The sequence below is a fragment of the Rhipicephalus microplus genome, chromosome X (assembly GCF_043290135.1).
Source record: "Rhipicephalus microplus isolate Deutch F79 chromosome X, USDA_Rmic, whole genome shotgun sequence".
Taxonomy (NCBI): Eukaryota; Metazoa; Arthropoda; class Arachnida; order Ixodida; family Ixodidae; genus Rhipicephalus; species Rhipicephalus microplus.
Window position 1 is genome coordinate 323,299,724 of NC_134710.1, and position 144,179 is coordinate 323,443,902.

Below are 144,179 nucleotides of genomic sequence, written 5' to 3' on the forward strand. Positions count from 1 at the left end.
ACGCGCCCCAATTTCTGTAACGCGCGGTTGATTGCGTTACTTACGTCGCACACACACTCAAGAAAAAGTTCATCGCACTCACGAAATGCACGGCGGACGACCCGTCGTCGATTCCCTAACTCTGAGACATGATTCCTTAATTGCACAGCAGCGCACACAGCAAGAGAACGCGCCCCAATGTCTGCAAGGCGCGCTTCATGCCGTTAATTAAAACGTCCACCGTCACTCATGCATTCGCAAAATGCACCGCGGACGACATCAAACGCTGACGGTGAAGCCACAAGTACAGTGGCAAATCTCTCAACCAAGTTTTTCAACCAAATTTCTCAACCAAACACTGACCCCTCAAGTCTGGCAATAACTTATGCAATGCCAAACAGAACCTTGCCGTATATCGCACGCACAAAATGCACCGCGACGGTCAGCTAGGGCGTCTGCAGTTCGCTTGTGCTTTGCAGCCGTCTGGAAATTTGCCGCCATTGCCGTCGGCCTCTCGTACGCTCGCTCATCGAGTGCTCGCCTGTCTTCGCCGCCGAGATGAGCTCCATGCTCACGATATTGGGCTGAGACCTTGTAGCTGTGTTGGGAGTGGTTGAAAACACGTTGCAGGTTCTCGTAACAAGCTTGGTTGTAGTATGTCGCGCTGTAAGTGCCCCAGCACGGGCTGGCGGGGCTTTCGCTAGCGTCGGAACTCCGTGAAAATCGGGCGCCATTACAGCTGGCTTCGCCGTCAGTCGGTCGCAAGCAGCTCGGCGCCGTCCGTTGGCCGCGGCGGTGGACGCGCACTCGCTCGAGTTTCTGGAAAAGGGCCATATTACCGTTGATTTCTTCTGCGCTAGCTCCAAACCAGCTCGGTGCTGTTCATGGCGGCGGCCAAGCGTACGCTCGCTCTCCTGTTCGAAGTTCGCTGGCGGCAGACACTCCGCGTGCCACGCCGTGTTTGGTCTCGCGTTCGCTTGCTCGAGCTGAATGACGTCGCTCGCTTAGAACTCGCCGACTTGTTGGCGGCACGGTGGGTCGCGGAGTTGTGGCTGCGGACGCCGCTCCTAAGCTGCTGCGCTACGGAGATCGAAATGAGTCTTTGACGATGTTTGACATAATGGTGAAATTATTAGCATGTCATATCTCACGTATGTTTTATTTCACCTTGCACGTATTTTTCATATGCATTCGTATTCATCATCTGTCATGTGTTCATGTGTGACTCACTATTTTACATACTTATTGTGCAGCCGTGGGCACACACGGTGCTGAGGGCTGTGTGCGCTGGCGTCTGCGATGCCTGTCATCCATTTTTTTCGTCAGGGCAGCTTCAGAAGGACTCTACGAGATGTAAAGGTTAAGTTATTTGTGTGTGATATTTTACATGCATGTTTTTATATTCACTTGTACGTACTTGTCGTATGCATGCATCTTCATCTTCTGTCACGTGTGTCTAACTATTTTTACTATATTATTGTGCGTGCAGCCGTGGGAACACAACAGGCAGAAGGCTGCGCGTGCTGCCGTCTGCAATGCCTGTCAGTGGGCACGGAAACAGTGCACTTTGCATGGCTTCTAACCCCCGGTTTTTCATAATGCAGAATCTGCTGACGCTCCTGATTGCATGGTCGTCAGCGGCACATGTGTGTTTGTGGGATATAGTGATGAAGTTGCCACCCTCATATGGACCAGACGACTGGGGTGGCGATGAAATTTTCTACAATATCACTGCGACTGATGGACTCTTCTACGGGTCTCCAGCCGCATCGACGTCGCCAACACCTCCCGTGGTCTACTTAAGCACACGGCGCATCGATTTGCCTTTCAGTGGGCAAGGAAACAGTGCGCTTTGCATGGCTTCTAACCCCCGGTTTTTCATCATGCAGGTGTGTACAAAGTTTCCTCTATACGCTAAAAAATCAAACGACCCGTTTTTGCTACTGTTTCCGTGCCCACAAGTGCTGTGCGAAGTTTTATGCGACTGTTTTTTATGCTTTTTTTTGCTCGTGCAATCTGGAGATGTTAAAACGAACCCGGGACCTAACACATGCTCTGAAAACCTAGTTGATATTGATTCGTTACCAGAAAATCCCACCGAGCAGATGAAAGCAATGTTTAAACTACTCAAAGATATACACAGCCGTTCACTCCAAAGTTCGAAAGCGCAAACCAAACTAGCTGCTGACGTTAAAGCAATTAAAAACGGGCAGAAAGCATAGAAACAAAAATAACCGGCATACGAAAAAGACTAGACGAACTCGAAGAAAATTTGAAGGACTTTGATCAACTTGGCAAAGATTTATCAGAAATACACGCGTCGATATCTGGTCTAACGCACCGAAGTAATAGCTATCAAACCCGCTTTGATGAGATTGAGGACAGATCTAGGCGTGACAACCTAATCTTTCATGGTATAGCTGACGCTAAAGAAACCTGGAACAGAACTGAAGCTAAGCTATCAGCAGCGATGAATAAAGTACTTGAATCTTTCTGCACAGAGTCAATTGATCGCGCACATTGACACTGCCCGTTTGCACCTTCTAAATGCCACCCCATAATAGCCATTATTTGCAACTACAAGACCAGAGAAAAAGTTTTGTCACTTCGTAACCAGCTTAAACAAAAGAAAATTTCAGTGACGGAAGGTTTTTGTCAACGTACCTGTGATTCTCGCCAAAAACTAATTGAATTTGCAAAGAGCTATCCTGGGCGCCCGCAGTCTAAACTGCGCTATAACAAATTGCTCATGAATAATAAATGTTTTTACTACAACTTTGAACTTGATCGCATTGAAGAAATGCGCTAGCGTGGCAACCAATCAGGTCGTGGAGACTCCACTGGGCGAAATGCCTCACTGTAGGGAGAAAAGAGGGGTAGTGGCATATCATCGCATCGTCAATCGCATCCGGTATCTGTATTCTTTGCTAACGCCAGAAGTGTTCTCAATAAACGTTGTGCCCTCTCATTCATTATAGATACATGCGATGCGAAAATAGTAGCTTTAACTGAAACGTGGCTTTCCGTGCAAACAACAGACTCAGAAATATTTCACGAGGCAAACAACTTTATGGTGTATCTCTGCGACCGCACCGAGCATAGAGGAGGAGGCCTACTACTTGCTGTCTCGAAGGACGTACCATCATCACCAATCCAAGTTAACAGTTTACTAGAAATAACCTGGGCTTTACTAACTTTGGGTAACTGTAAGCTGGTTCTAGGTACCTGCTACAGACCACCTTCTTCAACCTCCACATTTGTTAACGAACTGCATGACTCCATCAACATAGTAAGCTCTCATTTCCCTTCTTTACCTATATTTTTACTCGGAGATTTTAACTTTCCAAACATAATGTGGAACACAATGCCGATACGTATTTCCCCCTTAATTTTCACAGCAGAGTGAAGATCTGAATACATGCTCTGTTTATTGCTTGAATCAGTTAGTAACTCAAGCCACCAGAATTACAAGTAATGCAGCAAGCACTCTCGACCTAATACTGGCAACGCATCCTGACCTTGTCTCCGACATTACATACTTACCAGGAATCAGCGACCACGTCTCGCTAAACTTTGTCATCAATATTAGCCCTAGTACAAAGACTAAACAGCAGAAACGCAAACGATACTACCTGAAAGCTAACTTCGAAGCAATAAATAATGAGCTAACTCACTTTTACGATGATTTTGTTAGAGATTTTGAATATCGTTCTGTTTAATCTAACTAGGATCTGTTCACATGCACAGTCCATAAATTGATCGAGAAGTACATCCTTAATCGCACACTCACTTCCAATCCCCAAGCGCCGTGGTATTCCGGTCATCTAAAACGCCTATCTAATTGAAAAAAGCGTTTCTTTCGTTTAGCGAAAAGCTCGCCTTCACCTTCGCTCTTGACAACTTACAAATCTGCAGCAAACACCTACTTAAGAGCTCTAAAAGCTGCAAAAACAACTACCTAACTAGGACACTACCTGAAATACTGAATAATAACCCTAGAAAGTTTTGGCAAATAATTAACCCAACCTCTAACAACACTATATCACTAGAAGATTGATCAGGAAATAATATCCTCGATAACATGTGCGCATAAGCTATTAATAATTCGTTTTCAAGCCAGTACTCTAAATCCGCCAACATCATACTTCATTATGCGCACCAATATATTTACATGCCCATGAATCCAGTAATTATTTAGGTATCTGGATTATTTAAACTAATAGATAAGTTACCATTCCACTCCGCTCCTGGCTATGATGGAATTATTAGCAAATTTCTTAAAAGCACTAACGTAGTTATTTCTATGATACTAAGTAAAATATTTGGACAATCATTGAGTACTTGTCAACCTTCAAAGGAGTGGAAAATAGGGAAGGTTGTTCCAATCTATAAATCTGGCCCCAGAAACTCAACTCTTAATTACCGACCCATATCACTAACAAGTAATTGTTGCAAATTATTAGAAAATGTATTCTTCTCGAATCTTGCTAACTTTCTAGAGTCTAACTCATACTTTGCTAAAGCGCAACATGGTTTTAGAAAACAGTACTCCTGCGAGACTCAGCTTGCCTTGTTTACTCATCATCTGCATCAAATCCTGGACCGATCATCTTGCACTGACAGTATTTTTTTTTAGATTTTAGCAAAGCATTTGACAAAGTTTGGCATAAATTACTGCTCTTAAATCTAAGCTTGCTAAATATTGTCACTAACCTTCCTAAATGAATAGAACGTTTTCTCTCTAATCGTTTCCAATTCCTAACTGCAAACGACCATCATTCACCTCTCACTGAAGTACAATCAGGTGTGCTTCAAAGTTCAGTGTTGGGACCTTTATTATTTGTTGTATACATTAACGATCTAACTTCTTCAATACCTTCTAACATACATCTGTTCACAGATGACAGTTTTATTTACAGCGAAATTACCGATGTTGATGATACTAAAACACTTCAAACTGACCTAAATAATATAGCTAATTGGTGTAATATCTGGTAACTGGAACTTAATATTAAGAAATGTAAAAAATGCACGTATCAAGAACTAACTCGAATCATAATACCTACCACCTAAACAACGTTCCTTTAGATTCCGTCTTGTCCTGTAAATATCTTGGCGAGCACATCACAAATAACTTATGCTGGACAACTTATGTAGAGTACGTGATTAACAATGCTAATCGCATGCTCGGCTACATACGACGTAACTTCTCCAAAGCACCCTCTTCCTTGAAACTAATACTCTATAAGTCTCTCATACGCTCCAAACTTGAATATGCATCTGCCATATGGGATCCCAGTCATGCTAATCTCATCACCTCTCTTGGACTAGAACAAGATAACTCTGCTAGGTTCATTCTCTCTAACTACAACCACACTGCAAGTATGACTTCAATGAAAAATAATTTATCACTTATTCCATTGGCTCACTGAAGAAAAATTTCATAAAATTTTCTATCACCCTACAATTCATAATGACCTGATACTTCAGTCTCTGTACATCTCAAACCGTGTTGATCATTGCAATAAGGTAGGAATTGCATTATGTCACAGTAGGTCTTTCTTTCAGTCATTTATTCCCCGCACATCTCATGATTCGAACAGCCTTCCCTCGAATGTCGTAACCATCACTGACTTCAAACTTTTTCACGAAACATTAGCTAACATTGTATAACCAAGAAAGTCTGTTACCTATGCTTATTGCTTCTGTTTTTGTATATTTGGAAATAACTATTTTTGTACATTCTGCAGAAATGTTGATATTATCTGTCTTTTATTGTATTGTTTTATTTGTATTTATTGCACCGCTTTATTTGTATTTTTCATGTATTTACCCAATCCCCTTTTTATAGCCTATTTGGCCCTGAGGGTATTATAAATAAATAAATAAAATAAATCTATCACTTCCATCGGAGGAGCTCCCCAAGGAGGGAACAAGATTTAACAAGGAGACTGGACTTGTACACTTCATCATGAATTCACTTAAAAGAATGGAGAAACTTCATGTGTATGTAGAAAAATAAAAGATTTCGATGTCTCACTTTTGTCTTTCGTTGGTGCCGTGACTGCGAGAGCAGTTACACATAGGTGGCTAACTATTTTTTCGCGTGTTCTTTTCTGTGCTATTTGTTGCTCACTGCGCAGAAAAACAGGCGAAAAAAGTATTAGACCTGGCGGAAAATAAATAAAAAAACAATGCTTTAACTGGGGATAAAAAGTTCATCCGATTGGAGTATTAGAGTGAATCAGCCGTTCGTCTGCAGAAGTGCAACTGTAAGGACTAACGATCGCCCGCTAAGGTGTAAATGCGAGGAGTAACAGTTGTCCTATTAGGTGCAAATGAGACAACATAATGTTAGTCCGTTAAGGTGAATTGTGGGACTAATGGTTAGTCACTAAGATGTATATGTGAGGACTAAGTGTTAGTTCCTTGAGCTCGTCTGTGTGGACTAACTGTTAGACCCAGTGCATTAGTCCTTTAAAAATAATGGTTGTGGCAGCCCCATTAGTCCCCAAAAGGACGAACCACACACCCTTTTAACACCCTTTTACCTTAGAGTGCAGTACTTATTAAATAATTACCAAGGCAATCAATTCCTTTTGTGAACATTGATAGTTGTCGCAACTCTTTGTGATTCAGCTGCATCACTGAAAGCTTTATTGGAAATTTTTAAGCTGCCTTTAAAAGTCTGAAAATGAAATTCTCCAATGAAAATGAAATTTCGCCAACAAGATAAAAATCTTGTATTCATTAAATTGCAATACAGGATTCAAGCTCGAAACTTCGATGGCATGACTCCGTGGAGGGTGAACAAAACATCTGTAAAATCAATACCACAAAGTCTTGATTTCCTGCAAGTGCAAGGGGAGTTCAGGGCTGGCATATTCTGTGTGAAGCATTAGAAAAATGAAAGCTCAAGGCCAGTGTTTGTCGGCTGAAAAACAATTTATTGACAATAAAACCATGCATTGTTTCTCATCAGTGTGTGTGCGTGCATGTGCGTGAGTGTGTGTACATGCCTGTGTGTTTGTGCATGTGCGTCTGTGTACGCGAACGTGTGTGCGAACATGTGCGTGTATTTGTGTGCGTGCAGTGCACACATCTGTGTGTGTGTGTGTGTGTGTGTGTGTGTGTGTGTGTGTGTGTGTGTGTGCATCTGCGTGTGAGCGTGTGTGTTTGCGAGTATGTGCATGTTTGTTCTTGTGGGTGTGTTTTTTGTGTGTGCGCATGTGCGCGTACGTGCATGTGCTTTCGCTTGTGCGACCATGTGTGCGGTGTGCATGTGTGCATGCGTGTGTGCATGGCTGTATCTGTGTGTGTGGAGGGGGGGGGGGTCAGCAGTAACATAAGCGTACCCCTAGAGTGCATGGAGGGTTTACTAAAGCTTCCTTCATTTTTGTTCTATAACATACCTAAATGAATTAGCTGAAGGGCTCTATAAGTTCTCAAGCTATCACGCATAACAAGACATCTCCATTCAACAGATGAGAGTGACAGTATTGTAAATAAATAAATAAACTCCAAATGAAAAGGCTATAAGCTTAGAGTCATAACTGAGAGATGATATATTAGGAATAACCAGTGTTTCCACAATTTTTTTTTCAGTGTCTGGGCGAACGCGCTCTTTAGGCTGTCGGCGCGCGCTCCGCCTCCACTCTCCGCGGCCACGTGGTGGCACGGCGCGAGTGCAGGAAGTCGTGCTAGAAATATAGAATAAATACATATATTTGGTCGTACGGATAAACAACGGGACTGAGTACCTAAAGGAGCATGAAAGATACGTAATGATTAGGGGAACAGGAATGAAACTGTAGTGAAAAATATGACACTCTGGAACTACATTAGATATGACGTTGTGAAAGGGGATTGTAAAGGTGTCATGGTTCTAGGTGTGACGTTTGGCAAAGTGGGCTTCGGCATGAGATCAGAGGTTCAATCAAAATTAGAAAATAAACAACGTGGCATAGGTGGAATTGCTTTTGGAAGCACATGAAAATGCCACAAATCAGGGGGCACAGGATGACATGGAATGGACATCGTTCGAGTGCTGGGAAGCTAGCAGCAAGACAGAATTTGAGGAGTGATTGAAAAAAATACGTGAGGAGCGTTGGGCTAAGAAAAGCTTCATCTACTTGTACATGAAGATTGCTGATACTAGATGGAGGAAGCGAACTCGACAGTTGTCAAGCAAGTATTTAGACAACAGCAGGATACCAAGCCAAAAGGAAACATCGGTTAAGAAAAAGGTGAAGGAAACAGAGAGAGACATGTGGAAGATTGGAATGTTTACGAAGTCATCCCTGGACTCCTACCAAACTTTCAAGCAGGAAATTGCAAAAGAAACGATCTACGATAATGAACGGGGTAGTCCTGTGCTATTCTAGGCCAGAACGGGAGTAATGTGGACCAAGACGTACCAAGCCAAATACGAAGGCACATTCACGTTATGTAGTGCGTGTGGAGAGGAAGAAGGAATGGCTGAAAATTTGACAATGTTCTGTAGAGGGCTCCACTCTATAGTCCAAGATAATGGCGCAGAATTTTTCAAAGCATTGGTGTTTACAGACAGTGAAGGCAAATTAGAGTTTTAACGGGTAGAAATAACCTGAATTAGGCTAACTGATAGGTGGCTACGATCAAGGCGCAAGTGAAATTCCATCCCTCAACACATACTGATAGTACTTAACTTGGTAGTTAGGTGGCGTGAGGCGCCACCTGATCTAAAGGGCACAGCCGGATACATCCATCCATCCACGGGAAGCAGGCACTGAACGGCCACGCGTATCATGAAGCTCGCGAATTTGCGTTTTAATGCGAGTTAATTTGCATTCCTATAACTCACCGGCTTTCACAGGTACTGGTACAGGTGGGATGAAAAATAACTCGAACAAAGTGGCAGGCTGTTTTCACTGGTATCTGACCACGTTGGCAATAAAAAGGCGCTATATGGTCTTTGTGCCATGTATATTGTCTTTTTATCAATTATCCAGGCTACAACCGCTGAGAAATAAATCTGAAACAGAAAAGCAGGCAGATAGGAAATGTCCGCGTTCCTTTCCATGCCAACTGTACGTATTTAGCACGCAGTCTCTAAGGTAGTGCTACAAGCTCGATACTTGCATTATAGCTTGCAGCATTTGCGTTTTATTTCTCATTCAGGCTGTTGAAACCTCATCATTTGCATGCCACATTGTATAAGCCTTCTGTGTACCACTCTCCATATCTGACGGGAAAAATGAGATTGTCTTCTTTATTTCTCATTCGCAATAAATAAATAACTCACATGTTCTCTTATAGAATAACCTGAGACGACTGAAAGCAAAAGCTTTCTTCTTCGTTTCCTTCTCATTCATTTCATTGTATATTTCCTGCTCCCCTCTGGGATATTTCGGCGCCCAACATGGTTTTATTACTGCCTCAAGGATTCGAGACAAAGCTTTCTGCCCCTCAGATGGTTATACATTGCTCCTGTCATCGGCCTATTTCTACCATGCGAAGATGTTACACAATGCCGTCAAGTTATGTGACCTTCCGATATGTCACAAGGGTTTATGACCTATGACTTCATTTGATGACGTGTTCTCGTAATGATGATTTCATGCATCTCTCGGGTGGACGCCGCCGGGGCCAGGTGCCCCCAGTGATCAATTCTCGCTTTTGATATCTAACATTCTATGGCTGTACACTGGGATTCACTGTATGACAGTTGTTCCGTGCAATTGCAGCTGCCGTTGGTGTGTGTGTGTGGGGGGGGGGGGGGGGCTTGCAGTAGTCAGGCCGGATAATTGGGTTCCTAATGCTTAATACAAATTTTAACCACACTTATACGTAGCTGACATTTACAACCCGAATTTTTTTTAATTTATAGGAACTGGTGGCTCAATACCACCCTTCACGTTTGGAAGCATCATAATAGGTATCAACGTGACCGTGCTGTGTCAGAACAGTCAACGAATGAGTCTATCTGTAGCAAAACTGCTTCGTGATCACTGCCTTGTGCAACGCCAGCATTACATCCCGAAGCTGAATGGGAGGCCATGGGCAACACAAAAGCTATCCGCGAAACAAGCTAAAATTATCATGTACATTGTCGTTATGAATGCGTGCTTTCAATGCTCAGCAGGGCGCCTCATGCGACAAAAGCGTCCATGCAGGTCGTCTGCCATTCGGCTTATATAGCCTGCTCGCTACCAAAGAAGTCAGAGGGAAGAAAACAGAAACAGAGCTGAGTAGCCGGATATTGAAGCTATGACAATCCCTCCAAAAATACACAGATGAGCTCAAGCAATTGACAGCAGCCTGCACTTTTCACGCCTGTACCCTTACCTCGAGTTGAACGTCTGAAACTTATACCTGAACAATAGCGCCTGTTCAAAATTGAGGCCATGGTTGTAAGAATCACGCCGAGTATGGTTGTTTTTGCTTGTTTTTTGTACCATCAATATTTCAGTGTTTAAGGTCCGAAATGATGAAAACAAGAGACAGTAGGATTGGGCTTGTTCGTATAACATGAACTGTCTCGTCTCTTCTCCTGTACCCTCCTGACCTGTCGTTTGCGCTGGTAAGCACTCTTTATGATGAAAACACCTGGCATAGTTCTTTATTGTCTGTCACTTACTTCCTCTCGGAGGCAACATATGTAATACTCAAGAGCTTTACAGAGAACAGATGATCCCCCATATCTCTGGAAGCTGTCTAATGGCATTTTGTGCTAATTAGCGCACAAAATTCAGGGTTGAGCATAATGGGCTACCCCACTAGACACTAGCAAGCATCAGAGAATATAAGGTAGCCAAGCTTTTAGTATTAGCTCCTGCAAAGGCTACTCCGAAAAATCGACTTTTAGTGAGTCAGAAAAGTGACTCTCAGTCAAGTGAACAAAACGGTTACAAAAGAGTCTTCCGAGGATTACTGGCATGCGCTCTCTGGTATCGGCCTAGCAGACGATGCGCAAAAGCTTCCATCAAGTCGTTGCGAGTGACGCATGCTTTTGAAATGATTTGATTGATATGTTGGGTATAACATTCCAAAACCATCATATGATTATGAGATACGCCGTAATGGAGAGCTCCGGAAATTTCTACCACCTTAGGTTCTCTAACGTGCACCCAAATCTGAGCACGCGCGCCTACAACATTTCCGCCTCCATCGGAAATGCAGCCGCCGCAGCCGGGATTAGATCCCGCGACCTACGGCTCAGCAGCAGAGTACCTTAGCCGCTAAAACAACGCGGCGGGATGCTTTCTAATTGTGCTGGGTGCCCAGAAAAACAATCACTTAACGATTCTCGCTTGCAAATTGCCATTATACCTTAGAAAATGCGAATATATCTCAAAACCGAGACGGACAGCAGCTTTGAATGCAGGCGCGTCATTCGTTTGCGCGAGAGATGGCGCGACGGCATGTCTACTTCCACGTTGGCGCCTAGCGGCCAAAAGCCTCACTAACGCCGATGGTGCTTTTCTATTGAAATCTACTCCTTCGCCATGGCATCGGAAAAAATGGAGGAGGCGCTGAAAAGAACGCATATTCGTCTCATCAGCCTTCAATCAGTTATTTTCAAGCTGTATGCAGTACCTTGCCATGGTACCGATATCCAAATTTGAAGTCTTTTTGAAAGCCGATATTTTATAATATATATGTTCGAACAACTTATATCAGAAAACGTGGAGGGACTTTTAAAGGGGGCCTGGAACACTTTTTTTTTTGGCTGGGTCAGCAAACACTGCCCATCGGTAGTAAAGGTTTCTGAGAACACTCGAGCCAAAGATTAGAGCGCCTGAAAGCCTGAAATTTGCAACTGATTCTCAAAATCAGCTGTAGATTGTTACCTCTTCTCTTATTAAATGATGTCATAAAGTCAATGACCATGGCGATTGGGTAATTTTAGTATCGTGAGCTGCATAGTTGCTATGAACGCCAAAAGAGGCCGCCACGTGCCCACGCTCACTCACGAACCGACTGAAAGTGAAACGTGCGTTCGAATAAAAAAAACTGCTCAAAGTCACGACTATAGACCAGGTTATATAGTCATATGCCTATAGTGTTTCTTGCGTTTTTATTGTGCCACTTTGATATCTAAGCATAAATTAGAGGTTACTGAGAGCTTCTATAGTGTTTTATAGTGTCTACAAATACGTATTTTCAAAATCAGTGCGTATATGAACGCTATTTAACCTCAAATTTTGCTTTCTAGTACAGTTAGATACCTGTATTTATGTTACCAGGCAAAACTGAGCTTTTGGAACGCTATTCTTGCCGTCCAAGTACCATCTTCTCCATCACTTTGCCCAAGCAACTAGCCAGTGCAATCGGGCGGTATGATGTAATCACCAATGGTGACTTGCCAGACTTCAGTAATGGAACCAAACGGCTAGTCTTCCAGTTAACTGGGAGGGTGCCCTCTCGCCACGAATCGTTGTATGTCTCGAGGAGGGCACTCCTCGCACACTCACCAAGGTGACACAGTGCTCTGTATGATATTCTATCAGGCCCAGGTGCTGATGTTCCTGGAGTATCACAACATCTACCCGGACGCTATGACGGGATTCCGCCATGACCGGTCATCGATTGATAGCGTCATATACCTGGTCAGCTACGTGCAACACGAAAAAGGCCGTAAGCGTCTCTGCGCTTTTTTATTTCTTCATGTTAAAGGGGCGTACGATAACGTCACACATGAAGCTGTCCTCACCGCTCTCAAGGAGGTAGGAGTGGGTGGTCGGACGTTTCAGTGGCTACGCAGCTATATCTCTGAGCGATCCTTTTTCGTGAGAACCGCGGATGGTGACACTTAGCTACACTACAGCCACCGTGGTGTTCCCCAGGGTGGCATACTTAGACCTGTACTATTCAATCTGACGCTAATAGCTCTCAATGAGCATCTGCCAAGTACTGTCAGATTGTCAATGTACGCGGACGACATCTGCGTTTGGACGTCTGCAGTAACACGTCTACAGCTTCGAGCACGAATGCAGAGAGCTGCCACTCAAGTTGCTATTTACCTCCGTCAACGAGGTCTGGAAATTTTCTCTGAGAAATGTGCACTAGTGGCATTTACGCGCAAACCAATGCATAACTACAGCGTTCTGATAAACAGCGAAAGAATACATCACCTCCGATCATACAAGTTCCTACGTGTTAAAATTGACCGAGACCTCTCATGGAGCCCACATATCATACATGAAAAGGCGATTGACAGGCATCTGTCATTTGTTCAAGTTCTTCGCTGGAAAGAACTGGGGAATGTTCACAACTGCTATGTTGCGACTATACAGGATTCTTTTCCTTGGATTCCTTCGGTACAGCCTACCTGTGTTAACCAACGCAAGTGAATCAAGCATACGAATGCTTCAAAGTGTCCAGGCTCAAGCACTCCGGATATGTTTAGGCTTGCCCCAAAGTGCGTCAACAGCGGCAACTATCGCCATCACAAAGGACAACCTCATCAAGACCCACATTAATGTGGAAATGCTGAGGACCCATATACGACACCTTGCTCGAACCCCTCGACATTACCTAGCCTCTCTACCAGTGGTGTGACCATGCACATCTTACTGCAAAACAGTGACTGCACATGGTGAGTCGATCCTAACTTCGTTCTCTCCTGCCGCTAGACCTGTGACTCCGCCATGGTGCCTCGCTCAACCAATGATTAATATTAACATACCTGGCGTCCAGAAAAAGGCCAATTTATTGTCACCGGCTCCTAAACAGCTCACACTACTTCTCTTGTATGAGAAATATTAAGACTCCACACATATCTACACTGACGGATCGGTTCAGCTGGACAGCTCTACAGGAGCAGTAGTGATACCAAGGTTGGCCATGACAATTAAATTCAAGACATCTCACGCAACAACATCAACGGCAGCAGAATTGCCAGCATTTCGTGCCGCGTTGCAATTTGTAGTTGATCAACCTACACGCAAGTGGACTATTTTCTGTGACTCGAAGGCGGCACTGCAGTCTCTACAATCAGCCTTACGCCGTGGACCACACGAGCAGCTGGTACTAGAGATAGCACAGGTTATACACCACCTGACTGAGAAAGGGCACCAAATTACATTTCAGTGGTTGCCCAGTCACTGCGGAATCATCGGCAATGAACGGGCCGATGAAGCTGCCCGCTCAGCCCACACAGATCAAAAACTGCGACTACTACTTTCTAGGACAGATGCTGCACGAAAGCTCCGCAGACTTGCTCGCCAGCAAACCACATCGCAATGGAATCAGCCACACTTCAAGCATGCCCGACTTTACTTGCTTGACCCTACGCTAAGTCTTCAAGTCCGGTCGAGGCTTTGCCGAGCAGACCAGACCCTGTTATGTAGGCTGTGGTTGGGCGTTGCGTTTACCAATGCCTACGCTTTCCGCATTGGGATGGCCGACACCGCAGCCTGTGGCCACTGTGGCAAAGAGGAAACAATCCAACATAGTCTTTGTGACTGCCTAGCGTATAGTAAACAACGACTATGCCTTCGCAAGGAACTCAACAAATTAGATGATCAACCTCTGTTGGAGCAGGGAATTTGGCAGTATCGTCAGGATGCGACTTCACAGAAGAGGGCTCTGAAAGCGCTACTACACTTTTTGCGATCGACCGGCCTTACTGAACGGTTGTAGCTAGAACGGCCTTCCTGTGTGTGTTTTCGTTTTTTTTTATAAGTGCGCGTGCGTTTTTTTTTCCTCTATCTAACCCCTCTTTCTTGCCCCTACTTCCCCGCCCCCAGCGCTGGGTAGCAAACCAGATGCCAATATCTGGTTGACCTCCCGGCTTTTCCTTTTTCACTCTCTCTCTCTCTCTCTCTTGGAACGCTACAGGGTACAATCTCTACGTCATTTCAAAGGTTACTTTCAGCACTATCAAGGCTACAATGTCTCTTAGCCAATAGGAAGGCCCATTACTCTCAACACAGGTATCCAACTACGTCACGTCGCCTGCTTGGCATCCCCCCCGGCGTCTTCTCGCACGTGTAGGGACCAGCAGGTGCTTCAGTGCCGCCCAAAAATGATGAAGAACGAATGCGAAACCATGGAGTGTCATCGGGGAAAAGTAAAGCGAGATAAAAAAGTATCCACGTGAGTTTTGTTTTGTTTGTCATTTACTTCTGAAAGAACGCTTCACTATGCCCCCTGAAAAATTTTGGTTAAGCACTAGAAGTTGTTGCGTGCCCACTGAAAAATTTGTACCAATAAATTTTTTCAATTGGTTCATCACAAGTCACAAAAGCATGATGCGAGAAAGGGAGCTTGAAACCTTCGCCACTCATCCAGGGTACATTTCGCAAGCCAAATTCTTTTTCTGCTATGTTCGTTTTCGGAGCAACTCGCAGCCGGAAGATCACACGACGCAGGTGCATCAACACTCCATATACACACAAGGTTACATTCGCATGATATGTCCATGTCAAGTCGTGCACGCTAGCGGTGTTGTGTCGTTTCGGCGTTCTGATAGCATAGCTATTGATAGCATAGCTTTATACGCGAACATTTGAATAGGCTGGCATAGATCATGTATCCTTATTACGATACACAGCGTCGCACCGCTGGAACTGCTCTAAAGTACGATGCATGAAGAAGACGCCAAGCGTTGCGAATGCTGGCACCGGCGCCATGCGAGAACGGCGAGAACACCAACACTCAATACGAAGTAAAAAAATTAATACGCGAAGATTCCATTTGCATGTTTAATATTTCGTCAGCCTTCGTACTTCCAGTCAGGCACCAAGTTGCACAAATCACACACGTCGCCTCGAATAATTTTCGCAGTGCCACTTACTGTTTGACTGTTCCTTGTTGCATACATCACCTTCATGATTCGTAGGGTACACGCCTGTAGGATGAAGGTCAAGTGGCGTTCAGTCTGACATTTCACCTCTTTTCGGGAGCGTGCACATTACAAATTTTGACAGAGTAGATCTTGAGCGCCTAGTGTATGCATTCCCCTTGCCTACTCAAAATTCTCAACTTGTAGAAGAGACCTTTAAGGTGTTCAACTCAGAAGAAAAATTAGCCCTATGTGGTTGGACCAATTTATTACGAGGCAAAAATAGTCTTCTGGCCTATTAGCGCTCAAGCTATTGCTCCAGTGTGTCCCTTTTCAGCTATGTCGAAAAAAGAGAGAGACCCCGGAGCGTTTTTATTCAACGGTGGGCTCTTAACTCATGATGCTGCAGACTAATAAAAGAATGACCATATTCTGCAAACCTTGCGAAAAAAAATGCACGGCTTGCTAAACCGGTGATATCTCTGAACCATCATAAACTAAAACATGTATTTTTGCTTTCTTGTCGTAGACACAGATCCCACATGTATTTCTTTCAAAATTGTAATTTTTCAAATTTCATTATGAATATATAATTACGATGTTGGGGGCCTAAAACAGTGTCCTCGCCACCCATCTTGAACAACTAAAACGCGATTTTTTAGTGTTTACAATCCGGCTTTTACGCATGATAAATACGCGCCGACGAAAAGGCATGCTATCCACCTCCTTGCGTAGCTTCCAGCACACTCGCTATAGTACGAAAGGAGAGAAAAAGCGCCTGTAGCATGTGGAAATTCTATGTAATTAAGTTCGTACTCGACCTATACAAAAAATGTCAGTGGCTTAGCTCAGCTATGCCAGGATATACGTAGCGTTAGCGAAGGTTCAGCTGATTATTCTTAGCTTTCCAGATATCATGCTTAAAGCTGTTCCAATGACACACACACGATATACGTATTATGTGGCACATGTATATTTATTTTGCCGGGCAACTACTTCGGGATCCGATGTGTTAAGCTTCTCCGCTCTACTTCACCGTTGAGCAGCATTTGCACTCTCCTTCTCCATGGCTATACCACAGTGGCAAACGCCAGTCATAGGCGCTATCAAGTGGCTCCAGCGCAGTGTCAGATGGCGACTGCACAGGGAAGGCGTGCGCGTCGGCGTCCATATGTCTACCAAGGCTATGACGGCACTCCTCTGGAAAGCGCACACCGGTGGCGGTGAGTCGCGCGCGGCCGCAGCCGAGTGCGAGAGAGGTGCCGGCTCCGGTGCGTGACACCACTGATCGTCTGCGCAGCGCATCGAATTGCACGCACACCGGCGGCGAACCGCGCACGGTGGCGGCGGAGTATCATTGCGCATGCGCAGACCAGTGCCACTCGAAATAGGCTCAGCGAGGCCAGTGTAGCTAACCATACAAAAAAAAAATTTGTGAAGGCCCATTCGCGAGACAATAAACTGTTTTAACGGAGCAATTCAACTATTATTTGTAAAACGGATCTTTTTAAACGAAATTATTCTATTTACAATCTTACTCTAACTCTTTGTCTACAAAGGCTAGAAAGAGTTATAGCTGATGTCGACGATGACAAACAGCAAAATAAGATTAGGATTTCCAAACGTGTGAAGGTGTTGAGACTACGTGCCTGCTTTATGAAACGCTGCTGTGACGGTCTTAAGAAAACCGGTAGTTGGCCGGATATGGGTTGCCGCAGTAACATTTTGTGAATGGCATAGAAGCTTTCCCTCCATTGGGAGAATATCTCCGAAGTGATGGCCTTCATACATGAGACATACAGAACAGACCCTGTTAGCGGTGTCCGTATCATACTACTACCGTTATAAAACACTTACATTATACTCAGGAAGCAATTGACTTCCCTGAACTTTATTATTAAGGATCGCAGTTACACAACTCTGGCTCAAAGATTAATTCATAATACACGGGTGATTAGGAAGCACTCTCGTCATCGAGAAAAAGAAAAAAGAGGAAAAAAAGAACAAAAAAGGCGGAAGCTCCTGAAAAATTTTCGCGCACGAAGCTTTCATAAAGAAGCCGACTCCTGCTTCCCACAGTGCTACTTCTTGACAAGCAGGAGTTGTAAGACACGCCTTGTTAGCAACGCCTTCTCGATATACGCTCTAATGATTAAGGAGGGTTTTAATGCGGAGCTTATTTTTAACACAAAATTGTTTCATGCCAGGCTCCACCATGGCTCCGTCACGTATTTGCGTCATGGATATGACGTTGTAAATTATATACTAACAGATTTGAAATGAAAAGCCACCCGCACGTTCCCACGCGGGGAGCTAGAGTAAATGCATCGCAGAGTGGTGGCAGTATCTGTTCTGCTCTGTTTTAACTGTTTTGCTGCGGAGAGGTTGAGGTGCCTATTGCCTCGGCTACTCCATATCACAAAGTATCGAGTAAATGTTACGTAATTAGACTTAGTTCGGGTGTTCTTAATGGTTATTTTGTCTTTATTATTCCTATTTATTGAATGAAAGAAAAGCATTGCCTTTAACGAGTGGTGAGACGCTGGTGTTGGCTTGTGCCCCAATACTGGTTGAAGGTACTGTTCCTTCCATCACATCTACTCCAGTCAGGGGCATAGCCAGCAAGTGGCACACCAGGCACGTGCCTCTCCGCATAACTTTTTTCTCGACATGAAATAGAGAGCGAAAAATGGTCCTTTTAAAGGGGTGCTCTTCCCGAAATCAAGGTGAAGCTCCCCCCCCCCCCCCCTTAAAGAGATATTCTGGCTACACCCCTGACTCGTGTCAAGGAAAACGTCAAGTCAAGCGAAAACCACATAAACACGCCCTTGACTTGATTCCGAACACACGTTCCGCCGCTTGTATACACATTGGCCGCGTTCGGGTGAGGAGTACGGGTGAGAGGTAGGAACTCCCACTGCGCATGCTCAGCTTGTTGAACACCCGGTGGTCTATTTTTCTTTAATGCCTTCAAGAACGACCGCTTTGCGGGCGTCTTCCTAGGCCGGCACGAGACCATGAGACGCGAGAATGCGCATTGGTAGTGTGGATCCAGTGGCGTACCAACTCTTTCAAGAGTGAAGTGGGGTGGAGGTGGGGGCAAACCTACCTCACTCGTCAGTCGGAATGTGTATATATATATATATATATATATATATATATATATATATATATATATATATATATATATATATATATATATATATATATATGTGTGTGTGTGTGTGTGTGTGTGTGTGTAAGGTATAATGGTTAATGCAGTCGAAAGAAGAAGGCGACAAACGTACGAAATGCAGTTTTTACTAACGTTTCGGCAGGAGGGCCTGCCTGACTTGCTAGCATATATTCAGACATCTGTGTATTATAATTTGTCTTGTTTGCTAATAGTCGAACCACTGTTTTATGGAGCATCAAATTATTGATAATATTGCTATTGTTGCCCCACCGTTGTGCTCTAGTGGTTAAAGTACTCGGCTGCTGACCCGCAGGTCGCGGGATCGAATCCCGGCTGCGGCGGCTGCATTTTCAATGCAGGCGGAAAAGCTGTAGGCCCATGTGCTCAGATTTGGGTGCAAGTTAAAGAACCCCACGTGGTCAAAATTTTTGGAGCCCTCCACTACGGCTTCTGTCATACTCATACGGTGGTTTGGGACGTTAAACTCCACGTATCAATCAAATCATCGTCAAATCATCAACTATTGTTATATTACTGTTATAAACCTATTATCAACTTTTCAGCTCTTTTATTTAAAAAATGTATAATTTGTTGCGTTAGGGGTGTAGTACATGGTTTACACTTATCGTATTTGCATTAACATTCCTAAAGAGGCCCCCAGGCACCTACATAAATACGCCAATTTAAACAATGTGAACAAAAAAATTTCCTTTGAAAGAAACGAATTCTGGGCCAATATAACGTTTCCCTCGTTGCTTCCTTTCGAAATGGCCATTAGGTGTATATGATTGCTGTGAACAGTCTTTGTCATGCACACAAATCTTGCTAAAATGATGCATTGCGTAATGACCACTTATGCACGACCACGTAAAAAATAAGAGAATGAACTATTTTCAATATGGCATATTGTTTTCCATTAGTTCTTCGTCATTTAAAATTTTTTGTGTGCCACAAAACTGCCTACTTGTTACATGAAGTCAAAAACTCGGAGAACAACTTCATCTATATGTTATTCAAGTAGGCTAGCTGTCAACCATATAAGCAGCAGCTACTAATAGCAGCTGGCGAGATGAATTATGGGTATATTAATGTATTTACACTTGCAGCATAATGGTGTTTAGTAGTTTGCGCACGTATACATCTCTGTAAGGTCATACTTGCTGAGAGAAAGAGGAATAGAGAGAGATAAACAGCGCTGCACGTGTGTGCTTCTTTGCTGTCCGAGATGTATTTTGAGCTGTAAAGGACTATTAAAGTTGAGTGAAAAACAACTAGCCGACCTCTAACTAACAATAGGGCTAAAAACCATGGTCTTTGACCTACTTCCTGGACCGGTCGGTCAGGTTGTGGAACAATCTTAAAAGCTGAGCTTGCCACTGAGCTCGAGCTCACTGCTTTATTCGTGGCCACTTTAAAAGCTGCCGCTATGTCTCCAAGTTACCACTAGCGAGGCTTATCAGGTTTATCAGTGACTAAAGCGGAAACATTTTTTTTATAATTTTCACTGTGGAAAACCTTGAAAATCAAAAACGATTCGTCAGACTGTTCGGCTCGCAACAGCTTCGACGGAGCAGTGGTGATGATATACGCTTTTCGAAGAAAACTATTTTCCGAAAGCAGCAAATGCTTTGACCAGCTCATAAAAAGTTTGATCGTCCCCATCTGTAACTGTATCAACAAGTCCAAGCAGAATAAAAGCATGAACAAGTGATGTAATAATATAGAGGCTCTGTTCAGCGCTTGCCTTCTCTGCAATACTACAGCACAAACGCGGAAGCGTCGTATAGGCAACCCGCACCACAATGACCCTACAAGGAAAATCATCACGCTGCAGCGGAATTGATGGCAACATTTCACTATGTTGTAACATTGCCTCGTTACATTTTTATTCTCCCGTGAGAACGAAACTGAGGGATTACTGTTGTGACGGAAAACTTCACCTTACTTGCTGGTTTCCCTAGCGTGCTGCCAAGAGTGACCATTGCCGAAAATAGGAAGGGGGGCCAGCCCCGCCCCTACTTTTCTGAAAGGGGAGGTGCTTAAAAAATTCTCCGCCTTTAAAAGAAACGAGAAAGAAACGTTCCTCAGCGGAGCGTCAAACCAGCGACCTACGCTAACCACTAAGCCACAAAGCTAACCTTGTCCGACGTGTTGACGGCGAGCCATTTATATACACAATGGTCTTCAGAGCTCAGGAACCTCAGTGCGTTATGGGACGATGGGCACGCCTTGGTGCACGTATGCCTCTCTCAGAATTCAGGCGGCGCTTTCTGCTTCCTGTTCTTCTTCCGCAAGTTTGCTTTTAAGTTACAATATATATATATATATATATATATATATATATATATATATATATATATATATATATATATATATATATATATATATATATATATATATATATATATATATATATATATGTATAAAGAGGGAGCATGAAGGTTAATTCACTCACTGCAACGGCCACATTTACCACATTTACAAAACGAGTGCGCTGCTCACACATGAAAAAGTAAGAATTGTGACAGTTGTTGATTGATATCTCGGGTTTAAAGTCCCAAAACCCCTTTTTGATTATGAGAGACGCCGTAGTGGAAGACTCCAGAAATTGCGACCTCCTGGGGTTCTTTAACATGTACCCAAATCTGAGCCCATGGGCCTACAGCATTTTCGCCTCAATCGAAAATTCAGCCACCGCAGCTGGGATTCAATACCGTGAACTGCGGGTCAGCAGTCGAGTACCCTATAGTCATTAGTACACAGCATCGGGGCAATTGTGAGGGATGTTCGCGCTCTTTCTGTGTATATCTGTGCGTTTATTTCATGCGTCTTTTTTTCTGCTTGAGCAGTGGACTTCAATTGTCAGCCTGTTAAAGTTCTTTTCCCGCGCTCGTTCTGTGCTCATTTCAATCATGCTTTCTGCGTGAGTTGTGCACTGCAAGTTTCGAGCTGCTTGCTGCTCTTTCCGTGGCATTGCAATTGTTACCGTAGCATTCATTGCTTCGCCATTGTGTCGAAACAATGCACAATGAATGCTCAGCTATCTCTCGTATGACACGTTTCACTTTCGCATTATACCGATTTTTGAAAAGACGGATCAATCACGTTTTTAAATGCCAAGCATTTTTTGGCGAACTTCAGCGACTTTCAGCGTATATGTCTATCTATCTAGCCGCTTACTTTTGGGTGCTTTCTGGTCACCCCCTTAACTTGGCATTAACCGAAATTTGCACGGGAGGGTAAGATGGGTTGACAAATATGACGCGATTGGTCAAGGCATAGATAATGTCACAATCACGTCGCGCACGTCGCAAAACACTTTCCACCAGACAGTGGCACATACCCACGGGTGGGTATGTGCCACTGGTATGCGGGTATGTGCCACAGGGGATTGACACTTGGTGTCCACCCAGGAACTACGAGAATACATTTGGGCAGCTTTAACGCTCGAGCGTGAAGAAATACCCGACATCAGTAGCGTCGACCCGACGAATGCAAAAAATAAATGTCAGGGTCCTAGCTGGAACCAAACTCAAGCATTCTGCGTGGCAATGAGGTACTTTACCACAGAGCTACGCCAGAACTTGGAACTACTTTTCAAATAGACGCTAAAGTAGATACAGTGCTGCCTACCCAGTTTTATAAACATTACATGTGTGCTCCTTTGATAAAGCCATCACGTTGGGTTAACGTCAATTTTTGTTAGTTGCCATGCGCTGAAGTTTATTTATGTAGCAGTGTCCAGGGGCAGCAACTTCGCGAGCATCAACGCTTCATACCAGCTTCTGGTGTTGCTAATACACATGTTCCAGTTGTCATCGTTGCGCAGGTGCAAACAACTGGTAATATAAACAACTGCAACTCTTTGACAAATATCTGTGCGTGAAACATTTGTATATACATTTAGCGTCAGTTCATGACTTGTCGCTCAATAAAAAAATTCCAACACGAGCACTTTCCCTCCGCATGCTTCGCATAACGTCGATTCTCAGGTACGTGGGATCTGCCGGAGTTTTTTCTCCTTTTTTTCGTTATGCGCTTACCAAATCTGCTCGTGCCGTGGGGAGCATTTCCAGTGGAACGACAAAATGAGCGCTAAAGCGGACAATCGAAGAAGATAAATACGTGTTTATGAAAGTTGCCAATGTCACATCAGGATAAATTCATGCAGAGCTCCAGATTAGCTCGCCGGAAGAACGTTGCTATGCGCTCAAGTGGCTCCGTGGCCATAAATTCTTCATGCAATATTACATACCGGTAACTGTTTATTTCGTGGTACGTATCTGTTCGCGCGTGGCGTTATTTATTTATTTATTTATTTATTTATTTATTTATTTATTTATAAGGCGCATGCTCTAAGTGCCTCACCAAACGCGAAAAAATGACCATCAGCCTTGGCGTCAACAAGCCTGACGAAAAAGCTGAAAATTTGTGATGACACCATGCGGTCATGATTATTCCGCACATCAAGACGCCACAACATGGTGTAATGATCAATAAAATCAACTGCGAAGAAAACGAGGGCTTTCACCTTAAATTCGTCTCAGACAAATGCATAAAGAGGCATGTTATTTTGTACCTATTTATTTATTTACTTATAAGATGCAATAAAAAGTTTGCTTGTATGACACGGCTGCACCAAGCAAAGGAGCGGGTTCACTGCATAGTGGGTGCAGTTGAGTTGTTGATGATAATTACGTAAGGTGTTCCCAATAATGGAGCTTTAATATTTTAATTACTACCTGTACGAAAATGGTCATCCGTAGCTCTGTAAGTTCACGGGTTTGGTAAATTACAGAGTTGTGTTCTTCTTAGTGCTATAATTATGCGCGAAATTGCCCTTTTGTCTCCTTCAGTCGTAGAACTACACAATCACTGGACGACGCTTGCAGATATCCGTTTGTCAGTCAGTATAACGTCACAACGTTGTTTACACCTAATCATTCATGATTGGTTATTATGTTGCGTTCACCATTTCTTTAACTTCCAAGAAGCACGCAGTATCACTACAACCGTCAACTATATCGATAAACTACGCGAATGTGTGGGTCAAAACCATTCGCGCATGGTGATGATGCACTCAACTGTGTCTTGCGCAATTCAGGTAAGATTGGGCGGTACTGCTCACACACTGTTGACAGAGATACCGTGCTCTGAGCAAAACGAATCAGGAACATTAAATTTTGTTTTGGACGTGGCATTTCAAAGTAGAGTTCCCTGTAGCTCATTGGCCCCTCTTTTGATATACGAGTAATTTTGATGCACTCATTTTCCTGGAAAGCTATACAGTTACAATTTTTCAAACCAGTGATAAAGAAACTATACAACTTGTGAAAAGCGTCGAACTTGAAAGCACGCCCACAAAAAAAAAACAATATGACATATAACACTTCGACAAGTACAAGCTGCCACCAACCAAAAAGCGAATACATTCAGAACAGGGCTCCGCGCAAAAGTTTTTCACCACAATAGTTGTTAAAAGCTGCCAGAGCTCCATCGACTTCTCGGGCATCCACGTGCGCGTGAATAAAAGCACCCCTTTTGAGCTCAGAGTTTGTGACTGTTTTCGCCATGGCCATCATCTTCCAGCATGAATGGGCACCGCTGAACCCATTCCAGATGGTGCCTCGGGTGAAAGAAGGAAAGGTAAAAAAAAACCTTGACAACTAAATGTACCGAGAGTAATATGAGGGAGTGAACAAGATTGTGAAAATGATAAAATAGCGAATGACTTTGCGCTTCAGGGACTCACGTGAATGTGTTCGCGATTTGGGCGTTGAATACATCATTTTGACAGGAGACCATTCATGATTGAATACCCTTTCATGCAAGTCGAATCCGCAAGAATTCGTAATAATTGATGATGCTTCTGCTCAATCGAGCATTTTCTGTTCTATTTTGTTTTTTTATGCGTGGGGAAGGGCGGGGGAGAAGCTTCATCGGCATTTACCATTCATGTAGCACAACCCGAAAATCAGCTGGGACACCCTTGTCAGCCTATCTTAAACTATATATACGTCATGACTGATAACCCCTGGCTCCCGTTATGCATACCGATTTTCTATTAGATAAATTACATTTAAGGGAAGTCACAACCATGTTAATTATGAAGTAATTCAGGTGTATGCCGAGCACAACACCAGCCTTTATGGAGCTTTCGTAGACCACGAAAAGAAACGCCATGCTGTAGGCATGACAGTGGTTTTCAGAGCCTTGCATCGCCAGGGGTTTTTTGAGACAAATTGGAATACTATTTGCGACATCTAGAAGCAAACTACATCTACTTTGCTTCTCCACATAAAAATCAAACGGAAAACGGCGTCCACAAAATGCTTAGGCAAGAAGGTACCATATCACGAGCTCTTTTTGCAGCGTGTTTATAAAAAAGTATTCAAACAGCTTAATAGTAAATAGACAGGAGTAAACAACAGTATATACCCCAGTAACTGTACAGCACGCAGATGACAATTCTTTATTCAGCAGTGACAACGTTGAAATGCTAAGAAACGATTAAAGAGATAGACGTAGAGTGTGTTAAAATAAGGTTAGATAAATGTGCAGAACAAAAGCAATACGTTTAGTGACCCGGCGAGAGAACGAGAGTTCATGACTGGCTATAGGAACACTAGAGAATATGCTGTACGAGCAAATGTATATTTAGGTCAATTACTAAGAAGAAAGCCTTATATTTCCGATAAACTCGCTGAAGAATAAAGAAGGACTCGAGCGCTAATGGGAGCATTCATTACTTCCCACTGTCCATAATGCCAAACGTGGGCAACAATTCTACAAGTGCTAGCATTGATGGAGAAAAACTTGAAGACGAATGAGGGATTTCGAAAAAAAGTTAAAGACCACATCATTTTTATATGATTGACCGAAAGTGGCAAAGCAGAAAGGAATCAAAAACAAACAGGGTGATATCGCAGTTGTCATTAGAAGAAAAAAATGCCGCCGCTATACAACCATGGAGCGAAGACTCAGGAAGCAATGTAGCTAGTGGCGTTACTTCCTCCCTTCGCTCCTCCTTCTCACTCATCCTTCATTTTCTTACTACCTTTTTACTAGCTACAAATGACCATCATATGCCCCAGTTGCTAGAATTCGCTACAGATATACATTTCAACATGGATCATGGTCTTCAAACAGATTGTATTTTTCTTGATTTCTCCAAAGCCTTCGATCGCGTTTCCCACTGCCGCCTAAGTTCAAAAATATCAGCTGTAAAATAAACAGCTTGACGCTCTCCTAGATGCGCAACTTTCTAACAAACCGTCAACAGTTCCGAACTGCCAATAATTATGCGTCACTACTTACATATGTCACCTGCAATGTATCACAGGGTAGTGTGCTAGGGCTGTTGCTCTTCCTCATTTACACCAGTAATCTGTCTAATGACATTTCACCCTACACGCGTGTATTTGCAGATGACTGTATATTATATCAATCAATTAGAAGCCCCGATGATCATCTCATTTCACAACATGACCTCGAGATCGTTACAAATCGGTGTGAAGCATGACAAATGAGACTCAACTCATCTAAATGTAAAATATAGATATTCTCGCGTAAAACTTCAAATCATAACTTTTGGTATTACATATACAAACCTAATGACTAAGACGTCATTATACAAGCACCTAAGCGTAAATATAACACCAAGCCTTTCCTGGACCTCTCATATCACAACCATATGCGCTAACGCTTCCAAATCTTTTGAGTACATCCGTCCCAACTTACATAACTGCCCATCTAACGTTTGTAAACTTGCTTTCTAACATTTGTACATCCGCAGCTTGAATTCACGTCTACCATATGATCTCCCTATCATGAGTACTTAGTTAACATGCTAGAGCCTATCTAAAATCAAGCGAGTCAATTTATTTCTCGTGATTATAACTAACAGTCAAGCACAATGCAAATAAAACTCAACCTTTTCCTTCAAACTCAAAGTAGACGACGTGACATACCACTCTTGTTCTTGTTTCACATATATGTTTATCAAACAAAACCTTCAAAATTTCTATTGGTACGCACATCCTGCACATCACGACGTCTTCACAATGACTTCAGTGATAACTGCATCGACGGGAACTCAGATGCATTTAATTCCTCAACCTTGCCACCAGCTATTAGAATTCTCACCCGAACGAGACTGTTACACAAACAAAGACAAATTCAGGGAATTACTAAGTCTACAGGTCTCATGAAAACAATATTCACATTCATCATCTTTACAATCCATGTTGTAAACGTTAAAGTTTTCTTTTTTTTCTTTCTCTTTTATTAAGCTGTTTGCTGTCTTGAAATCGTCTTTCCTGTTTTTGTTCTTTTTTGCGCTGGGTGTTTCTCAGCATCGTTGCTGCATTTTGTTAACTTTAGCGCTCTTTGGCAGTCTTCAGTACTTTACGCTTTAATGTTTTTGAATGCACTTAAGCTATGTGAATGTTTGAGTGCGTTTTTTTACGTGAACAGATCACCGCTCCTTTTTTGACATTTCATACTACATACTCTTTTTTTATGAACATTCTTATGATTTTTTGCCACCTAACTAAATTTCTTACATCACATTAGGACGTTATTATTGCATACTGTTTTTGCATTCAAGTATTTGCTTTCTTTCGTTGTTTCTTTACTTTGTGATGCTCCCCTTAATGCTCCCTATGAGGCCTGTAAGATACTTTTAATTGAATAAATATGCTTCATTCTTTGCACTCGTCATTTTTCTTCTTCTCACGCTGACTTTCCTTTCTCAGTCACTCAAAGACGATACAGTGGATGGTCATCGTATAATTCCTCTCTTTGCGGTGTCTCCCTTCTCCGTCTTCTTGTTATATTATGCGTGCTTATGGTATACTCTCTCCCGTGTTTCTTTTGTTTCTTCTCTGTTTTTTTTTCTATCACTTTCTTTTTGTCTTTCTATTTCTGACTGCTTGCACTTTCTTTCACTCTATTTTTTTCTATTTCTTTCTATGCTATGCTTCATCTGTGCCCTTGTCTTTCCCACATCCTGACCCGCACTTCTCATGAGGCCCTTAATTCTGTTTCTTGACACTGTGCTCTGCTATACTACACATGGCTATGCTATAAAAGGGGCAATTGACGACAGCCCGTTCATAACACGATATCTCAAGAAAATTGCCAATTTCCCCATCTTCCCCTTGCACCACGTAGTGGTGTTCGGCAGAACTGATTGCCAACATTATATGGGCATGTCCTTCGAGCTGTCGATTCATTCGCCTTCACGCAGCCACTTGCTAGTTTCCTGGCTAGCTTATTTGGTAGAGGGGCCACTTTGAATATATGTTAACCTGCGTTCGATTCCAGCACCAGGAGAAGTTCATCAACAACTAAAAAAGCTTGCATTTTGACAAATTTGTTTGAATTTTCTCGTGGCTTCGTGCTACGAACAAGTCGTTGTCAATATTCATGTCCGTTTCGCCACTTCGTGGAATTCGGGATAACTTATTTGCAAAGCTATGCTACGTATTCATAGCGTGCCTGCAGAGCCGAGGGCTTACGACGCTAACTTCCAGTCGAGAATACGCGGGTTCTAAGCTCACCAAAAATTTCGCTTTCTGTTTTTTCTGATTCTACTTATAGATAGATAGATAGATAGATAGATAGATAGATAGATAGATAGATAGATAGATAAATAGACAGATAGATAGATAGATAGATAGATAGATAGATAGATAGATAGATAGATAGATAGATAGACAGACAGATAGATAGATAGATAGATAGATAGATAGATAGATAGATAGATAGATAGATAGATAGATAGATAGATAGATAGATAGATAGATAGATAGATAGATAGATAGATAGATAGACAGACAGACAGATAGATAGATAGATAGATAGATAGATAGATAGATAGATAGATAGATAGATAGATAGATAGATAGATAGATAGATAGATAGATAGATAGATAGATAGATAGATAGATAGATAGATAGATAGATAGATAGATAGATAGATAGATAGATAGATAGATAGATAGATTCGCCTCCCTAACTATACCAAAATTGGCAAAGGAGGATATGAGCCCCACCGCGGTGGTCGAGCGGCTAAGGTATTCGGCTACTGACCCGCATGTCGCGGCATCAAATACTGGCTGTGGCGGCTGCATTTTTGATGGAGGCGAAAATGCTGTAGTCCCGTGTGCTGAAATTTAGGTACAAGCGAAAAAACCCCATGTGGTTAAAATTTCCGGAGCCATCCACTATGGCGTCTCTCATAATCATATAGTACATTTGGGACGTTATACCCCTCATAATAATCAAAGGAGGACATGATTGTATGACAAACATGGAGGCCCATGAACCAACGTGGGGTCCGGGCAGGTAAGTGTTGTCGAGTGTCAATTTATGATTGGTGTTCCAGGTTCGAGAAAAAAATTCAGGAACGGGTAGTTGCGAGAGAGAGGCACGGCCCCGGTGTGCCACCCCCTGGCTACAACACGGTCCCACAACATGTGGAATCTGCCGAAATAACTCGGCATCTAACTGTAATAGTTCCTAAGCTAGTATTGTGCAGGCCAGCTAAGTTCTGACCTAACCCAATCCAACCTTACATAGCAACACGTTAGAGCCTAGCCACAATGGCCGCATTTAAATGAGTAAAAATGCAAAAACACCTATATGCTTGCATTTACGCGTGCTTCAAAGAACCACCCTGTGCATCATAGTCATGCCCTAGTGTCAGCACGAAATAACCCCGGACTTTGATTTTTCCAATATCTTTTTTTTTTTTGCACTTTGGCACTCTGAGGCTCAAAATATTCTTTGCGCTTTGCCCTTAGGTCCGCTTATAATTTACTGAAAACAACAGGCTCAGTTTTCTGGAAACCACCTGGTCTCCTTAGTTCTCATAAACGTAATCAAACTATGCACGTACAAGCCCCAATAAATGAATACAGGGGAAGATATTCTGAAAAATCAAGGATAAATTACTTCACTTGCACACAGCGTTTTTTACAAGCTCACACTGTGGAACATGGAAAAAACTCACCCATCCTATGTATGCAGTATATTTCCTTTTCCCTTGAAGGGCCCTGAATAACCCTCGCGTTTCGTGAAAAAAAAAAAACCCATACAGTGGAAGGCAGACGCTGCTCTGAACAGTTCAGTCAAATATTGCAGCTATGCGCCGCAAAAACGTTTACAGGCGCCGCGTGAAATTTCTCCTCTCCTAAGCGGCCTCTCTTCATAATGAGGCCTTTACACGCTCTCTTCAGGGCCACCACACAGCGGTTTGATGCTCTGGACCGAATAGCTGATATAAAACCAGACAGGCGTTTGGATCAGATGCGATTCTTGTCACGGGGTGTCGCCACGTGCAGGGTGGCGATCGCATATAGTTGCCATACTAGCGCGCTCCGGAGTCGCACCTGAAGAGAGCAATCCTGCTTCATGACGTGCGCTCAAGCTCATGACGTATGCATGACGTAACGTTTTTCTTGCGTGTCATTCGTCCCTCTCTAGCTCCCAGCGCGCTTGTCGTGGTGAACCAGGAAAGGCAAAGAGCGCTTAAGGCGAGCGACACACCCCTGTGAGTCGACTCGTATTTTGCAGGTGCGAGAAATTTTTTTAAGGCAATAAATTCGCGAGGCACTAAAATATTATACTAACGACAGTTGATAATTGACTAAAAAGTTGGTTAAAAAGCAAAAACAACTTTAAATTGTACGTTCAGCCACCGTGGTGGCAAAGTAGTAAGATGTCACAAAACGGATTGCACCGTGGTGATCTTTACTGCTTAACTCTCACTTCAAATATGTTGCTGACTATGTTAGTTTGTCTGCGCTAGGAAGTTCTTGAATATATCTGTGTACGGTGCTTTGTCACTCACAACACCTCCTACTGCCCCTCCTCTTATACAGCAGTTTTCATTTTTTTCATTTCTCCTGCTTTTCCTGTAGACCTATCAGTTGTCATATTATGTGTGAATAAAAAAGTTAATCATTACCGATAACTATACAAACACACTAGCTACCACAGTGAGCTATACAGGCACAGGCGCACTGCGTTCACTTAAACTTTGCATTATTACGACTTCTATTCCGATTAGTCGTCCATGTTGAGTCGTCTGACCTCGGAAAGCATAGCTTTTTCCAAGCCGTAATAAGTGTTCGCATGTTCTTCCGAACTATGGCCATTAGGCCTGCTATGGTCAGGCTGCGAACTTCGGGCGTTTGTGCTAATTAAAAGTTCCCATTATTGACTTACCTCATTCAGTTCGCAGTGCAGCTGCTTGTAAACTGGTAAACTTACTTGATTAAGCCCTCACGATGAGTTAACTTTCCTGAAAGGGTGGTGGCAAATCACATACCAATCAAAGGAATTCACATTGGACGTGCACGTCGATTTACTTGACCCACTCTCTCTAGTAAACAAAGGAACCCCCTTGGTTAGCGTTAAGTTCGCTTTCACATGCATGGCTTAAAAAGTGATCTATATAAGAGCAAAATAGCTGGATCCGTGAAAAAAATCACACGGAGTTAAGAATAATGAAAGAACAAATTGTGAGCATCGCCGAGAAAATTAGTGAGCTTGTCTGTTCAATCACTCATACTGATGCGTTCCAATTTAATCTGAACAGTGCGCTATATTCTATTATAGTGGGATTTCACTTCAAATGTCACGCGAATGCAGCTGTGTATGTTTTTGCTCATCAGTCGTACTTTGATAATATGATGAAATGAGGGGTTTAACGTCCGAAAATAGACGCCGTAGTGGAGGGCTCCGGAAATTTTTACCACCAAGGGTTCTTTAACGAGTACCGAAATTCAAGCACACGGATCTACAGCATTTTCGCCTCCACCTAAAATGCAGCCGCCACAGCCGGAAGTCACTCCCGCAACTTTTGGGTCATCAGTCACACTTTACGTCTGATTTCCAAAAGTGCTTTTTCGGTCATATTTATATGCTCAAATAAAATAATTCATAAGATATATGAACAAAGCAACGCCACAGATATAAAATAATATAACGCGACAATATGACCAAAAGACAGCGTGTTAGATAAGCAGGTAAATATTGAAAATATCATCCGTTGATGCAGTTAACTGAGCTGCTTTTCTTCTTTTTTCCAACGAGGAGGTATGTCGCATAGCTCGTCGCTGCGGCAAGAAGAATTGCAGCTAGCCAACCTGTATTTTTTTTACTCTACGAAACAACATGAGCCGCAGCACGCAAAGTGTGATGTAAACATACCGGTATGAAATACGAAGTGTCTCCTCTCTAATACATCTAATATTTCCACATCACAAAACAACAAACGAGACCACTAAGGTAATCCATAAACACATGTTATAACTGCGACATCATACTTTGTCCAGATTCAAACTTCTTGGCAACTTTTTCCTTTAGTGTTCTTAAGCAGGGGACCTGTTGCGATTACTCTGCCAGACAGAAAATTTGCCTTTGAATAATATTTATCATTAAAACTAAACTTGAGAGAGACAAATGAAATTTACTCAGTAGCGAGCGTAAAAAAAAAGAAAAAGTTGCTCATAAGCATAAAATATCACCGAAAAAGCTGCCCAGTCATTCGTATTCTCACTGACTATTTTGAGTAGCAGCTACCAAAGTAGTAACTTTTGCCACTGACAATGTGAAAAAACTTTTGCGAGTTTTTACGACAAAATTTATCTTTGCTCAGCACGGTTTTCTTTCATTTTATTTTAGTTACGCTAGACGCTTATTCTTAAGGCAACAACACCTGCATGTGCAGAAAGCCCCGATTAAGCAACGCAAAACACGCGCACTCATATACAAAAACACACTGTAAAGAGAAAAAAGAACAAGTGTCCGCTGACAGGTAAGTAAAAGCACGCAACGTCAGTCACAAAGGGCTGTCGTTCCCTACTCACGTGCAAAGGCACTGTTGGCGACTGGTCTGGAACGGCCGCAGCCGAGCGCGAAAGTTACTCGATCTCCGATGGGACCACCGGCCTGCGGCGCAAGGAGCGGGCACCCGCTTGGACTGCGGTGATAGCAGCGAGTGAGGCGCGCTCCGTCCGAGCGTGGCCGGCGCTGTCGCTGCGTGGATGCGGAGAGAGTTGCACGCGAGGAGGAGAGTCCCGCTAGCGACGCCGTTGCGCGCTAGTGCGACGGCAACATTGGCGATGACGGAAGCGCCAGAGCCGGCTGTTCCCTCATCTCCACGCGGACCGGGACGCAATAAGAAAGACAGAGCAACGGTGAAGGAAAGCAAAGGAGGTACTAATGTACAACTAACGAGGTTGTATGTTAGCGTGGAGCAGACGAAGCGAACAGGCAGGAGTGTTAATTGCTCCGTTTTCTGCAACGACAGGTCGAGGAACAGAGATGCACTGTCTTAGGTCCTAATCTTCTCACCAGAAATGACGCGGAGAGTGTTTGATGAAACGCTCATCGCCGTGTCTCATGATAGTGGCGCGTGCATATTCTGTGTTTCTTAGGAATGCGTGAATGCGTCTCCGACTACATAAATAAGAGCCAGGACACATAAGTCCCACCATCCCAAGTCGGCTTCTGAGAACACTGTTTTCTCTAGTTTCCGGAATGAAACCTCCCATGCAGCCTGCCAGCCAGAATATTAGTGGGAGCCATTTTAGATGAGAACTGTGTTAGAGACCAGGCTACTTCAGCGTAATTATGCGCTGTCTGAACGCCCGAAGTTTCTATTCATTCTTGGGAAGCTTTCCGCGGTAGACACTCTTGATGGCTCCTCGTTAACAGCTGTTTACGAGCAAAGCTTTCTTTCTTTCTTTCTTTCTTTCTTTCTTTCTTTGTTTCTTTCTTTCTTTTTTATATCTATCTATCTATTTTTCTTTCTTTCTTTCTTTCTTTTTTTCTTTCTTTCTTTCTTTCAAGTGACCACATGTTCTCAGGATTACCAAATCTTCAAGGAAGCGAGTCGGGATGGTGGGAGGGATGGGGGTAGTTCTCTAACATAGAAATTCAGTGAAATCGGGGTTTTATTTGAATTTCGGTACGTTCTAGACTAATAAAGTGTTTCTTTATGGTTGCGGCCTGTTGAAGTGGCAGTTAAGGTGGCTTCGCGCTCTTCTCAAAGTTCCTTTTGCTAGAGAGTTCTTTTGCAAATGTTGTCCCTCTTTGCACGCAAGTGCACCTACAGAGCCCCTCGCACGCCACCGCAGCATTTTTTCATGGGTGCGATTGATCAGAACTTCGCGTTTTGTAACGTTATGCACGTTGTCGGACGTGCGTTAAATCTCATAAAAAGTTCCTAATGGGACAGTCCGGGGCAAATCCAGACAAATATTTATCGTGACAGGGTTGGTGACGGACCCGGAATGCCGTATGAAATGTCGGGACAGTCCCGCGAAATCCGGAACGGTTGGTAAACCTACGCGTTCTTTATCACATCCTCGTTCAGATTGTCGACTTCTGATGCACTCCCTACCACCAGTCGGGGCAATACGGAAGAACCCGCGGTAACACAAAAACCACCACGATATCTTCCAACGACCACGGCCAGCCTTTTGCTACAAATGTGGCAAGACCGACCAACTACTGAACCATTAGTGCAAATTGACATGTAATTTATGGGGAGAAGGGCATAAAACATCGACCAAAAACAGCGATAAAAGTGAAACCATATACCTGCCGCCACTCCACCTACGACAGCAACACATAAACAAGTTCAATACGATGGACAACTGCCGGTACTCTGGTGCCATATTCAGTGAACTGGGAAGTCCAATTGTGTGTAGGGGTGCTGGAATTACAGAGAAGAAAGGTAGATATAGACCTACACTTCGATCATCTTCATGAACACGCTCATGCTCGCACTCGCCCATATAAGTGCGCCACACGCATGAGACAAGTGAATTGAGTGGATACGAACCCTCGAGCAGCTCCAAATCCTCGTAGGTCGGAACTACGACTTTACGGGTTCTCGAAAATGTGGCTATAAATAAAACATAATGCATAATCAAAACAGCCAACTACAAGACCACCTTGGCCTCATTGACAAGCTGATTCTAAGTCAACAAAAAAAGAGGATTGTGTAAGCAGGCTTTTACAGAAGTGCAAAGAAAATAGGTACCTTATTGACGAGCTTCGGAGGAGGTGTCTGAAATTCCAAGAAAAGATTCGGCACCAGGATACTTGCTTTTCCCTCACAGATTTGGCAGACATAGTTGACGTAACATTACAAGTCTTCCACGAAACTTGCATGCAGGGCCCCTCAGCCACAATTGAGGAAAGCGTCCCGGCAGCCAAAGTGTATTCGCCGGAAATGTGGCCGACCAGATCATGTGCACCACGCTCAATTTCAAGGTCGATATAGTTGCAGCGAAGCTAAACAACTTTGTAGCCAACGCGAAAAAGGACTACGCAATTAAAGATCGCTTTCACACTGCAACAAAAGACATTCGCCCCGACAGGAAGCGGGTTCGAGCAAACAAAATAAGTAGACCTTCCCCAATTTCACCTAACCGTGAATGCCGACAGGCAACACAGCAAAGCAAAATGCTGAGTCCTAATTACAGGAAGACAAGTGCGCTGTCGACCATTGATGTAAGGCAACAGAACTCTTGGTCCTACTAACAAGGACATGCTACGCTACAAGAGTGTGTCAAGCAGACCCGCCAGACTTTAAAACTATGCAAAAAAACAAACATGCAAAATGTCCTACAAGAAACTTACAGCGCCATCACACGAGAAAATGCATGGCACTCCTCCTCGAAAACAATGCAACCACCGTACGTGCTAGAAGTGCAACCAGTTAACACACCGGTCAAGCACACCTTCGTAGAAATCATACCCGGAGACGAAATCTCGCAAGGGCGCCTTCATAGCAAGTACAAACTGCCTACTTAAGGGTAACCTTTGATATGTTGACCCTCTTCTCCGAAGAACGAGTTGAGATTTTACGCAGGCCGGTCGCTTTCTTTCCCCTCTACTCTGTTTTTTTTTCCTTTTGACTACGCACCTGAGCGCACGCAACCCTCTGCACAGCTACATATGGGACCGCTGGTCCTTTGATACTAGGCCAAGCAGAACACTACGCTCCAGCAATGAATGCAAAGGAATGCATCACCCAGCATTCTGAAGCCAAGGACACCAAATCCTAAGGCGTTGGAGGTGGTAACGTCGCGTCGAGAAGCTTAGTAAGATCCGCTACTTAGCGCTGAGCAGTAAAGCTTATCCATAGGCACGCAAGGGAAGAAGAGTGTACCGGGCACCCCATCCTGAACGTCATTAACGGAGACGGAAGCTTCGTCCACCACTATTTTCTCCTTGCAACATCACACGCCATCTTCGTCATCTCCTGCCAGTTCGGACGCGACATAGACGGCAAATGGAACGCCTGCATTCGGGTTCACCACCTCTCCTCCTCCTAGCATCCCGGCCACCGCCACGGTGCCCAATACACACCTCTACACCTCTCGTACGACAGCGGGTGAAGATATTAGCCCCATCCTATTTAGATCTGTGAGAAAGAAATCCAACTATCTCTCTGTGTCGCGTGATGCCATCGCGGCTTTTCTTGCCGCAATTTCGACGACACAGAGCGCCTGCGTCAACTTCCCACACAATTTCATTGCTGTCGGCATTGGTCCCTCAGCAGACCCCTCGGAACTCGAAAAGTGCGCAGTAGCTGCGACATTTACATGAAGTCGAAGCTTCCCGTCACGAACACCTGCATGGGCATCGTGCATGGTGTTGACGCGGACAGTCACGCAACGAAATCGCGGCCAAGCTGGAGTGAGCCATGCCCGTCGTGTCCTGCACTCGGCAAGGCCAGGGTGTCAACCTAACTGTCGAGGGCACCAATGTCCCACTGGAGGTGTCCGTATTCAAGCTCGAGAGGCTGGTCCATCTGCATGTGTCATGACCCCTTCAATGCACCCAGTGTGGCCAGTTGGCCATGCCACCACGTCTTGCTCGAGTGACGAGCACTGCGTCTGTTGTGGTGGCAGCCATCCTGAGGAGCCGTGCACGACGAAACAATCATCCTGCCTCAAATGCAAGGGCAACCATGCAGTCAACGAGCCACGCTGCCTATTCCGGCAGGTTCAGCGCAAGGCCGCTGCCATACTCGCCTCTTCGGAAGGCTTCATGATGCACCGCCAAGCGCTGAAATACGGCAGAACCACTGTCAACAACAACAATAAGCGGGGCAGTGCGGTGGTCAAAAAAAGCCGCTCGTTCTGCGATGCCCTCGCCGGTGGCAGCCGAGAGCCTTCGATGACCACCACACATCTCCCCACGAGTACGTTGGCTCCTCCAACGAGTTTTGCCACCATTCTGCCCACTACTACGAGTGCGCTGACTGATATCACCAAACTGAAGGATGCGATGTTGGCCTCACTCTCTGCGGACTTATACGTGCTGTATATTGGTGTTGCTACCGACTGACTCTCCGGTTTGCGGACTGTGTGCCATGGCTCTTTCCTCACATGAGGCGTCCTCGCTGGAGATATAGTCGGCCAGTGGTGCCCTCAAACACGCCGAGACCAACAGGACTCGATTTCGTCAGTGGTACAAACTCTAATTTTTTCGTGCCTGGGATACGCACTCAGGCAGGTGCTTCACACGCTCTCATTTTTTTAATGCACCGTTTCGGCCCGTTATGCATCTTCAGCCAATGCTGTCTCTGGCTTTCTCGGCGGCTTTCCTGCACGGTTGCATGTTGTGGTAATTCAGGCGCGCGCTCAGGGAAGCGGATCAAATGTCCCATTTGCATTTTTTTTCTTTCTCTTACCTTTTTCTTCGTATATACTTTACTGCCATTACACCACTCCTGTGCCGACTTCTTGAAGTGTCTTTAAAGAGACAGTTGTGGGCGGTACTTTGCTCCTCCTTTCTTCAGCAGAACCACTTAGTGAAACCACCTTCTCCAAAAAACTAAGAAACGTACTGACAGTGATCAAGTCGTTGTATTGATGAACTTCAACGCCTAACACGTGAGCTAAGTATACCGTGCCGCCAAGAAGAAATGAGCTCGAGTACACGCTGCGGCTAACTAAAACAAACTCAATCTTTTGAATGGCCCGTTCTAACCCACAAGGGGAGGCAATAGTGTGTCCACAGACCTAAATTCAGATCAGAATTTATCTACACACGCCATCGGCAGAAAGGTGACTCGAAGAAACCCTGTGCAGGGAGCATCGCATCTTCCAACAAACAATGGCCCATTCTTTCAAGCCAGCCAGAGCTCGAACGGCCCTAATTATAGGATGGAAGACGATCTAAATGTTGATGACATCATCCATAATGTAGATATCAACGCCCCCGAAACCTATACAAGCGCTCGTAGGTCACTGTGATGTCAAAGTCCCGCACACCCCAGAGAATAAAGAATTAGCACCCCATTCTCCTCACTTTGTGCACAACAAACCCCTCGAGCAACATCCTCGGCAACGTTAAAGACATAAAACTATGTGAAAAATATTTCCATAAACCACACAGCTCTAGTGAAAATACGGAGGCCCCTTAGTGGCAACTTCTGAATATAAAAATATGGCTCCTTCAAAAGGTCAATCTTATCGGCGTTGCTCAATAACGTCGGCATGATCAATCTCCTCAGCCTACTAGCTGCCATACCAGACTTACCACACGCTTTTTATGCTTGTAATGTTACACTATGGACAAGGGCCTCAAACAATGGAATGCAAGGAACATGCCTACAAGGCCCAGCCAGTGCCATAGAGAGTCACTTGCAAAAAATAACAGCCTCTCTTGTAATACTGAGAAGTTAGAATACCTCGTTTGAGGTAAAAACGAGAAGTAGACCACCCGTCAATTAGAAACCTGATTACCGCGTTATCTTCAGTGATAAGCCCATTTCAAAAGCGTAGACCCTATGAGTACTTCCCAAAACCAGTGGATAACAGCCGTCCTGCCACGACTACAGTGAATGCTATCATAGCTTACGAATCTTGTCAGGAGGGATGCAAGTCATAGAAGCAGCCTTAAAAAACAAGATATGTTATGCGTGACGCAATGCTTGTCACTATTCTAATAACAAACAACATGCTCTGCTTCATACTGAAGACGACAGAGGTCGAGAAACTGAAAATTCTAATACGCAAAATCATCATCATGACCCTAGGACTATCATACACGGCCTTGACTACGAGGCATCTAAGGATGAACGGGTGCAACAAACTGAAAGAAGTCACCGAAGCACAGAAAGGAATTCAATTACAACGTCCAAACGTCATGTCACCCAAAAGATTAGTGTCGCAACAGCTTAGTTACTCCGAGATCTTCAGAGCCACCACTGAAAAAAAAAAGAATTCATCTGATCATTTGTAAATCTTTCTGCATAACACCTCCGCACAACATGCACCCGACTTACTCAAGAAACAAAGAAAATAACCAACTGATACCATACAGTCAAGGCACGGACAAGATCTAAACACGAGATACACCCATGCAGCCAAATACCTGCAAAAACCACTAACACTCTGAGCGTCGCAGATGGTTGTGACAGTGAGCTACTACTTGCCACAGCACACAGACAAAGCCACGACAGTGCGAAAGAAGTGGCAGTGGTTAATCAGCCACAAAAGCAGCTGTCGTTTTTTTTAAATTTAAAGCTACCATCAGGAATCACGCTAAGAATGGCGTTCTCATAGAAGCAGTAAAGATATTCAAGCACCAAAGCACTCCGATCCCGTACACTTCCATATCATGGGTTCCTGGAGCCGAGGGGCTGAAGGGGTATGAAGCAACACATACTGCAGTCCATGATTCCGTCGGCCCGATCATTCTCTTCTATTCTCAACAAGGCAGGCATGCGTACGCGGAGGCGGAGACTGTACTCATCGACTACTCAGTGATCCTTCATCATGACGTGTTGCAGCGCAGTAGGCACTTACCACTTTAATGAAGACTCAACCATGAAGACATCTCCACGCTTCGAATACTTCGCACCTTTTTTTTTACACCCACGGAATACTCGTGCATATGCTCTACACAACGTTACGTGGATACCTCGGCCAAAAGTGCGGCATACTGTTTACTTGGGTGCACCACTTTCCTGAATGTCCATAGCCATTAGGTGCGGACGCTTCTCATTCCCCGAAAGAAAACAAAGCCGGAGAATAAAACGAGGACTTCATTCGGACGTGGGAAGTCCAGCTCATCTCCACAGATCTGGAGGAGGTCGTGGTGGTAAATTAAAACAGAGGTTGCAAAAAAAAAAAAACCAACCCCGAGTTGGTAAGCTTCCTTACAGTACAAGGTGTAGTCCCCAGTCAGGAACCCCATTGGTAGCGCAGCTGTCCTATAGCATGCTGGACCATGGCTTATTGGGTCAGGAGGTCCTGGCAACTGAGCAGGGTGCCTCCCAGTCGTCTCTGGTTGGCTTGGAGTTCCGCAGTAAAGAAGGATTGAGGTGGATTGCCCACACACACCATGTGGTAGTTGTCAGCCACCTCTGCACAGTACTGGCATAAGCCAGGAAAAGAAGAGTCAAGATGCTTAACCACGCAGGTCGCGGATTCGAATCCCGGCTGCGGCGGCTGCTTTTCCGTTGGAGGCGGAAATGTTGTAGGCCCGTGTGCTCAGATTTGGGTGCACGTTAAAGAACCCCAGGTGGTCAAAATTTCCGGAGCCCTCCACTACGGCGTCTCTCATAATCATATGGTGGTTTTGGGACGTTATACCTCATATATCAATCAATCGAGATGCTTAACCACTGTCAGGCATAGTAGCGTATTGGTGAATACATGAAGAAAAAGTCTTTTGCCTGCCTTCCTGCATCTTTTGCAGGGAGCAGGAAATTGTTGGTGGGAGTCTCGACAATGGGAATTATATCTCTAAATTCAGGAAAGAATCGTTCTTTTCTGAACCACAGCGCTCATTGGTGGGCGAGGCAGTGGCAGGGGAATGAGTGTGTTGGTGGCAGTGTGCACTGCCTCATTGCTTGCGAGGTCCTGATGGCCAGGATTCCAGGAACAACAACGCCGCCTAGTGGCTAGGGCCCAGGATTCAGTACGTACTAGAGTTCCTGGAATGGAAAAACCACCCAGTATTAGACTTCGTGGCGGTAGTATTATAGTTAGAGTGTAATTCCAAAGCGATGGTTGAAACTTTAGGAGCTCTCAACAACTGCATGCCTCGTACTCACACCGTGCTTTGGCACTACAAATCTTAAAGATGGTTATATAAACCATGAGAACAAGTAAAATATTTCAATGAATCGAAGTGACGGCACGGTTTAGTGACACTACACCTGAAGAACACATTTTCGTCTAAGCTGCAGTCTCAATAAAGACGAATTTAGGAAAAGGCATCACCGCTCTTCGTGACATTCGGAATAAGCTCATTAGACCTGTGCACCTGTTACGATACGAGTGCCAGCAACCGCGACGTATCACCACTCTCATACATCCCCTAAAACTAGAAACTGCTTGCACAAATCGCTTTTTTATTCCGAATCCAGTTTGCGCCTTCGTCAACACTTCCATGCGGTAATAATGACGAGTATGTGGTACGTCGTCTATTACTCGACCGACCCCCACACATCACGCGTAGACAACGACACGAACAGAAACTTCACTTTTCTCCCTTTAGGCTAGCATGATCATTTCCGAAAACACTCTGCCCGTGACTAAGACGAATAAATCACAAAACTGTGGAAGTTCAACCCTTTTTTGACAGCACTAATATTTGGGATGAGTATTCAGTGAAGTACACCGGAAGTGTGCGCCGCACTCTTATCTGGGCTGTGCTAAAACAAAGACTTTTCAACTTATGAGATAAAAAACTAACAAACAAAGAAATATATACTTTTTAATGGTATGGCGGCTCACATTATCAGCGCCGCTGCACTTGACGATGTCGTTAGCGATTACGTAACCTTCAAATCAACTACGCCGGGAGAAACTATCAAATTCGAAGGGTATAGATACGTTTATACAACGTCGGGTTTGACAGTTTTTAACTTTCTGTCTATTAAGTAAAGTTTTTAAACGCAAAACATTTCTAAGCGAACTTCTGGGACTTTTAAAGTATCTATCTATCTATCTATCTATCTATCTATCTATCTATCTATCTATCTATCTATCTATCTATATATCTATCTATCTATCTATCTATCTATCTATCTATCTATCTATTCAGCCGCCTACAGCTTTTAGCTCCCCCAGCCGTTTCGATAAGGGTATGCATACGGAAATTTGTATGGCATAACATGACTGTATGCCGAGCATAAGTGAATAGTCCTAAAATGAAATTCATGAAATGTCCGGATCGTCAAGATTTACATTTTGTGGCGTTGCTGCTCTTGCGGCGGCTTCGGTCACATGGCATGTTGCAAAACTGGTATTATATTACATGACTGCATGCATGTCGAACACGAGTGACCGTTGTCATGTAAGTCATAATTACACGCCACGCTCATGGTGTGCTCGCGGTTAGTCCACTGGCTTCGCACATACCAAATTTGGAATCGCGTGACGTGAATGGACGACCAAGGTAAATTCAATGTGCAAACATGATAATCATGACATGCGTTTCATATAAAACATGGCTGTATACCACTTCCACGATGCGCCCGTGGCCATTTCGCAAGCGGAACGTATACCAAATTTGGTTTATGTGACGTGAACAGACGACGAAGGTAAATGACACGTCCAAACTTGATAATCAAGACATGTCTGTAATGCAAAACATGATTACATGCTACGCTCATAGCACACTCGCGCCCGTTTCACTAGCCCCACAAGTTGATACGAAATTCGGTATCATCAAATTCACTGTCGTCTATTCACCGTCACGTAATACCAAATTTGGTAACACGCGACGGTGAATAGACGACGAAAGTAAATGACACGCCCAAGCATAATAACCATGACATGGAAGTCTTGCACGGCAAATTTTACGTCCACCTTCAAGCGTTGTGTTGATTTTATGGTAACAAACCAACCTTCCTCATTCATGCTTAGCATATCATCGATTGCCACTGCACGTGGGATCTGTAATTTCCTTGCCGCCCCGCCACAGTTGTCTAGTGGCTAAGGTACTCGGCTGCTGACCCGCAGGTTACGGGATCGAATCCCGCTGCGACGGCTGCATTTCCGAAGGAGGCGGAAATGTTGTAGGCCCGTGCGCTCAGGTTTGGGTGCACGTTGAAGAACCCCAGGTGGTCGAAATTTCTAGAGCCCTTCACTACGGCGTTTCTCATAATCATATGGTGGTTTCGGGACGTTGAACCCTACATATCAATCAATTTTTTTTTTCTTTTGTACTTCGCGGGAATGAGCAGGCCGGGGTGTAGCCAGGGGATGGCAAACCGGGCATGTGCCCCCAACCCCGAATTTTTCAGGGGCGAAGCTCCTTGAAGCGGCACTCGTTCGTTTCTCGTCATGTATTAGTTGTGGTGCTTAACCGGTCTTACGCTTTGACCTGTATGGTGGTGCCGGTGGGAGCTTTTTTTGTGCGTTGTTGAACAATAAAAAAATTCGCAGCGTGCGCTTAAACTAAAAGCTGAATTCTCCTGTCTCTCATTCCCAATTAGCATACCACTGGCATGTACATTGAGCACTATCTGACAAGAAACGGTGACTAGGCTATACTCGTTGCGCGTAACCTCCTTTGTTTTAGAAAGTTTTAGCGAGCGCTGGGCCGCAGTGCCACGAATACAGTGAACTAGTATGTATTATGAACTCGAGGTGGTTGAAGGTGGGAAGTAGACACGAAGTGCAAGTAGTAAGAAAGTGTGCGTGTGCCTCCTCTCGTTCAGTCCTTGTAATGTCCGCTGGATGGCTGTTGCTCTATATGCGGAATATACGATTAAAAGATGCGAGATGGTGGTACTTGGAGTTTTGACGAGATGGACGGACGGACACACAGACAGATGCGTGGACGGACGCATGTATGGCTGCACGGACGGATGGACGCATGGACGGACGCAGGTGCAGATGCATGGACGAACACAGGGATGGACGCACGGATTGACGTGTGGACGCACGAACGGACGCACGCACAGACGGGTGAACGGAAGCACGAACGGTCACACAGACGGACACATGGACGGACGGATGCTTCGCCCCACTCTCCATCATTCACCCCGTGGATGTGCTGCCATTTTTTTTTCGTCATGGCATAGAGTGTGAAAATAACCATTTTAAGCGTGTGCCCCTCCCGAAATCAAGGTGATGCCCCTCCTTCCCCCCTCCTGTCCCCTAGAAAATTTCTAGCTGCTCACCTCACAGCAGGAAGCAGCTGAACACAAATACTTCTTTGATGGAAAATAAGAAATATTCTAGTCGAGCGTTTTGAAAACAGGTGTACAACGTTCTAAATGGGCTTTTGTTTGCCCCGCTTCGGTGATTTATAAGTGATCAATAATATAGGTGATATAAGTGCTTTATAAGTGAATAATAAGGGATATATAGGTGATGAATGTTGCCCAGACAAGTCATTAGGTCGAACACAATATAGTGTCACTTACTCCACGCAAGAGTAGTGAGCCACACGCATCTGGTCGCGTCGTAATAATGTGCGGCGGAATATATCCAAACTCTAACTTGAGTCAGCTGATGAATCATGTATACATGCATCAGTGTTGTACAGAACGGTGTTCGAAGAAACGACGTTCTAGCAACTAGTTCCTCTTTGGAGGAAATAAGAAACGCCGCCGTTCCATTCAAGATGGGTGGAACTGTAATTGCATCTCGTTACGTTTACGAGGATACAGTAAAGGGAAGGGTGCTCCTTCTGCAAACGTTCCTCGCTATTCAGCAGGCGACCGGTGTTCCTGTGCAGTCTTTTCGTGTCCTTCACTTTATTTGCGCACACCAGTTTACCTTGACGCACGTATGATGCTGATCATCCAGAACAGGGTGGATAGAGAATCGCTGAGGCGCCAAAATGTACCAATCGCCTATCATATGATGATGCACGCTGGTTTTCACATTAAGGTGCCAGCTGGGTGCGGAAGGTAAGTTTGGCACAGGGTAGCGAAAGACGCTGAAACTGACCACGTGCGCAAAAAACAGCTGATTTTTTTACAGCAGAGCTGTTGTGCTCAAGGTTTGCTATGCGCCATAAAAAACATCATCATCATGAAACTGGACACATGTCCAGGTATTCCGGTGCAGGATGCAATAACACTGATGCATAATAAAACGAACAAAGAGAGCGTGAAAAAAAAGACACGAGGAAAGAGAAAACAAGCAATCGTTTGCGAAACAAAAATTTGGGCGAGGCTAGGTTCCAGACCATCTGCCCACGATCCGAAGGTGAGCGTCCTACCAACTCAGCTATCCCCCTTTTTTTTCTGGGGTAACTATTCAACATAGGCATGACAGTTTACTGTGGTTATTTACATATAGAGAACTAAATGTTTTTGTGCTAGTGTCACAGCTAAATTACGAGCACACATCCGTATTAAATTTGCATTCTCGACCATACTGATATGTGTAATTCAAATTCCCAAAACCACCATATGACCCACAGAGACGCCGTAGGGGAAGGCTCCGGAAATTTCGACCACCTGGGGTTCTTTAACGTGCACCCAAGTCTGAGCACACGGGCCTACAGCATTTTTGCCTCCATCAAAAATGCAGCCACTGCAGCCGGGATTTGATTTCGTGACCTACGGGACACGCAGCCGAATAACTTAACCCCTAGTCCATCAGGTGGCGTCATACACAGAACGAATACATCAAGTACCGGTGATTACCAGTGACACACTACAACGTCGCAAGGGTGAACACGTCTATGGCTTACTTTCCGTTTGCTCCTATACATCCCTTGGCTTAGTCCCTGACCATCCCAATCAGCGTTGCCACTGGTGGCTACGTTTCACCTATTTGGCCAATTTGAGAGGCCCTTGGCGACGCAAAATTATTGATGACGACATGGTGAATTTCGGCAATTTTTGGCTTAGGTCTCGACTGAGTTATGCATTCTGTACTCCTTGTCTTCAACACGAATGGGCGACAACATTTTCTATGTTTCTCATTTTTACAACCATCTGTACAATGCGCACATATGCGCACTATAGTACGTCTGTCTCGTTTCTCGTATATACCTCCTGATTCACCAAGATCCTGGTGCACTTGTGCGTCCACCAGCAACCTCTTAGCAGTTTAGGTCAGTGAACTGCTTCGCGTGCAGCGAGGCGGTGGTGTATGTTTTTGGGTGCTTGAAGAGCTCTAAGTGTCTTTAAATTTTTACGTCTTGAGTGGCTAGGTGATGGTCAGGTTGCGTGTTCCGACCGCAGCTCCAACTGTCGTGAACAGCTTATCGGCTTTTTCACTGCTGTAGTTTCTCCCTAATATGGTATATTGAGTTTAAATTTGTTATAACATACTTCTTGGGTAGGCCAAGAAGTCGGGCTTCATTGGGCAGCCTTCAGAAACTAGTGAGGCGAATGTATAGCGTAAGCATGACCACAAAGAAAGCGGATAGTGCGGGCACTGCGATAGTTACTTAATACTTTCAAATTTACTTTCGTTACTGTGTAATTAGGTTCTTCGGTTGTCGAACTCATGATTCCACTGCAGTGAAACTCCAAACTGACAGGAGGACTACGCACGGTCTCCCTCTTTTGTTGTAGCCACTGCTCTTAATCTGTATTCGTTACAACTACAACCATCACAACCTTGTTATGAGGCACTAGCATTCAGGGACGCTGCTAGGGCATGTATTCCCTTGCTCAGTACTCCCATGGTGAAGCAGGTCATGTGACTGGCATTGAAAATTTTCAATAGAATTTAAGGCTTCTGAGTGATACCATACTCCACGTGGATATACATAATTTAGAATTTTTATCACTAGACACGCCACCCATATGTACTGTGGTGAATTTGTGGCGACAGTTGAAGAAAAATGGCGACTTTCAGCGATATGTCGCTCGTCTTTTGGCGAATTTTACTCGAAAGTCCTCATTGAAGTGTGAATGATTGGCTGAGCGTTTCTTCACATAATGTGCGAGAGCTAGAAGAGCGTAGCATATCCTTCTATTAAGAGCGTGGAAAAGGGAAGTGATGGTAAGGAGGAGGGCAGAATGCGCAAGAGCATTTTTCTGGTGAGCTGTAACTCCAACAAAACCATATAATGCAACCTGTTCTTACTGATTGTGAAAGCTTATTTGCAGTATAATAAGTGGGAAACTATTTAAAAGTAACGAGATGTGGTTTTACCTTATTTGATGTCAAATTTTGTTTGCATGCTGTTTTCTTGTAGTTGGCGCGATCATATCTTTTTCTTCAGAAGTGCCAATAATATAAGCTTCAGTCGATTTTATAAATGGGCATGCTGAGAAAGTGATGCAGAGTTTTCACCGCTTTTGCATAAGTTCCAAAGGCCGGAAAACTTGGTCAAAAAATGTTTTTAGGTGAATTTTAAATTTAAAGAATCTACACGAAGCAGACAACAAAAATATACTCAAACGGAAGCGCGACTATACGCCTACAAGCAGCCAAACAAATTTGAGGCACGCAAATTGGTCATATTTTGTGTAAATAATTGATTTGATTGATATGTGTGGTTTAACGTCTCAAAACTATCATATAATTATGATAGACGCTGTAGTGGAGGGCTCCGGAAATTTCAACCACCTGGGGTTCTCTAACATGCAGCCAAATCTGAGCACACGGGCCTACAACATTTCCGCCTCTATCGAAAATGGAGCTGCCAAGGCCGCGATTTGATCACGCGACCTGCGGGTCAGCAGCCGAGTACCTTATCCACTAGACCACCGCGGTGGGGAATGTGTGTAATTAATTGCTAAACTCGAAAAAGCAGCAGAGCAGGTAAGCGTGGCACACCCCCTCTCTATTAATATTGATTTACTGCGGTTCGCAAAAATTTTTTACTGCAAAACCAATTGCGGATCTTGTTTTTCCAGTAATCACACAACAACATATAAAATCTTGAATAAATTTAAGGGGTATATATATATATATATATATATATATATATATATATATATATATATATATATATATATATATATATATATATATATATATATATATATATATATATATATATATATATATATTTATATATATATATATATATATATATATATATCGTACAAGTGCGGCGCACACTTCTGATGTATTTTACTCAATACTCATAACAAATATCAGACTCATAAAAAAACTTTTAAGCAATCTCATAGCTGCGTGATTTATTCATAATGGAAAGCCGAGTATTTTCGGGAATGAACAAGCCCACTTAGAGGCCAATGAGTGAAGCTTCTCCTTGAGTCACTGTCTATGTGTAATATGCATGGGATAGTCGAGCCGCAGACGATGTACTAGATCAGTGGTTCTACGTCATCAATATTTCAAGGAGTCTTTGTGGACCCGCGGAAGTAAAAAGGGCATCCCTTGATGTCAGAGAAGAGGTCGCGGAGTCGTAACTTGAAGCAACGTTCCGCGTGAAATAGATGCCTTTTTTTCTCTGCGAAGTCTTCAGCTTTATTCAACTTTTTTCTAGCCACGTTTGCTCTTCAACTACCCAAGACTTCAAAAGCTATGTTCACTGCCGTATGTCGGAAAAGACTGCAGCACAACATTAACCGCCTTTTGAAGAAGAAGGGGGAATATAAAACAAAAGACTTTTGCGGTAAGGCGTATAACAGGAGGGGCCACTGTCATGGAACATAATGCGGTCTGTAAGCTCGTCTTCTCGTCTTAAATGCGAAGCATTTCTTAGCGAACTTCAGCTACTTTCAGAGTATCTATCTATCTATCTATCTATCTATCTATCTATCTATCTATCTATCTATCTATCTATCTATCTATCTATCTATCTATCTATCTATCTATCTATCTATCTATCTATCTAGCCGCCTGCGACTTTTAGCCCTCCTGGCCGTTTCGATAATGGTATCGATACCAAACGTGGTATAGCATAACATGATTCTATGAAGAACATATTTGATTAGTCATAACATGAAAATCATGACATGTATGTCATGGATGTCATGATTTACATTTGATGGTCCTGCAGCTCTAGCGGTGGTTTCGTTCACATGGTATGTTGCAAAACTGGTATGGAATAGCATTATTCCATGGCAAACACAAGCGACAGACACTAACATGAAATTCATGACATGCGTGTCATGTAACAACCTGACTACATGCCACGCTCATGATGCGCTCGCGGCCGCTTCGCTAGCGTCACATATACGAAATTTGATATTACAGTACGTGAATGGATGACGAAGTTTTGTTACTGGTGCAAATATAATATTCATGAGATTCGTGTCATGTAACAACATGACTACATGCCACGCTCACGATGCGCTGCCAGCCGTTTCACTAGCTTCACTAATACCGAGTTTGGTATTACGGGACGCGAATAGATGGCGAAGGTATGTTACTGGTGAAAGTATGATAAACATGAGATGCGTGTCATGTAACGACATGACTACATGCTGCGCTCATGATGTGCTTGTGGCCGTTTTTCTAGCTTCACATGTACCAAACTCGGTATTACGTGACGTGAACGGACGACATAGCTAAACGACACATCCAAACATGATGATCATGAGATGCGTGTCATGTAATAACATGACTACATGCCACACTGATGATGCACTCGTGGCCGTTTCGCTAGCTTCACATATGCCATATTCGGTATTACGTGACGCCAATGTATGACGAAGGTATGTGACAGGTGCGAACAAGATAATCATGAGATGCGTGTCATGTGAGAACATGACTACATGCAACAGTCAAGGCACCAATTAATTTCGATGACGCTTGGTGTGCGTGTTCGCCAGCGTTCATTTCGTCGCGTCACACCTGTGTTGCCACGCCAGGCGCCGGTCCTGCCATTACTCGCAGGAGCGCACCCCGCTGCGTTGTTTTGACGCATGCTTGTTTCAGCGCGTCCGGCGTCCCTCTGTCTCGAAAGAGGGAGACGCCGTGTTGTTTCGGAAATGCCTCGGCGCGGAATGCAACATGTCGCATTTCACGCCGTTGGCCGTCGGGCCGCGCTGATGGACGCTGGTCGCGCCTGGTTCAGACTATAGAGTGCTCGCGTTTTGCTAACGTAGCGTCGTTGTGCTCAGCGTGCGCACGCGTCAACGGTAGATTGGAGTATATTGGGCCCTTCATGATGCACTCGCGGCCGTTTTGCTTGCTCCACATATACCAAATTTGGTGTTACGTGAAATCAATGAATGACGAAGTGTATGACCGGTGCAAACAGGATAATCCTCACATGCGTTTCATGTAAAAACATGAAAACATAGCACGCTTATAGCGTGATAACAGCCGTTTCGCTAGCTCCACATACACTAAACAGTATCACGTTACGTGAATGGAGGACGAAAGTAAACGACACATCCTGACATGATAATCATGACACGAAAGTGATGTACGGCATCATTTACCTCCACCTCGTAACTTTGTGCTGATTTTAAAGTGACATATCAATATATCTTGTTCGTGCTTCACATAACATCGATTCCCACTGTAAGTGGGATCTGCCAATTTTTTTTCAGGGCAAAGCTCCTTAACGTCGAGGCTTGTTCGTTGGCCTTGGCGTTGTGAGCACTAGCTGCCGCAGGCGATGACGATGATGCTGTTGATGAGGAAGAATGAGCGTCTTCCACACACCGCATTTTCCTTCTGCCATCACGGCACAGCACGTGAAAAATACCCACTATTCGCCATGACAATGAAGATGACTGGTGACGATGATAACAACGGACAACTGGCATGTGCGGTATATTACGTCTCTATTTGCTCACGACGCACATCGTATGGCTGAAAACAATCGAAGTTCAGCAGATCCCACGTACCTTGGAATGAATGTTATGCGAAGCATGCGCATAGAAGATAACTGTTGAATTTTTTAATTGAGCCAAATGTTATGAAGTAGCGCATAATATAAGTACAAATGCACGCACAGACATACGGTAAACAGCCGCATATGTTTTATATAGCCAGTTGTTCGGAGTATGGTAACGATATGAACAGCGACATGAACACCAGTGGCGTTAAGCTGATATGAAGCGCTGGTGCTCGCGAGGATAGCAGCCCTGGACATCATCATCATCATCAGCCTGACTACGTTCACTGCAGGACAAGGGCCTCTCCCATGTTCCGCCAGTCAACTTGGTCTTGTGCTTGCTGCTGGCATTGTATACCCCAAAACTTCTTCATCTTATCTGCCCACCTAATTTTCTGCCTCCCCCTAATCCACTTGCCTTCTCTGGGAATCCAGATAGTTACCCTTAATGACCAGCGGTTATCCTGTCTGCACACTAAATGCCCCGCCCATGTCCAATTCTTGATTTCAACAATGATATCCTTAACCCCGATTTGTTCCCTGATTCACTGTGCTCTCTTCTTACCTCTTAAGGTCACACATACCATTTTCCTTTCCATTGCTTACTGTATGGCCCTCAATTTAAGCTGAACCCTCTTTGTAAGTCTCCGGGTCTCTGCTCCTTAGTTAAGTACCAGCAAGATGCAGCAGTTATATACCTTCCTCTTTAGGGATAGTGGCAATCACCTGTCAAGATTTGACAGTGCTTGCCAAATGTGCTCCACCCCATTCTTATCGTTCTAGTTATTTTAATCTCGTGGTTCAGCTCTACGGTTATTACCAGTCCTAAGTAGACATAGTCTTTTACAACTTCTAGTACACTACTACCTATTTCAAAACGCTGTTTCCTTCCGAGGTCGCTGTACATTACTTTCGCTTTCTGTAGATTCATTTTAAGACCTACGTTTCTGCTCTCCTTGTCTAAAGTCCGTAACCATGAGGTGCAATTCTTCCCCTGAGTTACTCAGCAGTGCAATGTCATCGGCGAAGCACAGAATATTAAGGCAGTGTCCATTACCTCTTATGCCTAATTCTTTTCAATCTAGGCCACTGAAAACCTTCTGTAAGCACGCGGTAAATAGAATTTGGGAGATTGTACCCCCCTACCTTACACCCTTCTTGATTGGTATTCTATTGCTTTAATTATAAACCACTGTGGTAGCAGTTGATTCCCTGTAGATTTCTTCCAGGATGTTCATATATGCTTCGTCAACAGCCTGATTCCGCAGTGTCTGTATGACTGCTGATATTTCTACCGAATCAAACACCTTCTCGTAATCTATGAAGGCTATGTATAGTGGTTGGCTGTATTCTGAGCATTTCTCTATTACCTGATTGATAGCATGCATGTGGTCGATTGTTGAGTAGCCTGTTAGAAATCCTGCTTGTTCCTTTGTTTGATTGAATTGTAATGTTGCCTTAATTCTTAAGCCCTGGACACTGCTACATAAATAAATGTCAGCGGATGACATCTAACTGTAATTGACGTTAATCCGACATGACGGCTGTACTGTTGGAGTACGTATGAAATGTTTATAAAAAGGGAAAAACAGCCCTCCTACGTCAATTGGCGTTTCACGAACATTTGGGTCTGTTTCGAAAGTAGTTTCGAGACCTGCCGTGGCTCGCTGGTAGAATACATCAATGCCACGAGGAATGTAGGAGTTAGATTTCTGCTGAGAACCTTTCCTAATTTATTCTTTGTATTCGTCGGGTCAACGCGCCCGATATAAGCTTTTTTTTTACTCTCACTCGTTAAAATTACCCATGTTTGTTCTCACCATTGCTGGGTAGATATAAAGTGTCAATCACCTGTGGCATATACTCGCACATAAGTGGCACATACACGCCCGCGGGTGTGAGCCACTGTCTGGCTGAAAGGATTTGACGATGTACGAGCCGGGATTAGGACATTATTCATGATATGTTCAGCGAGTGATATCAGTCAGCTCATCGCATACCCTCCCGTACAAATTTTGGTTGACTCCAAGTTTCACTGCATGGCAAGTCAGCGCGATGCGGCGCGGGGGCTTTTCGGCAGCGAATAATTCATGTCACACAACTCCTCGTCAATTGTTTTACTATTTCTGTTGTGCTGAACCTAAAAAAGGGGCAATGGTGCTATCTTTACGGAACAGTACATTCCCCCTTGAATCATTAAAGGGCAGGTCATCAAAGCATCAAAGGGCATCAAAGGGCATCAAAGGGACCTCTTCTTAGTCCAAAGCGGCAAAATTATAATGCAGTTGATGGCCTATGACACAGTATAAGTGCTGTGTTTGCCTTCTGGTAGTAATGACACATGGCTTTCAAGGTAATTAACGATATAGTTTATGTATATTTCACCAAAGCTGCATTATGATGTTTCAAGTATAGGCCGAGACATGAGCACTTACCACTGGTGAGCATCAGGAAATTATGTATCCACCACACGCTAGAAATTATTCTATATCGTGCCCATAAATCATGCTTCATTTACCATTTGCGGAAGTTATTTAGCATTATCATCCCCCGTTTTCATAATGATGCGAAGGTGCTGCAAATGTTTTAAGTTAAACCTCGAGTGACAATGATGACGTGCTTTCAACATTTAGAATACCCTACAAATATTAAAAAAGATGGATTAAAAGTTTTATTAACTACCGGAAATGGCCAATTAAGTGTCTTTTATGGCCACGATATTGAATATTCTTTAACATGTACACCTAGAATACATTATTTCATCATGCACACCAGTGGTATGCGATCATGCATTGGTTAATACCTGAAAAATTATAAAAACAGCTTAGATATAACATACTTAAAGTATGTCGTTATTTATTATTTCGACCATGTGTATTACTTATCAGAAGCCCAACACAACGCCTCAGTACTGTATTGTAGGCTATCGACTGCATTATAACTCTGCCGCTTCGAACTGAGAAGCGGTTTATTGTAACCTGTCATTTGATGGTCCTAGGGAGATGAGAGTTTCGAAACAAAAACACTACTGCTTCTTTTTGACTTTCAATACAGCGGCATTACTAAAAAGACAAAGATTTGTATGACATACATTATTCACAGCCGGAAAGCCCCCCCCCCCCCCCCCCCTTGGGAACCTCACATTGACGTGCTATGCAGCGAAGGTGAAAGAAAGGCAGCTTTCGAACCGAAGCACTGTGTGGTTGTTCAGTTGAAAAGTCTTTTATTGCTTTAGCAATATTATGGACACTCTCTGCTGGATTTCGCCACCGGCGTCGGCGTCGTCGTCGATGTCATGCACCGCATATGTATACGAAACTATATATATGTAAACGCAAGATTTAAAAAAATCTAGAAAAAAGGTTGGCGAGATGATATCGAACATAGGCCGAACCAACTAACTTCCTTTCTTCTACTTTTGTCCCAAACCATGGCCCAGCTCATACCATATCAATATTACAAAATTCTTTCATAGTAAGCAGACCTTCTACCCTCTCTAACCATGAAAGAACACATTGATTTGTTCCTATTACCTCGAGAAAGTTCACAATCTTTTTTATTACCTTTTGATTTAGCCAGGACAACTGCTTTGCACAGTATATGGCAGTCTCGAATGGCTGGATTTCACCTTGACTCTGACCGGAGACCCTAAAGGCACTATTTCAAAGAAAGCATAAGGCCACGTGTCTGCTAGTGAATAAATAAGTCAAAATCACTTTCTCTGTTTAGAAATGCAGTGCAAGTAACTTTCATGCTTTACAAATACATGCGTCCAGTATACATGCTTCACACTACCAGGTGAAAGTTTGCAACAATGAAGGGTGGTACAAGTGCCCATTGCGAGCGGGCGTAAGAACATACGACTATCATAATGACTTCATGGTGTATTGCCGGTCACCCACTACAAAAGTCACACACGCAACGGCACCTATTCTCTTAAGGCCCCGTAGTGGGTGCATAGCAAGTTCGAAAAGGTTTCATGCACTAATTGTTTCAAGTACGCACTAAAAGCAACACACCTCTATCGCGTTCACTTCTTGAAGGTGAAGTTTTAGGGTCCTCTAATTTTTACCACAGATTGCAAAACTATGAGCTCACTTCAAGATAATGCACGTTATGCAACTAACAACCTCTTAGAAGCATGAATATTGGTTATTAAAATAGATAATCTGTTTCTCTCAGGGGAATCCAGCAGGGGGGTAAAACTTTGCGAACAAAACAATGAAGTCGGCCATATTTGATGGCCGATGAAAGGACCCCTAAAGCTGTAGGGCCCACTTCTTTCGAACCCTTTGAACTCTGAATAATCCACTCCTACACGCAAGTTTTCATGACGTTTCCTCGTCTGCTCGACATTTTTTTCGATAACCTGCTTCGTCTGCGGTGCGCCGTACGAGCGGCAACTGTCACGCAGGGGGGCACAACATCAGTTTTAAGGCGCGGGTTTTCCGTCAAATATATAAACTCGGCCAACAACCGTATGCGTCCGGAGTGGTGCACAGTGAACAGAATAAACTCCACTTGGGTGACGTCCAGTCACTGCATCAGCTATGGCTCACGATATCGACCCACGCTTGTCTCAGCACCGGATCAGACGTGAATTAGTGAAACTTGCACCTATTGTCCACCGTTTCTCTGGCGCAAGACTTCACAGGGCAAAATATTGGCACCTTGACTATACATTCACGTATATCTTGTATTTGCGTGCACGTACAAGACTCCGATACCTTGCTTCACAGGTGTGCTGGGTGACAGTCACCGAACCACGGCACGACGTCAGCAAACAATCGAGATGGCACCGTGCAAGCTGCCATTTTTTGTGTTTTAGTGCTTGATGTCATCACGTCCAGCCAGACTGCTGAGTGAAGTCAGCAGTATTGGTACTGTGGCTTGCCGTCAAGTTAGTCTCGTTGTCGGTAGGCGCGCCGCGAGAAAATTGAATTTATTATCGAGATAAAATTTCTTACCAGCATTTGCTGCGCGTCAAACTTGCTCAGAGCAGTCTCTGTACACAGATATGTATGGCAGCGTAAATTCGCCTCCAAAAAAAAAGATGTCGGTACCCCATTAAGATCAGCAGTCGAGTAGTACCATAACCACTCGACTAGCTTTGCTAAATTGTGCCTCGTCTTGGCTGACTGTTGATCAATACTGACTCATGTTTGCTAAATGCGAATGATTGTTTGCTACTGCTTGATAATCTCGAGCACTGGTGGTTAACTCTTAGGTAGTGTTACTATTTCAGAATTTTGAGTAAGAGTTGCTCTCTGCTGGCCAATTCTCAGTGGCACAGGCTTGTGGTTCCTAAACATCGCCTAATATTGCCTGGTGCTTGTTAGTGCTGGCCAGTCAGCCTCACACTTGATACCATCGGCTACCCCAAGTGCTATCGTCTAATTATGGTCAATGTTCGTGGCAGTCTTCGATAATGTCGGCTCTCCGTCAGTATTACAGCCTGTTACGTATATATACTGCACTAAAATTTGTCACTGAGATATTTTAGCATCGCTTGATCCCGAAGGAATGCGCCAAGGAGTGCTTCGCATGGTATGTACGTTAGCACGCCGTGGCGGTCATATTTCAGTCAAAATTCTGGTTTATTCATTCTAATGCGACCCCTGACGTTACGTCGGACTACATAAGCGACCCTTTAGTCATGATAGTGCATACGACAAGCACCAATTATTCACAAAACTATGCCATTTACACTAAGACACCGATCCATCTCCTACTGCTTGGATGGATAGACGGACGGACGGACGGGTGGACGGACGGGTGGACGGACGAATGGACGGACGGACGGATGGATGGATGGATGGATGGATGGATGGATGGATGGATGGATGGATGGATGGATGGATGGATGGATGGATGGATGGGTGGGTGGGTGGGTGAGTGGATAGATGGATGGGTGGATGAACCTTATTTTGTCCAGCACGTTGCGGGCCAAAATTAAACAACTCAACCCAGCTGCTGACTGCTTTGCATAACATCAATACCCGCCATGCGTCGGATCTACCGGAGTTATTTTTGCCCCACATTTATATATGATCACTGATGGCTCATCAAACCTAATTATTCCATGACCGTCAGTGTTATGACTCGTTTATGCAGTTAAATGAAGCCCCTGTTCACCTTACCGGAAGAGCATCTTTGATGGTTTCTCATTATCCCCATCTCGCTCTTCCTAAGATGTGTGCTCTTGTGAGTCTTTGAACGATATGCGTGGTACTCTCATAAAAAGCAAGTGCAGCGCGATCCGCATGCTGCTGGAGCAAAACAAGAGACCGCGCGTCGAAACGGACTTTCCTAACGAAAAATCCTGTTTTGTTCTTCTACACACTGCGGTCTTGCTCCGCCATGGTAGCCTAGTCGCTAAGGTATACACTCTGCTACTGGCCCGCAGGTTGCAGGATGAAATGCCTGCTGCGGCGGCTGCATTTTCGGTGGAGGCGATATTACTGCACGCCCACGTTCTAATATTTGGGTGCCCGTTAAAGAACCACAGGTGATCGATATTTCCCGAACCCTCCACTACGGCGTCTCTCATAATCATAAGGTAGTTTTGGGACGCTAAACCTCCCATATCAATCAATCAATCAATCAATCAATCAAATCAGACTGCGGTCCTATCGCATAGGCACGAAAGAGCTAAATTACTGATTCAAGCATGTGCTTTGTGACTCGATCCGAAGCGTTAGTGGCGAAAGGGGGAACCTGGTAGGCTCACTTTGTAGCTCAAAAATGTTCATCGTATGCTGAAGAACGTCAAATATGGGATCCCACAGATAATTTTCTATTTTCAAGCTGAGCATTCTAGTAGATGCGCGCCGACCTTTTGGTGTGAGTTAACCAGCAATTACTTGCTTTTGCCACTTGTAAACGTATTGAGAAACAAACCGCAAGATTACATTAACGTTAATCGCAGGCCCTTTGTCATTAGTCATCTTCACAATATATATAACTTCTAAACTTCCAGCTGGACATCGGCATTTCTATTACCATGCACATGCACCTTTTGCATTACAGGGCTTGCGTAACAATGTAGAAAATTAGATTTAAAGAATTCGGCAGATCCCACTTACAATCGATGTTAGGCTAAACATCCAGGTAGACGGTGACTGTGTTGTCGTTTTTTATTCAGTGAAATGTTACCAAGTGGCGCTAAAGATATGCACGAATGCACGTACAGACAAACGTTAAACAGGCGCCTATGTTTTGTATAACCAGTTGTTTACTGTTGCCTAATGTTGCCCAGAGCAACATGAATATTAACAGCACCAGAAGCGATAAGTTGATTTGAAGCTCTGGTGCTCGCGAGGATTGTAGACCTGCACACTGCTTCAGAAATCAACTTGAGTGAATGGCGCCTAACTACAAACGACGTTAACCCGACGTTACGATTATACCAAAGGAGTGCATAAGTATTTGAAAAGTTGGTCCAAGAGCTGCCCAGGCTTTGTAGTAGAATACCTAATTGCCACGCAATATTCTGAGGTTGGATTCCCAATAAGACCTCGACATTTATTATTTGCATTCGTTGGGTTAACGCTGCCAATGACAGCTTCTTTAAAGGGCCACTCACCACTTCAAGTTTAAAAACGAGGGGGTGATTTTCTTCTTTCATCTATACAAACGATCCATCCTCCTCACTCCGTAGCTCTTGAGTGCACGTGAACAATATCAGCACTAAGCGCAAGAGGTTATCAGGATTTCGCGCTTCTCGGCCGCACGCTGTTATCGCCGCTTGCGCAGTTTCAAACACAAAATGGAAGTTTGATCGGTTTATTGTGCACAATATTCATGCGAGACAAAGAAAAACGGATGAGCGGCTGCGTGGCAAAGCAGTGCAGGGGATAAATCACATGTAATAATTCGCGTATATCATTGAATCGAGAGCACGTACGCTGTAGACGTCACGAGAACTACTGTCTACGTCACAGTATAGTGCGCCAAGGACGAGAATTATCAGGAAAGAATACTGCGCTATTCTTTGTATTTTGGGAGCCTGGTGAGTGGCCCTTTAACGCTCACACGGTGAATAACCCTTGTCTGTTGTCATTCCTGGGTAGTCCACCACCTGTGGCACATACCCCCAGGCAGGTATGTGCCACACATTTGGCGGAAAAGCTTTGATGACCTAGGCGAGGAGATTGTGACATTATTCATGTGATAATATGCAAGTCATATTCGTCAAACAATCCTACCCCCTATATATACTAATTTTTGTTCGCTCCAAGTTACGAAGGTGATCTCGAGACCAACCAGACGTATATATAGATAGATAGATAGATAGATAGATAGATAGATAGATAGATAGATAGATAGATAGATAGATAGATAGATAGATAGATAGATAGATAGATAGATAGATAGATAGATAGATAGATAGATGTTTAAAGTGCCTGCAGTACGCGACGGAATGCTTCGCCTTTAAAACATGCACCAAAACCCCGCGCATGGCTCGACACGCGAGCTGAGGTTTATTGGGATGGTTGTTCGTTCACAAATCAAGCAAAACAGTACTATTTACCACATTCAGTCACTATAAGGGCGTTACAAGAAAACCGGAATGGCTGTTCATGCAGTGGTTTCCTGCATGCACGGAGCCTTCATCACAGGTCTTGTCACTGCATGGGTGCCACCGCTTTGGGCTAGGATAATTTTACGTGGCATTGAATGGAAATTCCCATCAAGGAAGCAGCTCATGCTAGAGTGCCTAAGTGAAGAACATGTGGGGTGATCTTTAATTGCATTTGGCGTCCGACACGCTCGTGCAGCAGCTGGTTTGATGACATTCCATCGCACAGCATGCATTGCCCAATAGGGCACCAGCGTGTGTTGAACTCGGCAGATTTTAACGCAGAGATCCTTTTGTAGAAATAGTGGTGTTGGCATCGTTGATTGAGAACGAAAAATCACCAACTTTGCGCGACCTAATGAAAATTCTGGGTTAATGAAAATTCTGGGTTAGAGTGGACATCAAACCGGGGTCGTTTGTGTGGCAATCGGATGTTCAGCCACACAGCCAATGCAGTGAAAGTAATTTTCATGCTTTACAAACACACGCGTTCTGCATACATGCTTCGCGATTCAACATGAAATATTGCCATAATAGTGTGTAGTACAAGCGCACACTGCCGTCGGGCGTCATAACATGAGATTATCATATTGACTTCATATTTTAAAGCCAATCACCCAGCACAAAAGGCACTGATAGTACAGTACTCTTCAGACAACAAAGGAGGAGCATAGCAAGTTTGCAAATATTTCATACACTAACACCCATATTCTACAACGTCCTTTCAATGAACGCTTCACCTTCACTTGAGAAAGCCGATGGAAGCGTACTCTCTTGGCACGGCAAGTCGCTGCATATTAACGATAATATGGTGTGATTCTCGAGCAGCGCATTGTCAATTTCAGCCGAGCAGCGGCGCAGTGCTCAACTCTGTCAAGTGAAGGGTGAAAGCCGAGTCGAAGATCGTTTGTGAATACGGGGGTAAGTGTTTGAAGTACGCACTAGAACCAGGATATTGCTATCGCGTTCAACTCTTAAGGTGAACGGTAAACAGCCCGAGAGACAGGCGACGTAGAGGCATGGGCGGCTACCGGTCGTTTCTTTACCACTCTGATCATTTTGATCGAACATGGCGGTTCTATTTACCGGTTTCGTGCCCATGAAGATAAGCTTACCAGCTACGAGCGAGATTGAAAATCCCGATGCTGAGAAGGCCATCCTGTCCAACCGGCTTACTTTGTTTTGATCTTTATATCGATGCCGAGAGAACTGCTTGCTTATCTCAACGCAGGCATAAAACTAAAAATATCAAGCACACTGCTAAAGTTTGAGTGCCCTAGACAGGCTAGCGCTCGATCGTGGGCGATGGCGGCGTCGGCCCAAGTACCATAGAACAATATACTTACATAAAGAGCAGACATTCCCCTAGGGCTCTGCGGCCCAGCTACTGCACTACTTTCAGCTCCACGAGTGGCTGGCCAGACCCGATAGTGTCTTTTGCATAAATAAAATAACAAAACTTCTTTTTTCCGATGCTAGGATTTGAACCCATACCCTCATGCTCCGAAAACGAGTGCCTTCATCACTCGACTACACACCCTTTTTTTTTCTTTATTATCACTCGACTACACACCCGTCCATGCACGCAATGAATACATATACAGCACATCTAAACCACATGAATTTGTACCCTTTGTGCAAAATAAATGCAGAAAAACAACACTGTATAGTCAAACTTTACCGATTTTTGTGGTGAAGCTATAAACGTCCTCAGTGGGACACGTTGTAAAGCGGATGGGGAAAATTGCACAAATCAATAAAATCTCATTTTTGCGAAAATTTGATGCCAAACTTATGTTTTCATTGACCTCCTGAGGCGGCTACTATATGCCGTGACAGAAGAGTGGAAGCGAGCATCGGCACGCCATCTAGCGTTTGGTCAGAGCCTATCTTGTTGGGCTGCGAAGAGGCTCGAGTGGCCCCTCTTTATATAGCATGTTTCTCTATGCAACTACTGCTCGCATGTGTCAGTCGCGGCTAGCCGTTCAGTATTTTTTGCGGTACAGCAATTATATGGACACTCTTGGCGTACTTTTGGCGTCGACGTCGGCGTCATTCAGCGTATACGACTACGTGCTTTTATATTTGAAAACTCAAGAAATAAAAATAATCAATAAAAAGACTTCAGTGCGTGGAATCGGACGTCCGACTTTTTGTTCGTGAGCGTGCGGCATTTTTCTCTTGCGAAAGCATAGTTCTATATAGCGCGTTACTGTAAAGGCAATCGCCTGTTGTGTCTCAGGATTACCCACCATGGTAGCACAGCACACGAAGTGCAGTGCTGCTGAGTTCGATGGCACGGGCTCGATTGCTCGCCACAGTGGTAGAAGTTTGATAGGGTAATTGAAAAAGAACAATCACGTGCTAAAATTTAGGAGCACCTAGAGCACCCCCAGCGGTTGCAATGAATCCCGAAGTCGTTACAACAGCGTCTCATCAATCATAATATTCTGGTTTTCATAAGTAAAGTTTAAGCAATTCTGTTGAGTACCAGAGGTCAGCCGACATCAAAAGCACGCTAACCACATTGTTATTGTGAGAAGTTCCAAGATGTGCCGTTTTGATAGTCCATGGATTTTTCCGTCGGCAGTCGGAAAGAAAACCAAGCACGCTTATCACGCCTTTCACGGTGCAATATTAGCATTATAGCCTGCCGCACACGCGATTTCTATGGTAAAATGTGCCCATTATTGAAGCTGAAAGGTTCCACAACCTTTCACTAACACAATCTATCATACTTCAGTTCCCGCTCGCACAAAAAGTTTTCCGACAGAACGACGAAGAATCACAGCTGGCACATGGTCACCAGGCAAAATTTCATTCTACCACCACATCACGGCTTTAGCCGTTTGCCGTATGGCGGCGCTGCCGTAGCTGAAAGATGTGGAGAGAGAACGAAGTGGAAGTAGAAACTGACACATAAACGTTTTATGTCATTTTCTACTTGTGTCGTCCTATTGACTTCATCTGGTGGCCTGTTTTCTATCGCTCACTAACATCATCGCGAAGAGAGCTCACTTTGGCTGTTCTCTTTACGCTGCCTACAGCGGATATCCACTTCAGGTGCATGCAAGATACTTGAATTTTCCATCGCTGGGGCTGCCTCTCGGTGCTTTTGAGGTGTTCGCAAAAATTTTCCAGGTAATACCGGGTATTCTTGAAAGCTTTCTTGTCATTCGTTTTATGCTGAAGACTTGCTTTGCGAAGAGTATTAAGCTAAAAAGGGGGGCATAGAGGCAATCTTCACAACTTTTACATTTGTTTCACTTCACTTTGACATTTTTGACATTTTTGACATTCACTTTGAAATGTGAATTACGCAATGGATTCTTAGCCTTTCAGATGCACGCAAGGACCTGGCAATAAATATTGCGCGTCAGAGATGATTTCCGCTGACGCGTGACAACAATAAAAAAAGCTGATAGTGCTTATTGTGTCATTACCTTGCTTCTTAAATCATTCATTATTTTTATCCGCAGCTTTACCCTATAATACTTGAATGCCGGATTATCAGTGTTTCAATGGCATACTTAAGAGGCGGCGCGTTATGTTTATTACTTCTAATGTAAACCCAAAACCTGGGTGGCATTTTTGCATTTTTTAAATCTTTTTTCCTTCTAAATTCCGAAAACAGATATCGCATGCGAGCGATGTTTGAATCTGTAACGCTGGAAGCTCGTAGCTCACCCTATATGCGAGTACGTTCAGTGCTTGTTCCGTGCTATAAGTGTGATCGAAAAAAAAAATGGAAGAAACGAGAAAAGCGCGACGATAAGCCATCTCTAAATAATGAAAATGGTCGCACTAAGGAAACACTTCTCGCAAAATTTATCTAATGTGAGACGTACAGAACATGTACCACCATTTTTTTAAGCGTCAGTAGCCAATAACCTGCAAGCGCAATGTCCACGAAGACCCAGTGCAATGGGTATTTCTTCTTGAAATACCAAGAAGCCACTGGCGCGAAACATTTGTGCCAGTGGCTACAAAATACAAATACATAAAAAGCTTCGCCACCTTCTTTCTACGTATGCGTTATTTCTTTGACAACCTTAAGTTTGAGTTCGTTATTGCGAAGGCATATTTCTTTTCCCATCGTAATCGCTGACTTCACGTAACAATGAGCACTGAATAAAATGCGTGGAGCCATTTCAACTTTCACTTTACCTAAACAATTTAAACATTCATCAGCTAAATGTTTTGTTGAAAAGTAGGAAGTACGTACATTGCAGGCGTTTTTCAGTGACTGTATACACTGTTGTTTTGAGGCGTAATCAAAACATTTCCTGTCGGACTTCGGTTAAGAAGAAAAATTGGCGACTACAAAGCTAATACAACGTCAGACTTAATGCATGTCTCCGGTATGGATTCCAAATAAAGATGTTTTCAAATGCTGGGAAAGTGAAAAGAACGGCAAACGGACCTGCACATATTACGCAAATGGTCTTTGGTGTTCCAGCTACACAGACCAGCGCGAAAAGGAATTCTAGGAGCTGAAGTTTGTTTTATCAGAATAACGGTCTCTCATATCACTCGCTGACGTGCTGCTCCGGAGATGATGGCCACTCCCTCGTAAGAAAAACATTGATCCTGCTCAGGGGACTTGTAATTGAATACTGCGTTGCTGTCGTTGCTGCTATTTTAATTTGTTTGTGCACAAAAATAACTGTTGTAGACCTCTACGGAATTTTTTTCGTTCCAGAACAGAAACAGAACGGAAGTTCTTTCGGCGGAGCAACACTAAAAGCAAAACAATAAAACATTTCGTTCCGACACCATGCGCAAAATATTGATATAAGGACTGAAATCACTGTAATGATGGGGCACTCTGCAAGCAGAAAGAGCATTTTTGAAAACCAATAGGCTGCGTATATAAAGAGGCAGTTTAGAAGAAAAACAATTTCCATATCCTATTAACTGTGGAAGTCAGTCGACATGAAGCTTCCTTAGCTGAGCAATGCAAAAGTGAAGCCACTGGGACGAAAGACACAAGGAAGATTCCAGTGACGAAAACGTCTTTCACCATATTGTATGTAATAAAACTTGCAGAATAAGTGGTAATTTTATCTCTCATTATAGAGAGTCTGACTAAATGAAGTTACAGGCTGGATCTTGGGACGGTACGTTATGCACACAGGTATACGACGAGACGAGCAGCACATTTCACCGACGAGTCGTGAACTGTGACGTCCTACATCGTAATATACCACTCCACTTGATCGTTCTTGACAAGCGTGTTGAGCTGTAAAACCGCCTAAATTTTTAGTGCCTGCAGCATCAAGTCTTCTGCGTGTCAGCACCACATAATAGAACATGTTTGTAGAAAAGTGTTCTGTGGGTTTCCGCTGTGTGGGCATTTACTTTTTTTCACTCTCTTGGAAGTTATATGGCGAAGCCACACAGAAAACATTGCCGCTCGCACGTGTTCGTCGAAGATTTGGCCAACTGTACGTTTTGAAATCTGCCGAGGATGATGACAGTGGAATGACTGACCAGAACGCCCTTTATTCCTGCGCATGCGGCTTAATGAAAACCAAGCGTGGTTGGTCGTGATCTCGAACATTCATGTCACGAAGTGTTAAACACGCGCTGATCGTTTCCAAGAACTAATTGGCGCTAGCACTACATAGAAGTGTATTCTTGAGGTTTTGCGGCATAATGGCTAGAGGGTTGGGCTTCTATGCATTGAACAGCCAATATTCAACTCTGCTATCGCCCAAGTAATTTATAATTTCAAAAGTCTTAGCTATGCGGCAACGCACCAGTTCTCTCTAGTACGACCTCTAGTACGACAGGGAACGTTCGGGATGAATCTCAAAGGAAGCTTGACGGTAAAAGGTCAGCTGCCTTTGAAAATAGGTTAAAAATGCTAATGAGCAATTCGTTATTTAGGTCATAGGAATGTGTTAGCATTAATTTTGTTTTTGTAAGCACTAGGTAACACACAACCGTAGTACTGGTTGACGAAAGTGAATTCCTTCTAAATAGACGTCAAAAATACCCGCTTTGGCAAGACATGTCACAACCTGTCAAACGCCACAGGTAATCTGCCAACTGAGACACCACTCGCTTCAACGTCCATCCCACTCTTCCAGCTTTAGCTATCTGTCAGCCTTGAATGAACTCCGGGGGGCGACGTCACTCTCCATATGTATAAACACTCTGAATCAGCTCCGGCTTACAATGTTAGATAAAGGGAGGAAAGTTGTCATTTTTCATCTGGTTTCCTGACCATAGCCAGCATTTTACGAGGACCTGACGAAGAATGTACTACTGGCGCCTGAGGTGTGACGTCAGTTAACACGTTCCGTCTTACACGATTCTCTCTTGCCACCTCCTCTTCCTTCATTATTATTAATTTGGAAAGTAAAGCAGTTCTTTCAATCTTTAGACTTTTTCTTTTTTTACTCCACTACATAACTGACCGACGTCAACGAGTTATATTTGTGTGAGTGCTCTCATGTTTACTCATTAAAACTATCTACATGATAACTACAGCTGCCAGTTCTTCGTATAATAAGAAAATTTGGCTTTGTATTTGAACGACAGTTATTATAGTTAAAGGTACTTTCAGTAAGGGGAAAAGTTCAATAAATCGCTCTTTTTGATGTCTTCCTCGCGAAAGTGCCACTGCTTTTTTTAGCTTATTCAGCGGTCATTATTTGCTTGTAGCATCTGGCAACTCTCCTAATGACGGTACCAACAGGCGATAGTAGACGACTACTAGTTCACCTCCGGAAATACGGGGCATTCCTCAGTGGTGGTGTAGCATTTATACGGCTCAGTGGCTGACCCGAAGGTCACGTGTTCGATCCCGGCCGTGGCGGTTGTATTTCGAAGGAGACAATATGCTAGAGGCCCATGTACTGTGCGATTTGTTTGCACGTTAAAAAAACACCATATGACCGGAAGCCCTCCAGTACGGCATGCTCCATATTCATATCGTGGTTTGAGGACGTTAAGCCCCAAATTATTAGAAATACGATGTATAATGACGAGCGTAATATTTTGCCAGCAGGCCCGTTGATTCACACTTTAAGGTCAAACAGATTTTTATTAGTGTCGTGGGTATGTAGAAAGTATTACAGACTGGTCTTATTTATTTTTTTTTGCTTTAGCCAGTACAATACAGCAACGCATGCTTCACGTAAGAAGGCTATAATTTTGACGTAAATACCAAGCCATCTGGTTTCAGGCCTACATAAAAGAGCAATGTTTTTGCGACGTACCCATTTGTTGAACAGTGGATTCACAACAATCTCGCACAATAAAATCTTAGTGCACACTGATTTCTGTGCATTCAATCATCGGAGTTATTCAATAACAAGCAGCCACGGTACCATATAACTGCAATATACTTACAACTATTCGGACATCTGCAGCGTACTGCCCTACAAAAAATACAATGCCTTCACCGTTCAAATAGAAGCAAAATAATTTCATTTTTTAAAGATATTTTAATCCCGATTATGCATGAGTGTGAGTGAGTGTATGAGTGAGTGAGTGAGTGTGTGTTTTTTGTGCGTGTGCGTGCACGTGCAAGTAAGTGTGCGTGTGTGTGTTTGCCCACCTGCGTTCCGGCACGCGAGTGCTCTTGTTTTCGAAATTATGGTAACACAAACCATCTTAGCGCACTTCCCCACTTTACATTGTTCACTGTCAAAATATGGCACCACCTGTCATTCCAACGCATTGTAGCTACACCTCGTTTGCTTTTTGACATCGGACATGTCAGTGTATGTTCTGTATATATTTGGTGTGCAGTCGAGCAACATTTGGTTATGGAGCATTATCTGGCGTATACGTAACATATAAAAAAGAAAAAGATTACATGATATCTCCTAGCTGTTGATTGCCGTGCCGATATATAATGATCGTTTATGCTTAACATTTACACGCCACGACATTTTCTACAATATATTTTCCAGGAACGAAGCCCACTTCCGCATGCGTATACGGTCCTAACTTCATTTGCCCAATCTATTTTTTACCTTAGTTTTATGCACGATCGGGCAAGAACGTGCATAAAGTCCCTCATTTCGCTGTAACTTACAATTCAGTCACGCCGAGCTTTCCAATTCTAGAAAATCTGTACGTTTACACCAGCCCCTTCACACTACTCATCCTCTTCGATAAACATCCTCCTTTAACTAGCTTCCTGAATATTCATAACGTTCGATCAGCTCATTGCCGTATGCTTTCAATGCTCCTAGTACCTGAAAAAACACAGATATTGGATGTGCAAAGAGGACCACGTGTTCAGCGTATGGTATATTTTCTTCTTTTTTATTTTGCTTTTCTTCTGTCTATTTTGTAGTTCTTATGAGGCGGCCGTTTTCTACATATGTAGTGCATTTTTATGGGACATATATTTCAATGTACATTCAATGAACTACACGGGTGCCCCAGCTAACTTAATTCTCTTGTCACACGGACACAACAAGTCTTTTGAGCAAGAAGACTTGTTCCGAAAAGAGTTATGCCCGCAGGCACACGAAAGTCGGCGTGTTCTTTTTCAGAAGCGGTAATTTTTTTTTTTGTAACAGCGTTCATCGACCTCTTGGGCCGTAAGGGAGTAGCCCTGAAGCGAGTGGGCACAAGGCATTACGTATACGTGAAAAATGCAGCAAATGAAAAATTGGTCACGTAGCTGAATGTAAGAACAGTGCAACCTAGAAGTAGTTACTATGTAACTAGGGAAGCATTGTTACGCAGTAACTACTTCTAGTTGGCGCTGTTTCTACATTCAGTTATGACCTCCCAACATGCCCAAGTTTCCACATGGTCACGTCGGTTCATCATATAAAGAATAAAATTCATGTGGAACGCGTAATATGCCCCTTAAAGATTATTTTCTCTGGTATTATCGTAAACAAGTCAACCAGCTTAGGGAAACTTGATTACATTTAGCACGTCACACGCACGGACGCAAGAAGCATGGCATCGCAACATGTCAGATCAAAGTTTGTCCGCGAAAAAAGGCAACAGTGATCGGAAAGGGCCGTTACATTTTAGACGTATATCGAGATGCGTAATATTTAGGCTTTTGCAAATATTCAAATGCTTCTAATATTCAAACAATTGTTACAGTATGAAAATTCGCTCCGAATCATTTTTAAATTATTGAAAAAGTTCAATTATTCGATCAAGATAAACAGATGCGTATGAATCCGCCTGTAACCCCTGTAACTCTTTTTAAAAATGGTTTCACTGCAGTAAGGAAGTGCTGATTTGTGAAAGTACCTAAACATATTAGTTTGCATGAAATCTTTTGTAAAGGTAATTTCACTGCAATAATAGAGTGATAAATCATGAGAACACCTATCAAGGAAGATCCTCACTGTCGCGAAGCGTCACTTCAAAATACATGAAAATAATACCCTCACATTCATTGCCAATTTTGAAAAATTAAAATCTTGTTAGACTAACTTATATGTTCTCACTATAGCAAATTTAAAAACGTAACATGTTTCACAAGTCAACACTTGCATTCTAGCAAAACTTCAATTCTAAGTTGTTTTCATTTCCATTAAAACAAAAAAGGCATTTTCACAGATTTTGTTTCAATTTTAACACCAAACTGTCTAATTCAGGGGTCCACCATGGCGCCGCTGACGCACGTCCGACATGGAAATAGCGTTTCGAAATACATACCAACATATTGCGAAAAAAAAAACAACGAGAAAAAAAGTTATGTACTGGGGCGTCAAACAGTGACCTCTTTCGCCACGGCTCGCGATGTGAATGACTAGGCCACACAACGTAAGTTGTTCAGTTAGTTAACAGCGAGTGATTTATACACACCATGTACCATTATCGGTCCTCAGAGCTCAGCAACCTCAACGCGTTTTCGTCATCAGTAGCGAGATTGTTGTCGAGTCGCTCCGCTCCACCCCGCGTGTTTTGATGGACGTGCGCCTCCACATGGCGTGGTCAAAGTTTATATAGGTGTTTTCCGGCGTGGTCACTCATTCGAGCACGCACTTATCTCTGGATTCCAGTGGTTAATACCTCTTCTGCTTCCGCGGCAAGTTTTCTTACTAGTTAAAGTGTTTAAGGATAGCTCGAAGGTCCCTTCGCTCGCTGCCACGACTGCGTTTACGAAAGCAGCTCGCTACTCGCACACCAAGAAATAAAAATGGTGAAGTTGTTTGCGCTCGTCCTGTGTATACTTGAGCGTTCGTTTCGTGCGTAATTCTCTCTGTTTGAGCAGCGCGCATCAAGTATCGAGCTGTGACAGTCCTTTGTCGACGCTTGTTCTGTATAAGCCCATTTCGTGCGTGCTTTCTACTGGAGGCACGCGCTTCAAAATTCGAGCTGCTTGCTGTTCTTCGCGTGACACTAAAATTTGTTTCTGTAACATTTATTCCTTTGGCCTTGTGGTAAAATAGTGCACAATAAACGCCCAAACACCTCGGTCAAGACATTTCTCACTTTCGTGTTATAACTGTTCCTTAAAGAGGAGCATCAGCCACGTTTTAAGCAAATATTGTAGAGGTTCGTGAGGCCGTGACAGATAGACCCATATTTATTTATAATATGCAACATATATTTATATATACTGTCAAAAGTTCATAAAAAATTATTCGGCCAAAATAGCAATTCGCTTCCAATTCGCTTCGAACTTAAAATGAACTATTCGTACAAAACTATAGCAATTTTGTTTTCACTGGATTGTCTTTAAAGCTAGCGTCACGCTTTCGGTGTGTGTTCAGAACAAAACACTAAAGAGAGATAGTCGGTGCCGTCTGTCTGAGGGGCAACAACATTTCATTAGGTGTCCTTCAACGTTGTTAAAGACGGATTACCTAAAATATAATGGGAATGAACAGATACTGCTTTCTCTCCTTGATATTGTGTTTCACCAAGAAAAACAAGCCCTTAAAGTTATACATTTCTTCATTCAATTACGTAAAAGAATTTTTGCGCACTCTTGGGACAGCAATATTAGCCAGAATTTAATAGGGTCGAGCAACGATTTCACAATTACCCATCAAGCAGCTTCATGTGGGGAGTTTCGTGCCTCATGAATCGACCACCGACAAAATTTGTAGAATCCTTCAAGCACGGAGTTACAGAGATTTGTCGCACGCTATAATTGCTTTCCCTCTTCTGTCGTCCTGGCGGTTGCGCTTGAAGCTAAGCAGAAAAGGTATCGCATGGGGGAAACACGTTACGTCATGCACACGTAATCACCTTAAGCACTTCTTTTTCTTCGTAAGTGTGGCCTACCTTCAGAGTGATCATGAGCGAGCGCGCGAGCACTCGGCGGCGTCCCGCAGTGGGCGCAGTAACTACGCAGCACACGGTGCTCGAAAAAGCCTATACCACAGTGGACGTGGGTATGTTACACAGAATGAGGCGCTCATGGCATCAATTGTGGGGAGACGAGGCTGCTGTAGCGGAAGATTGAAGAAGAATGGTGGTGCTGCATTGAAACACAAAAACCAACTGCTTTATGTTGATGCCCAAACGCTCGCATTGCTCTCACTTCCACTGGCCACGTTGTAGTCGCTGCCTCGGCATGCCAGCACGCGACAGAGCTACCTTTAGCTGACTTAGAAAATTAACACTGAATTCAGGCCACGTGTTGCGCTATAGTATTTGACAGGCATGTTTTTAAGAGCCTGGACTGCATCAAAAGCGTCTCCTATACATGCGTTGCATAACCTCTTTAAAATATGCTGGCGCACTCTAATACGACGTATGGAGTACTGGGCTGCTTTTGTTATTAGTGCATGAAATTAGTCACAAGGGTTTTGATGTTCTGCCGAAATGCTTTAATTAAGAAAATAATTAACCGAACTTGTAAAGCGAGGAAATTCTCTAGCAACTTCTGAAGATTTTTTTTTCAAGCCGGCAAAGCATTCTAATTATAAAGTTGGGCACCAGTTTAAGAAACGTCGAATTAGACAGTTTCAAACTTTTCGTTTGTAAATCCTCATGTTTTCTTATTTTTTTCTATTTTTGTTTTTTATAAATGCAGATGCCAATAAACTACACAAAAACGCCACATGTGATCTAAAACACACGTGCAAGCCCGGATACGAGGAGGAAGTCAAGAAACCACGAACGCAGACTAACAACTGAAGATACGCGCAGCAGCAGAAAAGAAAGCAAGCACAAAAGCTTATGTGCACATGCGCATGTGAACACATCTATCCGGCACTTGTGGTGATTTTTGTAAAACATAACTCTTATGGCACTTCATTTCATCTTTATTCAAGTTAATCAATGGTTTGGTCATGCTTGTGCTACATAGATTATCGATGTGCCGTGCCTCAATCATCAAAGCTCTCTCCTCATTCCTATGCCGACAAAAAACGGTACAATCGTCGAATTTTGGCGTGCGCTTACGTTCTCGACAACGTAAAAATTAAAACGTGAGCCTCCAGTTAGCAAATTTCTGTGTTCCAATAATCTCTGCGTAATTCAGAAATCCCTCTGTTCCACGCATAGCAGCGGCCGCAGCCGGAAGGGACCTTATATATACCATACTTGTACGGCCATCAGTAAATATTTTGGTGTGTTTTAGGAAGCAAACATCGTCCCACTTGTTTTTTTTTTTTTCAGGACAGTGGCACAAATCTGAAGTAGCTTATTGGCAGCCCTAAAAACAACAGTACCGCAGTATGTTCCTACTTTCTTCAGCCTGCGAGATACACAATTAATGTATGGTGTACCTAAGACACGTTTCTTCCTATCACTTTCTGCAACCATGCTCGGACTTAACATGAAGGGTTTGTATCAACTTTAAGTGGTAGTGGCCACTACAACAAAAAATAATCTATATCTAAAAGACGCGTATTTTATGCGTTAAAGCTATCACACATTTTGTGCCCACACATCTGCGTGAAGGCTGACTCTAAGGCAAGACATCACTTCTTCCAACTGTCGAGTGCTTCGACGAGAAGTTTAACAGTGGTATTGAAGAGATGGAAGAATACTGTCATAATGTGGTTTTTTAAGCGTTAAGCAAATATCTAGAAATTTCACTCCACTATTTTGAGGCCAAACGTTAGTAAAGTTCTGGCCCCTAATTTATTTTAAATTTTTTGCTCACTGAAACGGCATGCATGGTTTTAAAGTACTCGCTTACACAAAAAAATTTAGGTAATCATTTACATAACAAAAAAAATTATGAACAGACTTACCTGAGGTGCTTTCCAAAGATTAGTCTGTCTTGCTAAGGTATAAATCACTAAAACTCGTAGACACCCTAGGACCGATGTATATGCCTGATTTCCGCACACAAACAGCTTCCATACAACGTACCAGCGTCAGCTTTAAATGCATGGAAAGAGTTTCTAAAAAATCCTTCTTACAGGTGCCAAACTTATTGCAAAAAATCATCTCCTGCCATTGTTAGTTGATATAGCCATTAAGACATTTTAACAAGTGCTGCAGTTGCAAAGAGTAATAAAGATAACAAACATCTACTATAAACGCTTTATAGTCGCTGATGTTCTCTTTTGAAAGCAACTGAACTGAAGCCTGAGAATAACGCATATAAAAAAAGGTCTGAAAACTCAAAAAAGTTAAATCAGCTTTGCAATTACTAGAGATTGTGACTCTGCAGGGTAGTTTTTCTTAAACAATTTCCCGAAAAGGAATTTTCTTCTGTCATTTCGCCGAAAAAAAAAAGAGTTTTAAGGTAAGCGATTTTACCATCTTGACATCACAATTTGTTCTATCAAAGTTATGTCTCAACAAAAAGTCGACAGTGCGTTCCCTAACTACAGATGTCTTCAGTTTCACCATTCCAAACCAGTTTTTAATAGTTGTTAGTTATTGCTCTTTTTTAGATCGTACTCTCCAGTACAACTACAAAATACGCCTTCTTATCGCAAATTATTGGCCTCTGTTTCTGCTTTAAATAATGAAGCAATAGCCGGATAGGATGAGGACACTTGAGATGCATATTAGATTCCTTGATACAGGCAACGCAGTCCAAAATGCAGTGTGAGCGCTCTTTTTCTGGAGCTAGTCCAGTGATAGTACGTGATAGTACAATGTGAACTCAAAACATCTGTTGGTTTGAGGTTCGGCTGAAGGGAGTACTTTATGCTAAAGGCTGTTGTTTGCTGTGACTATCATCCAAGGCAGCTCCTCCAAGGACGAGCAGGTTAGTTTGCGGTGAAGCAGTGGAAAAAAATTTGCCTCTTACATGCTTGAAGTTCTTGATGTTTCACCGACCATACAAAATTAGTTGTTAGTAGACGTTTGCAGCGTCCTCACTTCCTTCTTGTATTCGTGTTAGCAAACCCGGTCTTTTAGAATGAATACGTACCAACTAGCTCAGCTATTTGCCACATGGCATGCCCACTCGCGCACCATGACAGCAGTGCTCCCTAACAAATACCACGAACAGTAATATTCTTGAGTGTGAATACGGCAGCGCGTGATTTTCGAAGCTCCCAGCGCTGTTACGCGGCCACAGTGAGAAGTATTGCTCGTGCACAGTGCGGCCAGGCAGCGAAAATTCTTCCATCGCGCGCATTGTGTAGGGTGACCTAGAGCGTGTCATCTGCTGCACGCACACGGCAGGAGGAAAACAGTGTGCCTCAAAGTGGCAACAATGTATAACTTCCAATTACGTTCTACCCGATATACTAATAAACTTGAAAATATGTTTTGCAGGTGTCTTCTGGGTCACGCTCTTTCAGTGCGCGTTTCCTCGACGCTCATGTTGTGGTCCAGGACGACCTGGTGCCAGTGCATACGGTAAATGAAATAAACTAACACATTGAAAATTTCTAGATCGCGGTGCTCTTCTGGCAAGCGTGACAATTAGTGAAAATATGTGGGAATATAGATGAGATCATCTGTGGTGTGGGACTCTGTTTATGCGGCCACTGCGCATTAATTCAAGATTCGCCAAGAGTGGCAGAATAGCTTCACCGCGGTGGTCTAGTAGCTAAGGTACCCGTATGCTGACCCGCAGGCACATGCCCGCTGGTCGAGGGACTGAATCTCGGCTGCGGCGGCTGCATTTTCCGCGGAGGCGAAAATGCTGATGAGCCCGTGTGGTCAGATATGGGTGCGCGTTGAAGAACCCCAGGTGGTCGAAATTTCCGCAGATCTGCACTACGGCGTCTATAATAACCATGTGGTGGCTTTGGGACGTTAAACCACTCATAATAATCAATAATTTACTTTTGTTGTCTATTAACGTCCCATGATACCAAATTTGGTAGATTTGAAGATAGCGAAACGGGCCGCAAACGCATCATGAGCGTGGCATGTAGTCGCGTTCTGACACGACACGCATCTCATGATTATCATGTTTGCACCGGTATTATACTTTCAACATGCATTCACGTCCCGTAATACTCAATTCGGCATATGTGAAGCTAGTGAAATAACCGCGAACGCACCATGAGCGTGGTATGCTGTCATGTTTTTACACGACAAGCATCTCATGACTATCATGTTTGCCGCATTCATATATCTTTGTAGGCCAATCATGTCACGTAATACCAAATTTGGTATATGTGAAGCTGTCAAAACAACCACGAGCGCATCATGAGCGTTGGTATGTAGTCAGGTTGTTACATGACACGCATACATGATTATCATGTTTGCACTAGTCATTTACATTCATGGTCTATTCACGTCACGTAACACTTAATTTGATAAACGAGCAGATGGTGAAACGGCCCAGAGTGCATTATGAGCATGGTATGCTGTCATGATCTTGCATGACATAAATATCATGATTATCATGTTTGCACCAGTCATATACATTTATTTTCTATTGACGTCACGTAACACCAAATTTGGTATAAGTGAAGCTAGCGAAACGACCGTTAGTGTACTATAAGCGAAGCATGTAGGCATGTTTTGCATGATACGAATGTCATAATTATCAGGTCTCAACGCGTAAATTACCTTCGTCGTCTTGTCGCATCATGTAATACTAAATTTGGTTTATGTGAAGCTAGCGAAAAATCCGCGAGCGCATCATGATCGTAGCATGCAGTCATGTTCTATATGACATGCATCTCATGATTTCCGCGTTTGCACTAGTCATATACCTTTGTCATCCATTTACGTCACGTAATACCAAATTTGGTATATGTGAAGCTACGGAAACGGCCACGAGCGCGTAATGAGCGTCGTGTGTAGCCATGACTTAGATGGCATGCATGTAATGACTTGTACGTTCACCATGCAGTCATGTCCTTCCATACCGATTTTGCAAAATATTATGTGAACGAAACCACCATAACAGCAGCAAGACCATGATATCTAAATCAGGCCATTCAAAACATTCATGACATGATTTGCATGTTAAAACAAGCCACTTATGGACATCATACAGTTTTGTTTTGCCATACCAATCTTGGTATCAAGCCCTGCCGTGGTTGTCTAGTGGCTAATGTACTCGGCTGCTGACCCGCAGGTCGTGGGATGGAATCCCGGCTGCGGCGGCTGCATTTCCGATGGAGCCAGAAATGGTGTAGGCCCGTGTGCTCAGATTTGAGCGCACGTTAAATAACCTCAGGTGATCGAAATTTCTGGAGCCCTCCACTACGGCGTCTTTCATAGTCATATTGTGGTTTTGGGACATTAAACTCCACATGCCAATCAATCTTGGTATCAATACCATTATCGAAATACCCAGGAGAGCTAAAACTTTTAAGCGACTAGACAGACAGACAGATAGATAGATAGATAGATAGATAGATAGATAGATAGATAGATAGATAGATAGATAGATAGATAGATAGATAGATAGATAGATAGATAGATAGATAGATAGATAGATAGATAGATAAGCTCAAAGTCACCGAAGTTGGCAAAGAAATGCTTCACATTTCTAAGAATGCAGCCGTGCGGTTCACGCCACCGATATGCTCCTCTCAAGGTGCTTCTCGACAGTGATAAGCCGACCCTGTGGTTATCATTTTTCCTACCTCCAGCAAGGGGTGCATCATCACACAGCCACCGTGACGAAGACTTTTCTTGCCGTTACATACGGCGCGTACCCGCTTACTGTGGCATGTGATTATAATATTTATTGGGGTTTCACGTTCCAAAACCACCATATGATTATGAGAGACGCCATAGTGGAAGACTGAAAATTTTGACCGCCTGTGTGTGTATGAAGTGCGCCTCTATCTAGACACGTACAGGCCTAAAGTATTTCCGCCTCCATCGAAAATGCGGTGGCCGCGGCCGTCATTTGATCCCGCGACCAGCCGGTCAGCTGCCGAGTGAATCAGCCACCAGACCACCATGGCAGGCCTACTGCGGCATGAGGTATGCCGGTATGCGCCACAGGTAAAATCCAAGAACATCGAATAATGATTGGGGAAGTTTTACGTGCGGAAACCAGGATGTGATTATAAAACAAGCCATAGAGTGGAAACCGCCGGTTTATTGCCGGCCCCCTGCGCTCCTTGAACACGCTCTTTACGTTCTCTTTGAACTTGCTCCTTACATGGGTGTTTCTAACGCGACAGCGGCGGAAATTCCAGCATGAGCGTGGGCGTGGGCATCGTCGGTTGTGAGCGAAAAATTATCGTCTTGTGTGTCATCAGAAAATGAAGAAAGATGCAACTAAAAGGAACAATAAAAATTCTCGGGTCTAAGTGAGGATCGAACCGAGGCCGTTTCCTGACAAGCGAATTTCCTAACCTATCACAACGCGTCTCCTTAAAATGCACTTAAAATAACTTCATCTGCTTGGAAATGCCTTGAAATTAACTTTCATGCTTTACAAACACACGTGACGTGTATACAGGCTTCATTATGGTATAAGTTATATCGTAGCAATATTAAGTGGCACAAGCATACCATTTCATCCGGCGTGAAAACATGTGATTATCATACCGACCTCGTGGTTTAAAGCTGTTGACCAATGCACACATGTTAATGAGAGTATTTGTAAAGCACACGTAGGTAGCGGATGCACAGCGAATTCAAAAACATTTCACGCTCCCAAATGCATGATCGTGGTTTAAAGTATGCTACCTATTACATTGAAAGCAGCCATATGCCAAATCTTCAATGGCACAAACTACTTTAAACATCATCGATTACATTGTAGTTATCCAGAATTTAAAGTTTTTGACAACATCATACAATTAAAAGTATGTTGTATATAGTTGAAGTACGCACTGGCAACAAAATATAGCTATCATGTTCAACTCTTAAAAGCAAAGCTGAAAGATCCCTCAAATTTTCGCTCACTTTTGTATTCATGTTTCAGACATTTTGTACCCCACATTGTACTTTCTTTTAGAGCTCTCGTTATCGTATTAATTTTGCTTGAATTTACATAACAACTTTTTGTGAAACAGTTTTTGCGTGCAAGCTCATTTTTATGACCTGACTAAATCTGACTATATATTTCTTGCTTGATTTATTTTTAAAGCCCTCTTAGTTATATTTGTTGCTCGAATTTTAACATTTGTTTTTTATAATGCGAGTAAGTTTCATGTCACCAGTGCTCTAATGATTTACACAAGTCACAACTTCTTCATAAAGAACATATATTCAAAAGAACTCTACTTTTCTTAGCACCAGTAAAGTCTATTACTGTATTTTAAAAGTGCAGCATAGTTGGAAGAAGCTCAAGCAGTGTTCTATGCCTACATATATGCCTTTTTTCGACTTGGACATAAATATCCGCTCAACTACCTTTGGATTAGTATTGTTTTTTTTCCTTCTTTTCAGTGCCTCAACGTCGACTGGATTTTTCTTGAGGCTCTCTTTGGCATCTGATTGATTGATTTATTTGTTTGTTTTGTTCATGCAGTTGATGTGTCAATGTTGCTTGGCTTGCATGGAAAAAAAATAGCAGCTTTACAAATTCCTTCTTTTTAATATAGTGGGATAATCGGGGTGAACAGTGGAAGTGCCTCATACAGGCTGGCCGACCTTTCGATAGGAGGACCTATCTTTCTCAAAGACGCCATGTCATCCTTTGAGTGTTATTTTTCAAGGGGTTAGTAGTGACGTCATGCCCTGGTGGTGGCGCTTGTCCCTGTTGATAATCACTGACTGAAAAGAAAAAAAAAACAAGTCCTCGTTTCACATCAAGTTAGGTGGTAGTGATTGAAAATGTTCTCTGAGAGTGGGGGGAAAAGGGAAAGGAGAAAAAGAAAAAAAAGACAAACGAGCAAAGGTAAAAAGCGGTGTGCTGCAAAGTGGTGGCCGCTTTGCGAAAGAACTTGAAACTTCTAAGCCTGCAGAAGGTCGCCGCGTCTGGCCCCCACAAAGGGTTGCCGACTATAGTGGCTTTCGTATGTTCCCTAACAGCTATGAATAGGACACACAACAAGAAAGCAGCTACAAACAGGGGGAGAAGCAGGCGGCGTACTTTTAAATGCCAAGATGTCGAAGGCAAGCGATACCGAATCGGGTCTGAAGCAACCATAAAAAAAAATTCGGCAGATCCCACGCACCTTGGGAATCGACGTGATGCGAAGCATGCGGAGGGAAGGTGATCGTGTTGTAATTTTTCATATGGAGAGACACATTACAAAATGACGTTATATATATATATATATATATATATATATATATATATATATATATATATATATATATATATATATATATATATATATATATATATATATATATATATATATATATATATATATATATATATATATATATATATATATATATATATATTATTTATTTATTTATTTATATATATACAAACGCTCTATGTACAGATATATTTTGAACAGTCACACAGCACACAGTCACATATTTTTTATATAACCTGTTGTTTACACTTGCGCAGCGATGCCAACAGAAACATCAGAAATGAATGGTGGCATGAGAAGCGGTAAGCTGTTACGTAACGCTTGTGCTCGCGAGGATGGTAGCCGTGGACACTCTACATAACTTAGCTAGATGGCACTTAATTAAAACTGACGTTGACCTGAGCAGACAGCTGTGTGACAGGAGTAAATATGTATTTTTTATAAAATTAGATAACCAGCATTCCAACAACGATTGACGTTTCACCAAACCTGAATCGTGTGTTTTTTTTCAATGCAGGCAGAATGCTTATGTTCGATTCCTGCTGCAACCCGGATGTTCGTCGGGTCAATGGTGCCGATGTCAGTCTTAGGAGCTAGCTCGGCAAGCTTCTTATCCTTGTGCCTCGTCCGGTGGTGGCGGCCTGCGTGCGAACCGATGTTGCCAGTGTACACCGCTCCGGTCACCGCTCACGGCATCTTCTTCGGTGATTCCAACGATCCTCATCTAATGCCTCACCACCATCCAAGGCGGCAACCAGCGGCCGGCATGTACACCAGTCTTTCAATTGTAGTACGCTTCTCCGTTCGCCACTCACAGCGTCCTCTTCTGTGATTCCAACAAATGCTCACTAGACGGTGTACCGCAACCCAAGGTGTCGGTTTTTTATGGCCCACGCAACGCCTTCTCGCGATTACGTCCACTTCGTTCTCGTCGCTTCGTAGCCACGGCAGCACAAGACAAGTGCCTACTATGAGCGTTACGCACGGGTAACAATAAGCTCCCAAGCCTTTCACCTACCTGTCCTGAGCCGAGTAGAAGAACGCCTGATAGCTCCAGCTCTCACATTTATAAGCGTTAGGCATTTGAGTCAAGGCGAGGGCCACTGTGGCATAAAAGACCAGGGGATTAACGGGCCAATCAACCTGTCCAACACTGTCCAGTGTCGGCCATGGTACATGCCCAAAAACGTTGTCCTCGACGTACACATCATGAGCCAACTCGTTAACATGTCTTCCTACAGAAATGGTCTCACCAGAAACGCTGCGTGCACCTCCGAGCAAGCTCATCTAACATCATCCCTTTGCGAATCGTGTGGTGATTTTTTTTTTCTTAACGCTCTCGAATTTAAATTACCAATGCCTGCTGTCAACGTTCCTGGGTATATATAAACTGTCAAACACCTGTGGTGTATACACGCATACTAGTGGCACATACCCACCGAGGTTATATGCCGCTGTCTGGCGAAAGTGTGTGACGACGTACAGGACGGGATTGTGGCAATATTCATCCCGTGATCAGCGGGTCATATTTGTCGAACCATCTTACCATGTCACACTCATTTTTGTTCACCCCATCTAAAGGGGATGATCACGAGACCACCCAAACGTAAGCAACTAGATAGATAGATAGATAGCTGGATAGATAGATAGATAGAAAATAGATAGATAGATAGATAGATAGATAGATAGATAGATAGATAGATAGATAGATAGATAGATAGATAGATAGATAGATAGATAGATAGAAATTAGATAGACAGATAGATAGAAATTAGATAGATAGATAGATAGATAGATAGATAGATAGATAGATGCAAAAGGGGCCTTCAGTACACAAATAATTGCTTCGCATTTAATAATAGGTGGTAACCTGGCTATCATGACATCATTTACGTGTACTGCATGATTTACGTGCGATAGTCATGGCTCACTCTAGGGCGGTTGAAAAGCTTGATATGCAAAGAAATTCGCAATGGTCGTCGTCACTGTGTAACAATTGTAAATGACAGATTGTAACTTAAAAAGCATGGTATCCATGTTATGCGGTGCACGATTTACATGCCACGTTAATGGAGGCACGAGGCCTGTTCGCTAGCTTGATATACACCGAAGGTGTTATTACGCAAAGTGACTATGACGAACATTAAGACACGTGGTAACATGAAAATTACGACATGCAAGACATTTACTGCACTTATTACACGCCTCGTTCATGGTGTGCTCGCGGCCAATTCGTTTACACGATGAACACCGATATAGGTAATGCATGTCGTGTCTGTACGATGAACATAACCAAAAAGTGGTTATGCAAGAATCATGAAATAAATTTTATGTACAGTGACTTGCATGCCAATCTCACAGTGTGCTAGCGGTTCGCTCTCTAGCTTGATATACCCTGAAATTGGTATAGCGTGACGTTACTGACTAACCGACAAGAATTACATGTGGTAATACGACAGGCGTGGTATTCATGTCTTGTGCAGTATAACTTGATTGCCACCCTCATGGTTCGCGCGTGGCCGATTCGCTTGCTTGGCATAAACCAAAGTTGCATTGCATGACATGACTGTATGAAAAACACAGATGAGAAGTGGTGACATGAAAATTTTCCTATGTATGAAATGTACAGCATGTAATACATACTATGCTCTTGCTGCACTTGCGGCCATTTTGCTAGCTGGATATACATTAAAATTGGTATTGCACAACGTGACTGTAGCACGAACGTAAATGAAAGGTTTTAAAATACAAATCATGAGATACATCTCTTGCGCAGTATGATTTACTACTTACACGCTACTTCGAATCACATCAATTCGCACAGTTCGTGAGATCTGCCGGTATTTGCGTCATGCAGCCTGATCATTTTATCCCCAACATAATTAAGGCTCAAAATCGGAGTGTCTATGTTATCATCAATTTTCGCTCTATGCTCTGCTGCTTAGCGGTAAAATAACTTTACGCTGAGAAGCAACGCTATCTCCACGGCAACTAGTGTAACTTGTAAATCCGTGATACATGAAGGTAAAGTGCACAAATATATTCAGCAAACCGCTACCCACGAGCACGGGCCATGCTGTCACTAATCTGCTCCTGTATAGGCAGCATTTCTTTTACTGAGGGAATAAACTTACGACGTTATGCAGATATAGGCCTACCGTTGCTAAGGGTTGCGCAACTTCTCAGGCACATATCTACGAGATGATTTCCTGAGCCTTCACAAACACATCCTGATTGAAAATAGGTGCATGAACGTCTTCAGCCATCAAGTCAGCTTCAGAACGTTCTTAAGATCGCCTTTCAAGATTTGTTGCCGCTTGGCAGCTAGGAATTATTTTGGTGGCGTCTGCGTTCCTTTATTCAGGAACAACGTTTTCCGACGTTCACCGGGTGCGGCAGCAATACGGTATTCCTGTTATGAACCACCCATTACAGCTGTCAGCGCCCCTCGTCAAGCGCCTTGGACATACCCCGCCGTATTGACGACCTTATGACTCAGTAGTGAGCTGTCTGCAATCAAGACTGCTCGAAAGAAGTGGTAACATTTGCACTGATTTTTTTAATGCTGTATGAGATTCAATGGATTATTGGCCGAGCTCCCAATGTTCCTCATCAGACACCTTTTACACACTTCACGATGCCTTTATGACTTTTTTACCCGACTAGGAGCTGGCTGTCAGCACTGTTCGCACTGCTTGAGGGCGAAGAAAGACTGTACGGCCAGTTTTTAAGAAATGTGCGACGCTCCGAACCTGTCATCGTGCTCAGAGGCTCTCCTCCTCATCGCTGCTGGATGAACCAGCCACACAACTTCCCTCTTTTATAGGCTGTGACTTCTTGAGGGTGACTTCTTGATTGGACTGTGTTGGTCTTAACAGCTTTCCCTGAGAGGGATTAGGGGGAACACCAAGGGTTTAAAAAAGTTCTTGTTATGAGTTGCGGCTCCTCATCTGTTCTCTCTGAGGCTTGGCTGGTTCAGGTCCTGCGGGTCACCCAAGATTGTATCTATGTCAGAATTCGTAAATGAAATGTGCACGTAAGGACATACAAAGCGGAAACCAATGTGCAGCTTCTTTTATCTGCGGACATCTGTGCCTCTCTTAGCTACCACCTATTATTACTGTTATCTAAATATCTAAATCAAATGGACATGCGTTGTTTTGAGAAGTTGCCTTTTTGCATTAAGGTATCATATTATGGATACTACACTCTTAATCTTGTTCCACATAGGTTCCAGATAAAGCAGTTGTTAACCGGAACAGATGGAGCTGTTATGTGGATTAGAGTGGTTTAGCAAGCGTTATCTGAAACAGCAGCTGTTTTTTCTTTAGTTTTTGTTTACTTAAGTGGAACCCGATATATGCCATTGAGACCAGCGATTTGTTCTAATTACCAAGTGGCGTGCTTTTATGTTTGTTCCACTTACAACGGCAAAGCAACGCCGTATCTGCATCGCATATTCCAGATAGCATGAAGAACCAGTTTATACAGCTGAGGCTCGTCGGGGAGGAGGTCCTTCCCATGAATCTCTTCTTTGATTTCTAAATGTGCAACAGAAGAAAGCACGCTCAATGCGGCGCTAGCGTTCGTGAAATAACGACTGGAAAACCTCCAAGTCTCGTGGATCTTCCTGCAAGCAGAAGAAAGCACGTCCGTGCACTCGCACCAACACTCTCTTCACTGGTGAGCGTTGCGGTAGTTACGGAGTTGACAAGTGCTGCATTGGCTTACAGGCAGCGTGCGCCATTTTCTTCGCTTGTGAACGTGCGTGCTTTTCCGAAGCTTCGTTCGTGTTTCCAGATGATTCTGGAGGCTCTGGGACCAATGTTAACAAGTTTGCTTTTGAAGCCTCGGACTATATTCTACGGCCGCTTTCCAGAGGTGAGGGACGAACATTTATACTGCTTATGCATTAGCGGTACGGCGGAGGAAGTCGTTGTGCTATTTTTATCGCTTGCTTTGAGTTATGTATTTGTTGTGTAGCTGGAATGTTTATGTGACCAAAACCAAACGAAGAGAGTTTGGAAGTGCATGAAATAGCAAGATGAATACGTAAGCGTCTGTCAGCAGCATAGTTAGGGTGCCTGGCAGAGCTGGAATGTAAATTCTGCCAAGAAATCATAGACGTGATCAAATGCATGCAACAAAAATAGCACTACACCAGTTTGATGTGTTTAACTATAGTCTTGGTTCACTGAGGTTTGTTTTGTAAACACTGACTTTTATGGGAACATTGATGCTCGCTTGCTCGTATGACCCGCGTGAGTTTGTTACGACAATTCACGATGACCTTTCAAAACTGTTGTTTGCACGACTGGCTCGCTTCGACAGCCTTTCCAGTTTACGAACTTGTTCGCACTTTGCACCATGCGAGTTCACCTTATGTTTCCGTATCTTAACGCCTATGACCACAGGGTGGTGTTCAAAGAGGTGTTTGGTGCATTGTGGGGTATCTTTGTTGTGCCCAGTGCCGTGTCGTGTAATGTAAATTCTTCAAAAAACATACGCACAATTTATCTCATAAACCACTTGTATATTGCCCCACTTTCGACACCATTAGATTTTATATGTCAAGTACTGAGCATTCTTATGTGAATATGTGCTGCTTCTGTGCTGTTAACGTAATAATGAACAAGCAGTGATGGTACCGACTAGAGTTTTCAATTTTGTTTCCAGTGACTGGCTTCGAAATTGACGACCTACTTGTTATTGGGCACCTCGATAATGACCCGCAGCGTGATGTCACCATAGAAAAAAGGCTCGTTACTGCCCGTTTCTCCACACACGTCAAAAACGTCCCACACTGTATGCAGAAGGGAATTGTGGCTATACTCCGATATCAAATCACTTATTTTTCCTGTTGAAGTGACTCAACCTTGTAGTGTTCTTGTTTCTCACATATACTGCATACTGCTGTGAATAACTTATGTTGTCGATCTGCTGTGGCTGTTGTTGTTGCTATTACCGTTTTCCACGCTTTATATATGACAAAATATTGAACTGTCCAGACTGACTGTAAACCCCTCCCCCACTGTAATGCCTTTGGCGCTGTGGGTACTAAATAAATAAATTGATTTTTTAAGGTAAAGGTAATGGCATGGTTCCCATTTAATTTTCTACTTCGAAAATATTGTATAGCTTTACATCAACTTGTCTGTGTGTGTCTGCGTGTGCATGCATGTGTGTGCGTGTGTGTGTGTGTGCTCGTGTGTGTGTGGGTGGTTGGGGGTGGGGCGCGTGTAGGTGGTGCGTGTGTGTGGGGGGGGGGGGGTGCACACGTGTGTGTAGGTGGGAGTACAGAATGTTTCATTCTGCATGTGTATTTAAGCATATATTATGGGTTCTATTACGTTGCAGATATAATTGGAGCTGCAAAGACACAAAAACTGCCACAAAGGTAATTCAAATGTTTTAAACACCCCCTTTTAGGCTTGCATGAGTAAGCGCATTTCAAAATGAAATTCCATTATATGAAGTTAAGGTCAAGAGACAATAGGATTGGGCGTGTTGGTATAACAAGATAAAGAGTGCTTACCAGCGCAAACGACCAGGCAGGAGGGGACAGGAGAAGCGGCGAGACAGAGCACTCTGTCTTGCCTTTTCTCCTGTCCCCTCCAGCAATTCAGCAAAACATTTTTTTCTCAATGTTATGATATTATGCTGAGCATTGACCCCCAATTCGTTCGTTCAGGTATGCAGCAACTATATGAGAAAATTGAATGCTTATTTGCCGCATTCAAGTATCATACCTGTTTATTTATGTCAGAAATACGGGTGATGCTGATCACGATGAGCATAAATTCCCTAGGATGCATGAGTTCTCTAGGTGCTGAATAAGTGGAACGCTGCAACGTACAAAACCCATTGACCAATGAGTGGAACACTGTTCCTCATGCTCCAAGCGTTATCTGGGACGGATCTCCACTTTACTATATGGAAATTTTTTTGCAAAAATGTTCCTACTAGCTGAAACCTATGTGGAACCAGATTAAGAGTGTACAGACGAAATGTCGCCATCGCTGCGATGTCCCATATGGTGCAAAGTCGAAGTACAATGAAATCGCACAGCGTGACGCGAGCCCTATACGCTTCTGCTGAGATGGAAAACGTGCAAGTCCTTCAAGCCCGCAACACAGTCTTTCCGCACGGGCAGCATGAAAGACAGTGAGGTGAATGCTTTTTTTTTTGCAAAGGAAGGGCGCCGGGTAAGGGCGCATCTCCTCCTCTACGTACACGAGTGAATGCCCAGCGGTGATGATTGAACGCAATCGCCTACTTTCATAAAAAAGCCAATGATTTGTTGCCAGACTAAGCAGCGGCACCACCCCTATACAGCATGGGAAATGGTGTTTTGCTTCGTTCTTTCTGCCATCTGTTGGCGCCAGTCACAGAGGTGATCGCAACGTAACGTTGGCCGGTTTGTGGACATTTATTTTGCCTGCGTTTGTCCTGACATTGCGAAGAATGCCGGGGGGCGGGGGCGAGAAGAGTTTGTAGGTGCAACCTATTCTTTTGATAACATTATTCTGACTTGTAACTGCTAACATTTGGGAAGTTTTAATAATAGAGCATCACAAACAGGCAAAATAAATTTATCAAGCATAGTACCTGTCGTGATTGACCATTGGCTCAGCGCAATACGCCATGAAACACGAGCGAAGGGAAAGAGATCAGTGAGTATAGGCATACTTGTCGCACACTAGCTAATCATGTTTTGTCGCTGTAATCATGAGTGCTGCATTAGGAGCTTTATGTTTTCATATTACGCAGCATGCGTGGAAGGCTTTGTTAAATCTACGTGCTTCTGAGAACATAAGGCGCGTAATTATTGATGTGTTCATTTCATTGCGATAGCAATTTTGTTGACACTATCGGCTGGTTTTGCCGCCGGTAGTCTATGCATAAGAAACGCAAAAAAGAACATTCTAGAAAAACAGTCCCGTGCGTGGGATCGGACGTCCACCATCTTGATTGTGAGTGCGATGCGTTAGCCACTGAGCCATGAAGGAGCACCTCCTAAACATTCGAATGGCCAGCTTTTTATTTCGGCCCTGCACATACCGCTGTCGATGGGCATCTTGGGGGAACTATTGTGTTTCCAGCATTACCAGCGAGACAGCGCAATGAGCGTGCCTCGCCAGATCGTCACGACGCGGCGGCGCGTGCTCTCATCTACCACGCATACTTTGCTCCGTGTAGAGGGAGGGGGGGGAGATGCGTGCACGCGTGCGCGCGCTTATCTCGTAGTTGGGAGAATCGTACGCCTTGGTCTTTCACCAGAACGATTCTGTTGCAGTTACTGGATGCATAAAGGTCACAGAACTCGTTGCCCAGTCATCATTTGTGAAAAGGGTGCGCTTTTCAGACGCAGCGAAGTAACAACTGAGACACTTATTCGCGTTTTCTGTGCGTGTGAGCATCTATTCCCCCAATGCGTGAGATATGCCGAATTTCCTACTTATTCAACAACAATTGCATACTGTTTGAGTGCGTATAACTGGCTTAAATGTTGGCATATTTTTAAAAGTAAGCCGAAAAAGGACGTTCCCAGCTTTCCCACTGCAATATTCACTCCTAACTTGTAAAGAGGCAGTTTTTCGCAGGTGTGTTGCGAATAGCGTGTTTTAATCGGAAACGCCTATTATTCCACTTGATGCAACATTTCGACAGCTTAGAGTGCAAACATTTTTGAAGCTCTACAATGTGCCGCTCCCCCGTTCTTAAACAATTTTCATAAAATCTCCAGAACCCTTTTTTTGCGTCCGTGACTTCATTATTCAAGACTCCAAGTCACTTCCGTAGAGTCTCTGTTATCGAACTTCCACGTTTCTCTTCAGAATTTGACTCCCCAAACCCTGTCCTCATTGCAACTTGACTTAGCTTTCGATGGCAACTTTCCAAAACATGCAAAGTTGCTTTCAATTCATGTGCTGGAGGGCCTCCTTCAAGGCCATCTGAGTCAGTTTCCTACTGACAAGGTAGTTTCTGCGGATTCAAGGCAAAATCTTCAGAAGGCCGGAGTAGACATTGTTTCTCGTCAGCTGAATTGGTCTTTTGCGCGCCGACTGTCTGACTTGATGCCAACTGGTCTCGCAGAATTCCTGGCAATTACATTGGCTCTCATGAAACTAAGTTCTCAGTAATCAAAAACTATTATTATTTCGGATGCCTTGTCTGTTAGTACGCATTAACATCCGCCAAGCAGTCTCGTCTTCTCAGGATATTTTGGTCTCTCGTACCCTGTAGCGTGTCAGAAGTATGGTTTCTTTGGGTCCCCAGACATGCTGGAATCGTACTTAATGAAACGTCTGACTCGCTTGCTTCGGCCCTTTAAATTTGCCGGTGTTACTAGTAGCTCCGCCGTTTTCTTTTATTTTAATAACAATTCAAACGCATGTTAGTCCTAAAAATCACCTAAACATTGCTCCTACAACTTGAAGAGTTCCGGAACTTGCAGTTCATATGGAACACCGCAAAATGCTTTTCCCGTTAATGTGACGTGACCGTTACAAGCTTTGGCTGTGGAGTTCCTCGATTAAATTATCATCTTCACAAATCTAGATTCTTAGTAACTAACCTATGTGCAGTTTCCAAAAAAGCGAAAACGATAGACCACTTCATTCTGAAATGCCGCTGTTTCGCATCAGTCCGCCGAATAATGCTCGATGAGCCGATTAGTGTGCTGGAATTGGCATTTCATACATCCACCCTTTTATCGTTTAGAGCCAGTCAGTGGGATGCAAACCACAGTGCTATTTTGTCCGCGCTATATAAATTCATTCAGGCCACCGGAGGGATATGTTGCTAGTGTTACCACCAGATGAACCAATTCTTTGTCCCTCTTCATCATTTTTGCTATTTTTATACTCTGGTTTGTTGAACTTTTTGCCCTTTTAAATGCGAAGCATTTCTCAGTGAACTTAGTCGAGTTTGACCATATCTATCTATCTATCTATCTATCTATCTATCTATCTATCTATCTATCTATCTATCTATCTATCTATCTATCTATCTATCTATCTATCTATCTATCTATCTATCTATCTATCTGTCTGTCTGTCTGTCTGTCTGTCTGTCTGTCTGTATGTATGTATGTATGTATGTATGTATGTATTTATGTATGTATGTATGTATGTATGTATGTATGTATGTATGTATGTATGTATGTATGTATGTATGTATGTATGTATGTATGTATGTATGTATGTATGTATGTATGTATGTATGTATGTATCTTTATCAATCTATCTATCTATCTATCTAGCCACCTACCAATTTTAGCTGTCCTGGACGTTTCGATAATCAGATCGAATCCCGAACAGGTATGACATAAAATAACTGTATGACGAGTATAAATTACTAGTCCTAACAGGAATATCATGGAGTGTATGTCACGAATGTGATGATTTACATGCCATGGTCTTGCGGTTCTTGCAATGGTTTCGTTCATATAACATATTGCAAAACTGATGTGGTATGACGTGACTGCAGGGTAAATATAAGTGACAGGCCCTAACCTAAACTCATGACATGCATATCACGTAAGACGACGACTACGCACCACGCTCATGGTGCACTCGCGGTCGTTTCGCTAGCTTCACATATACTAAATTCGGTGTTACGTTATGCCAATAGATGACGAGGTAAATAACAGGTCCAAACATGATAATCATGACATGCGTGTGAGATAAAACATGACTACATGTTACGCTCACTGCGCGCTCGCGGCAGTTTTGCTAGCTTCTCATATACAAAATTTCGTATGACGTGACGTGAATGGACGGCACACAAATGCCAGGCGCGAACATGATAATCATGACTTGGAAGTTGTGTAAGGCATAATTTAGATGCCACGCTCATGTTACGCTTTCAGCCCGTCTGCTAGCTTCACATACACCTTAGTAGGCGTCGAGTGACATCACTGTAATGTGAACATGTATTACAGGTCCTAACATGCCAATCACGCCATGCATGTCATGCACGGCATGATTTACATGTCACGCTCATGATGCGTTTGCGGCTGGTTCGCTAGATTGATATACAACATGTCAGCATACCACTGCTGTTTCCGGTATTGCGAACGTTAGTGGTGCTGTCGTACGCGACTATACACGACGTACTTACATTTTATCTAGATACGTAAGTGCACATAACATTTTTACTGCTGTTTACTGTGTACTACCTCCGTCCGCCTCACAACTTTTTGCTCATTTTAAAGTGACATATGCACCTTCATCATTCATGCTTCGCATGTCAATGATTTCTACTCTTCATGAGATCTGCCAATATTTTTTTTTATTTTTTTAATGTACGTTATTATTCATCTCGTTCTTAATAATTGCTCTCTCTTTTAACAAGCATTGTATTTAAATTTCTGTTATAAGGTACATTGTACGCAATCGCCCGTTTGGGTATGAGCCAAGATCCTTTAGGCGACAAAACGAAACAAGAACATTCTCTCCTAATTCTCCCCATCACAATGATGCAGTCAATGAAAACTAAGTCCCACGTCTTCGATTGCTCGTCCACGGCACCCACAAACACACTGCCGTGGTAAGTGCTGCTTGATCATGGCGTCCAGGCCTCCTCGGCGCCTGCTCACCTACCGCCACTGCCACCACCGTTCGAGTACTGTATCTGTAGGCCTCTTCCGCCACTCCCGACTACTGCACCCGTATCTGTCTACGACGAAGGACGCCGTCCAGGCGTCCTCGGTCTTGAATACTGCGGCAGTGAGTTCCGGAATTACCGCGTACTCTGCTTTCACATTACAAGACATCGCTGCTACACTAAGTGTTGGCCATATATGGCCACATATTCTGCCATCGCCGCCAAAGATACCCGGGTGGCCCACCCGACGATCTAGCGCAGATCATCGGCGCCGCCACGCACCTGTCACCACAACTGGGTAGTTTGGCATTTTGTTACTTATCATGCTGTGACGCCTCCGTGAGTACCGTGGTCACCATGGGTATGTTAGCGAACACCGCCCATGACTCGTCGGGAGCCTCACCCGACATCGACACTGAGCACTTGCATGTACTCACGCAACTATCGCAGCATTTTGGTCATTTGCTATCGCTGAGTTTCGGCTGCTCGCCTACCACTTTGCCCCTGTCATCTCTTTAGGCGGTGCCGGTGTTTCTCGGCTTTCAGGACATCTTCGAATGGGTTTCAACCATCAACTCGCTCAGCACCCTCCAAGCCTGGCCAGAGCATCGGAAACCGCTGTTGGCCATCGACCACCGTCACGGTGCTGCCAAGACGTGGCATGCCTATACAAAGGCGTCCTGCAGAGATGGTCGTCCGAATGGTGTGCTAAGTTGATGAGCCTCTTCCGCCTACTCTTTGACCCAGGCGATCACATGCCTGTGAACGGAGTATCCAGCCCGGATGGCACTTGCGAACCACACCACAGTGAAGCTACAGCTAGGGTACCGACCAACCTGTCCCCCGTCGGTGATCGAACCCACGAGGGACATCACCTTCGTGGCCAATTGTGGCCTTCGAGCCCTTGAGCTCCACAACAGACAGCTTATCTAGTTGCCCAAAAAGACGTTGGAGAGATGTCCTGCACTCCCTTTCTGGTATCCACCTCTTCACCGGTACACGACGCCGTAACATCACTGAGAGAGGCTGAGATTCGTCAACTTTTCAGTGCAGTTGGAGAAGCTGGCACCACATTCCACCACTAGTGCACACACAGATACCAGCTGCTGTCGCGCTTGACGCCTTACCAGTGGAAGCGCCAGGACAGCCAAAAGCAGCCATCACTGAACTCGATGTTATTTTTCGTGAAGGAAACAACCTCGGCGCTGAACATACCCGCAACCCCCAGCCGCCACCGCATCAAGAGCGACGCAGGCCGCTGCGCAGACAACGACCCTGGCTGCGAGCGGGGTTTTTCGCCAAAAAACTTGAATTCTGCGACGTTTCCAGGGACGACTGCCTTCCCGAAATGCAGGCCGGGCACGAGGGGCGCTGGTGTCTGCGCGAACGTGCCGGAAGAACGCACGGCACGAACTACTGTGCTTACAAAGCCACAGGAGCCACTTCTACTGATTAACGGCATTCCTGGACCGAATACGCACGCAATTAGATCCGGTCGAGTGGCAATATTATTCTTCGCAAGTGTATGAAACTTTCGCTGTCCCTAATCTCAGAGTCTGCTGACTATACCGAAGAAGCCAGAGCGAGACCAGCCAGTCAAGACACCCGGTGTGCCTTCTTGGATGCCTTTAAGGCAGCCTACTTCAGGCGCGCGACGTCCATCACTGATTTTGTGGCACAGTCGAAGCCCACAGCGACATCTACACGTTAGGTTACTACCCAAAAATGTTTCCGTGTCGCCAACACCGATTGCAGCGATGCAGCCAGTGTCTCCCTCGGAAAGTTTCTTATCAGGACACTGCAGTGTCTGAGATGTACCAGCCAATACCGACTGCCAAAGGCATCGTTGTCACTTAAGGGAGTTAAGAGACTGATGGCCGTGACCGGCCTCCTCGAAGCAGCCAATGCCACCCGTCATAGGCATTACATCTACCAGCGGTGGGTCAGAGCTCAAGACTTCTGAGTGATGCCAACTTCCAAGTGATGGCGAATGCCAGAACGGAGCCTATTTTCGCTTGACTGTATGCGCGCAGCGTGGCTGAGTGTTATGAGAACATAGCAGGGCGCGGGTACGGGTGCGTTAGGCTAGCATGTAGAGAAGAATAACAAAGATCAGAATAACGTCCAGCCTACAGAACAGGCGTTGGTTCATACTTCACACATTCACAATGTTAACCCCCACCACGATGAGATGCATTAAGCTTCCACAAAGCATGGCCCGACAGTCCCATTTGAGGGCCCAGCAAAGCTTTGCATATTAACATTTTATGAGAAGAAATATTCTCCGCTCTTGAGTGAGCAGCTCAGAAGCTAACGTGATAGTCTGACTATTGCATTTCATCGGAGGATCGCCGTTCAGACGGGAATAAATAGTGCTACAATTTTGGATTGCAAAAAAGTAAAAAGATGTTGCCTGCATAAATAGTCAGTATCAGCAAATAAATAAATAAATAAATAAACAAGGTTTTGGTTATCTTTCTGAATCGCATTGAGCACACGAGAAAAAAAACCTCCGTTATCGAAAACGAAAAGACCAAAAAAAATAAGAACTCAACCGAATAATATTCAATCTCGACCTTTACACTTCAGTATAAGGAAAAGGAGAGAAGTCGACTTATATGCAGACGAACTCTTTCGAAAAGGCCAATAAAAAAACGCTGACTTCAACGTACGGCTAGATAATAAATATACAGTGGTATAACATGCACTACAGAGAAAAAAGAAGAAATAAATTCGGTGGCAATGGTCGTTCAGTTGCATTGCCGCTGAAGTATCATTCCACCCGAGCATTCGTTGCATATGCACTATATATCTTCGCTCTTTCTGAGCTGCCAGTGAGCGGCGATTGTTGTGGGCTTACGGTGTGCCACGAGGGCGAACGCCTTTAGCTCCAAATGTCATTGCTTATCAGCTTAGAGCCTTTTTCGCTATCATTTCGGGGATCGAATTGCTGACGTGTAGTGCAAAAATAAATCAACGTAGGCTGAAAAACGAAACAAAATTTCAATTTTGCCTCTTCACCTCTCACAGCCAACTGTATTTTACTTCACATTTTACATAGTCGTCCAAAAAGTGGCTGAGAGCACCTTCACAACCTTTAAAGTGTTTTCTCAGAAAAAAAAGAGGTTTAATATATGAAAAGTTTGCTAGTCAGTTTTTGGGGGGAAGCTGTTAATGTTCTAAGAGTCACCGTATGCGAGGGGTCCTGACAACTTCGACCATCATGAGTTTTTCACGTGCACTGGCATCGTACACCACACGGGCTCCTCTGTCATTTAGTCTCCATCTAAATGCGACCGTTATGACCGGGATCAAAACTGCGTTTTTGGGGTCATTAGCAGAAAGCCATAACCACTAGCCCAGTACGGTGGCAATCTCTGAAGGGTATTACCTATGGTATTGTAGACTTTATACAGAATTTCCACCATCTGTCATTTTGTTTCACGAGGCTACCAAGTCGATTTCAGGTTGGACGATACGTATAGCGGTTGTTTCTTTAGCTTCTAGCTTGTTCCTGCTTTGATTGTAAGCAATCGGGGCGTAAAAAAGTCATCTCAAGTGTCTAAGGGCTCGAACACGCCAGTTGCATTTTCTAGTTACTACTGTAACAATCATTACAGGTGAAGAACTGCCTCACGACGAGAACAATGAACAGGCTTGTGGCCTAGTATTTTGTAAACCTGCCACCTTAGAGAATGAAGCTTAGCGCTGGGTTATAAATTTTGTTGGTTTGTTTTAAACAAAATGCTCATTTTACGGCATAATGCTCAAAGCAGTAGGCCGTAAAATATCCCATCAGACACTATCTTGTTAAACTCTAGAATCAAAAACAAACTACAAAGCAACAAGCTCCAGCACAATTTGTCCATTTGTTGAGAACCAATGGCACACAAGTGTTGCCTGTCTGATACGTAATTGTTATCGCATTGTAATAAGCAAAGAAGTGTTGTCGGCTGCAGCGCCTACATGCGCAACTAGCTGCAATGCCGCTCTGAAGCTCATACACGAAACTGTTTCTTATTTATCACGGCGGAAACGTCTTGTTCCGCCATTATAAGGAAGACTCTGACAAGTGTCGGTGTTGTCACATACCGCATCTATTAAAAACGGCATACGTGGGTTAGTCATCAGCTATATAGCCAGAGCACCGGAATGCCGGGCTGCTTCTCGTCAGTCAGGAATTAGAATAACATGAAGGTTAGTTTCCTGTAAACTTTTTTAGAGTCCCAAATTACACAATCTCAGCCATACAACAGACAAAAATATGTATGTCATTGTTACCATTCTTATCACACGTCACAGATTGATAAGTATGTTCCATGGTGCCCATCCGGAACGCGCTTAACCTTCAACATGAAAGAAATGCACCAGGTGGTCACTATACAGCTGCAGATTTTGTTCATTTTTTTACTCTTATACTTGTTGAAATAAATGTGATCATATATAGAAGCGCTAACCTAGAGTAATATAGTCAGCACTTGTCTATGAAAAACATGTTACGTGTGCCATCTCCCGTGCCCTTTCATTCACCTTAATGTGTAGAAGTCATATCACGGGCCCTCGTACCAGTTCCATCTGTGCCTTCAGGCGCTGGAAGCTACCATTTGGCTTCGATGGCAGCGCAAGTGTCAATGACTCCTCACTTTCTTACCTGTGATAATGGCAGACTGGGCTTGTTGGTTTAACATAGTTGAAGTCTAAGGTACGAATACGACACGAATGAGTAGAGACAATACACACACGTGGTGTGCCACTTCCAACAAATATTTATTGCTATTTGGAGGAGGCTACCATCCCACTCTACATAGGTCGAACTCAAATACGATTCTCGCATTACCATGAATTTTGCTTCCAGTATACCTGCGTCGTTCTAAAATGACAGGCGGCCGTATCGTTCTATGCTGTCTCGGATGCACTGAAGCAATGAATGTTGGAATAATAAAAGTCTTTCAGATCAAGGAAAAAGACTTTTAGGGCTACCCTTGCTTGCCCGCAAAAAAAGTTTACTACTTCGCTGGAATCGTTCACCCAATAGGTATAGTGAACCGTAAAGGCGGCAAGGCATCTCTGCCAAATGTGCACACACACACACACACACACACACACACATATATATATATATATATATATATATATATATATATATATATATATATATATATATATATATACATATATATATATATATATATATATATATATATATATATATATATATATATATATATATATATATATATATATATATATATATATATATATATATATATATATATATATATATATATATATATATATATATATATATACGTGTATATACGTGTTTTAAACTCGTGTATGTGACTGTATTGAAAACCAACGAATAATGGAACCAAGGAAGATCCAGGGGAGGACGAAACAGATTGCCGCCGGCAAAGACGAAATCTGCAACCTTTAGATAACGTGCCATCTATTATTCCATTTGAACTACGGTAGAGGTAGCCCTCTCGTCGACTTTATCGGCTAGTTGGGTGCATAAAAACCCGGCAGTGTTAGCCAGAACGGCTCCAAAGCGTGATAAACGGGAGAAACGTCTGTTCTGTACGGTTGCCGTGCACGTTAAAAATACCAGATGGTTCATATTTCCGGATCTCTCCAGTACGCCATCTCTCATAAACATATCTCGGTTTTGGGACGTTAATATTATATATTCTTATCGAAGCCGTGATAGTGACTGTGGATACACTTTTTTGGCACCCCAACATAGCAGATAACTTGTTCAATATGTGAGCCATCTATTTTTAGCAGAATTCTATATGTCTTGCAACTAGCCACTGGATATATTGAATTGTGGTACACCCTCGCAAGCATGTAGTCAATACCGTCATTTTGAGCGATCTGTACGCTTACACACGTTGATTGTACAGCCATTGAAAGTTGGCACCCTCTTCTATTCTTTCGGACTTGTTCGAAATATTGTGCATGTAGGCAGCCCAACTAGCCACCATTTAATGGTGGTTTCATTCACAGTAAACGACTGTCTCCACGCCGTACCATTGTCAACAGCCTTTAAGAAACGCCAGAAAGTAATATCACAGAGAATCTGGTGCGTGAAAACTGGGCTACTGCCTCGTCCAAACTGGGATGAAGGATCTCATACGCGTACTTTAATATTTTCACAAAACATTAGCTGCAGATAGCGTGTGGAGGCAGCTTGAAACGCGATGAGCTTTAAAGGAAGTCGTTTCCAGTTACTTGGGGTGCACATCTAGCATACACGTGTTGAATTAACTAAACGAGGCTAAACCAAGTTTATCAAAAGAAAGCTTCATATTGCTTCCTTTGAAAAAGAACAATACCATTGCTTTGTGAAGACCCCATCGGTCACACCATGCTGAGTGCTCCAGTTCTTGCCGATTTGTGCAGATGCAACGTCATTACATATGCTGGCTTGAGTAGACATCTACTGTTGTAGCGAAACTACCGAACACAATTGTACCACATCACGCCACGACACCCAGACGCGGCTCGACACCATCGGCGCACTCGGCTCGAACGTGCTGTGAGCATGGTGGCAGCCTTCATCTAGGTGAGGCGGTGGCGGCATAAAACAATCACATTGAGCCCTTGCTAATTTTTTTGTGAGCACGCCACCTTAGCTTATCGCTATAACAAATATCGACGTGAGCTCATCGGTGCGAACTTGGCGCCATGTACCGGGCAGAGTGTAAACAAATATCTGAGGTACTGACGCATCTCAGAGATGCTGGCATGACCTTGGTTCAGCTTGAAGGTCGAATGCAAAAAACGTTGTGTTTTCTTGGGTTTTATCTGGAGTTGTGGAGCTATAGCGCCCCGCAATGTTCACGCCAAAATGTTTTACTTCTGACCAAGAACTCCCACCACAGTCTCCCAGTGGAATGAAACTATCTATGAAGGGCTGCGTGTAGGAAGAACAAAGAAAAAAATGGTGGGGTAACTAATACAACCGGAAAGCAAGGGGGAGTCGTTACATTTGGGGCTCCGAACAGTTACATATCAGATACGTGGCCGTATCCACATTAATACCAGAAGCACTGGCTACTGAGGGTCTGTATCCACTTATGTAGTCACAGAATATCCATGAGCCAGAGTCGGTTAAAAAAACTACACGTAACCCAAACTACTTCTTTCATAGCACCTTTCACTCCCTCTCCACCACAAACTAACAGTGAACTTTACGCTTTATCACAAGCCCACGCAAGAGTACGATCCCAAGCATGAGACGTGCTAAGCGTTAGAAAATCAGACATGAAAATTATGATAAAGTCATGGCCGATTCCAAGTAAATTATGCAAGAGTGCGCAAATACAATAGTATTAATTTCTAGTGCCACGCTAGTTTGGGCCAGCTGGCTGCGCAGAAAAAGAAAGACAACAGCCTAGCTCCTGGCCTGGCTGCACGCTGCAGTGGCGACTCCACCTGTGCCTGCGTCCGAAATAATGCTGCGACCTCGACACGGGCTCATTGCCGCCATCTGGTCTAGTTCCTCAATACATTGGTGACCACATACCAACGGACAATCGACCGGCACTGCACCACTGCCTGACGAGCTACCGGCTTCCATGCTTCCGCCACTCTGAGCGCCAGTGCCACCGTTCCACCCAACCTTACCCCAGATATGACTCATGCAGCTCGACGCCGTTATCGCTGTGAATAGCGTTGCGGACCAGCCGCTCATGCGCGTCAACTTACTCGACGCGCTGCCACTCAAGTTTTGCCTTCTTGCTGCCCAACAGACCACAAGCCCACAGCCATATGACGCCCAATGTACTGCACTGCTCGCCTGCTACGGCCTCGTGTACCGCCCGCTTCTATGGTCCCGCGACATCGGGGTTGCCGCTGCGTCGCCGCGCGCGGTACCAAGAGGCCTGCAGCCCACTACTGAGCACGACCTCAGTACCCCGGCTAAGACTACATCCAACACTGTCGCAGAAACATACAATCCTGTACGTGACCACGACGACGAGGTAAAAGACGCCACTATTACATCTGAACTCCCCTTCGAGAGATACGTTTCCTCGAAGCCCACGTATGAAATTCTGTCACTCGTACCAGCCTCCTGCACGTCTCCCACGACATCGAAAGCATGCGACTCCGCGGCCCCACCATACTACACCACGGCTCCCTTCCGCACGTCTCTGAGTCCGACGCGTACATCCTTTCACCCATTATTGGTCTCCCGATCGCAGAGCTTTCGCCATCGACAATGTCCAACAACCGTGACTTTTTATCGACCTCGAACCTGGGTGCATCTTTCCACCAGCGACAGCCATCGTCTTCGAAGCACCCAGCAGGTGAAGTTCAAATCCCTATCCATCTACGGCTGAACGTGCGTGATGCTGCGACGATGACCGAAACTCCCGAGGACCACCCAACTGCCTTATCAGAAGTGGAGCATACCTTGTATGCCCTACCCGACACGCAGGCAGATCACCAACCTGACGGTCCACACGCGTGCTCAAGAATTTCAACCCCCTAGACGGCCCCCAACAACTGTGACGCCACAGACCCACCAGTCGACCTAGCGTCGCCAAATATCGGCTTTCACTCTAACACCGCGTCGACTGATCGGCGTACGCCTACGCATTACACGTTGTCAAAGGCCAGAAAAAGACATCTATCGGCAATCTCTAAGTCGGCTCGTGATCACACTAAGCCATATCGCACTTTATGTGTATAGAGCTCACAACTTCCTACTTTTCTGCTCTGCATACCATGCGGCCGCGACAGCCGGTAATGTGCCACCGCAAGCGAAGGTACCAGCACCGTGAACACACTACCTGCGTGGACCGCACTCCCTGTTGACGTTCCCACTAGCGGGAACATGAACGTACCTACATCTAGACCCAGTGGACTGGCCGTACTACGCGCACGCTACAGTCCATCTTTCATACATCCGTGCCCAGGTGCACGCAACAACCAACCGCACCGAAATGGCCCGCGTGTGTTCTCGGCCCTTAAGCCTTTTTCACGACATCGGTTTTACTCGCTATCGCCTAAAGCGTTCTTTCATCATGACCCTCACCCGCTGCGCCATTCCCAGTGTCGCCCGCCAGAGACTCGCTGATTGCCGATAGCCCCTTCCTGTTGACGACCTGGACTACCCGCGGACCATTTTATTTCGCGAACCTGACTCACTTTTGTATACGCTCTCATTTCTTTACTTTCCGGGTTCATTTCTGCAGGGGGGGAGCAATCTGTAGCGTCATCATCGTTCATCATCAACCTCGCTTGAAATTGCTCAAAGCGCTAGGGGAGAAGCTTATGTAGCGCCACGCCAGTTTGGATCATAGAGAAACATGTTTACATGAAGAGCGGACACTCCCGTAGGGCCCTGCAGCCCAGCTGCTGCGCTGCTTTCAGCGCCACAAGTGGTTGGTCAGAACCGATGTCTTCAGCAAAAATAAAATAACAAAAAAAATTTCTTTACATCGCCGGGATTTGATCCCGCACCCTCATGCACTGACAGCGAGTGTCTTTACCACTAGGATACACACCCATGCTTCCTCAGAGGGAATACATGTACAGTGCATCTAAACAACATGAATGTGCCTCCTTGTGCAAAACGAATGCAGGAAGACAACACTTTCTAGTCATATTTTTCTGTTTTCTATTGTAAGGCATGGAATTTTCTCAGCGGGAAATGATTAAGAACGGATATCAAAAATAGCACAAATTAATTAAATTTCTTCTTTGCAAAACATTGATGCTGAACATGAGTATTCAATGTCGTCCTGAGGAGGCTATTACATGTCTTAAAAAAGGAGTAAAAGCGAGCATGGGTACGCCATCTAGCAGTCGGTGAGACCTTTTCTTGCTGGGCCGCAAAATGGCTCGTGTGGCCACTGTTTAGATATTATGTTTCTCTATGGTTTGGACCAGCTGGCCACGCTTAAAAAGTACAACGGGCCTAGCTCCTGGTCTGGCTAGACGATGCAGCTGCGACTGCGCTTACGCCTGCATCCTAAATAAAGCTGTGACCTCGTCATGGCCTCATCGCCACCGTCCCGCCTCGCTCCTCGACAAATCAATAAAGCAGCGCAACGAATTGCATGAACAATCTAATCATAGCCATCTACCACCTTCAAAAGAATTCCTTCTATATAAATTCACGAAGTCTTAGGCTACAAATTGTCCAATTTATGCCAAACACACGTTTCCTCATCATCTTGGTACTACGATCTGATCGCAGCAAGACAATTAACAAACGTGACGAAACGCCTTTCTAAACTTTCAAGTGAACTTGTAGAGAATATAAAAGGGAATCAGGTGCTCTCACTTATATGTCTTTGTTACACATCTACACATGCCAGGCAAAAGAGCACTCGGAGAAGTAAACTGCATTCCCTGTTTTCCTGTCTACAATGCTTGTACATATAAGCATCACATCATCAAATCACATTTAGCTGCCATTCTTACACATTAAATATCAACTTTACTAGATTGTTAACAGTAGCCTTCCTAGCTCGTGATGGCGGTACCAACTACAAGATGCAAACTTCCCTTTATTGGCCTTAGCATCCCCTCTGTTTATAAGGAGGTCCTCAAGGGCGACGCAAACTGAAAAAGTTCTTGGAATGGATCCGTGTCTGCACGGTGAATTTTTCGCCCCACTGTCCTTTGCACCACTCGAACAACCAGCCGACATGGAACAACTTAGGCTGCTTTCTTGATGGACTACAGCCTACACCTTAGTGGTTGCCATCTGCCTTAGACTTCTTTGGGCAAGGTCCTCGCAACATCGACCCACGTTTTCGTTCATCCCTAAAACAATCGACTGTTTCTCGTGCCACGTTATGACGGCGCCGTTACTATTGTCCGCCGAGATAAGAAGACGCCCATCCTCCGCGTAATTGGTCGTGATGATGTTGTGGCACTTGAGTGCGCTATTCCCACGATTATATTGAACGCGGCGCCACATGACAATAGCTGCCTCGCATTGCCTGCGGTACCAGCACGAAGCGCACTTTCAGAAAACGTCTTAGTTGGGCACCCGTCAATACACGTAATCAGCGAAAGACTTGTGTTGTTTTCCATTTTTTTGCCGAGTGTTATAATTGCTTCATCATTCGCTTTGTTTCGAGTCTCATCTGGCCGCGCTTTCGCGTCATGTTCAAACTTCTTTAGCAACACACCCGGAGGATAATTCACTCCGTTTTATCTTGTGAGCCTGAACAGTTACTGGCTGTGAGACGAACACGTGTGATTATGCTGTGATTCCCGTAATTCATACATAATTATAATAAATAAATATTACTAAAAAGTATTTCTCTTTGCCTTGGTGGTATAAGAGCTGAGGTACTCGGCTTGCGGGTTCGAATCCCGGCTGCAGCGGCTGCCTTTTTCACGGAGCCGAAAATTCTGTAGGTCTATGGGCTCAAATTTGGGTGCACGTTACATACTATAGGTGATCAAAAGTTTCGGAGCCTTCCACTACGGCATCTCACATAATCATGCGGTGGATTTGGGACGGAAAACCACTCATGTCATTCAATCAAATCTATTGATTCATTTCTGTGAAAGGTTCAAGATAACAACATTCGTGGTTTGCGTGACTTCATTTTCTGTGTGATCTTCATACGGCTGTGCGTTACACCAGCGGCTCCATTGAGCTATTCTCTTTCTTGTTAAACAAGAAAAAGGGGTCTGGCGGTGCCAAAACTAGGCAACAGTATCGTAGAGAAAGCTGTTATCACCCTGACTTTATTGTACACGTTAGCATGATACCAATACCCGGTCAACCCATTATAGGGGTCACTGATTTTTATATCGCCTGCACGACATTGGTAAAAGGGCTGATGACTACCTGCTCTCACATGTTTCTCACGGTATTACATCACATGACACAATACAGAGGGTATACTGCCTGGATACCTGGACACACCTCTAGAAAGTGATAAATGTGGTGATATGGAAGTTTCAGAGTTTGATATCTGGACGTCAATGTTAAAGTTGTGTCAGCCAGACGACGCAGCAACAGAACCATTGAAGTACTTTAAAACATCAACGCAACACAGGCAAAACAAGACACATCCACTCAAGCTACCCCCAGGTGGTCGAAATTTCCTAAGCCATCCACAACGCAACCTCTCATAATCATATGCTGCTTTTGGGACGTTAAACCCCACACTTCAATCAATCAGCGCTCAAGCTACACCATTCTATTAATCGAGAAGAAGTTTTCAACGTCTAACAACCCCAAGAGCATGAATCCTCCTGCATCTCTATCATTCAGCTCTTCCAATTCGTTTATCATTCAGCCTTCATTTTGGGGGCCTTCATGTCAAGCTCGAAGAAAAAATTGTATGATCGTACTATCAACATATATAGCCTAAAATGCTTTGTCGCTTTGTAATGTGGCTCAATCTGAAGGTACTGTACCTTGTAATCTCCATCGTTCCACTGAGCAAACCAACAGTTGATTTTTATTATATGCGAAAACCCCCCCTTTCCTCCTAAGAGTTCAGATTTCTATTCATTAGTCTTCATATTCACAAAACAAAAAACCATGTGGGGTTACTTAGGGATATATAGTTTTCTTTTTTAAAGATATTTAGCGTTGAATTTCAAACACAAGCATACAAAACAACATGTCAGACGGGCGCTGTATTCCTACTAAATTAATGAAATATAGAGTGTCACTGGTCTCGTTAATTAGGGAGGGAATAGCTGGGCTAATTTCACGGGCGGATTTCCCCGAATCGCACAACGAAAGCACGGACAATTTAAAATCAATCCCTTTGGCGCGCCAGTGAACGCCGGCTGTGGTCCGTAGAACTAGGCAGCGCCGATGTTGGATAACAAACAAATATGATCTCAAATATAGAAGAACAAGCAATACACAAACATGCACACTCCGGAAATTATCAAATTAAATATGCCACCAATCTCAAAATACTCAAAACAACGTGCTACATAACACAGCAAGATACACTCAGAACAATGGACACAAACAACAACACGCGCTACAATGCAATATCACTCATTAACTAAGAAAGACACTTAGAGTCTAAAGTGTTCGTCAAATGAATTCAGTCCAATTTAAGGAACAAAGCTTGAATACTTCTCGTCAAGGAAACACTGAAAGTAAAGCGCCGGTTGTCGTTCCACTGCGTCCAAGGTTTCTTTTCCAGGAACTCTCATGTCGTCAAATGTCCGCACTTCAAAAACAAAACTTCTTCGCCGGTAGCGCGTCGGCCACTCACGCACTGTGACTGTAGAACACGTCTTCACCCACGGGCGGTAAGCACACTCTTTTCTTCTGCTTGTAGCCCAAGCCTTCACCCGCAGGAGCAAAACCGTTCCGTCTCCTCCTTTGTTACTGGAGGTACCGAGCCTTCGCCTTACGGCCCAAAACCTCTCTCATCTTCTGCTGCGGTTCTTTCCGCTGCGGCCTATATACAATCGGCCTGGGTTGTAGAAGTTTCTAGTGGTTTCGTAGGCGCATCGCACCGTCAAGGCTGTGGAAAGGGCGGGACCTCTCTCGTAACGTGGCGCAACTCTACATCACCACGCCCCTTCGAGATTTTGCACGAGATCGCTCGGCGACAGATACGAGGAGGTAGTTGGCATAGCGGCAGCGTCTTCCAGAGGGAGAGAGGGGAGGCGAGCGTGCGTCGTTGTGTAATCTTTTTTTTTCTTGCGCCGACCTCTATCACGCCCGGACGGCGCCATGTATCATCACCATCGCTAGAATTTTAGTGGCACGCGCTTTCTTGAGCGCTCGTTTGTGACATAGACATACGCTGCACACGACGCTAAACATTATAGACGTATGCAGTTTCAAGTTAAAAGGTAAAAATAAAAAAACTTGGACTGCTTAAGTGTATATCTAGCACACTTTATGCGCTTGCATGCAAGAAGACAGAAGTGGTACTGACACACACATTACCCCATTGCTCGAAAAAAGGGCTTCTGAAAGCTCACGAGCTAATCTGTCTTTACTTTTAGCTAGAACATTTATCTCCTGATGTTGTGGGCCAGGGTACAGTGGTAGCCCTGTGGATATCCGTGGAACTGCAGAACCTCACCAGAGCAATAGTGAACTCCAGAGTGAATACTTTGTCGGCATTCTTCCGCAATAAAACCCATAAACCAAATGCTCCTTTCAGGAAAATACTGAGCGAGGAAGGCTCCTCGCAGCCCTACATAAGCAAGTTCTTGCTAAAGCATTTAAAAAACTTCAATTCACAGGCGCATTTTCTCGAAAAAAACTTTTTTGGATGCTGTGAAAACAGTGAAAATAGAGGTACAGAACCATCATTTTTTCTTCTAGATACGTGCTTATAGGACATTTTTAAATTTGGCTTGCCATGATGACCTTTTTGCGCTGTTTGACAATAATTAGAAGAAGACGGTAAAATTGCTCTTTGAAATCTGTTGGACTGAGTCCCGACAATTTCACACGAGAGAGAGAGTGATAAAGATGCAAGGAAAGGCAGGGAGGTTAACCAGACGCACATCCGGTTTGCTACCCTGCACTGGGCAAGGGATGAAGGAGAGAAAAGAGGTTGTAGAGAGATAAGAAGGTACACACAATCACGAGCACACTCGGGGGAGCACACAGTCTACAGGTGGTTGCTCAGGTTTCTTGACTTTAAGTAAAGCAGGAGTGCTTTAGTCGCTTTATGAGCAACTGAGGCAGATGCCCAAGGTCCTAGAATCTTCTGCACACAAAATGGTCTGGAGTCAAGTTGATTCAAAACCATCCGGAGCTGGCATTGCTGTGTGTCGTAACACGCGCAGCTGCACAGAACGTGTTCAATGGTCTCTTAAGCTCCACAGTAGTCGCATGTAGAGGTGTCTGCCATACCAATGCGAAAGGAGTACACCCTTGTGAAGGCAACACCCAACCAAAGGCGGCATAACAGTGTCGCATCAGAGCGGGAAAGTTGTGATGGTAGCTTTATCTTGAGCGAAGGATCCAGTTCATATAATGGACACCTTTGGAAGCTGGTAGATGACCAGAACGTGCCTGTAGGATCTCGAGCCAGCAGGTAAAGTTGTCTTGCTGCATGATTCCTTGATAGAGGAATCAGGACCACACGGGTTCCTTTATGGGCTAATCATCGGCTAATTGACTTCCGGTAATACCGATATGTCCAGGCAGCCATTGATATATAATATCATGCTCTCGTGCTAGAGCAACATGATGGCAATGTCTTATTTCATGTACCAATTGTTCATGATTCCTCCTACGCATGGCAGGCTTCAAGCTCTGAAGCGCTGGCTCCGAATCACAGAATATGACCCCTTTTCCTGGACGCTCGTGAACGAGGTATTGTAAAGCAGCCGTTATAGCAGCAAGCTCTGATGCCGTAGATGTAGTCATATGCGACAACTTAAATTTGAATGTCATTGCTGTAGCCGGAATTGCAACGGTACCTGATGAGCTGCTGGTCGAGACGGACCCATCAGTGTATATCTGCGTTCAGTCTAAGTACAACTCATGTATTATTAGCAGTGTTGCTTGCTTCAATGCTACACTGGAGTGATTGCTTTTCTTTTTGATACCCGAAATTTCTAGACGTACTTGCGGCTGGTCGAGGCACCACAAAGGACATGCCATTCTCGTAGCTGGCGTATATCCTGATGGAATGCTGTTTAGGTGCTTTGCTATGACGTCTGAAAACGTAGCACGTGGTCTTCCGGAGGGTAGAAGGGCCAAGTGGTGGTCGGGGACACGGCTAGCATGTCGAATGTGCGCTCTGAGGCAATCGACAACTCTATATGTCCTGACCGGATGGTCTTTGGCAAGCATGATTGTGGCATAAGTAGAAGCGCATCGGGGCAGTCCTAGGCAGATACGCAGCACCTGACCCTGCAAACTCTCATTGAATGAGTACTGGATTTGCAAGTGTTAGTCAGTACCGGCAAGCTGTAGCGCAATATACCCAGAAATAGGGCCCTGTACAGCTGTAGCATGGAGGCCACAGAACTTCCCCATGCTTTCCCGCACATGAATTTCATTATATGCACAATAGATAGCAGTCTCTTCTTCAAGCACGCACAATGCGGGCTCCACGAAAGACTTCTGTCGATTATTATGCCCAGGAAACGATGCGTCCGTGCAAATTTGACACTCTGCCCATTGATGTAAACAGGGTATGGCGTCATTGGTTTGCGTGTACACGCAATCAACGCGCACTTCACAGTTGATATAGTTAGGCCTTGTCTCTGAAGGTAGGCTGTTGTGAGGGTTGCTGCCCGCTGTATTCCTGCACGCACCTGAGGGCGAGTAACTGCAGCACTCCAGAGGCAAATATCATCGGCGTATACGTATATGAATAGGCACACCGACTTTGGCAGAACCTTCACCAGAGCAACGAGGACAACATTGAACAATGTGGGGCTTTAAACACCTCCCTGAAGTACTCCGCAGTAGGTGTAATGTTCAGCAGTTTTACCCACATCTGTTTGCGCAAAGAAACCCCTGCCAGTTATATAATATTTTATCCATAGAAACATTCGTCCACCAATGCCCATTGCTGCGAGAGAAGTGAGGATGGCATCGTGAGCTACATTATCATATGCACCTTTCACGTCAAGAAAGAATGCCACTGATATACGCTTGCAACTTTTTTTCTTGCTGAACAAATGTCGACAAATCAAGGACACTGTCGACGGAGGAGTGGCCCCGACGAAAGAGTGTCATGCAGGAAAGGTATTTGGTGTATCGTTCCAAGTGCCACCCGAGACGAAATAGAACCATTCTTTCCGTCACTTTTCCGAGGCAGCTTGCGAAGGCCATAGGGTGATACGCTGTCAAGTCCAATGGAGATTTTCCCGATTTCAGAAGTGGTATTAGTCGACTTATTTTCCATTCTCGCGGAACACTGCCGCTGAGCCAGGAGTGGTTGAAGAATGCTAAAAGTTCTCTTCTGGCTTTTTGTCCAAGGTGTCCCAACGCATTATAAGTATTACCATCAAGACCTGGCGATGACGTGCGCTTAGAAGCGAGTAACGCACCTTCCAGTTCTTCCATGGTGAATGGTATGTCCATTTCTGGTAATCGCGTCTCAGGATCGATCACGGCGTCGATACTCTCGTTCCTAATATTCCCGGCAACTCTCGTGCAAAATTCTTCGGCCACCTCGAGTTCTGTTTTTCCGATATGGAGTGCCAAAGCTTTAAAAGGGTGCTGTTGTTGCGGAGAGGAGCGAAGACCAAGAACTGTTCTCCAGATATAATAAAGCGCTTTATGAGGGTCTAGACATTCGCAGAATGCTTTCCAGCGTTCGCTCTCAAGCTTGTCATTTTCTGGTGCTGTCTTGCTTCCCTCAGGTCGTAAATTGCTTTTGTGCATCTGTATCGTCGTTCAGCACGGCTTCGTATAGCTCGTAGTTTTTCCAGTTCGATGACGAACTGTGTTATTTTAGACGAAAATGATAATTTACATTTGGACGCTTGGATAGCTTCCGCGATGGTATTTTCCAGGCTGCAGGCAAGGCCTTGTTGGCAAGCGTCTTCAACACGCGATGTAAACATCGACCAGTCAGTGCCAATTACAACAGCAGAAGAAAAAAATTTTCTGATTCCATCGTTTTTCACGTAGGTGGGTATGTGATCACTTCCATGAGTCTCAATGTCGCAAAATCATTTAACTTTGTGAGCGAAGCACCGTGACACCAATTTCAGGTCAAGGCAACTGTCATACGTTACTGTCACCTGTCAACTGTCAACAGAACAGCCTTCAATTTTGGGGTCTTCATATCAAGCTCGGAGTGAAAACGTGTGTGATGGTACTTTAAACCTATAAAGCCTAAAATGGGTTTTTACCTTATGATATGGCTGAATCTGAAGCTGCCTTGAGGATTATTGCGATGCTTTTACTGGAACCCGCACTCTTCATGTCTGGTGCTCACATGATGCACTAAAGTTTTCAGGATTAGGTAGGTAAACTGTGAGAAACAGGGCTCCCTGGTCACGTTTTGGTGGCCGTAATGGGGGCACTGCAACAGACAGTCAACGGGAAGAAAAATAAACCACGGAGGCGAGGTCACGGCAGTGCCGAGCAATATAGTGGTGATCCTCTACATTCATAGGGCGAGCTACAATCTCAAGTTAGCTTAGTACCTGGTGCTTCGCCGATGACAATCCATGACTGAGTAACTCAGGGGATGAATTGCAATTCATGATTACTGAATGAGACAAGGAGAGCAGAAAGGTGTCCTAATACTATGCTGCAGAAGACTAAAGTAATGTACAACCTCGAAAGAGAAGAGCGCTTGGAGGTAGGTAGCAGTACACTTGAGGTTATTATGGAGTACGTCTACAAAGGACAGGTATTAAAGGTGAAACCAAATCAAGAGATTGAAGTAACTAGAAAAATAAAAATGAGGGGATAGCTTTCAGCAAACATTCTAAAATTATCAATATTAGATTGCCACTATCTCTCAAGAGGAAGGTATATAACAGGTGTATCTTGCCGGTACTTACCTACGGAGCAGAGTCTGGAGGCTTTACAAAAGAGATTCAGCTTAAATTTAGGACTGCGCAGCGAGCGATGGCAAGGAAAATAATAGAGGTAACCTTAATAGACAAGAAGAGAGCTGAGTGGGTCAGGGAATTGACAAACCGTGGTGAAAGATAGATTATAGTTGAAATCAAGAAGAATGAATGTACATGGGCCTGGCAAGTAGTGCATAGGCAGAATGTAGTTTGATATTCACTCAAGGTAGCCCCGCCACAGAGGTCTAGTGGCTAAAGTACTCGGCTGCTGACCCGCAGGTCGCGAGATCAAATTCCGGCTGTGGCGGCTGCATTTCCGATGGAGGTGGAAATGTAGGCCCGTGTACTCAGATTTGGGTGCACTTTGAAGAACCCCAGGTGGTCCAAATTTCCGGGGCCCCCCACTATGGCATCTCTCATAATTTATGGTGGTTTTTGGACGTTAAATCTCACAAATCAATCAATCAATCAACTATTCACTCAAAAAACACACAGTATCAATTCACTTCCGAAAGTCTTGAATTCATAGAACTTGCACGAAGTTGTCGTCATATGTCCGCCACTGTGGTTGCCTTCTTTTGCGCTGTGTTCGTTTTGGTTCCCTTGTCAATGGTGCCGCGTTGGGTGTCCTTTGGTCGTTGGGTTGGACCTGGTCAGTGTACCCGTCCTCGTGGAAATCATCGGATACCGTCAACACTATAAGCTAAATGCTGGAAGGTTCAGCCGTAGCTCTGAGGTTTTGTCGCTTGCGTCGTAAAACACTGTACTCTTCAGCGGTGACCTATCACGACCTGGGTTGATCAGCCACATTCAGAACATTTAATTTCGTGGTGCACTATTCTCCTCGTACCCTGACAACCTGGCCTCTTTGTAACGGTGCGAGACTACGATGTGGGGGCCGGTACTGCGCATGTTTCTCTACCAACTAACTGTCTTGGAGCTTTGCTGTAGTCTGTATGAATTGTTTCAAGTCGTCGGCCCTGAAAGCATAAAAGAAAACAAAGACAGTGTTTTATATATGAAAACTTCGTGGCATCCTGTCTAGGGATTTTGTTTGGCACAGAGGCAGCCAAGAAAAAAAGTTTGAACTTACACGTTACAAAGTACCAGATGGCCAAATTTTCCGGAGCCCTCCACTATGGCATCCTTCATATTCATATCGTGGTTTAGGGACGTAAAACTCTATATAATACTAATATGAAACGTTCAAACTTTTGTTTAAAAATGTTTCACTGCGTACTAGTGTCAGTGGTGAAATGCAGCGGTTCCGGTGGCTTCACAAGATACATGATTCTGCGTTACCATGCATGAGCACTGTGACCGTGGCTTCACGTCCTCACACCATATATCGTTTGCAGTTTCTACTGAGTAACAACAGTGACCAGTTCTCAGCAAATGAAAAAAAAACGCCCCAGTTTTTATTCGCACGTGTGTTATACCCGGTAGGCGAAACGGCACGCAAGCGGTGAGCATGCACAGACAATGCTCCTAGATGGCACCCATCACTTCGGCTCATCTATTTGATACGAAGAGAGTGGGCCACAAGCCCCGTCGCGGTGGTGTAGTGGATAAGGTTTTCGGCTGCTGACCCGCAGGTCGCGGGATGGAATCCCGGTGGTGGCGGCTGCATTAACAATGCAGGTGGAAATGCAGTAGGCCCGTGTGCTCATACTTCGGTGCTCGTTAAAGAACCCCAGGTGGTCAAAATTTTCAGAGCCCTCCACTACGGCATCTATCATATTCATATGGTGGTTTTGGGATGTGAAATCCCACATATAAAATCGACAGTGGGCTACAAGTATGGCGTTTTGATGATGTTTTCTGCACCAGGAAAGCTGGCAAAAATGTCCGAAAGTCTGGCTAGAGATCAAGCACACGATACTGTATACAATGTGCCACGGATGTACTTATATAAAATACCTCTTTCAAGGGGCAAGGTTTACGTTGGTCAGACGACATGCTGTGTTAATGAATATGCCAGGGAACATGCAAGATTGTTAGAGGATGGTTCAACCACGTTCGTGAAAATATACCCTCCCATTTTCGCCTATGAAAAGATAACGTAGGAACTGTGATCCACGCTTAAGGCAGGAGCGTAGACAAATTTTTTTCGGGGTGGAAGGTGGAGGAGGTGCGATCTTCTCGATTTGAAGTAAGGGCAGGGCAGGCATACAGAATCATGTGTCATTTTGTACTGTCTATTCCATGACGAAAAAATCGAGGGGAGGCACGGGCCTTGTTTGCCACACCCTGGCTACGCTTCTGCTTTAGAAGATAAGAATTTTAGCTAATGGGCAAATTACGTCGTGACTTTTAAGAAGCGTTTTTTTATCAAGAATTGTGGTGATATGTGTGTAAACACTATTTCTATCTCCTTGCGGACAAGTGAAACAGATTACTAGAAAAGCAGTAATAAAAAGTCTGCGTTTCCTTATCTTTTTTGCTTTGAATGCGCACGCACCCAGGATCTTTGACTTCAGGCGCAGTTTACGCCTATTTTCGATTCTAAAAGAGTTGCTTGGGTAAGATGATTCATACTTACGACATATTTTAACAGCACAAAAAGACATAATAATTGTAACTGTGGCTGAACGTCCCAAAACCAATATTTGATTTTGAGAGGCGCTGAAGTGGGGGGCTCCAGAAATTTCGACCACCTGGGGAGCACAATAAGACAGAACATCTAGGGAGACACAAGCACACAGCGCTGAGCTTTGAACGCCATCGCTTTGAACAAATTACGCTTTTCTGGCATGCATTAAAGCAACGGAAAGGCTATTAGGTGAACTTAAGTGAGGAAAAAGGTTCATGACAGCAATACCGAAAAGGACAGTCAAGCAAAGCTGACAGCGCTGTAAAAAATGTTTAAAACTCATGGTACGCCCCTGACGTAATAAACGAAAGGGAAAAGTATAATTCAACCTGTAACCAACTTATGAGCACACTGACACTAAAACTTCATGGAAGTTACTACAAGAATTAAATAGAAAAATATGTTTGAAAGATTCTAATAAAAAGGCATGCACTGCAGGTGTACTGTAATTCCATCTTTGAAAGAGAGAGTGATTGCTTGCTGACACGTCTATTGCCAAGCCTCTGCGATTCGGCTGCCTCTGAAATTTGTCGAAAAACTTGCTCACTAAGTCTGGCGGTGACATTACATCCTTCAAAATGCGGAGAATAGGCACGAACACGGCAGTGAATCACTATATGACAGCACGCGACCGCTAACAAGTTCTGTTGGTGCTGAGATGGACTTAGGGCCCCCGCTTGTCCGATAAAATATACCAGCCTTCCGGGAAGAGGCAGCCGAAAATCAAAGACTTGGTGACAGATTTGTTAAGATTTCACACTCTCTCAAAGAAAGAAATGCACTGCGTATATACAACGCATGCCGTTTCAATGGCTCCTTTTTATCAGATCTTCTAGTCTTGTCTCTAGTAACTTCCATGGCTTGTTGTGTTTGATGACGTTAATCAATTCGTTTTAGGCTTTATTGTTTTAATTTTACTTTTGTTTTCTATATCGAAGGTTGGCTAGATATGTTAATATTTTACGCAACGGACACATTTGCATAATTGTCCCATTCAGTAAATTTTTGTCACGAACTTTTGTGATCAGTTCAAGACGTATACTAACCTTCCCGATGTTTTGATGCGAGCCAAAAGAAGGCCTTTGGTTCAAAGTAATAAATGAGTTTTGAGTTAAGGGCTCTGTGTTTCTGTGACACCCATGGTGTTTTTTGTTTTCACTGTTAAAACCTCTCATAAGTACTTTCAATGAAAGCTTAACATGTTTTCTTCTTTTGTCTCGAGTAACCTCCATAAGTAGAAGTACATGGGGTTTAATGGTGTTTATCTTGTTCATCAATAGGTTTTATGCTTTATTATAAATTTTTCGCTTTTGTTTTCTATATAGAAGGCGTGCTAGACATGTTCATATTTTTGCTGAACAGTCCCTTTTGCTTGGTTGTCTTTTGACTTGCTGTCATGAACGTTTTTCATCACTTCAGTTCATCTAATAATCTTTCCATTGCTTTGATGCATGCCACAAAAAGGGCTTGGGCTCAAAATAGTAAATCATTTGTGAGTTCAGGGCTGTGTTTGCGTGCCACCTAGGGTGTTTTTTGAGCTGTCAGTATCTGCCATATGTATTTTCAATTAACTAAGTTGCAGTGCAGCACCCGCCCCGCCTTGTCTTTCTGCGTGCTAGCATCAAATGTTTCACGCTGGATGTTTTTCCAAAGATTAAAACCTCTTGTCTTCCTCCGAGGACTGCCGCTGACAGTCAGATTCGTTGGAGCATCGACGTCTGATCTGTTGATGACGAGGAGAGAAGCGAGCAGCGGAAGCCGGACATACAAAAAGAGCAGAGAAGCTTCATTTCATATTGAGAGTCCGCAGTTGATTTCGAGTAGAGCCCTCTCCTAGAGTCCCACTGCTCGCAGTGGCTTATCAGGCCTGGTCCAAGGTCACCTTTTGATTTCCCAGTGCCAGCTCCGAAATCCGTGTTTCCTAAGACCACTTCAGGGGTTTTTGTCGTGAACGGATTTCCATCCATTCTATGAAGTCGACTCCCCTCCTCAAATGCAATAAAAGAAATTGAGCATGGCGAGCAGTTCATACCAGTGGGTTCCTGGAATAAAAGGCACTCCCAACTTCGCTAAGGAGCCCACTCATCAGCCTGTCTGCAATGAATGTTTTTCATCACTCGCTCTATCATTCAAGTTCATGTTACTAAGCTACAGTCCTTCCAAGAGTTTTAGCTGCAGTCTTTAAGGCTATCTTAATGAGTCAATGTAATTATATATCACTCATTCTGATAATTTGTGTCCGACAAAAGTTTCAGTTTTATACTATATAGCTCCATTGGCATGTCACCTTTTTTATGATCGTTTACTATGGACACCCACATTACCTAGTGCTTTGTACGACTTTACAAACTGTAGTATATCACGTTTTTGCACAGCGGTCCTAAGCGTTAAATCTGCAACGGAGTTCGAAGACAGCGCATGGTACAATCTTTAGTAGCTCTCTTCGTGGTATTTCTGTTTTCCTGAACGAATATACCTTTGCGTTTGCTGTTAAGGTCGGTGAAAATTTTGCTTACTTAAACGGCGTAGAATTTCTCAAATCTAACACCATGCCATGTTTGTATTTAGACCAATCGAGCCACTCAATGTGCCTTTGAAATAGTCCGCTTCGATGGAGCAGTGACTGACGTGCTCGGCTGCTGACCCAATGGTCGCGGGATCGAATCCCATGGAGGTGTACTGCTTGAAGCCTGTGTACTCTGCGATGTTAGTGAACGTTAAAGAACAACCTAGTACAAAATTTCTGGAGCCCTCTACTACCACGTATCTCATAATCGTGGTTTTGAGACCTCATGCACCCGATATTATTATTATTGTTATTTCTTGTTTAAAATGATCAAACGTTTATTTTTTTCGGATGAGTGTATCTTCAACGAGACTCCTACGCTAAAAGTGTTCCTTCGCATAACACGTTGGTGGATCGCTGTGGGTGGCCGTGATACTTAATTATGGAAGTTCCCGATATTGACACCGCCAGGTATACCGTATTCTTGCAAGCCCACAATGTTCACGTGCGTATGAGCTTTCATGTGGAAAAATCGCTCCAAATACACGTTTTTTAGTTGACTTTTTTCACGCATCTGCGTCCCTTGCAGGTTTCAGTAACTTGCGCAGTAAACGAAGTAGAAAAAGGTCGTGAGAGAGAAATCTCATGTTCGGAAAAAAAAAACCAGGACTAGTCAGTCCAAAAATGAGACATGATAGGAAGTGAATGTGATTACTTTACCGCGATCAGTTAAAGCGAGACTCTGCGTGGAAAAGGGGGTGAGAGGAAGGGTAAATAGGCATAAACTAGTGAACGGGGCTAATTCGCAAAGTTTGCAAAAAACTAAAACGTTTCGCGTTGAGTCAGCGGCTGGACAGAGGACAATAATGATCCCCGACTATGCGATTACTGACTCATCGTTCTTTTGAGCAATTAGCCTCGTAAACTTCGTCCCACATTAGCAGAGGACGGATGTTTCTCCGCTCCCATTAGATAAAGTGAACTTGGGCTGTGAATTTCATCCTGAATCAGCCAGAGTGGTACCTTAGGGAAGGGAGGTGCAGCTTTACTCTAAATATGTTCCCCATAGTTCGCACATAAATAGGGCCTTAACGTGCTCAGTAAAAGTGGCAGTTGTTCAATTAGAAACTAATGTGACGAACTAATGTACGAATGTACAGCAAATGTACAGCAAACGTGTACAGCAAATGTAGAAACTAATGTACAGCAAACGTCAAGATTGCTAGACCTTATGACAAAAGAAAAGTCTGAGTATTTCCACAGCTTCGGCGGGACGCCCTGGTTTTAGATTTCCAGCCTCTGTTCTAAAACACGCCAACACTATGTGTTGTGCAGCTCGACCAGAAATAGTTATCAAATTTCGAAAATTCAATTTTTTTCCAAGCTAGTGGTCTCGTAAACATTTGACATGATCTCTATGTAATAAAATTGTGTGGGCGTAAGCTGTGATTGGAGCGAATGTGTTATTTTTGAACTGCACTATTTTAACAAGTTCAAGTGGGGTACAAGGATGAGCGCTGACTATCAAATGAAGTTTCATTTTGCTGTGCACCACAGTTGTACGTAGCGTGCTGCAAGTAATCGATTTCTTCTGATCAATTATATGTTCTTGTAATTTCGGAATATAAAGGACAGCTTTTCTTGAAACTATGACATTCTGGGCAAATCAGTTAAATTTTTAAGCGACTACCAGTAATGAATTAATCTTTTGTTTTCCTAAATCAAGTTGCTACCAGTCTTACACGACTGTTCTCGTCCCGCAAAATATGCGGCCACTGGCCAGAAGACTTGCGGAAACGTTTGGAGGAAGTATTGCGCAATGAGAAAGGAAAAAGAAAAAAACAAACAAATAAAGAAAAGAAGAAAAGAAAAAAAGAACAAAAGAATAAAAGACAGGAAGAAAGAAAGAAAGAAAGAAGGAAGAAAGAAAGAAACAAAGAAAGAAGGAAAGAAAGAAAGAAATGTCAGACGCGCGCAAACCCATTGTTCAAATAAAAAAAAGCGCTCCTGAATGTCTTTCTCCCACGGCCTGCATATATATAGTTCAAAAAGTAACCTCTCTGTGCCTCTCTATGGTTTGGTTCAAATTAAGGGTGTTGTTTTCACCGCTTCTACTAGAACTCTGAAAAGCACAGATATTGTTGCGCTGACGTCAACGCCAAAATGAAAACCGTTATAATTTCATTACTCTCTAGAAAGCTGTCAATACCACAGGGCGCCTTCTGGAAACACGGAACTCCAGTGTTCTCCCCAAAAAGTCAGAGCTCCTTCTCTACGCTCCAACTATAAAAGCACCCAAGCCGCATAATTGAAAACCCTCACTGAAATTTACAAAATCTCTACACCAAGTGGGGAAATCCGATTCATAAAGTCTCATCTATTCAAATCTTGGGAATGGCCATCGGAGCAGCGGGCACAAATTCTTTAATTATTCACAATTGTCAAAGCAGACGTATAACGTCATCAGTCTCCTCAAGTGAGTAGCTAACAGAAGGCGATACCTGAGTGAACAGAACGCGATAACGCTCGTACATGCTTTGTTGTCATGCCACTTCACGTATTTTGCGCTTATGAACATCTGGTTGAGGGCCGCTCGGCACAAGCGAATAGCCGTGATAAGGATAGGGATCAAGAGCGCACTCGGACTACCAAATTACACACGCACTGACCAACTCCAGCAATTGTGTAGGACGCAGATTATCAGACTTTCTGGCACCAGTGCGGGCAGGTGACTCCTCATAGAGGTGGTCATACCGCCCGCCAAAGCTAAAGACACCTATCGGGGCCCTCTGAAAGAGGAAACAGACAATCTCATCATAACCCCCGCCCGCACAATATGCACCACCAGCGCACAATGTGGAAAGAAGGAAGGCCAGGAAGGCTACGTCGGGCCTCAGAACTTCCTGGCGGAAGCTTCCGCTGATGTCACCAAAACTAAACGTGAACCAGATCCATCTAGAACAATTAAGACAGCAAGCAAGTTGGGCCAGTTGGTTAGGATCCATCGTGAACTTAGAGCGCAACACCAGAAAAAATACAGAACCGGGAAGGAGCAAAAGAGAAAGAAAAGACTTTCTTTGTCTTTGTCTTTTCTTTCTCTTTTGCTTCTTCCCTGTCCTGTATTTTTTCTGGTGTTCCACTGTAAGTAAGTTCACGATGGACCATCTAGAACAACCTTCTGTTTTCTTGAAGTTAAATAGTCCGTAATCCATTGGCAACTGCTTTTATCAATGCTCAAGTTCTGCAGTTTTTGTGTCGGCCCCAAGTGGGTACCTTATCGAAGGCCTTTCTGAAGTCCAAAACTAAACAATCAATTTGTCCTCTATTATCTATAGCTGATGCTATATCATGATAGAATTCACTTAATGTGATTGTACATGCAAAATCCTCTCGAAACCCAGGTTGTTAAGGAATAAAAAATAATTGAAGTGAGGTGATTTATTAAAGCAGAAAAAAATGTTCAAGTAGTTTACCACAAATCGGAGTCAGACATATTGGTCTGTAATTTGGAACATCTAATTTAGAACCACTGTTCAAAACGAGCACAGTATCAGCTACCTTCCAATCATCAGGAAGCTTGCCTTCATCAAGTGATTTTTTGTATATAGAATAAAGGTAGCCAGCTACTGCCTCAGAGCAGTGCCTTAAAACTCTTGGTGACATGCAATCTGGGTCAGTTGCTTTACTTTCGTCAATTTTCGTCAATGTCCTACAACAACCTAATTATGTCATTGTATGAAAGGTCTATCTCACCTATAGGCATACATTGTTATTTTTTATTCGCAACATAATTCTTCTTTTTTATTCAACCTGAGAGCCAAAGCCTGCGATCGATTTAGCTTCCTAACAAGAAGGTAAATAAAGCGCAGGCTTTGGCTCTCAGGCTACTACAGAAGGGTTCCTATGCCAGTCTGGATTTATTGCATAAATTGATTGATTGATTAATTGAGTAATTGATTGATAAGTGGGGTTTAACATCCCAAGACCACCATGTGAATATGAAAGACGCCGTAGTTGAGGGCTCCAGAAATTTCGACCACCTGTGGTTCTTTAACGTGCGCCCAAATCTGAGCATGTGGGTCTACATCATTTTCACCTCCATCGATAATGCAGCTGCCGCAGTCGGGATTCGATACTGCGACCTGCGGCGCAGCAGCCTAATACCTTAGCCATTAGACACCGCAGCGGGGTGCTATATTGCCTAAAATTAAAACTTACATTTATTCTAACAACTCTTGCAGACACTGCAACGAATTCGCTGGCCTAGACCGCATGCTCTGGCGTTTCCTCTCGTTTCAGGGCATGGACAAATCAAGTGAAGTCGTCCGCTAATAAAAGACCCGACGTCGGGGGTCAACTATGGGCCGTCCAGAGGGACCGCGATGTGGTGGTTGGGCTTGCCCTGTCTGTCCCGACGTGAGAGCGGCCCGCTGCTTGTTGAGTCGTGCATCTCAGGACTTGAAAAAAAGATTCGCAACCTATGGAGAAATTACACTATTTTCAGAATAGAGCGACACACATCCGCTGTTTTTGCGATCGCAAGTGATGATTTGCCGCGTGGGAGCGACGACACAAGTCGTGTGTTTTGATTGGTTCTACACTAAAAGGCACGTGTAATATTCATACGGTTCCAGATAGGCCACCATGTAGTGCGCTAAAACAATTAAAGCACACTTCATACTTCCACAAATGCCAAAGAATTTTTTTTGTATATTGTGGAAACAATTGCAAACCGATGCTTGGAGCCTGAAGAACGGCCACCACGAGGTTAGTCACCAGGAACGTCTTTGTAAAAGACATGCAGTGACTGGAAACGGCTTTTGAAGTAACTGGGAGAATGAGATGTGAAGAGAATTACTTTTGTCTTCTGGTGTTTTCAAGTTTGAAAATCGATTACTTCCATGACCATGCACCAATTTGGATAATTTTTCATTCATCTCAGTAATTGGGGCTACATAACCTCCAGCACTTCCAAATGCAGACGCAAAAGCATCGCAGGGCATTTTTAATTATTATATGCAAATACAGTGAGTGCATTAACTTCCTCTCGTTTTCTTGCTATTTTCAGTTTTCAGACGGCGTGGTGAGATTATCTTTGACGAGGTGACATTTTTTATGCTGGTACAAATGAACTTTTTTGTGAAGCCCTTAAACAGCTACAGGACTACCTGAAGGAAGCGGCGATTCCACTTGAGGTTAAGGAAGTTCTCGTTATTTGGCCTTTCGAAAATGTTCTAAAACAACACGCGATGTCAGACATTTGATGAAAAAACAATTTTTTTTATTTTTTTCTGTTTGACTGTGCATTTAAAGTGGATGCCCATAGAAATCAATTATGCTAAGATAGAGAATAAAATAGTTAAAATAATATATAAGCTTTTATATGCCCCAAGAGCCAACCGTCTTCAACATACCCTATTCGGTTTTAATTCAGAAGAAGTTTTGAAAAAGAGAGGGAATAAAAATTCAAGCGTCTTGAACATCTTCCACTGAGCGAAAATTTAAAAAAAAAGAGACGCTACCAAAATTTCTGAGAGAAGTAGAGAGGAAAGTGAGAGAAATATAAATAAAAATAAAAAACTGAGAGAGTGAGAGAGAACTTTATTTTTAAAAAAAGTCGGTTAATAACGTCAGGCATGGCCCACCGCCTCTAGCCGTCAGCCGAAATCCCATGAGACAGGGCAGCAGCAAGATTTCACTCATGAAATTTCCTGAATGTTAGGGTCTGGGTTGCAGAACAGTGCCTCCCAGGATTCACAGTTTGTTATTTATTGTTTTCACTCGGACATTTACCATCATTTGAACCAAATTTTCCACCTCGTCACAAAATTTATACTGAGACCAGGCAACTTCAGGGTTAGACTTGCTGTACAGTACAAGTTTAGGAAAATCCCAGTCTTAAAATTTACTAAATATTTTAGAGTGCAGCGTATAGTTGCTAATAAAAAAGAGCCTTATATAACACACTTTGTGTTCAATTGAGCGAGATAAGCAAAGCAATATAAATGTCCCTTTATTGTGCATTCGCTCAAATAAGTTAATGGTCCTAAAACCGATAAAACCTGCCAAAGCAATATGCTAGGAAATTGTTTAACAGTGAGAAACTAGAAAAATTACGGGCGCTCGCCAGTTACCTGTAAAAAAGATCATATTGCAGTTCTTGATTTTGTTAGGTAGCATCGATTAGAAATTAAAACATGTATTTTCCAAAGACATCCTTTGCTTACGTCAGTTTGCCGCAACAGCTCTGACAGGACGTGCAACTATTTGTAAAAGATCAAAATAAAGTTTCGCAGCCAGACACATACTGCGGTGTCGACATCATGGCAGATATTTTTGGCACAAGCAGCGTCACCCGCAGTGCCTCCGTGTTTCACTGCGAATTTGTGCAGCCTTAATTTCGCCCCTCACACAACCCCAAAAGCCCCCATGCTATTGTAGCGGCCAGAAATGTCGGCTGCCGGAGGCAGCGAGAAAGGAGACGTGAAGCTGGTTTGGAGTTGCAGGGCAAGACTGTTTATTTCCACTCCGTGCGAGTGACGAGAGCTCCCCTCGACGAGGGAGAGAATGAGGCACCCCCGCGTTCTTCTACAAGAAAGAGGAAAAGGGGGCCACCGAGCGAGCAGACGTAGCATACCGCCGGTCTAATCCCCGGAGCCGGCCCCGACAACACGTTGTTCCCCGAACACGGAGGAGGAGGAGCTGGCGCCGCGAGTAGGCGCGCTGTCGACGGCCGGCTGCAGACGGGATAGAAAAGAATGCGGTGGTGCTTAGCAGCTTCCGCTACAAAGGCTCCCCCCCTAGATTGCGGAGCTTTTAAAGAAGGACAGCAGTTACGGGCTGAATAGTGAAAGGTCACAGTCCAATGGTTAGCACTGAAATCGTACGTGAGAGGCTGCTTGAATGGAAACTTCAATATGAGCAGGCTTGGCGCGGTCAACGGCGACGACTTCTCGTTTCCCCCGCACGTCGATTGCGATGGTTTTGTTAGTACGTCCCAAAACTTTGAATGGGCCATCGTACGGCGGAGTAAGGGGCGGCTTCGTTGTGTCGTGTCGCACGAACACATGGGTAGCAGAGTCCATGTCAGGAAAAGTGAAAACTTTCCTGTTGCGGGCGATGCGAGGTGCTGTTGGCCTGAGTTGCGCGAGCCATGCGCGCAGCTTCTCGATGTGATCGGAGGCTGTTGGGGCGGAAGGTGTCTGGTCGGAGAAGAATTCTCCCGGGAGGCGCACTGTTGAGCCGTAGACCATTTCCGCTGCGCTGAAGCCGAGGTCTTCCTTCACCGTTGAGCGTAGGCCAAGAAGAACGAGCGGGAGCTTCTGCACCCAGTGCTGGCGGTCGAGTTTCGCTGCCAGTGCGGCTTTGAGTTGCCGGTGGAAGCGCTCAACCATTCCGTTGCTGGCGGGGTGGTAGGCGGTTGTATGCTGCAGCTTCGTGCCGAGGAGCGTTGAAAGTGCGGAAAAGAGGTTGCTCTGGAATTGCCGTCCCCGGTCAGTTGTTATGCGGGCGGGGCAGCCAAAGCGGGACACCCATGTTTGAATGAAGGCCTGCGCGACGGTCTCAGCTGATATGTCCGCAATTGGTATAGCTTCGGGCCACCGGCTGTACCTGTCGATGCATGTGAGCAGGTACCTAAATCCTTGGCAGGGCGGTAGTGGTCCCACGAGGTCAAGGTGAACGTGGTCAAACCGCGACTCGGGAGTCCGAAATTCCTGTAGTGCAGCCCGATTGTGGCGAGTCACTTTCACTTGCTGACACGTTTCACATGTCCGAGCCCATCGTCGCACGTCCGCGTTGACTCCGGGCCAAACGAAGCGTTGCGTTATCAGCCGCTGGGTGGCACGGACACCTGGGTGGCTGATGGAGTGGAAAGTGTTGAATACCACTCGGCGAAAGTTCAGTGGGACAAAAGGTCGTGGTGCTGCCTGGGAGGTATCGCAGGTTATCGTGCTCTGGACGTAGGGCAGTGCAACCTCCGAGAGCACGAGTGAAGATCCCCCTCCTTTCAGTCTTGTCAACTCGGGGTCGTCCCGCTGAGCTGCGGCCATAGCTTCGAAGTCCAGGACTTCTGTGCTGGAAGCATTGACGCGAGACAAGGCGTCAGCTGCTTCGTTTTCGACCCCGGGAACGTGGCGGATGTCTGTAGAAAACTCGGAGATGAATGAGAGCTGACGGATCTCTCGTTCTGAGTAGGAGGAACTGTTGTTTTTGAATACGTAGGTGAGGGGCTTGTGGTCTGTCAAGATGTAGAACTCACGGCCTTCGAGGAAGTAGCGGAAATGCTTAATGGAACAATATATTGCGAGCATCTCCCTTCCAAAAGTGCTGTACCGTGCTTCTGCAGGCTTCAGACGTTTCGAAAAGAAGCCCAGTGGCTTCCACTGGGCGCCCTCCTGTTGCTGCAGCACTGCTCCGACCGATGTGGAGGAAGCGTCCACCATGAGGCGTGTAGGAGCTTCAGGCCGTGGATGAATGAGAAGGGTAGCCGCGGCTAGCTCGTCCTTAGCTTTCTGGAAAGCGTTCTGGTGTTCGTCAGACCAACAAAATTCTGGTGCCTTTTGGTCGTCTCGGCGCAGCAGGTCGGTCAATGGCTGGAGCACTCGAGCACAAGACGGAATGAAGCGCCGGTGGAAGTTTAAGAGCCCGAGGAACTCCCTCAGCTTGCGAAAAGATGTTGGAGCTGGAAACTTCTTGACGGATTCCACCCTCGATTCCAATGGCATAATGCCTTCAGCAGTGATGTGGTGGCCGAGGAAGTTGAGCGCCTCTACTCCAAACACGCACTTTTGAGGTTTCAACACCAGACCGTGCTCATCCAAACGCTGAAAGAGCTGGCGGAGGTGCTCTTCGTGCTCCGCAGGCGTTCTGCTGGCCACCAAAATGTCATCCAGGTAGACAAAGATGAAAGGAAGACCCCGGGTGACCTCATCCATGAACCTTTGAAAGGTCTGTGCGGCATTTTTCAAGCCGTAGGGCATGCGGACAAACTCAAACAGGCCGAACGGAGTTGTTATGGCTGTTTTTGGTATGTCCTGCGGTTCGACGGGGATTTGGTGGTATGCCGCTACAAGGTCGATCTTGCTGTATATTTTCGTACCTGCCAGCCGCGCGCTGAAATCGTGAATGTGTGGCAGAGGATACTGGTCCGGCGTTGTCGATGCGTTCAAGGCTTTGTAATCACCACACGGGCGCCAATCGTCGTCCTTAGGCACCATGTGTAGCGGCGATGAATGGTTGCTAGACGAAGGGCGAACAATTCCCAGCTGCAGCATATGCTCGAACTCCCTGCGTGCAGCTTGAAGCCTTTTGCTGGACAGCCGTCGTGGCCGGGCGGTGACTGGCGGCCCGGTGGTGACGATGTGGTGAGTCACGTTATGTTTCACCGGCTGTTCCGTGTTGCGGGGCTTGGTGAGCGAGGGGAATTCGGCCAGGACGTGGTGGTAGGCTGATACTGGCTGGAAGGCGCAGATGCCAGATGAGCAGATGTTTGACTCCCAACCACGTACTTTGAGGGATGTGTTGTTATCCTTGAGGCAACGGTCACGTACGCTCACATCCAGGTTGAAGTGGCTGAGAAAATCTGCTCCGAGTATGGCGAAATTAACATCCGCCACCACGAAGACCCAGCGAAACAGGCGCCTGAGTCCGACGTCTATTGTCAGCGAGCGGAAGCCGTACGTAGCGATGGCAGTGTTGTTCACGGCCTGCAGCGACGATGTGTTCTTGCTACGTCGGCGATCCTCGGGGGTTGCCGGGACAATAGAGATTTCGGCTCCCGTGTCGACTAGCAGGCGCGAGTTGCTTACGCGGTCGACTACGAAAAACAGGCGGCTGGGTGGAGGGCCGATGTCGTAAGCCGCCGTTAACGACTGGCCGGAGCGTTTCCCGGAAACGAGCAAGGTTGAGTGCAGCGGCTAGCACCCGTGCCGAAACGACGGTGGTACCAGCAAACTCCGTCCTGTGTATCTCGTGCATGGCTTCCCTGGGAAGAGCTTGGGTGTCTTGAAGGAGATCGGTTGCGTCGTTGCTCGTCCTGTTGGGGAGCGCCAGATAGCACAAGTTTCTGCATGGTCTCGGTAAGGTGTTGCAGTTTCTCCTCAAGGCGCGACAGTCGATCTGGTTGCTCATGTGTTCTTGCAGCAGCTATGGGCGCAAAGGTTGGAGTTGAGTATTCCGTGATGCGATCGGCAAGTTGCGCTAGTCGATCAAGGGACGTCTCATTTGAACCCGCGAGAACCACGCGCACCGACTGGGGGAGCCGTTGCAGGAAAAGTTCACGAAGAAGTGGGAGCTGGCCGTCCTGACGCGCGTGCACACCGAGTAGTTGCCGCATACGGTGCAGCAGTTGGGAAGGTCGTCGGTCGCCCAGCTCTTCGCGACACAAGAGCTGCTGCAGTCTGCTTTCTTCAGGCGCCTCGAGGCGGTCCAGCACCGTCTTTTTGAGGGTGTCATATTCTTCTTGCGCGGGGGGTGAAACCAAAATGTCGTCGATAGCGTCGGCGATTTCGGGGGGGCAGGGCTGCGACGACGTGAAGGTATTTTGTCGACTGCGAGGTGATGTGCCGGAGTTGAAAACGGGCCTCCACTTGGCTGAACCAAACTCTTGGATTTTTCGGCCAAAAATTTGGTAGCTTCAGTTCTGTGGCGATGACCGCAGGCGTGGAGGCAGCAGCGTTGTCGTCGGAGCTCATCGCGGCGTGTTCGTTGAAGCGTTCGGGTCACCAATTTTGTAGCGGCCAGAAATGTCGGCTGCCGGAGGCAGCGAGAAAGGAGACGTGAAGCTGGTTTGGAGTTGCAGGGCAAGACTGTTTATTTCCACTCCGTGCGAGTGACGAGAGCTCCCCTCGACGAGGGAGAGAATGAGGCACCCCCGCGTTCTTCTACAAGAAAGAGGAAAAGGGGGCCACCGAGCGAGCAGACGTAGCATACCGCCGGTCTAATCCCCGGAGCCGGCCCCGACAACACGTTGTTCCCCGAACACGGAGGAGGAGGAGCTGGCGCCGCGAGTAGGCGCGCTGTCGACGGCCGGCTGCAGACGGGATAGAAAAGAATGCGGTGGTGCTTAGCAGCTTCCGCTACACTATCATTGTTCAAGTGCATGGAGATATTCTATGTAGGTCAACTAATTGCGCAAAAAGAAGCTATGATGCCCTATGGGACGTTTGACAATACTCAGAGCATCGCAATATGCTTTTTATAGGGAAAGCTGTCATGAAAAATAAAAACATCCTGTCTTGTGCGCAATGTGCAGAGAAGTCCGAGCGACAGCTTAAAGGCTGGTATTTCTGGAGCCTTTTAAACACTCTCGCATGGTACACTTGCATAGTACGCACTACGCATAAGTAATCATATTATTTGTGTAAAGGAAGCATCCACTAGGACCTTATTCGTTAATATTCGGAGAAACGGGGTACCCGCTATTCATACCTCTAAGGAATCACATGAACTTTGCTCATGCCGTGGCTGGCAACCATGAAGAATTGTGCCTGAAATTTTTGTAATGAACTAGAAGCATTCAACGACCCACTCGTTATGCAGTTATTCTTAAACGACACTTGTTTGTAACTTTACTCCTCTAAAGATTTTACTTCACGTGTTAACTCCATACCTTACCCAACATGAAGCGTGCATACGCCCTGATTGCAACGATATTTAAAGCGCCGGCGTATCGCTGTGGTAGACTACTGGGTTATCACGCAGAGGGTGATCACCCAGTAGTCTACCACAGAGTGAAGAGCGAGAAGTCACACATTGCAAATTGCGTAATAACTGGGTCATCCAATGCTCCAACCCATTAGAAAACTTGTTCTTGATGACCTGTTAACTGTAGCACATATTCACTTTCAGCATAATTCTTCATCGTCGTATGTCACTGCATAAAAACTGCTCAAAATCTCCAACAAGCGTGTAGCGGATACCACGCTTCTCCAAAGAATGACGAAGGATAGCATAGCGAATGCTGGTCTACTACACAAAATTTATGATTATTTGTTGTGCAGTGGGTACCCAGCAGTGTGCTTGTAGCATCCCAAAGAGTGTTTAGAAAATGCTATGAAAGGCCACTCTCTTAGCTTTCACTGTGACATGTGCTGCGCATTCTGCGCAGGCCTGGTGTTTTCATTTCATTTCTTCTTTTGCGTAATAGTCGTTACGGACACCGGCGGCAACGGGTGACAACTACGACACCAAAATCGTCCTCACTTTGATCTCATAAATGCATTCAGTATAAAAAAAAGCTTTTTTTGGCACCGTAGTTGTCCGCAGCCACACCCGGTGTCCATAATCAATACCGCGTGACAAAAAAAACAAAGAACAATAATATCGAGGGCATAAGGGAACTTGAACCCGGGCCCTCTGCATAGCAGCGCAATATTAGCCACAGATCCACGCCACTGTTTGTAACACTTTTACAAATAGGCACTATGCGAGCTTCATGTCGGTATCAGGAACACGTTAACATCTGTGATAATGCGTTTTAGAATAGTATCATAACAACTAGTCGGCATACTGCAAATTACGTAACGGGTGGATCGCTGAATACTACCAACCCATTCGGAAAGTTTGAGCCATAATTTTTCATCGTCTTCAGCGAGAGCCCCAAGAAAGTTCACGCAACGCCTCCCGGGTGTGTAGCGGGTACCCCGTTTCTGCGATGAATGACAAAGAATGGCGTAGTGGACGAATATATATGAAAATATATGGCGTTGTGGCTATACCTCGCAAGTGTACTTGTATTAGTTGCCGAGGTATCACGTTAACACAAGGAGGTCAAAAAATTGGTGCTGGGGAAATGATTGCTCAAGAGTGAAGCCATGCCTCCCAAAAAAAAAGCGGCTGCGGCTGTCATCTAAAGGGGGCAAGATAAACTGTCAGTGTTTGGTCATGAAATGGGGCGTTTACCTCGCACGCCCGTCGAGTTTAATACTGCAACTTTTTTATGCCAGAAACTGCTCCGAGTGTGTCTTTATGGTATTTGTAATTGTTAGTAAGCCTCGAATCACGGCATATACTATTCGAAATGAAGTCACCAATACTCATCTTGACGTGTTAGGTACATCGGCAACCCCAATTATTATCAACTCGGCTTTTACTTTTACAGACAATTGCTATACTCTATCTTTCAGCCTAGCTTACGCCCCGTGCAGAGTTTCTCCAACCGTTGCCCAACGGCCGGGGTAAGAGTCATCCTGCTGTGGTCGCCTTCCAGCTCTCGTAACGCACGTTTACGGGTCTCGAAATTCATCGCCTTACACGACCATCTCCGTTCCCATGGAGCGCGAATATATACAATTGTTCCCAAAGTGAGTCACCGTGAGTTCGGGCTACCGGTAACGCTGCGTATAAACAGGGAAAATGTCGAATATAGCCAGCTACTTCCAAAATACAAAATCTATTATATATTCCCATCGTATATACAGGAGAATGTTTTCGCAACCAGCCAACTACTATCAAGTTCGACATAACGGAATACTGGCAATGGCGAATCAGTTTCGTAGACGACTGAAAGACCGACGGACAGTAGAAAAAAATATACCCAAAAGGCGCTAGTAAAACCTATAATGAAAATATTCAAGAAATCTATAAAGGCTTCACAGAAAGAAAGTTTCGTAGTTGAAGAGAAATCAGTTATCCCGTAGCTTGAACCGGCGACTAATGATTTGTCAGGGATGTCGCTGTGCTGTCGTAGGTGGCTACTTGCCAAATTTAACCACAACTATAAGCGCAGAATGTACTGACTATCTGAACAAATGTCTTCACAAGCCCGCTGGGTGTATGAAGAATCTGAGACACCGTAATACACCCGACTTGAGTTCAAAGGCACCAAGAATAGCACGGCAGAGTTTTCAGGTGAAAAAAAAGTGTTAGAAAACAATCAAAACAGTGTTTTTTTTAAAGGAAACACATGTCGAAGAGTAATTTCGTGCTATTTAATCGCAATAATAACGCTTACCATGCTCGTTTCTAGCTTGAAATAATTAAGTTCCTTTGGAAGTGCGCCGACTGTTCGCGTGAGTGTGGTAGTTATGTCAAGATATGATTGTTGGTGTTGGCCTATCTGCTTGAATATAATATTTTTGAATGACTCAGTTATGAGTGATAAGCTGTTATAGCGTCACGCGAATCATCAAATATTCACCAACACGATGTGGTGTCTTCACATTTGCGTAGAAATCTGACCATGCCCATCAGTTATGACAAATATAAATACCATGCCAGCACGTTGTCTAGAGCATCAGGAGGGAGTGGTGCGGGGCTGAGACAACAGCTGATTTTGCATTTTATTTCAATGTCTAGAAAAGTAACTTGTCGACAAAATACGCAAGCAAACAAATAAATGAAATCGCACTTCCACACGAAAAGCTAAACATTCGTTGAGATGGCAATCGATTACAAAGCTGCCCGAAAACAGGTTCTTGCTGTTATTAGCGGTTTAACTGCAGTAAACTTTTTTGTAAAACTGTTCTTCGTTGAAGTAATTGGTCGTAACAAAACGTACATGCAAATTTTTTTTCACTAACTAAATTAGCGTGTACGGCTTCACAATAGCAAACGTGAACGTAAGCGCATCATAGTTGATGACCGTAGACACTCGCATTCACAAACGCTGGCACGATGAAAACAGCCCAGACAGAGGTGATAAAACACATTTCATTAGCCCTCGCTTTGGCGCGTCACATAAAGTTGGAGAGAGCGCGAATCGCCACCGAGGCGGGAAAGAAGGCAGCGCACACGAAGCCACCGGCCATCTCACCTCGCCATACGCTTCAAATTAACTATCACCAAGGTAGGGCGCACATGCTACCGATGCTCTAAGTCGCGTGTATTGACCGAGCTGACCAGAGGTGGAGGTACACGTGAGTTCATACCCTCTCCCTCACATAGCACGTGCGTGAAAATATGGTGCTCATCAAAGCACCAACCTTCTCGGCTTTCCCTTGCCGCCCACAGCGTATACTGCGAATAGCGGGCGAGCCGAGGTAGTATACACTTCAACGTCTACACAGCAAGGCAGTTACAACAGAACAGAACAAAGGTCCTACAAATTCTGACTGCACACTAAATCAACGGCAAAATTTATTTTAATAAAAGTAACTGCTAGGGTGTAACATCCCAAAACCACCATATGATTATGAGAGACGCTGTAGTGGAGGATTCTGGATATTTCGTCCACCTGATGCTCGACGTAGACATGATTCTAAAGAAATGAGCCTCAATAATTTCCGCCTTCATTGATACTCAATCCTGCGACCTGCTGCTCAGCAGCAGAGTGACTTATTCACTAGACCGTCATGACTTGTGGCAAAATTTTTCCTGAAGCATCTCTATAATTCCCATTGCAATAACGTAAGTATTTCTACAGAATTAAATCTTTACTCTAGCAGCTTCCAACAACAGCAACTAGACAGAGGCTACTACTTTACAGGGATGTATTATACGAGGTTAAACTTAAAAGAGATTTAAGATTTCTGCGCAGTGGTGCATATCCAAGGTATGTGACTGGATAAAGAATTTTATTTGAGCTAATACCCTATATATATATATATATATATATATATATATATATATATATATATATATATATATATATATATATATATATATATATATATATATATATATACACATATATATATATATATATATATGTGTGTGTGTGTGTGTGTGTGTGTGTATTATTATGTGGACTTTTTAAAGATAAATCCGTGATTATTTGCTCTAAAATACTTTTGAATAGTGATGATAACATATTTGCCATTTGGAGCGATCGAGAAATATAAAGTAATCAAAATACCATGTGGCATAGGCCACCGCGGTGCCTTAAATCTAACAGTTTGCTGCTGCTCACCTGAACAACGTGGCTTAAACCACAGCCGCGGTGATAGCATTTCAATGGAGCTTAACTGCCCAGTCAGTAGAACTAATCCAGCGCACTTTACTACGGCGTGTCTAATAGATTGATGTACTTTGGGACGTTAAAACCCGTAAACAAAACCCACCAAACTATACTGGCCAGTACAGGTCGTTAAGACTAATCTTCCAATACGCAATGAGCCTCGTTTTCAAACACACCGCATGGGAAGGGACAGAAAAAATATACCTAATGGTAAGTCTATGTCACCATAAAAAAAGAACTTGTTGTAATACGCAACCCAGAAAACTGAAACTAATTGAAATAAAATAATTTACTAGAGACAATGGTAAGAATTGCTCAAGCAAGGTTTTCACAGATGTACTACACTTGTGTACATGGTAGCTTTTTTCTCATTAAGGTTTCAGACATTTTTAACGGAATACAAAAAGCATGCACGAGGTCAACCATATTGAACAATTCATGAACGTCACCCCGAAATTTCCTTAATTCTTTAGCACTTTGTGAATAGCAGAAGAAACCACTCGCTTTAGGTTTTCAAGAAATTACCGAGCCTAAACCTTTTCCGGCCCATTTACCAATGTCTGCATTAAAATACCAGTACTGCGCTTTTAGCCATGGTGACTTGATACAATTCTGGCACGATTTTCGCTTGTATCCACCAGAGCTTTCCAGGCAACGGTTGGCTAAAAGGTCTACCTTATGAAACTTGCACGAAGTCTTGGAAGATACCTCAGCTTCACCCTCATGAGTACCGCGCAATAGCATAGTCGGACCCCGTTCACAACGCCTTCTCCCTCGAAAGCCAGGCTTCGCTTCTTTATGATTACTTCAACTGTGCCGCGATGAAGCAAGTGTCTGTGAGCGTAATCCACTTACCATATAAAGGTCCCCTATAGAATGCTTACTGCAAGTACAATCGTGAAGTGGCCGCTACACCACAATTCGTAATTTTGCCGTTTTTGCGAAGTGCCCACAACGTGTGTGCAAGGCAATATGCACTCATACGTAGCTGTACAATTTGTTGATGCTGGGGTTGACGGGAATCATTAATTAGGTCCAAGGACTTTGTATAGGGTTTAACGCTTTCCACCAACCACCTTTTACGCAAGTCACGTGGTTTAATTACAACTACAATTTTACTCTAAAGTCACGCAATATTACTCCTCTCAACGTGGTTCCACGCACTCCTCGATACTCGTATAATTTTTTCTTGTTTTTGTCTTTTTTGTTTGAAACCCTCTAAGGTACTGGTGTGCAGGCATGTTTGCCGCATAGAAGGCCTGGATTCAATTGTGGCGATAACTCCTGATTTATTACCATTACTATTTTTGGCTTACAACCCACAGTGCCGCCTCAGACTATATCCGACGCTGAAATTCCCGTGACCCAGGCTCTAACGCTATTGCACTAAAACAAGTTTAAACTTTTAATTCACAATTTTCTCTCATCTTTCAAATTGTACTGAATTATTGTGAGGCTCTTTCAATAAGGTAACATCGAAGTTTACCGCCAGGCATATTTTTTACGAGCAATAAACATAACAAGAATAAATATTTGAGTTTTATGTAGATCTAACTGAATGTTTTACAATTTGCAATAAATATTGCTCGGCTGCACTTCCAGAAATTCTATGATATCGCTCAAGTAATCGGTAGGATAGGCGTGATCCTTCTTACATTTTCAACGAGAAATGCTTTCATTGCCGTATCAAGTCGTTGCCGTATTTCTCACATAGTAAAAACAAGTTTTAAAAGTACAAGATAACGGTTTTGTTTCGAAGAATACTTGCGCCAGTTATATTATTTCGGCCTCACTTTTAACAACTCTTTCTGTGTGCTTTATTACTTGAGGCTTGCAATATTTATACATGAGTTTTTATCTGTGCAAGTTACCCGAAGACCAAAATAATACAGAGACCTTATTAGATGACCTTATTTGTCGGATTTCAAACACGTAACGCTTTTCGAACGTTAAAACTTTCGTCAAATGTTTACACAGTTGGTGACTAGGAAGTTCGCACAGTAGACAACGTGAAACTAGCTATGGAATATTAGCAAAAAAAAAAAAACAGCGGGCGAAGAAAGTTTACACGTACCACGCACCTGCACGCACAAATTTGCAGAAGACATAATTTGCTAGCACCTCGGCTAAGGTTGTTTGAGCTGCTAGACAATATCTTCAGGCAATTTCTAGTGCTCAAAATTAATTATGCAGTCGAACACATAAACTAAGACGTTATGTAACAAATTTGTTGTTTACCTCGTATAAAATTATATAGCATGGTTTACCTGGTCACCGACCCGTCTTGTGACCTCAAATTTGCTTGTGCTTCGCTGCCTCACACATACAGCTCGTTACGTTTGTTTACATGGTCTTCCTCCTGAAAACATGGTACATACCAGAGTGTTCTTTTATTTCTGCGTCCCTCACGCACTGCTACACGAGAATACGGAACCGCCAAGGACGTAATGGGATCAATTAACCATGAATGTGCTTTTTTTGTTGTTTAGCGGGGTTAAAGCATACCACTCTTGATGATTGCTGCAGCAAAAATAAAAAATGCACGAGTGACAAAGAAAACAGGCGCTTTGCGCTTTGTTCTGTATTTACAGAACCAACTGAACATCAAGATGTTGAGGTTAGGGTGTAGAGAACACGGACACGAAGGACACGAATATAACAGAACACAAACGGAACTTTGCACGCTCGTGTGTGTGTGTGTGTGTGTGTGTGTGTGTGTGTGTGTGTGTGTGTGTGTGTGTGTGTGTGTGTGTGTGTGTGTGTGTGTGAGAGAGAGAGAGAGAGAGAGAGAAAGAGAAAGCGGACAGGTGGGCGGGTGGGTTTTATTGGGGAAGTTTTTATTTTATTTTTTTTTCGCAAAGGCAAATGGGACTGACGTAACACATATGACTCGCTTCTACATCCCTACATCGTAAATGCCGTGAAGCGTTGACGTATCTTTGCAGTTATAGTAAACAGAGGTCTCAGTCGCGGGCAGCCGCGCTCGGAAACATACGGCCACGCCCAAGACATGGCACGCGCCACCGCACACGCACTCCTCTTCTTGCTTGTCTCAATGGTGCTCTCGGTACCATCAATAGCAGGGGTTGCCAGGGACACATTTGCAGATACACCACCTAATACTTGAGTGCAGTCAACTATAGTGAGCGAAAACACGATGAACAGCGAGACGCAGAGAGGTGGTCGTACTTATTCTGTTCGTTTTCACTGTTCGAGAAAAAGTTCTAAACATGTTACCATAGGATTCACGAAGACTCGCATTCGGGCGATGTGGCACGAATACATGATTGAAACGCCAACAGTGCGATTCCTAACGCAGATGAAAGAAAAGGAGGCAAACGCTAGCGCGAACGGTCAACAAGATGTTACACACCTTTAAACGTTGCCTGTTATCAATGCTTTTCTTTGTTCTTTCTTTTTTTTACATAAAACATATAACAAGCATAAAACTGTAGCCACTTCGTCTGAATTTAGAGCGTGAGGGTAATCAGCACTCAATCTAGCATATTTATGAAAAAAGAGTGGGATAGACGTAATAATTTTGCATACTCTTGGCCAACTATTAAAACACGATTATTACAGTGTAATAGTACTTGATTGATTGATATGTAGGGTTTAACGTCCCAAAACCACCGTATGATTATCAGAGACGCCATAGTGGAGGGCTCCGGAAATTTCGACCACCTGGGGTTCTTTAACTGCACCCAAATCTCAGCACACGGGCCGACAACATTTCCGCCTCCATCTGAAATGCAGCCGCCTCAGCCGTGTAATAGTACTTCAAACGTTTCCTATCTTAAGGTGAGCGGCCGTCTCCTCGTCTATTGTCCACGTGAAAAGCTGGAACGTTTAGTTCTGCATCATTATCATAAAATAACAGAAGTATTTGAATCTAATCGCCAACAGACGACCAGTCGGAATCACGAGACTCAAGACCCGAGGACGCTCGGGTCGTGAACGGGACTAGGCTATAAGCTCATACCTACAGGTACATGGAATGGGATAGCCGCCCATCTCCCGGCATAAGTAGTCAGGTCAACGAAACTATTTTTAATTCTCTCACCCGAATGCACGCACAGGTTAGCTTTTGTTGTGTGGACAGGACAAATACCCTTGAAGTTCAGTTAAAACTAAGCGCCAACCGCTGTGCTTAGAGTATATAAAATATGTGGGATAAAAATTGCGGCACCAACCAGAAAAAGCCCATCTACAGGGAAAGGTTCCGCTCTCATATTTGCAGCAGTATTAAAATCCAACACCTGAAGTGTGAACCATCATAAATAGGACAACACTTAACAAGCGCTAAGCATACACGCCAATTTATTGAATTGAATGTGCTTAAATGGCACTAACCAGTTCAAGGCATATCAAGTGAATTGGAGTATGTGTACTTGAGCTTGGTCTAATTATTTGTTGCAAAAAAATGGTGTTTTTCACGCGTATAGCTTGGTATGTTTTGTATGAGCTGAAATATATACTAAATCTCGCAATATAATCCAAGCGACTGTGCACCAATGATTTTATGGTTTACTTTCTGTGTGCCTCGTTTCCGTGCTTTAAAACTTGTGTACAAGCGATGCCGGCTACTCTACTTTCTCGCCTTCAGAGCTGCAGTGGTGTTCACAGAGGCCGCTAACCAGTATCGCTAATCAATCAGCGCTGGGAAATTAGCTATAACGACCAGAGGGTGAGCCATTGTGAATAACTGATATATTCATATTAATAAGTAACTTAAGTTCACGTGAACAATTTTGCTATTATACCTTGAAGGGAAGTGTTCGCGTGGACACAATCTACATTGTCGGTGGTGTAGCTTCATCAAAATCACTTTTTTTACTTTCTTCGCTATTGTCGTCGTCGTCGTCTTTGTTTTAGTTGCTGTTGTTGTTTTTGTGGTTCAGCTTAATTTGGTGGTTTTTACAAACAAGGTGAAACAAACGTTGTCATCTGTTGCACATTATCGCAAACTTAATATTGTCCAAACAAAGTGTGAGTGAGTAACTGAATATGTTTATTCAGATCCAGCAGGTTTTTGGGCTGAGTTCCTGCTTATAGTAGCCGGCTGAGAAACCGCGTTCTTCCGCAGCTTCTGTTGGCTTACTGGGTCACCCAGAGTTGATGTTCTAGTCCTCAGCTGCGCAGCGCGGCCTGCCAACGCACCTGGAGGTCTTCATCAGAAGCCGGGTCCCTAGTATTTCAAAATAGGGCCATGCCCCCCAAACAATGTGCGTTAGTGTGGTCCTAGTAACCCAACAGTTGTAGGAGCGCAATACTAGCACGATACCCAAGTGTAAATCATGATAAGCGTGCTTCAAAAATGCGGATTACTGCTGGTGCCTGTTTGTAGTTGCCACCATTGAATGGTAGAGACCCGGACGAGGGTGGAGCGTATTCCATTCGCTCAATTTGATCCAGCTGGGTAATATCATTGTCACTGACAAGCGCTCAAGAAAGCGCACGCCTTCTATGTCTAATGGCTACGTGAAAAACAGGTGCCAAGCAGACGCGACAGAAGCCGGCGTAACGAAGAAAAAAAAAGCGTCAAAAGACGCCAAGCGCGTGCCTCTTCTCCCCCTCAAAAACTCTGGTGCCACGCCGACTAACCTTCTCGCATGTATCGCCGAGTAGTTTTTAAAAATATGGAGAAAAAAAGTGTGAGTCACTCACTAGTTGCGTCACAGGTCGCGGAGATTTCGAGAAAGGTCCCGCCCCTTCCCCAGCTTCGGCTACGTGGCGTGCCGGTAAAACCAAGAACTCAGAGCCAGCGTATATAGGCAGCTGGTAGAAGAAGGCGAAAGAGGAAATGGTGTTTTTTGCCCAGCTTGTGAAGGCTTGTTTTACAAGCAGGAGATGAAGAAGCGTGTTTCCATAAACGGGTGAAGCCTTGTCCTCAATGACAAAGAAAGGGTTTGAGTGTGGTTTGCCGCCAGTGGATGAAGGCGTCACCTGTAGTTGCAGCACGTGAGTAGCCGATGTGTTTCCGGCGAAAAAGTCTGGTTATTGAAGAGCACTTATTTGACGAAGCCAGAGTTTTCTGGGAGAAAAGCCTCGAACGCTGCGGGATGACAACCGGCGCTGGACTTTGAGTGACTGTTTCCTTGAAGAGTAGCATTCAAGCTTTGTTACAAGAACTTTGGACTGATTTTGTTGGACGGACACTCTTGTCCATAAGGACACTTGGGTAGGTAATGCATAACAAGGCATTGTACCGCATGTGTTGCTGTTTCTGCGCGTTGTTTTGAGTGTATTGGAGTTCATTGTGAGTGGTATCGTATTGTATTTGATTATTGTCATGTGTGCATATTTGTATGCTGTATCTTATACCATATATGAAGATATATTTTTTTGTTTTTTATCAACCCCGGCTCTGCCTCGTTCTTTGGACCACAGCCGGCGTTTTCTTGGTATCAAAAGAACTAACGCTAAATTGTCCGTGTTTTGTGGTGCATTTCGAGGTGCTTATGCGTCATCCCTTAGAATCGACCCGGTGATTATCTTCCTGATTATTGGGACTAGTGATATTAACTCAATTTAGTTGAGCTTCTGTGAATAGCCTGGAGCAACATCCTGCGCTACCTCGTTAAGATCGACCTCGATGTGGTCGACGGATGTATGGACGGGAGACCAGATGAAACATACATTTTGTTCGTCAGAGTGAATTTCAATTTTATTAATGACCTGTATTGCCCTTGATGAGATGCCACCATTTGCAAAATATCGTCACAGATAATACACCGGGAAGTGGTACGGTATCGCCAGTGCAATAACAGCTTCTTCTACTGTTCACACGTGCCTTGTGTTGATCGAAACATTGGTTATGCATTTGCGCGCATTGTCTACAACCGCAACCGCAAAAAAAGAGAGAGATAGGCCACTGCTTCAAAAATACTACCTCTTTGTCATGCACAAAAATTTGGAGCATAGCTGGAGCTCTGCTGATTCTTCTACCGCTGTTGTGTTAACGATGCATGGTTTTTCGCAGTCTTCACAATCTTTTCTGCAGTTAAACAAATTACAGTTCTGCTTCCGAATGAAACATCTTCTGAAGAAATGTTCTTATGAGTTTGCTTTCAAAGAATAGGGGACTTCTCGTTAACTGTGTTCAATATTAAAAATTTAATCTTCCATTTATTGTCTATTTGGAGTGGAAATCATGATAAATGTGACGTAAAGGTAACTTTTTTGACGGTTCTGTCAAGCAAAAGACGCACTACTATCTTGCATGCGGAAGCACACGCCACTCTTGATTACTTTTCTAAGTTTCACAAATTCTAGTCAGTTGATTTCCCTCCCACCTCCTCGCACCCTTTTCCCTATTTTTGTATACGGCTGTGCCTCGATGGTTGCAGCTTTTGCTATGAATTACTAAAACAAAAGCCAGTGTCTGTTGCCGTTACGGACAAATGAAGAATAACTGAGATTGAGACAAGACTGATGAAAATAATGACAGATCGATGAGTGAGTCCAAAAGTAAGCGCATCGTATAAGGAAGAACGAACATAAGATGTGATCCTCTAATGACGTACGGAGTAGGATATAAGACGTTCAAGAAAAAAATAATATTGAATGGCAGACAGCTTAATCAACGCTCAGACAATTTAGGTGCTCCTTCCTATTCTTTAGGGTGTTTTTTTCTTTCTTATTGAAAGCCAGTACAATGAAATTTTTATTAGTAACATGTTCAACCTTGCCTCCGAAACTCTTCATGAAAAACAGAAAATTGAAGTCTGATTTCTTAATCAAAAGTTCCACTGAAAATGTCCCTAAACATCTGAGCACAGATGAAAAATCTGTCTTATTAATACTGTAATAATAAGCGACCTGGAAATTTCATTGTTATTTCACATAATGTCCTCAATTGATCACTTAGCCAGTATATTTGAAGTCCCGTTATATACAATTGTTCGGCGTACTCTAAAAACTTGGGATAAATCAATGACGTAGAAAAAGAACCATTTTATGACTGCATCATCATAATCATTTCACACATGGTTATGAGAGATGCACTGTTCCTGGGTGTACACAGTTAATCTGCAAATATTTGCATGTTGCGCACCAGCTTACGTACAGCAATAAAAGCCCCCATTCGACAATGTGGTCCATTACTTAAGTAATAGAGCATAAAAGAGTTTAGGTGGCCAGTGTTTGTTCAGAAACTGAATAATAAAATGTAAAAATGTATTCATTTGAGCATATCTGTTTCAAACAGAAAGCATATATAGGGCAATCGTTTCACCAGTATGCCAATTTTATTAATTGCTTGGCGTCATAACAGCTTGACGCCGACAATAAGCTGGCTGCTAGAATGGTGAAAACGCGTTTGTCATGATGCTGGCATGTGGCATGTGGGCGAACCTTCACTAAAATTATATAAAATAAAAGAGACTAGCCAATAATACCACACTGTCATATACCACAATTCCCATCTCCACGACAAGCCTCTCGAGTCCAACTACTTATTTTCGGAAACGCTTTCCTACTGCATAGCGCCAACACAAACTCTACTTAGGCCCAAATCTCTCTAGTGAAGACTGGGCAATTAGTTTACTCTCCTTGTGCATTTAAAGTAAAGGCTATGACGTGGAATATAATAGTTCATCTAGTCATATACACTCTGCATGTTGCGGAATAAAGAGAATCTGTTTAATACCCTACTAAATGAAGCTTCTAACACGTGGGATTAGAAAATCCAGTGTGCCTCTATGTCTCTTAACAATGAAAAAAATATAATTATATGACCATGGCTGGTCTTTTCTTGATAATTGAGACGCTTATTTTGTCAGTCGATGGTTACGCTTCCTTTTTTCCCTATGCACATGATGCCTTAGTGGAAAAATGTCGCCTAAGAAGGCTAGGCTATTGCAACCTGTTCCAATACGACCACCATAGTCACATCAGTAAGAAGTTCATGTAGCTGATGCAACAAAACGTGATGTTGTTAAAAAACACCGCCTTCGCCGGAGTTTTCAAATGGCCGTCATTACCAAGTCGTCAGTGAGACGCGCAGGTGGTGTCCGGGATGAATAAACATAAACAAATTACGAGCATGCACAAGCTTAGCAATTCACAAGACGGAGCAAAGTCGCATACAGAGCTCCACTGTTCTAGTTCTACCAGTTACTCAAACAAATTTACTCATGATAAGGCTGTTTTTGTTGCTCTTTTTTTTCTGCTCCTCCAAAAGCAACTCTGCCGGTATCCACCTCATATAGACGAAAAGTGCGTTTTGTTCTTCTGTAAAGCATGTTTTCTCTGTAAAACAGCAATGCTCAGCCAAAAAGCCAATAACTGGACAGGTGTTTCACAGCGTGCAACCAAGTGTCGGATAGGTTTCACTTGATGTTGGAGGGTGGAGGGCCCTTATTTCGCTAGGGTGTCTATAAATAGGTTATGGTCAAGGGGGACGTGCCAGACTTTTCTTGCTCAATACCAGAAATGAATCTCGAAGGCTGGCTCTTGCACCTTTGGTGTGCCGCAGGCTATTGTTCACTCCGAAACATGTCATGGCTACGCACAAAATCATGGCTATCTATCTATCTATCTATCTATCTATCTATCTATCTATCTATCTATCTATCTATCTATCTATCTATCTATCTATCTATCTATCTATTTATCTACCTATCTATCTATCTACGTTTGGGTTTTCTCGTGATCACCATCTAGACTAGGGTAAACCGAACTTAGTATTGGAGGGTAAGACCGTTTCACGAATATGCACGACACGCACGTGACATTCCACAAAAGTAGACAAAAGGCTAGGGCAGAAGCTGTTCAACGAAAGTTCAGGCAAGACCCGGACGCCCACTGTAACAACGCGGCCAAGTATCCACGTAAAAACGTGTACGTTAGCAGCGTCGTAGACTCTCAAGGCCGAGAGTTCGCATCGGCCATAGTCAAGGAATGCAACTCAGACGCGGCGAAAGAAGCGGCAATCGCTCTCGCCACCACCACATGTAAAGACGCCGTGGTGATCTTCACTGGCTGGCATGCCGCGTCCCGGAATTATGCGAAGGGCCACGTCTCAGCCGACATAGTTAACACCCTGAAATGGCGAAGCTCCCTCCTTCCATATACCTGCGTTGTCTGGGTTTCTCAACCCGAGGGTCTACAAGAAAACGAAGTGACCCACGCTGCTGCCCGCGAGCACGTTAGCCGGTCTGCCCTCGGATCAAAGAATGCCTGATTCGTTGCTGTAGAGATGAAAGTTGTAGAGAACACCAACTCGTCGCTACTTCAACAATACAAACTGGAGCGATGGGTGTACCCTCTACCCTATTCAAACTAACCAAAGAAAAAAGCGTGATCTTTAGACGCATGCAAAGCAACACGTAAATACACAGAATATTGATGCACCGCCTCTACCCAACGACATATGGTTACATGGGCCCACTCTGCAGCATACCGGACAGGCTGGCAAATTTACTCCTAAAATGCCAGTGCCATGCAAACCACGAGATGCAACCTGAGCGGGACCAAGCACCAAGCACGAACAACGAGCACCTAATCTAAACGTGGGAAGCCAAGCGCGTCCTCGAAGGCCTGGAAGTCCAGCGACAACTCGTCACCAGGGCCAAGAGGGCAGTCGAAGCCAGGGGGTTCCTGGTCTAGGGAACCCTCCCACCTTAAGTTGATACCGGGCATTGTTCGGAACATTGTTCCGAATTAAACGCCTATTTCTCGCATTAGGGGCGTGAAACCTAAAATATAGGTCATCACATATCTCTGACCGAAACGTTGAGCTTGCTGTTGTCGCCTATTTGCTTAACTACAGCGGAAACATCGTGTAGGGATAGGGGACAGACGATTGCAGCGCTGACCAAAACAGGAGTTCCTGAAAGAGAAGCATCTCTTTGAGCACTGCAAGGAATTTTAGCGTCTATCTATCTATCTATCTATCTATCTATCTATCTATCTATCTATCTATCTATCTATCTATCTATCTATCTATCTATCTATCTATCTATCTATCTATCTTTCTATCTATCTATCTATTTATCTATCTATCTATCTATCTATCTATCTATATATCTATCTATCTATCTAGCCACCTACAATTTTGTGCCCTCCTATCCGTTTTGTTTATAGAATTTGTACCGAGCTTTGTATGCAATAACAGCCTACGATGACCATAAGTGATAGGTCAAAACTTGAAGCTGTTATGGCATGCTTACAATTAAAGGCGTGATTTACATGGCATTGCCTTCGTGATTTTGCGGCCGTTTCCTTAACTTGATATATAGAAATTTGGTGTGGCGGACTAGGCTGCATAACGAACACATGTAAAAGGTCCTAATGTGCAAATCATACAACTCATGTCATGTACAGTATGATTTCTAGATTTCCATGGCATGGTCGTGGGGCGCTCGCAGCCATTTGTTGAAATATTATGTACCAAAATTGGTGCGACGAGACATTTATGCATGACGAATATAAGTTACCAGTGCTAACATAAAAACTATGACATGCATGTCATGTATCAAATGACTTACATTTTGCCCTCATGGCGCGCTCACGGCCATTTTGCTTGCTTTACATGAACTATCAGCATCAGATGAAACTCGAACAGAGCGAATGGCCGAAGCATTGGTAACAATATAGTGCACTACGTCCTGTCATCCCCACTGACAGGTGCACACATCCGGTTTGGCACCACTGCGTGATTCCTTTAAAATGCAATAGTTTAGCTTGCGTTTTATTTCTGATGTCTTGATGATAGGGGTCGGCACATGCATGCCGAGCGCTCATGGTAATTTCACTTTTTTTCTTTGAACTTTGTTACATTCGTTTCAAATATCAGAACTACAACAGGCGTAAATATTGTACTGTAGCGGAAACATGCAGTGGTGCTAGACTGGATGTGTGGTGTGAACCTGTTTATGGAAATGACTGGAGGGCACACACTACACCTTCTGTAATGCTTGTGGCACGCACTGCTTCACCATTCGTGTATTATTTGACGTCGATTGTACAGAGCTTGGTACTGGAGGACGTGATGGTAGAGCGAACATGAATGACAGATGCAAACATGAAAATCACGACTAGCACGTCATCTACAACATCAATTACATGCCACACTTAAGGTGCACTTGTGGCCGTTTGACTACCTTGACAAGTACCAAACTTTATATTGCATGACCTGAGTACCTGACGAGCGTAAATTTTAGGTGGTAACAATAAAATCAGAATATGGTAATTTACGAATTCATTTATATATCACTCCTATAGTGCATTCATGACAATTTCACTAGCTTGATATACAGCAAAACTGATCTTGCGAGGCTGAATTGTATAACGAACACAAATGACAGGTGGTAGCATAAGAATCATGATAGGCACGTTAGGTACAATATGACTTATATACCAAGCTCAAGGTGCACTCGTGGTCATTTCGCTAGATTGACATACGCCAAATTCGATAAGACATCAGGTGACTGTATATAAACGTAAATTACAGCTGGTAACACCAAAATCATGACAAGATTGTCATGTGCGACATCACTTACATAGTGCAAAATAACAAAAACGTCGACCAAGGTGAAATACGCAAAAGTTAAAGAGACGTTTCGGCTCCCCACACGGGAGCCTTGTTCACAGTGACCGCAAATGACGTAGTGCGCTCTTCCTATAAACGTTTAATCACGTGTTGCACAAGTAAGAGTACCTGTGCAATCACACAGGTAAGAGTACCTGCGCGACACTTACATGTCGCGCAGGTGCTGCCCGCCGTTTTACAAGCTTGAGATGCACCAAATTTGGTATTGTGGGATGCGACTGTACAACGAACATAATTGAAAGGTGAAAGGGGGCATCACCAAACAAATAGTTACGTGTGTCTGATATACGACATGAATAACATGTCTTGCTCTTGACACGCTCGCACCTACTTCACCAGCTCTATATGCATCAAATCGGTATTGTATGACGTGATTATATGATCGACCTAACTGGGACGTGGTATAATGCATCGCGACATGGATGTCACGTAAATCATGACTTGCACGCCACGCTTATGGTGACGCGGCTGGTTCACGAGCTCAATATACAATTGGTATTGCGTGACGAGCCTGTATATCGAAATCAAATCATAGATGTTAACACGAGAATGATGACATGCATGCCCTATAGGGCACGGTGCGCATGCTACACTCATGTGCAGTTTTGTTGCACATGAGCAGCAGTTTCGCTGGCTTGATGTACACCAAAATAAGTGTGGGGTGATGTGATTGATTTACGAACATAAATTAGTGGTGGTAACATGAAAATAGTCACAACCTTGTCACGTACTACATAAATAACATTCTAGGCTCATTGTATGATCGGGCCAGTTTGCTAGCTTGATATATACCTAAGTATAGTGCGCAACGTGACAGCATAACGAACATGGCTGGTGGGAACGAGAAAATCAATAAATTCATGTCATGTACAGAAATACTAACATGATACCATATTGTTGCAATTCCGGTCGTTTTGTTAACTGGATACATACTAAAAATTTCGCAACAACACATCAGTGCGTGAGAACATGCATGACAAATCATGCATTTTACATACCTTAAGCCGCGTTCCGTAACATGCTACATATTCCAACCGTACATACTTGTATGCATGACAAACATGCGATGTATAGTGAATTAGATGTCACATCATGAATGGCCTCATTTGTCTAGAAGACAAAGCAAATATGTATGCTGCTCTTCGCTGGCCACTTGGAATCTCATCGATTCCCACAGTGAATGGGTTCTTCGGGGTATTCGATAGCGCCCATTGCTACTAAAATATATTTGCGTGTTTTAACGATTACTATGCGAAGAAAAGTAGAGTCACCGCTGTGCGCTGACTGCTTCATTTTCTTCATCTTGTCCAATTCAAACGAGGAAAATGTCAATAATTCAGAAGCATTCAAGGTTGAGGAAGATGATAATACCTGGGGTTTTACGTCCCGAAACGACGATATGACTATGAGTGAAGCCGTAGTGGATAGCTTCGGAAATTTCGACCATCTTGTGTTCTTGGGCGTTCATGCGCTAACATCGTACAGTATACAGGCCACTAGCGTTTCGCCTAAGACCGCCGTAGTAACGGCGTACTCGGTGGTCCTTCAGCAACACTTTGGCTGTGCCCCAAAAGTGGCAAAATAGCTTAGACGACAGCTCCTTGACCATTACTTCTGGCTACGGGCCTGTTGAACAAAACTGGAACGTTGTCCTCCATAGAATGCCATAGCAAAATCGTGCCCCGCGAGCATCGCCTTCTCAACTGCTAACCTACTTTGGGTTCTCAGTGTATGCCTCAACGATGCCATAAGGTAACGAACGACAGGGAGTATAGACAAATTTCACCGGACTT